At 37.4% G+C, this 144,179-nt stretch overlaps 4 protein-coding genes across 7 annotated transcripts in view; 2 read left to right on the top strand and 2 right to left on the bottom strand.

The window, feature by feature from the left end:
- LOC763759 (zinc transporter ZIP14) overlaps nt 1-7,314 on the top strand; it is a 27,444-nt gene extending 20,130 nt beyond the window's left edge. Inside the window, exons 7-10 of the mRNA XM_030992877.1 lie at nt 119-175; nt 1,454-1,802; nt 3,492-3,679; nt 6,801-7,314. Coding sequence (XP_030848737.1) covers nt 119-175; nt 1,454-1,802; nt 3,492-3,679; nt 6,801-6,950 — 744 coding nt within the window. The 3' untranslated portion in view covers nt 6,951-7,314. The remainder of the gene's footprint in view (nt 1-118; nt 176-1,453; nt 1,803-3,491; nt 3,680-6,800) is intronic.
- A 9,042-nt stretch (nt 7,315-16,356) lies between these two features.
- Nucleotides 16,357-17,355, bottom strand: LOC100887940 (protein TSSC4). Its single transcript, XM_003730907.3, has one exon. The coding sequence runs from the start codon at nt 17,330-17,332 to the stop codon at nt 16,379-16,381; it is 954 nt and encodes a 317-aa protein (XP_003730955.1). The 5' UTR covers nt 17,333-17,355; the 3' UTR covers nt 16,357-16,378.
- A 5,418-nt stretch (nt 17,356-22,773) lies between these two features.
- Nucleotides 22,774-79,359, top strand: LOC100888014 (prolyl 3-hydroxylase 1). Of its 3 annotated transcripts, XM_030992875.1 has the most exons (12): nt 22,774-23,515; nt 27,741-27,893; nt 28,812-28,983; nt 36,626-36,751; nt 37,284-37,507; nt 62,568-64,148; nt 64,951-65,058; nt 66,188-66,283; nt 74,334-74,395; nt 74,575-74,678; nt 77,460-77,647; nt 78,986-79,359. In XM_030992875.1, the coding sequence occupies exons 1-12, from the start codon at nt 23,051-23,053 to the stop codon at nt 79,193-79,195; spliced, it is 3,489 nt and encodes a 1,162-aa protein (XP_030848735.1). In that variant the 5' UTR covers nt 22,774-23,050; the 3' UTR covers nt 79,196-79,359. The 3 variants fall into 3 exon arrangements, with proteins under 3 accessions (XP_030848735.1, XP_030848736.1, XP_030848734.1); XM_030992876.1 differs by lacking the exon at nt 74,334-74,395 and having other exon boundaries at nt 74,513-74,663; XM_030992874.1 differs by lacking the exon at nt 74,334-74,395 and having other exon boundaries at nt 22,775-23,515; nt 74,513-74,678.
- Nucleotides 79,360-90,254: 10,895 nt separating this feature from the next.
- On the bottom strand, nt 90,255-109,108 carry LOC576515 (farnesyl pyrophosphate synthase). 2 transcript variants are annotated; one of them, XM_030992871.1, is made up of 11 exons: nt 108,978-109,108; nt 105,822-106,126; nt 104,634-104,772; nt 102,573-102,713; nt 97,439-97,519; nt 96,460-96,582; nt 94,805-94,893; nt 92,558-92,630; nt 91,721-91,798; nt 91,256-91,390; nt 90,255-90,541 (listed from the first exon to the last, which is right to left on the bottom strand). In XM_030992871.1, exons 2-11 carry the CDS (start codon nt 106,082-106,084, stop codon nt 90,341-90,343), a joined length of 1,323 nt encoding a protein of 440 aa, XP_030848731.1. In that variant the 5' UTR covers nt 106,085-106,126; nt 108,978-109,108; the 3' UTR covers nt 90,255-90,340. The 2 variants fall into 2 exon arrangements, with proteins under 2 accessions (XP_030848731.1, XP_030848733.1); XM_030992873.1 differs by lacking the exon at nt 108,978-109,108 and adding an exon at nt 108,665-108,683.
- Between the last annotated feature and the right edge of the window lie 35,071 nt (nt 109,109-144,179).

Genomic DNA, 144,179 nt, shown 5'->3' with positions numbered 1-144,179 from the left:
GAACCAATTTTGATCAAACAAAGATGATTTTGTCATTTAAATTGTATGTTCTTTCAATTGTACCTCCACAACCCCAAACCTCCAATTCTCAAAGAGTCAAACTTTATCTCATTTGCAGGCTTTGGAGGAAGGAAGAGGTTTACTTTATTCTACACCCTCAGGAGATGATAGTCAGGTAATATGATGGTAACTGAAATATTATACAATGTACATGTACAGTTTATCAATGGTAAATGTAAAGTAAAATATGAGGATGGATGAACTATTCTAGTTGAAGGGAGGCAAAGCTTTTGAAATGCTTACATACATGTACAAGGTGTGGCTTGGTGTCATGGTTGCATTTTAAAAAAAAACAGAATAAACTCTTCCAACAGCAAGAAAATTAACCAAGCAAAAGGAGATTATAGAGATAATGTGTGGCTGTTACATGTAGGAGCTAGAAAGGACTTTGTGTTAATAGAGTACCGAAGCCGTGACATCATGAAATTTATTTTTAGAATTTCTCAATTTTGTCTTCATTTTCCGAAATAGCATAAAAAATAATGTCCAAATGTCGAGAAAAAAAGATTGCCTATGGGAACTCAGTGTTATTTGCTCTGGCTCCTAATCGTTAGGAGCCAGAGCAAATAACACTGAGTTCCTATGGGGAGTATATTTATTCAGATGGTCATATCTCAGCCAATACTTAACATATTCAATTTGTTTTCGACATTTGAACATTATTTTTGAAGCTCTTTTGGAAAATGAAGAACAAATTGAGAAATTTTTAAAATAGATTTGTGATGACGTCAAACTTCACCACTCTATGTATTAACTCCATTGTGGTACATATCTGTAATGGCTTTTTCATCATTCAACCATTCAAAATTATTATAGCAACAATCAGGGATTGAGAGGATTTGATACGAATTTTCATTTGTCCTTTTCTAAACATTTAATCTAGTTTGAAGTTATGTATGAATACATACTTGTACAATTATTTATATTGTTTTCATGTATCTTTCAACTGAGTTTTCCATATTTGTAATAATTATAAGAAAAATATTCATGTACCATGTGAATGAAGTTTTCTGTGTCCAGTCACACAGTCGTAGCCTGCGCAGTTCCACAGATAAATTATTGTTTCAGATTCCCCATGGCAAAACTAAAGTAACTCTCGGGGACCGTGCTTTTGCTATTGCTGCCCCAAAACTATGGAATAGCTTGCCAATAGAAATACGAAGCACTCCATTTCTCAATGTTTTCAAATCCAATTAAAAAACTTATTTGTTCAATTGAGAGATCTTTTTTTGTAGAATTTAGTAAAAATGAGCTCTTAACCAGCGCAGCTGAATATCAAGCTGTGTTATATAAATTTATTTAAAAAAAGCTGTGCTATATAAATTAATTATTATTATTATTATTATAAATGCAAATTCAAACACAATACCACTTCATCTCTTTGATCACTCAGATATCATCCCTTAGTGCGATCTGTATAAAAAACACAGAGAACGATGAACCTAAACCAGATTCCATCCTCACAAATCACAATGGCAACGGTAACCACAACAAACACAATGGCCACGCCCACGGCAACGGGGACCATGCCCATGGCAACGGTGACCACCATGGTCACTCCCATGCGCAGATATACGACGGTAACAACATGATCGCCACAGTAGCCTACATGATTATCTTCGGGGACGGACTTCATAATTTTATCGACGGTCTGGCGATCGGGGCGTCGTTCACAAACTCTGTCTACCAGGGGATCAGCACATCCGTGGCCGTCATCTGTGAAGAATTCCCTCATGAGCTTGGTAAGTGAGCAAGGGCAATGTCTAGTTGAATACAGACCAGGGGGGTGTTTCACAAAGATCCTAAGTTGAACTTAAAAATTATGGAAAGACATTAGCATCTACACATTGTATGAAAATATATTGTAAAAGTTATTTTAAAAGGCATAAAATGTTGATTCAAATCACTCATATTTTCTATTATCAAGGAGATTTCAAGTTCTTGATGGGGAATTTATGAAAAGCCTAAAATACTTCCCATTTTTTCCTTTTGAATATATTTTATTTTAAGGCTACAAATGGCTCTCCATAATATTTAAGTCCAACTTAGAGTTAAATTCAACTTGGGATCTTTTTGAAACGCCCCCCAAGACACTAGATCATTTTTGTAATACAGTCAAACCTGTGTTTATTGTGGTAACCTCTTTATGAAGGCCACCTCTCCATAGTGGTCATGCATTTTGTCTTCCTGGAGAGAAAACTATGTGTTGTAGAACCTGTCTAGAAAGGTAACCTGTCTACAGTGGCCACTTTTCACAATTTTCTTGGGTGGCCTTTATAGACAGGTTTGATGATCAGACCTGATAAAAACCTGATTTAAATCGGTTTCCCAATTTTTTTTTATTTTTCCCGATTTTTTCCTGATTTTTTTTCTTCTTCCCGATTTAAAAAAAAAAAAAAAAAAAAATCACTTTTTTTTTTTTTTTTTTTTCTTTTTTTTTTTACCATTTTTTTTTTTCTTCCCTATTTTATCCTGATTTTCCCGATTTCCCTCTTATTTTTTCTATTCTTCCCTATTTTGCCCTGTTATTTCCCAATTTTGTCCCAATATTCTTACTCGAAAGGGGGGAATGTTGCTAGATGCCATTTTTTCCCCCGCGAATCCTCTTCTTTTTTTTTTTTTACTCAAAGGGGGCGTGGTTTAGAGGGAAACAAAAAACCTTTTTTTTTTTTAGTGCTCACTATTACCCCTGGACGATATAATCAGATTTAATACATCTTTGTGACGTGCCATGATACAAATTATTTTACCCACTTGGTACCAATAATTGTGTCTCACTTGTCAATAATGGGTCAATACCTTTTGCTTCGTAGTCCTAACAATTGACCAGATGTCCATACAAAGAGCAAAGAAATAGCACACACGGTATCAAGTTTTGGTCTGTAATCATCGAGAATTTCAAGTTAAACAGTTTCAAAATGCAAACAAGAATACTTCATGAACCTGAATTCAAGAATCACTCATTACCCATATGTATTTAAATAAAAATATCTATATCATAGACATTGCCACTGTTATCTAATTTTTGATGATTGTTCATTGTTATGTTAAAATGTAATTATTTTGTATGTATTTCTATATTCATATACATGTATGCACCTTCAAATGTCTGAAAACAAATATTTATGTATTTTTAACATGACAATAAATTACCTTGAATCTTGAATCTTTTTGCAAGACATTTCATAAGAAAATTGTAGTGATCAACAAAAAAAAACTGAAGAAAAAAAGCTGATCAAGTTAGTACTACACATCGCCATCAATAAATGATAATGCTGCTGCCTGTATAAGTGGTCCTTACTCCTGGAAATGCTTCTTTTTTTTTGGAAGGGGGCGGGGTTCTGAAACAATTACTATTACACACGAACGTTGTATTCTCTATTTTGTCAAGAAAGAGTAATGATGAATTTCATTCAATGGTCCTTTAACAGGTGACTTTGCCATCCTTTTAAATTCTGGGATGACCGTCAAGCAAGCCGTATTAGCAAATTTCCTGTCCGCCTGTACCTGCTATGTGGGCCTTATCTTTGGGATCATCCTGGGAGAGAACTTCCATGCCAGCGAGTGGATCTTTGCTCTGGCGGGAGGCATGTTTCTCTATATCTCCCTGGTAGATATGGTGAGTCCCCAAACAACTATTCCCTGGAATATTGACTTGAGGGAGATACCAGGGGAGTGTTTCACAAAGGCTAAGATCAACTTAACCCTATTTAGCCCGGGCTATTTTGAAACTGCATAGCCCAGGGGGGGCTTCTCAGGCCCCCCCCCTGTGATCTCGGCCGTGAAATGCCCGATCGCCGCGAAAATTTGCATACATGTCAAGTGAAGTGTATAGAATACTATGGTAATTTCAATTTTTTTGAAAAATTCACTCATTTGCATATTTATGGTAATTTATGCAAATAAGGTCATTAAATTCACATTTTTGCCCATAAATCAGACATTATTCATATTTAAGCATTCTTTCTCACTACATATATTTGTTAGACCATTTGGAATAATAATACAACACAAAAATTTGAAAAACCAGGGTTATTCCTTATGTTATCTATTGTTTTGATAATTTCTTATGTATTTCTTTGTTTTTTTAACTTATGTATTTTATTGTTTTTGTTGTTTTATTTCATTTCCAACTATAATTCAACTATTTTGACCCAAAAATAAACACCTAAAATCTAAACAAGACCAAATAACCAATGTTTTACCTCTTTATTTGAAAAATGAGATTTCCATATGTTTTGTACACAAATCACAAAAATGAGCGATTTTCGGGCTGACATGCGAAGACAAAAGGACACGTGACTTTGTAATGGTAGGTCCGATTTTCGAAAAATTTCTTTCAAAAGTTGCGCAAGACTCGAAAGAAAAAAGTCACAAAATTTCAGTGCAAGATTTTCTTGCGTTAAAAAATTCTCGCGAAAAATGTCGAGGGGGGGCTTCTCAAGCCCCCCCCCCGGGCTAAATAGGGTTTTAAGTTGGACTTAAATATGACAGGCCATTCATGCCATTGGTTGCTCTCACCATTTGTCTCTTAATTATGATCTTCAGATTTTTAAAGAAATCTAAAGAGCTCAATTCTGTAGACGTGTGACCATGATCTGTACGTCCCTTGAGAGACCATTGCCAGTAAAATGATGAGAGCAAACAGTGTCATGAACGGCCTGCCATAGTTAAATCCAACTTAAAGTCAATCTTAGTCTTTGTAAAACACCCTCCAGGAAATATTGCCCTTACTGAAATCACATTGACCAAGTCGAAGACAAGTCGTTTTAATTGCATGGTAAAATTACCACGTATAGGTAATAATTTTTGATAATGATAGATTATGATAAACTTAATTCTCATCATCATCATCATCATCTTTATGACAACTACCTTCAAGTTGATCATTATCTTCATTACATCCATCATGAGTATCTTCACCTCTGTTACCACCTATATCATCGTTCTCATCATCATCATCATCAACACTTTCATCATTACCTCTTCAACCTTCATATTGTCTCTTTAGAGCCATAAGGGCGTTAACTCTGTGCCAAAGTTGATGCGTTATAGCCTTTCCAGAGCTGCCAACCATTCCGTTTTTGCCGGAATTACTCTGTTTTTTCCTTCAAATTACGGTATTACGTTTTTTCTTCATAAAATACGTTTTTTAAATAATTTTTATAATTTTTTATTTATTTTTTTTTAAATCTTTTTTTTTATTTTTTATTTTTTATTTATTTTTTTGTACATACCGCACGTCAAACAACTGCCCTAAAATGGTGATTTTATCACAAATTGAATACAGAACTAATTTTAAAACCTACTTGAAGAGAAAAATATTTCTCAAAAAGAATGAAATGCCGATAATACCAAAATAACCACAAAAAAACTACCTGCTTGTATGGAAAAAACAGCATGATAAATGAACATTTCTGCATTGGAAGTGTGTCGCGCGTGGTTGTAAGTTTCGTTTTTATGGATTCCTTTTTATTGCTTGAAATTCCTTTTTTTTGCCATCATGATTCCTTTTTTTGGTCGCCCAAGGTTGGCAGCTCTGCCCTTCTGGCTCCACACAAGTGATATCATCATCACCATTACCAGCACAAGCATGCATCATCACCACAATCATCACCTGGGGGGTGTTTCACAAAGGTTCTAAGTCAAACTTAACTCTAAGTTGGACTTAAATATTATGGATAGCCATTTGTAGCCTTAAAATAAAATATATTCAAAAGCAAAAATTCAAGTATTTTAGACTTTTCATGATTTCCACATCAAGAACATGAAATCACCTATGATAATCGAGAATATGAATGAATTGAATCAACATTTGATGCCTCTTAAAATAACTTTTACAAAATATTTTTAATGATGCTAATGGCTTTCCATAATTGTTAAGTCTAACTTAGAGATAAGTTCGATTTAGGATCTTTGTGAAACAACCCCCAGTACCACTACCACCAGTACCATCATCACTATCATCATTACCAGCTTTACTATCATCACCACTATCAGGGAGAGAACTTCCATGCCAGCAAGTGGATCTTTGTCGTAGCAGGAGGAATGTTGTCATTATCATCATTATCATCTTCATATTCATCACCAGTGCCACCACCTTCATCACCATCATAATGATTTTCATGACTACCACCACTGCCATCATTATCTTTACACTTACTGCGATCCTTAACATCATCATCACAATTACCTCTACCACCATCACCATCATCTTCATCAGGACCACCACCAGCCTTACTATCATCATCATCATCATCATCATCATCATCATCATCATTACCATCATCATCATCACCATCATCAACATCACCATCATCATCATCATTACCATCATCACCATCATCATCATCATCATCATCATCATTACTACCATCATCATCATCATCATCATCATCATCATCATTATTATTACCATCATCATCATCATTACCATCATCATCATCATCATCATTACCATCATCATCATCATCATCATCATCAACATCATTATTACCATCATCATCATCATCATCATCATCATCATCATCATCATCATCATCTTCATTGGGACCACCACCAGCCTCATATGATTATATCCACCACCATCATTATCCTCATCAGCACTTCATTATTGTTGCTGTCTTCTTCATCATCATTCCCAACATGAAAAGGAACAAGATCCTATTGTATTTTGTTACAATATAAATTTGAAAATGTGTAAAGTCTATATATTCTTCTCTGTTTGTATTCCGTTCCAGCTTCCTGAGATCAACAATGTCGGAGGAGGAGACCCACACCACGAGGATCAAAGAAGCATCCAGATCTTCCTCATCCAGAATGCTGGACTCCTTTCCGGGTTCGGTCTAATGTTGATCCTGGCCTTGTATGCAGGTCAGATCCAGGTCTAACTTCCAAGTATGGTCTAGACTAGGCCACTTTCTGGTCCTGGAACTTTTATGCAGGTTGGATTCAGATGTAACTCTGAAGTGTTAGTTTTCAGCCTCTTTCATGTTCTGATACGTTCATCTCCTTCCCTGTTGAGGGCAGCAAATTCCATCCAAGAATCATAAGAGAGCATTTAGACTGCAAGTAAAAACCATTGGTTTTTTACTCCCATTCCCAAGTTTTGTCTAGAATCCTGGCATCAGATTGGCTGAGAGCCCTGGGGGTGGTTCACAAAGACTAAGATCGACTTTCAGTTGGGACTTAACTATGGCAGGTCGTTCATGCATCTCTCACCATTTACTGGCATCGGTCTCTCAAGGGACATACAAATAATGGTCACAAATCTACAGAATTTACATTTTTTGATAATTCATTGTTGATAGAAAAATATTATCTAAAGATTATAATAGTAAGAGCAAACAGTGGCATGAACGGCCTGCCATAGTTAAGTCCATCTTAACCCTAACTGTACTGGGGGGGGGCCTGGGAGGCCCCCCCCCCCTCGACATTTTCGGAGATTGCGCCGCAACCGCTTGGAATTTTGAGTTGTCGTTTCATGACTTTTTTCCCTCAAGTCTTACGCACATTTTGATACCATTTTCGTCGAAATCGGATATACCTGTAAGGCGTTACATAACAATTAGTATGCGCATGTCATCAAAAAAAAAAAAAAAAAATGAAAATCGCATCAAAATTTACATAAATTATCATTATTAATTACATTAAAATAACTTTTTTGTGTTAGAAAAGAAGTTTCATATGAATAATGAGTTTCAACATTCAAAAAGTGGAGTTTGACACGTTTTCGGTAAAATGCATAAAATTAGCGCATTTTGCATAATTAATTAGGCTAACGAGAAAAATTTGCATATTCGGAGAAAACTAATTATACCATCTTGTTCCTTACGTAAATATCTACAAACATGCAAATTTTCGTGTTCATCGGACAATCGACGGCCGAGATCATAGGGGGGGGGCCTCCCAGGCCCCCCCCCCCCCCCCCCCCCCCCCCAGTCAGTGGGTGCTCAAAATAGCCCAGTACAGTAAGGGTTAAAGTCAATCTTAGTCTTTGTGAAACACTCCCCTGGTCAACTTTCAAAGTGAAGTGGAAGATGCATTTTTGGAGGCTGTTTTAAGATTTGGTTCCTAGTATAGTAAGGAGTAAGACGTGCAAGAGCATCACTATTTAAAAAGCATTTCATATTTTTAAACAAATTGGCTGAAGATTGAATGAATTAGGAAAAAATTCATCATTATAGTTTAGCATCATCATATTTTAGCATCCATTTTAATGTTTTTTCCACGCTGTGGGGTCGGACGCTTCATTTCCCTTACAGCCCGTATTCAAGCATCCCGGTCTTCAGCATATGTCTGGTTATACATAAACATGTAGTTCCATAAAATTCCTTTTGTATATTATTTATCTAAACCTATACAATACAATTCTGGTGAACGGAATTAACTACTTGTGTGCGCCTCCAGTATACTTATAACTGATTAAAAAGGTGGGTTTTGAGAAGGGTTTTGAAAGATCAATGGATGTACACGTGTAAAGCTAAGGAATTTATACAAATGTGTCTACTATTAAAATGAATATGAATGTTCCCAATCATCCGGATGGTTGATGAACAAAAAACGTTTGAACGACTCAACTGGAGGGTGTTTCACAAAGCCTTTTTTCATTGACAAATGACAAAAATCAGTGACAAATCTGCTGATAACCAATCAGAAGCAATGATTTCAGTAGCTTATAACAAAAACTGTCATTTGTCACTGAAGACAAGTTTTGCGAAACGCCCCCTGGACTTACTTTTTTATACCTTGCAATAATGTTTCTAAATTATTTGGCGAGTCAAATGTATTTTTCTACTGTAAATATGTGTTTCTTATTGCTTTACCAATACCATACATGATTAATGGGATCTTGTTTTTGTTTACACAATTCAAATCATGGAAACATTTTGAAAAGGTACATTTCAAAACACTTTTTTTATTTATTTGTATAAATATGGTTATTTAACAATTAGTACCAAATCATGTCATGTTTAAATCCACATGTAAAGTTGAAGACATGTAAAGGAACTCCTAGGGATTCGGTGTGTGCCATACATTACCAAGTTTGTGAAAGTTCTGGAAATAAATTTACCTAGAATATGTTATTTCACTTTATTATCTGTGAGGATGAAATAGCTTGGACCTGAAGCATTAGTAGGAGAGTAATGCACAATTTGGCAAATACTACTTTGTTGGGCAAGCAAAGGAGAAAAAAATATACTGTTTGTCACCTTGTGACTGAATGCAAATTAATTGGCCAAAATCTGTGTATAGTTGGCTCTAATATGGCTTTTTTGTTGTTGGCACATTGCACTTATGATCTTTCACTGGTGCTTCGACTAGATCAGAGTACTTAAACGTGTGTTATTTGATTCAATTACATTTGAGTTATGAACTTTCACTATGTATGCCATTCACTTACAAGTGCCTTAATGAGGAATTCTTAGAGGCAGTCAACTCCTTATAAAAAAAGCAGAAAATAACAGAATAGAATGGAGAAAGTTTGAAATAAATAGGATCAGTAAGAAGAAAGTTATGAAGGTTTAAAATAAGAAATCACTACATCTATGAGTATCTCAAATCGGCAATTAAGTCAGTATACTATGACGTTCATGGACAACTCCCCTGTTCTGTAATTTTGATTTATTTTTTGTATTTTTTTGTATTGGAACAACGATTGTGCCAGAGTGTGGCTTTTGTACACCAAATTTAGTTATGTTCCTATTACATGTAAATTGAGTTTTCAGACATAAACAGTACACTAAAGACAATCGTGCAAAATTTGTAGACAATTTTGCAATGTAGGAATTTAACGTACTGTATAGTATGTTACTTTATGTTCAAATATTTTGTATTGTTTAATCAATCTGAATCGAATTTGATGTAAATATTATTTCCAGCTTTTATTGGGGCTAAGAGGTTTTAGTATTAGGTTTGTAAATAACTATGTGTGCTGCAAAGAAATTAGGCAGAATTTAGTGTACTGTACATGCAGTTGTACAGAAGAGGAGAAGAAATAGAAAAGAAGAAGCAGAAATTATGTAAAATAGTGATTTGAATACTGGTGGGGCTTTTTAGACTTACCGTTTCAAGGCCTACAAGGAGAAGGAGAGGTGAATGGATAGTCCAATTGAGTGTCTTTTTTCATATGAAGTAAATGTATTGCTAAAATTATGTCCATATGGCAATTTGTTTATGATATAGAATGTTTGTTATAGTTATTTTCTATTGAAACAATTATCTGAGGCGTGGTAGACATACATGTATATTACTGTGTTAAATCAGAAATATACAAGTATATTGTTACCACGTATAGCATATGTATTACATTTTACGAGGAAAAATTGTGCAATCGCAATTCATATGGGAATGAAATATTTGCATTATAAATAATTTATTTCAGATCTCTTTTTTCTTTTCTTATGGATTTATTAGTCACACAAGTAGCGGATCTGTAAGTAACAGGTTTCGGTGAGGAGAGGCTTGAAAAGAGGTTTTTTTTTATTGTCATCACACATGTGCAGCTCTCGATCCGGGGCTTTCTTTAAATCACTGGGTCATCACGTCAGGTCAGGTCGGGTGGTGGCATTACCAGATCTTTTGTGAGAACATGCCCCTTAATTCACGACATGTCGGGGTTAATGTTTGTGAAATAGAACCCTCTGGTCTGGTCCAATTTACCTGACATTTACAGCAAGTTTTAAAGGTCGCATCCTTAACGTGCATCTTAACATGATCTTCTGCTTTTGTTTCACAAAAAGTCGGGTAAATCGACCAGCCGGCCGGACGGGATGACCTAATGATTTGAAGTAACCCCGATCCTGCAAAGTGTGCTGGCACAAATTTAATTTTTTAACACTAGAACATGTATGTGGAAAGACTTGAGCCAACCCAATCTCTGTACTATATCATGCACATTCATTACCGTAGACTCTGTATAAAGCAGCTACAGTAGAGGGCGGGTCAGTTACAATCTCCTTACAGTCAAACAATCAAGGACCTACCTTTGACAAGGCTTGTGCCCGCATAGATCATGTAGGTAATCTGCCTGTAGATGTATTCAACTGTCGTATGTGAAATAAATTCATCATTACACATGTCAAATATACACTGTCAAATTTTGAATGAAGTAGATTATTATTACATTCCTAATTGATTGTACATTTCATTGTACAAGTAAATCTATGTAGTAATGAATTGTGCAATGTCAGTACAATAGTAATTGTGTATTCTACTTTAGATGAAAACCTTCCAATTGTGTTTTTTAATGTTGAAATCTACCTTGAGCACTGCATATCTTGCATGCCCTATACATGTGTGTGTGATTTTAATACCTGTGTGTATCTTATGTTCAGAGTCTGAAGAGCATTTGTGTTCAAGTATACTAGTATACAAATAATACACAGCACTGAGGGCATTAGTAAGAATTACCCACACAAGTCATCTTTGGAACGGTCCAACACACCCAAGACGATAGCCGATGGTGTTTGGACTGGACTTCAAAGGACCGAGTGTGGGTGATTTTTACTAATGCCCGAACAAATGATGTGTATTATTTGTTTTATTACATGCATGACATTTTATTTGTGTTATAAAATGATGTTTTAGAACATGATTTTACTAATGACCGGTCATTAGTATTTGCTAATTAATGACCGGTCATTATCAAAATCATGTGATAGGCAAAATAAATGCCTGGTCACATGTACGCTCCCAACCAATCATTCAATTAGGATCCGCTTCGATCGTCATCTTATAATATGAGATAGTGCCTTCTGGCAGTTACTTATCTTACACTTGTGAGGTTTTGTTATATAGTTGTCACCACCTATGCAATGCTCTATATTCAATTATTGACCAACACCCCTTGGCTGATATCAATTTAGATATATGAACATATACTTACAGTGGAGAATTATTGAACTAGTAGGACCAGCGAAATTTTTGTATCACAACCTTTCTTCTATTGAAGTACAGGCTACCATGTCATTGGTGTATCTTCGTAATATCTTTGTAATATATGAAGGCTGGAAAACAAATAGAATACATAAAAGTGGAACAGTAAAATGACCTAATAGTTATGAGAGTTTGTTCTGCATGTATTGAACAGTGATGTATATGACAAGTTTCAATGTCCAGTAAAACCTGTCGTTAAAGGCCACAAAAAGGAGGGGAAACTGAAGCCACTGTAGACAGGTGGCATTTTGAGAAAGGTTCAACAACACATATTTCTGTAAAGTGAGGCCATACTGGTGACCTCTGTAGCAAAGTGGCCTTTATAGAGTGGTTGCCACTATTAGGCAGCTCTGTTTTATAGGGAAACAGTAGTGGACCAAACAGTATGTTAACAGACTACAATGTGAATATACAGTGTGAATATCGGCAATATTTGTCTTTAAACCGCCACACACCCAATGACTTGATGACAGTAGGTTGTTTGACATTGTATAAGAAAGGCATGATTTTACCTTGTATTGCTAGAATTATTATTTTTGCACAATTAATTTGAGGGGTCAGTGACACACAGACGTAATTCCACTGTGAGAAAAAGTGGTTTATGTGTCACTGAGCACTTGGGGTTAAATCTTTGAGTTTCATGGAAAGCCCACATTTTTCTGAACATTTTGATATCAAATACTCATTTTGGCAAAATATGGAGTTATGTCTTTGTGTAATTGAACCCAAGAATTGTTTCTTTTTAAGCAAAATTTGTTTCAAATTATTCTTTCAAGTTTTCGTCATGTACATATATTTGTGATAAGTGTCTGTAAATTGTATTGTTTTACACTCCTGCTGCATTTTTTTTATTTTATGTGAAATCAAGCATTTATTTGGGAAATATACTGTAGTGTAAGGTATCTAAACTCCTAAGAAAAGTTCTGCAATTAATGTTAGAGCGTTGATATCTCTTGTTACTATAATCGCTCTTGATGCTGGTACGATTGAAAAGCCTGTTTATTCCCCTGTACAAAGATGTCAAATTTGTAAGTTGTAATTATGGAATGTGCAGTACACCTGAATTTGGGGCCAAGTCAAAAGTAAAATGTTGCAAAATGCATTGTTATATTTTCAATCTGATTAAAACTTAAACAATGATTATGTAACAATCAGTTGATTTAAAAAACATTCCATCAACATATTGCACTTTGAGAATGGTCACCTCAACATCATTCAAAACATGTTCTTTCTCCAAAGAATAGCAGAGAATACAAGTGGCATTCATGCATGTCCACTCAAATTCATTAAATACATGTACAATCCATCCTCGAAACAAATGAAATATTCACCGTAGACAATACAAATGCATTTTGCAACATTTCGCATCTGACTTGGCCCCGTATTCAGCTGTACTGCACATTTCATGATTGCATAATAATTACAAATGGGATATCATTGTAAAGGGGAATAATCAGTCTTTTCAGTAATACCAAAGACAAATAAAATATAGTAACAAGAGAGATATAAATGCTAAAAAGGGCAAAATGGTACACATGGCTGAGAGAAAGAAGCACAAGAGAAAATAATGTTGTTGTACGTGTAAATACATCGAGAAGAAGAAGGTATGGAGTAATTCAATGAAATTTAATTACCATAGTGATCAAACTTGATATTTTGGGTAGAAATTTTAATATTAGTTATACATTTATTCAAGAATTATGTAAATTTCATTTGAAACAGTAATTTTTCAGACAACCATGACTGCTATTCTGAGGGAAATTTGCAATTGCTATGTGTACTGTGGATCATGTGTGGTGAAAGGTTATCAAAACGGCAATAACAATGCACATACATTGAAATTGTAAGAAAGATGTAAACCATGGAGCTGTTCTGTGTCCTTCTTTTATAACGACTCCTTTTTATTCTAGTATTTGAAAGAAAGAGAAGTGTGAGAGAAAATTGTGAGAAAGAAAAAAAGAAAAGAAAAAGAGAGGAGAGGTAGACAGAAAGATAATGTATTGGAAGAGAGAGGGACAGAGAGAGAGAGAGAGAGAGAGAGAAAGAGAGACAGCGAGAGGGACACGAGAGAAAAGGATAGGGAGAGAGAGAGAGAGAGACAGCGAGAGGGACACGAGAGAGAAAGAAAGGGAAGATAGAGAGAGACAACAGAGAGGGACTAAAGAAAAAGAGAGAGGAGGGGTAGATAGAAAGATAATGATGTGTATAAAGAGACAGAGAGGGGGAAGACGGAGAGAGAGAGAGAGAGGGAGGAGGAGCGAAAGAGAGTGAGGGAGGGGGAGAAGGAGAGATAAGGGGTAAAGAAATCCAGAAAATTAGAGGATAATCAAATGTTCTATTGACAGCATCAATATTGTCAGGCAAGATAGGTGAATTTAAAAAAGAATGACTCATGAATTTATGGGAGAATGCCCATAATTGTTTCATGATGGAAGACTTGATGAAAATGCAATTAATTTTAAATTTCAAGTTAAAATACACCAGACAGATCACAAACAGGTGAAGAGGGAAAGAGAGAGAGTAAACAAAAGTGCAAGAATTTTAGCTACATGAACAGTACCTACATTTCCAAATGTGCTCTTGTTTAGTATTCAATGATTTTTTTTTTTAAATAATAATAATAAATATATCAAATAAGAAATGTATTAAATTGTGTATAATATCATAATTTGTATGCCTTACCGCATAATTCATATTTACACAGTCCATTTTCAATAAATCAGGAGAAAGAAAAGCATATTCTATCTAATGCATACTTCACAGAAGCTTTTAATTCACACATCAAATTTAAATATTCTTTTTTGTAAATACAATAGACCAGTTCACGGTTAGCACATTACTGCAATGACCCCGAATATCCACAGATCTTCAAAACGTGAAGAGGTCCCACTTTGTATATTTTGAAATAATCACTCCTACAGCGATGGAGGTGCTTCATAACTAGCCTTTGTTTCCTCTTTTCAAAGAATACTTCCACCTGTGTATCATTGAGTGCATAAATGAATAATAATTACATAACTTTCATGAGCATGTATCCAGTATTTCGTCTCCATGTATTTCACAATTCGTTCTGCAATGACCTTTATCTGTTCATGCTCAGACTGCAACCGTGAACTGGCTTATTCATCATGAACACTTATGACCTGGATGAGCAATAGATGTATTGATGCATCAAAGAAACAAAACACATTTTGTTTAACAAAAAGATGACCTTGCCCCTATAGGACGTGTCTCACTGTACGGGTCAGGCCTGGCAGGCATGCAGTGGTGTCTCAAAAGGCCATTTTTCATAATGTAATCAAATTTAATGCACAAACCTTTATCAAGTGCCTCGTTTCAAATTATTTAATTCATTCATTATGAATAATTGTATTTCAATAGTCAAAATGTGAATTGCATATATATATTATGTGCTTTTAGGTAGGACAGGACATAATGTTTGTCCTACCTAAAAACTACTAATGTATGCAATTCACATTCAGATAATTGAAATTACACTAATATACAAATATACAATGACACTCGGGGATCTAGCTGAAACTATTCGCATCGAAGGAACATCACCCGAGGGAGAATAGTTCTATTGATGTTCCTGAGTGCAAATAATTTTAGCTTGTTTCGAGAATGAGTCATTGTATATTTGTTTTATATCCCTGGAAATGCGTAACCATGTTTTTTAACATTAAGCCCACTCGCACATGACACCGACAACTATGGCAAAATAAAATGACAGAAGTGTAGCATGCTTTACGTTTCTGTATATTATGAAACAAAGATAGATGAAGAACACTTGGAGGCCTTTGTTGCATGCAACTATTAAACTTCATTAAAAAAAAATGCCATCCCTTTTCCCCCCAAATAGCTTAATTCTGCTAAAACACAATTCTTTAACAATGTTTCAGCATATTTTTTACATTCCATAGGATGTACGTTATGAAATTCATGTTCTCAAATATCTCCTAAAACAATTGATTTGAAAAATTGCAAACAAGATCATCACTTTAAGGCTCTTTTCTTTGTTTTCCTTCTCACTGAGCAAAGTTATGTGCACGTTTTGTTGAAGCTTATACAAAGGCTATCATCTTTGGAACACCTTGTTTCATGGATAACTTAGCAAGTGAACAACAGAACTTTTAAACATGGAAGTGTCTGACTATGTGCCTTTCCAAATATTAACTCCCAAACTCCACCTGTATATTACTGTGGTGGAAAGAGAGAACAAAGTACTGTTTGTATGTATGATAAGTTGATTTGTATAAGTTTCATGAGCAGCACCTATCATCAAGTATTGGGGTGGGTCAGTGGGAAATTAAACACTTGGCACAAATAACTTAATCAATCTGTTCATGTCCAGATAGCAAGTACAAACTAGCATTTTAATTTATTGGTCATCTTCTTCTTCCGTCTTCCTCCCCCGAATGTGTTTCTTTCCTTTCCCTGCTTTTCTTTGGAAAATGGGCATCTCAGTTTTGCTTCTGCCATCGCCATCAGACTTCTGCGATCCCTTTCCTTCTTCAGAGTCATTCTCAATAGTCTTTTCAGATGATTCTGATTGGATGGGGTGGATTCTACTGTCGCTTGATTGGTTGGTTTGTCTAATGGAGCTTTCTGATTGGCTGGCTTCTTCCTCTTCACCCAAATGACCTAGGCTGATTGAGTCTGATGCCACTGTACTGCGCCCGCTACCTGATGCTTCAGACAAATTAGGCTTTCTTACTTTAGGTTTCGATTGTCCGAACTGGAACTCTGCCATTTTATGAACATCGCCATAGCTCTGTCTCTTACCATCTTGATCGCTCTCATCAGTAGTAGACTTCAGGACAGGCTTTTTGTACTCCACTTTACCGCAATGTAGCTTGGCATCCCATTCCTCTGGGTGCTGTTCATCGGCTTTTCTTTTACGGAGATCCCTGAGGAAGTCTACAGCGGCTCTCTTGTTGGAGGACTCTCCGGAGATGTCGGTGTCTTCCAGGCTGTACTCGGTCCATCGTTCAGGATGCACCTCGTGGTCCGGTGTTTTATTTTGCCTCCCTCGGCCTCCTCGGTAGGACAACCTGCCACCCCTCCCCCTCCAACATGGACGATCCCATCCTCCCCTGCTTCCATGCTCACTACGGCCTCTACCACTATCGGGACGGGGAGGGGCAGGTTTCTTGAAGTCCCTCTCTGGGCTTTCTCTTCTGTCCTCGTCTATGAATTCATCCGGTCCTCTCTCCTTCACAGCTTCATCGTAGTTCTTCTCTAGACCACCAAGAGAACCGAAGACATCGCTGGATCTGTTCTCAAACCCTCTCAGGGATCTACCCTGTCCTGTGTTCAGGTTGAACGACGACATTGTGATGTCTTTATCTCATCAGAAGATATCTGTTGAACAGAGAGAGAGAGAGAGAGAGATAGAGAGAATAAATTTAAAATGTATGCATAAATTCAAGCCGAAGATATTTCTGTTCCTGTTCACTACTTATCTGCAGCTATCCACAGTTACTTGGCATATTTAAAATATATGAAGGCATGTGAAGAGCCATGTTTAATTTCAAGGAACATTTTTTGTTCTCTGATGTTCTTCCACACTTTCATAATAACAATGATAACGCTCACAAATTATTTTTCACCTCTTCCCAGAACTCAGCCTTTTCTTAATGCTATTTGTAACATTCTTGACCCCTACTCTAATACAATGTACAAGTGGTGGAATTCTGTAGAACTTCCATGTGTAGTAAACCAAATGATATTACATCATATGTATCACATTGATAACCCTAGAAAAAAGGTTGGATCAGACAAAAATAAGTTAAAAAAGGGACACGTGCCATGTTCAGTTTGTGTAATTTTCGCTACTCTTTAAAAAGAATAAGGGACAGTAAATACGGTAGTATTACATGCCATCTAAATATTTTTGAGGGAAAAAAGCCTCATGCAAAGTGGCCAAATGAAAGTTACTAATAAATCAAATGCTAAGAGATTAATTACAATGTATTTCTAAATTTTAGTTTTAAAATGGAAGTACACGTAGACCCTATGTTGAGGGTCACATGTGTCTCATGTAAGCATACAGACCAAAAAGATGGATAAGCGTTAAAGAAAACACAGTGCGTTCTCGAATCCAAAATCATACCTCACACACACACTCTCACCATACCGCAAATGGTCCGTCGTGGGGAGCTAGCCGGCTGAGAGTTTGCAGCGATACCAACGCAGCTTCGGAGCTCCGCAGCGCGCCATTTTAGCGGGACTCGGAAAGGTTCGCGGTGGGAAGGCAGCGGCCTAGCTTTTTGCCCAAACAACGCTAGATCGGCTGCTGGCAAAATGAAAATAACTACGATCGAGAACATCGTCGGTTTCTTAACTTTTCAGTGAGATAATTCTGAATGCTAATTGAGACTATATAATAAATTAAATCGACAAAGAAACCTCGGTAGAACTCTTATAACTATACAAAAGCTTGTTTATTTCTTCATTTGACATTTTGTTTTTGACCATTTTTTCGTGCGCGAGTCAATGCAAACTATGTATTACCAAACTTTCAACACGCAAGGAACGGGGAACACTCGCGGACCTCGTATCAAATTCGTTGCAAAAAAAAAATCAAGGGTGATTTTGAAGCAGTGAAGAATATTGGCGCTGCAATGCGCAGAAATATACTTGAAAGAAACTTAAAAAATCATACCTGAATTTTCAGAAAATCGTATTTGTATTAGTGTACCTAGATGTGAATTGTTTATAAATCAGATTTTATGAAGATTTGTCGGGAAAAAATGTCAATTTTTTCCGTTTGGTGGTCATTTCTAGGCTAATATTTTAAAAGTTACTTCAGTTACGGTCCCGATGTTTCTCTTATCATACTCGCATGTTATTCCTACATAGATTAAACATAGGATGGTTAAGGGTAAGACCGGATAACATTATAAAAAAGATATATCCTTCCACCCTCCCATATCCAAGTTTTGGGCTGATTATTGCCGACCCACCGCAGCAAGGCCATTCAGATTTTCGTACGCGACCGAAGCGCCCTCTAGTGCCCCATGAATGTGCCTATCCATGCTGGGCTGAGCAAAATCCGATCTAAAGTAGAAATTATGGCCCATTAGACTAATATCACAACAAAGGCACTAAGAAGGTCTAGAAGTACTCTCCAGTATTACGTCATAATGTAAAATGCCTCATAGCTCAGTGATTGGACGAAAGTTTGAGGAGGAAATTCACTACAAACAGAGTATTACAAAAATACGCATGCGTGGGACTACATGAACACAGTCGCACGCACGTACTTACACATGCACAGCGCATTTCTCACTACAAACTGCAACTTTGAATGTCGTTCATGCATGGCCTATCATCAACACTGCATTGGCCAGTTACGTACACAACAATCATTCATATCGTTAAATCATTAATTCTTTCCTAGTCAGTTTTACTCACGGCTTTACACTCAGGCTTGGCTGTATCTGGTTATCATTATTACGCAATAAACTACGTTCACTTTTCGTGTGCCTTGAAGTTATTTGCATAATTGATTGACCAAATGGTCGTAGACTTGAATCTCCAGTCACTTTTCTGATTAAAATAGACTAACCATTTTCCGGTTAAATTATGTTCTCGGATGTTTTCATTGCGGATGTTTGTTTAAAAAAGGAAAAGGGCATGGGTTCTAGAACAGTTTTACGTGACATCCTTAGTTAGATGTATACATATAAATCAATGTACTCAAAATGAACTCCCATAATGCCGAGGAACGAAGAAGTCGAAAAGGTTTGAAAATAAATTAGACCAAACAATAAATAACTCAGTTTCCCACTCCAAAAATGGGTATAGTTTTGTTTAAAACTATATACACAAAGTGAGTCAAGAGGGATTGACATCAGTGGCGTAATTAGTAATAACATGAAATGAATAATTCAAGAAATAAAATGAATGAATAAATAAATAATCAACTCAAAGGAGTGCCATAATAGGGCTACTATCCACCCTTTGCCATGGAGGGGTAGACCCTACTCCCTCCATCGAAAACAATGAGGAGTCTTTGCATTCAATGAAGAAAGAAATCAAATATTATATTTGATTTCATTTAGAGCATTTAGTTTTTGTTACCCCAATTTATCCCTTCATAAAATTATTGCGGCTCTCCAATATCGAGGCAAGAGCCCATGTAACATTTTTTTCCCCTGGAAGAGCGGGCACCCCACCCCCCCCCCCCCCCCCACCCCAGTCATGGGCCCAGTGGCGGATTAAGAGGGTGGGGTGGCCCGGGCCCTTCCCCTGGCCAAAAAACAGATACATTTTTTGTTCAATAAAAAAGAAGAAGACTGCCCCTCCCCCTGGCGTGAGGGGGTAGGGCGGGTAGGATGTTGACTTATAAAATAGAACTCCTTACCCCCCCCCCCCCCCCCGCTTATTAGCCAGCTGGTTGATTCGGCACTAAACATTTTATAACGAATTGGGCCCCCTATTTGGCCCCCTCCCTTGGCGCTGGCTGGATCCGCCCCTGCCTCCCCCTTACATATCACCTACCCTCCGAATTCCATAGAAAAGATTTTGCCTCTCTGATTCTATATTGATTTTGGAACACATAATTAAAACTCTGCTCATGTACTTTTTATTGTTTAGTTAACATATCTTCTTTCATGAATAGTTAGAGCTACATTCAGATTGTGCTAAATCTGATATAGACTTAAATCTTCAAGGCTTCAACTACTCTTTCTTTATTTTGTTTACTTATTTCGGAATACCGCGGGATCCCCCCGCCCCCTTGAATTACAAAATGTCGAAGTGCTGCGCTGTGGAAAAATATTAGACCTATTGAATAAGCCTGTGGTTAAAGGAATGGGTTTGCTGATGTATACTCGGAAAATTCAACCATGTAGATATTAATAAAATATATACCCCTATAGACATAAGTATTTTTTTCTAAGCCAACTTTATGGAACTTTCCCCTTTTTAATATTTAAACATGTACCAATTTGAAACAATTTGAATCATGTGCACTGTATAAAATCAATTTTAAGGCTACATGGTGTGACGGTATACATCACAAAAGAAAGTGGCAAGGGTTGAACAAAAAGAACATACAAGGATATAAGGTCCCCTTTATATTTGTTCTTCTTTCTTCACTCCTTTTCTTTTTTCATTTTCTTCCCCATATACCTTATTTGTTTCATTTGTGGGGATGGAACCTTTTTTTTGTTGATAGGAGGAGCAGCCCTAAGGCCCCCTTACCAATAGATTGCATGACAAACTATGGCCAGGATCGATCGACCGAGGTCGAGGTTCCAGTTTTGTTCATTACATAGCAATTTTCGTATTAATATCAACATAACCTTTCCAGTAATTTATCTTTTTTTTTGCAAACCTAAATATAACTTTCCTTGGTTTTGATTTTGCTTCTAATGAAAGCAGATCAATCAGAGACTAGGGGCTACTGCTTTCAGAATTCGAATTTGAGATTTAGTTATGTTAATATTGATTTATTGATTTATTTATTTTCTTCTATCCATGCCGATCCTCCAAACACAGAGCTATGATAATGTGTCACTCAAAAGAGGGCGACAGACAACTAATATGCATTTGAAGTCAGTCATAAGAATAGGAAATGGGCATTTGTCGACGGAAAAGGGGCTCCGGCCCATCAGATTTTGAAAGGTATACAGAGGTGACAAGGGGCATTTATGAAAAAGGGATAGGGTCCTTTAATATTTGAAACGAAAACAGGCACGTATCATTGTTAAAAGGAAAATGATCAGAGGTGAAAAGAGGCACTTATCGCACCTGGAAAGGGGCAATGACCAGGTATAAAAAGGGGCACTTATGTGAATAAAAAGAGGCACTTATAATAAAGGAAAATGTGCATTAGTTGAAAGAAAATGGGCACCGATCAGATATATTGAAGGGCGTGTATCAGAGGTGAAGGGGGCACTTATCTGAAGTGAAAAGGATTAACTTCTCGTACCTGAATAGGGTAATTTACCAGAGAAGGGGCACTTATGAGAATGGGAAGTGGCTCTTTTTTAATGGGGCACTTATCATTTGGAAAAGGGGAACTTATTAGAAAGGAAAAGGGGTACATGTGAAAATCCGCGCTTATCCGAGATAAAATGGGGGTAGCCATAAAAAGGGAAGGGCCGCTTCTTACAAAGGAAAAGGGGCACTTGTCAAAGTAAAACAGGCACCTCTCAGATTTGAATAGCGCAATTATCAGAGGTGAAAGGGGCACGTATCAAAAGTGGAAGAGGCACTTCTCGTAAATGAAAATAGGCACTTCCTCATAGATTTAAAAAGGCAATTGTAAGAATGGAGAATGGACACTTATTGCAAATGAAAATGGGAACTTGTCGAAGGAAAAGGGGCACTTAACAGAGTTGTAACGTAGAAGGGGCACTATTCCTATGTAAAAATGGACACTTTTGGGTGCTTGAAAAAGTGTTGGGGGGGGGGGGGGGGACTGTGCCACCCTACCCCCCTCGGAGGGCCGCCTCTGCTGACAATCTTGGTAATAACGATGACGACGATGATGATATGGTGATGGCAATACCGTTGATAATGATGATGGTGCGGCCGGTGATATAAACAAAGTATTAGGTGCATTATAAATGTGAGCTATTATTATGATGATGATGATGGCAATGCCGATAATATTGATGATGTTGATGATTCACAGCATGGCGCCATATTTCTTAAATATCAACATCGTCCTCTTCATCATCACCGTCATCATCACCACCATCACCACCACCGCGATTAAATTTACTTTAACAGACTGGCGCACTAGACTAGCTTCAATCACTGCTACGTCAACAACTTTCTCTCCTGATTTCGTGGTTACGTGCATGTTTTAGATTGCCGCGGCAATACTACCGCATTAGACGAGGCCAAGCCAGCGGAGCCGGGGAAGTAACTCAGACCATTCCGTTCACAAGCTAAGTCATCGTGTCAATTCTGCTGCTGGAGCGAGACACCACAATTGGAGCTATGCTGTAAGCTCATTTTTATTTCGTGGACAGCATTCTGCCTTGTTTCTTGCCATTATTCTCTCAAGGAACCACTGCACCTGTGTTACACCATGGCTCAGATCATATCAATCACATCGCTTTTTGCTTTCATATTCATAAACTATCAGTTATGGCGATCAGTGGATTCGCAATTATACGCTCATCTCGGGGACTCATTTTTGGACCAAGAAGTTACGTATGACGAGCTCTACCAAAGCGGTATGCAATCCTACACAAACGAGGATTGGGCGTCTACAATATTCTTTTTTGAGAGAGCTCTACAAGAATTTGACTATTTTCGAGCCAGTCTAACAGAGTGTAGACTAAAATGTCAAAATGTCTCACATATTTCGTCATCAGGCAAAGACACGCTTTCGGAATTAAAAGTATTTGAAGCAGTTTTTAAAAAGGCAGATTGTACTCGGAGGTGCAAGCTCAAGAAGTTAGGAGGCCGAAGTGAAAGAATAGATGATGCAGTTACTGATAAGTTTTTGAGTATGACACCATACAGCTACCTCCAGTTCGCGTATTACAAAGTGAGTATATTAGCTTCTTTGTAATGATGATGATGATGATGATGATGATGATGATGATGATGATGATGATGATGATGCTAATGATGCATGGTGGTGATGATTGTAATGATGGTGGTGATGGTTGTGGTGATGATGATGATGGTGATGATTGTAATGATGGTGGTGGTGATGATGGTGATGGTGATGCTAATGATGCATGATGGTGATGATTGTAATGATGATGGTGATGGTTGTGGTGATGATGATGATGGTGATGATTGTAATGATGATGGTGATGGTTGTGGTGATGATGATGATGGTGATGATTGTAATGATGGTGTTGGTGATGATGCTAATGATGCATGATGGTGATGATTGTGATGATGGTGGTGATGGTTGTGGTGATGATGATGATGGTGATTGATTGTAATGATGGTGGTGGTGATGATGGTGATGATTATGATGATGATGGTGATGGTGGTGATGATGGTGAGGAACTGAAGATAGTAAGGGATGATGATTGAAAAGTAATTCCGAATGTTATGATGGCGTTGATGGAGATGATCATGATGCTAATGGTAATGTTGGCAATAGGCTTGATGGTGGTGGACTGGTGGTGGACTGGTGGTGGACTGATGGGGATGATGATGGTAATGATGGTGGTGGTGAGGAGGTGGAGGAGGATAATGATGAATGATGATGAACTTGAGGATGATATGGTGATGGTGGATTTTTTGTGAACTGGTGAATGATATAATGGGATGGCGATGCCCTTTATTGGTAATGATGATGCCATTTATTGGTAATGATGAAGGTGATGATGGTGATGATGACAATGACTATGTTGATTATGAATGATTATATATCTCAGAAATTTTAACTGAAGATACACATGGATGGATGATGAAGAATAATATATTAATAATGTTGATGGTGATTGATAATGGAAATTAAGGTTGTGATGATGGTGATGGATTGATTTTGATAATGGTGATGATCATGATGGGGATGATGTTGATAATGGTGATTATGGCCGTAATGAATGGTGGTGTAGGTTATGATCATGGTGTTGATACTGATAATGGTGGGGATTGTAAGCATGGGGATGATCATTTTATGTAATCATTGATGCAGATGGATTGGCAATCTTGTAGTTGTGGTGATGATAATGAACTGATGATGCTATTGAATATGATGGTGATAATGATGGTGATGGTGCTGATGAGGTGATTGTGGTGGTGATCATGAGATTAGGATGTTGATGGTAATTGTGATATTTATGTTAATGGGGGAGATGATGACCAATGATGATGATTATGATTCTGCTGATGGGGATGATGATGACAAGGAGGAGAATGATGATGATGGTGTTGTTTCATCATCTATCATGATGGATTATCCGTGATGATGATTACTATAAAGATGATGATCCAGTCATGAAATTGATCTTCCCCAAAGTTCCCCCGAATATTGTTTTCAAAATCATCACATTTGTTATCATATTGGCAAACTACATGACACATATTTCATTCAATTATCTCTAAGATTGAACACTCAACAAATAAAAGAAATGTCAGAATTCATAAGTTTCTTTCTGTAGAATGGTTGCTTACTAACAAGCATTTATGCTTTCTTAGAAGTCAGGTATAATAACCACCACTACTACTACTGTACCTCAAGAATTGGTTTCAGCTCCATTTCAGAATTTTGAGGCGGATGTACAAGTGACAGGATTTTAGATCTTGTTTAGCCCCCACGAGTGTTGCAACAGACTTGCAGTGGAAAAGGGCGAAAAGCCAGACAGGTTGCGAAACAAAAGTGTGTCTACTCCCAAAACACACCCAATGACCTTTCAGGTCAAAGGTCACAGGAGGATCCATTTGCAGGTGTCAAGTCTGTTGTCCATATGTTCATTGAGAAAAGAAATTGAGAGATTTGGGGAAATTGCTGGAGTCACTCTGGCAGTGTCATAAATAAATTCAGAGTATGCTATGAAATAACCATGATGAATGTACATTGTGCAAAATTTGTAATCACTTAATAATTATGTTCAATTTGTAAAAAAAAAAGTTGACATGTGAAAATAATCAGTAAACTTAAGATAGATTTTGCAATGGATCAAGATGAAATGATAAAATCCTTGTATTGTTTTTATTTTATTTTAAAATGGTAATTATGTAATCATCTGATCTGCATGCTGAGAAGTCCTGAGAATAAGAAATGTTTCACACATGTAACTTGATAGAAAAACTATAATATCCCTATCAGTAAAATAATAAAAGAATAAATAAACACCCTCCTAAAGATCTGGCTCTCAAATGAAGGTTTCCCAACAACAGATATTTTACATTAATTAATCAATGAATGATGGTAAGCTAATGCCTATACATACACACCTTTCTGTAATCCTCATATCATAGAATGAAAAAAATGAAACCAGGAGAGGAACTAACTTTAGCATCCTAGCAGGAGAAATAATACATTCACTATAGTCCAATAGTCCAGTTGTCCAATGCAGAAGTATTCATGAACATATTTCTAACATGGGGCTTTGAAAGTGTCACTGATGATAGACAGGGGTCATAGTTGTCATTTGACCTATGATCTTGAACCTTGAACCTTGAACCTACCAAGGTGAATGGGATATGGGGATGGAGAGTAGAGCAGTATTATATCTTCAGGGACTTGGCCCTGATATATTTCAGGATATGATCACATGACCCTGTATATGGTCATCACTATTCGTTTCAAGCCAGTGACTGTTCTTTCAGTGGGAAATGTATACAGTATACACAAGAGCCAGAGTTTTGGAAAGTTTTAAAGCTTGTACTGTGTACAACTAAAATTAGTTTTTGAGGTGGTGGTGGTGGTGGTGGGAGGTGTTGGTGGTGGTGGGGTAGTGGTGGGGTAGTGGTGGTGGGGGAGGAGGTGGAGGAGGTGGTGGAGGAGGAGGAGGAGGAGGAGGAGGAGGAGGAGGTGTGGGAGGTGGGAGGTGGGAGATGGGAGGTGGGAGGTGGGAGGAGGGAGGAGGGAGGAGGGGAGAGGGGAGGGGAGGAGGAGGAGGAGGAGGGGGGAGGGGAGGGGGAGGGAGAGGAGGAGGAGGAGGGGAAGGGGAGGGAGAGGAGGGGGAGGAGGGAGGGGAGGGGGAGGTGGGAGGTGGGAGGAGGGAGGAGGGGGAGGAGGAGAAGGGAGGAGGGAGGAGGGAGGAGGAGTAGGAGGGGAGGGGGAGGGGGAGGGAGAGGAGGAGGAGGGGGATGTGGGAGGTGGGAGGTGGGAGGAGGAGGAGGGGGAGGAGGAGGAGGAGAGAGGAGGGAGGAGGAGGAGAAGGAGGAGGGGGAGGGGAGGGGAGGGGAGGGGAGGGGGAAGGGAGGGGAGGGGGAGGGGGGAGGGGGGAAGGAGGAGATTAATCATTAGGATATATCTCATGTTTTATGTTTTAGCAGGAAATGTCAAAAGACATGACATGAAGGAAATATAATTGTGTCTATGTTTTCTGAAATTGCACATTAATTAGTTGATATATATGGGCTATTGGAAAATGAAGGAAAACAAATTAAAGAAAGGAGAGATAATTTATTTGTATAGGACATCATAGGAATGTATCAATGTAATGAAGGAATTTGAAATTTTCTTGACACCATTAGTAAACAGTCACAAACAAAGAAGTTGCTGTTACAAATATGAAGTTGCTTGCAGGCAGTGGTAGGGACTCACTGGTAGAAATAATAGGACATTGCATTCAACTGCAGTTCATTTTCTTCCTTGTGCATCCCTTAGTAGGTATTTAAATCATTTTGAATTCTAACGTAAATTGCATTCTGTTTTAGAAAGTTGTGTTTAATTCCATGATGGTGATTGAGAGGAGAGAAAGACATAATTTTCAGAGCAAACTGTTTAAAAGTTTTTTTTTAGTTTTCAAAGCACCGTTTTGCAGCCATGTAAAAATAATGAATCTGTTCTTGTTTAGCACATAACACATGATATAACCTCCCTAAGGGCTACCTTTAGCTCTGGCAGCCATTTAATATCACCTGGGTGGAGTGCGGCAAATGTAGATAAACGTCTTGCCAAAAGACGTTTATAAGTGTTGTGACAGGGAATCAAACCAGTTCCTTGTGTTTCATTGTCTTATCCACTGGACCATGACGTCTCTACGTTTAGAAGTAGAAGTAGAAGTTTATAATAGTGAACTTTTCACTAGATGTATTTTTAACACTTTAAAAACACTTTTTCTTTTCCCCCCCAGAGTGGTCTATATGAGCAGGCTGTTGCAGCAGCATATACTTACCTTCAATGGCATAATGATGACGATGTTATGCAGAACAATCTGGATTATTATAGGAACATGCATGGAATAGATGACAGCCAACTTTTCAACTTAGAAGAAAAATGGCATCATGTAAGTATCATGAGCCTTTCCTTATCAAGTTCATATCTTAATTACAGAATGGATTGGTTTAATTACATTCAAATTATGAATGTTTCTTTCATGAGCCTTTCCTTATCAAGTTCATATCTTAGTTAGAGAGTGGATTGGTTTAATTACATTCAAATTATGAATGTTTCTTTCATGAGCCTTTCCTTATCAAGTTCATACTTATTTAGAGAAAAGACCAATTTACTAACTTTTATAAATTAATGTTTTTTCTTTCCAGGGGATCCAGTGAAACAACTATTCCATTAACTTGTTATTAATGAATGAAGTACAATACTTTTTGTTTAAAATGTATGCATAAAATTCCAATGTGTCTATTCACAATGTGAATTTGAAGTTACTATGATGACTTTGGCAGTATGCAATGTGCTTTGAAAGCATATTACTTTTCATCTGGTTTTCAAAATTTAAGAAATATGTGTATAAATAGAGGAATAGACAAAGAATAATTTTCATGAGTTTAAAGTGTGCTTTTAGTGGCTGAACAGGACAAAATATGGCTTGTTTGATATCTAAAGCATACATGTGAGTGTGAATACGATCTATGAGCTTTTTAAAATTCCATTTATAAATGTAGAAATAGAGCGTACCTCTTGAATGAAATACCCTCTTATTCAAAATTTATTACATTATTCACATAATCAGCACTAAATATAATTTTATGAAATGAAGTGGCACAACACAGGTCAGCTTCTTATAGCATTATTAACTTGTCATATCGTCCTTGTTTTCACGAAGTGACGGTAGTGAGGAAAATCGTAACGCAAAGTGAATGCAATTTTTTTCACTACCGTCACTTCGTGAAAACGGACGACTGTGCAATGTTCACCTAGATGAACGATAATAATAATAATTATTTTTTGGTTTTTGTTTACTTGACAGAAATACTTTTTAGAGGGTTATGAAGCCCATCACAACGAGAAGTGGCATGATGTAATAAAAAGCATGGAGCTAGCCCTTACTGAATACTGGAAAGCGGATACCCAATGTAGAGCGCTTTGTGAAGGAAAATATGATAATCGGGAATTCATGGATCTTTATGAAGCAATTGCATGTAAGTACAAATATTTCTGTCATTGTTCACAAACCTAGAGGCCTACTGTGTTTCATTGCATTATATTTGATTAGACCTACTGTGAGTAAATAATAATTCATATCTACATTACATACTTTTTAATTGTTCCAACATTTTTATTTTTTATCTCAGTCTCTCCTGTCTATCATCTCTCTCTCTCTCTCTCTCTCTCTTTCTATCTCTCTATATATATATCTCTCTCTCTATCTCTATCTCTATCTCTCTCTTTCTCTTTATCACCATGAGCAGGTCTCACTTCCCTTTTAAATTGGTGTGAAATATTCTTATGTTTGAAATCAATCAAACTAATAATTGAGAAATACTTGCACTGAAAATAGATGTACAGTATTTACATTAATTAGTTATGGGGGTCGTCTGCTTATGCAGGATTAGTCCTTAAAGTGACATTATCAAAAATTGCTTAATTTTCTTGCGCAGTGCTCGTATATCTGAGATCTTGATCTGCTGTAGACCTGTGCTTTAATTGTGCTCATTTTTGATTTTCTGATACGAAGTTGACCTAAAACGTATACAATTGTCATAAATAAGCTTCCTGGTTTCTAGGGAAAGTGGGATACATTATTGGCCATATATTTTTGATCTTCTACGAATATCTACTTAAGGCCTAATAAGTTTGTTTCTCCAACGAACAAACAAAAACTGAAGCCGGCAAGAATGTAAAACTAGAAATCATTTTTCTGGCTTTAAAGTCCATATTAAGTCAGCCTCATTTTGGTCCATCTGTTCTTTTCTTAATATGTTCCTTGACCGTCCTTCATGAACCAGGTTGATCCCTACTCAATTCAATTTGCTCTCTGCAACTGTCATATATACCCATATAAGCACACATGTATTTTACTCCAGTCCCACCTATTAATGCACCTGTATGTAAACTTGATCACACGCAGGGTACTCCCAGCTGGGTCCCCTTTAGGCCTCGGTTCATACAACCAAACTTCATTATATAGCTATAAAGTAAAAAAGTAAAGAAAATTAGCCAAGCCTTTACTATTTAGGTATATTTTTTCTGGTCTTCAGTCTCTGCACATCACATTTAATGAAACGATGCGTCATGAAATGTGTGTTCAAGCATCATTTAAAATTAAAACTTGAAATAAAGAATAATGTGAACATATAGATCACAGTTAATCATAACAGGCCTAATACTTTGTTTCTAGGCGCAGTATATATTATTTCCCCTGTCATCAGATTCAGGCATACCCACACACAATGTATGCACATTATCCACTCCCTGGGGAGCATTATGCTTAGTATCATCCCCAAAATATAGGCCTACATTGTATAATACTGGACAGGGCATATGTTTGGGGGCACACTGATATTTGCCCCCCCCCCCCCCCCCCCCCCCCCCCCCGTTCTGCTATACAATGATTCTTTTTATAGACAGCGATTCTGTTCTTGACGTTTCTTTATACAAGTTAGTTTTGTATAAAATTTCTCTGGTCTGAATGAGCCCTAGTGCTATGGCCATGGCATGGGGGTCAGCCTGTGGTCAAACTCCATGGTATGGTGTGGAGATGTAATAGCCATATCCTTTCAAATATGTGGTGTATGTTGCATATTAACTTCCCAAGGACAAGTGCATTTCAAAGCGCTGGACCAATTAGAATCTGTATTGGATGTATGTGTAGGCGTACTACAACTTGTAACAAGTTTAACGTTGCTTCACTGAATTTCTTTTTAAAGACCCTTGAACTTTATGTTTCATAGTAAGTTATTATGGATGAACAGTGTACATATAGTAGTCCTATGTGATTCGTCATCTACTGTTTTTGGTCCAGAAATCCAATTTACCTACAAATAAAATTAACTGGTCATGTACTGTAGATGTATGATTTTGTCTATGATACTACCGGTAGATCCATTTTCATCAGTCAGTTTATTTTGGTAATGAATTTTTTTGGGGGCAAATATAATTGTTTATTTCATGGAAGAGTAAAATGTGATTTGAAGATGATGTCCTTATTCTTACACAAACAATTGGCATTATTGAGATTTGCAATTATATGAACTACTGGTATTTTTATGTTTTGTTCTATTTTTTTATATTTAAAACAAAAAGATCTTTATATCCCTCAGCAAATGCTTTGGTGTGCTTTCTCTGAAAACCTTCACCTTGTATCTTATTTTGAGTGTTACTGGAGGTTAAAGACCAGAGTTGTTATCATTCAATCTGCTGTCACATTTAAAAGAAACTAAAATAGAACTTGTCAGCTAAAGAGGTCATTTCCAGGAAGCTAGCTAGTTTTTCTTATCTGGACTTGAGTTCAAGGGTTGTACAAGTTGATTACTGAATTGAGTCACTACCAACAATGGGGACATGCAGGATTGCAAGTTCGTGTTTGTCAGAAGATAATTTGCTATAAAATATAATAAAGAAACATGTGTGGGAACCCACCCTGTTTTTATTGCAATTCGTAGTAGATTTACACGAGACTCTGTCATATGTGTTAGAACCAATCTCTCAAAAAGATTGGTAAATAAAGAGTTAAAATACCATAAAGTAAGCACAACAGATAATGACTTTTGAAGTTTTGAACCTCTTCATTTGTAAACATTTAGAAACATTTTAAGAAAAAAGGGAGAGTAGAGTAAGGTTTATCCTGATGTGAACATGCCCATAATTTGCCCATATTGATTCATAAAGTAAGCTGATTAGTCTGTATTGATTTAATTACTTCCACATTGCGCTTGTCTAGTCCTGATCGGCTATGGAGAGAGAGAGAGAGAGAGAGAGAGAGAGAGAGAGAGAGAGAGAGAGAGAGAAAAGAGAGAGACATACATGTAGAGAGAGAGAAAGAGAGAGAGAGAGAGAGAGAGAGAGAGACATGTAGAGAGAGAGAGAAAGAGAGAGATAAGTGCAGACAGACATACAGACAGACAGAGAGAAACAATATATGTTTAACATTGATATGTCTGTCAATAAAGTGAAATCAAGGCTAATTCTTGTTTAATATTTTCAGTAGAAAAATACACACGAAAGGGGAGTGATTGTCGGGGGGGGGGGGGCGAAACATAATAATTACTGTGTTTAATGTCAATTTCTTTTGTAGACAAATGATAATAAATCCAAGAAGAGTAGACAAAGAGCGGCACAAAATATGGGAAAAGAAAGATATGGAAATGTTCAGAGGGAAAGAGTAAAAAAGAAAGAACCAGATACCGAAAAGAAAAAGGGGGCTTCCAAAATAGAAGGAACCCCCAATCTAAGGTCTAAAAAGGGAGTGAAGTTTTCAGACTGTGCACCAAATGTTTCTAACGAGAGGGCTTTTTTCTGGCAATTTTCAGAGACCTATCAATTAGTATCAAGGGCACATTGACATTGACAAGTTGGGTTGATTTAATTGACAATGGAATTTCTTCCAAACCGTCCTAATTACTATAAACCACAATGCTAGAGTAGCAAACAATGCAAACTTATTAATGTCAGCCACATTTTTATTTTATGAACTGCTATGCCTGACCAGAGGGCATGGTGGGAGGGGGAGGGGGTGGGGGTGTAACTGATATATCCATTCTGTAATGCCTGTGACCCTAATTACCAACCACAATTACAGGAATTGTTTAATATCAAGCTAAGCTGATTAGAAATGTGATAAGCCATTTTTGTTTGGAGTAGTGGTGATTGATGGGTAATGTGACTTAGTAATGTCATTGTGCTGCATTGGTAAATGATTTTATATTTCTGCTAATTGGTTTAAAATACCTGTCACCAAGAAAAAGGAAAATACAGATTAATGATGTGTGCATGATTGTGAACTGGTTATTTGTCATCTTTTCACTTATCAAGCAATATTCTAGGGTTTGACATAGTTTGGTCTTTCTCTCTTTTTGTAAAGACATAAAGCTCTACATTTTCTATTTTAAATGTAAACAGAAATTGTGCCATGACAATCCTAGTTTAATAATTGTTGCTCTTTTTGTTGCAATTCATTTCTAGAATTATGGTTATTTTTTAATTCAAGGAATTTCTTTTCATGGAAACAGCAACTCCATCCCCTACCCCTTTCCATCCTTCATCTCATCAATTCTAAACCCCATTCCATATACTTGTTCCCATTCCGTCCTCTCTGAATCCCTGTATCCCCTACCAGTGACCAAAATCAACTCTTCACACCTCCAATTCTTCTATCATTCTTCCATCAGACTCCATTCATTCCTCCTCGTTTTCCTCCTTGTTTTCCTCCTTGTTTTCCTCCTCATATCCTCCTTCTTTCCTCCTCCTTGAATTCTCTCATTCCATCCTCAATTCCATTTCCTCCCACCCCACCCCTCCATCCTCCATCCCCATCTATTCCTCACCCCATTCCATACTTGTTCCCATTCCATCCTCCCTGAACCCCCCCCCCCTCATCCCTGTATCCCCTACCAGTGACCAAGGCCAAGTCCTCACAACCCAGTGACAATTCTCTATTGCAATATTTGGTAATGGTATTTGGATCTATACAATACTTAGCCATCTGGTCAATCAATGTAGGCCTACCCTAGCCAACTAGTCTGCCTGCACAGGCTCAGTTTTTTTTTCCACTCGATAAAAATCCCTAGAATGACAGGGAAAAAATTACTTTAACAATATTTGGGCTACTTTTCAAGCTTGCTTCCATGAAAATAACATCCTTTAATTTGTTTTGCATTGAACTCTATGCAAAATTTGGGGGCTCTTTTATGACTTTCAGGGGCTCTTTTGGGCATTTCGGGGGCTAATTAGCTCTGAGCCCCCATGTATTTTTTTCCCTGCCCTAGAAGCTTTGAGATGATTGACAGGTGATCCTATGTTTGCCCCAGAGATCGTTGTAGCAGGCTTCATTTCATATTTAAGCTATACATGTAGTTAAAGGATTAGGGTAAGGGCCATTGTTGGATCCAGGGTCGAAGTTGATTAGACTTTGGTAACAGAGACATGTGGCGCATCTTCATCATCTCGAGATTGCCAAATAGCCTGCTATTTCTGATTTGGGAAATAATCCTGAAGTTACAAATCGCGTCTTCATCAGCTCGAGATTCGACCTCAAAACTTGAAACTCGACCTTGAGAAATTAGCTCGAGATATTTTGCTCAGCGTCAGCGCATAGTGCGAGTCTTCGGTCTGGTGAAGACGCAAGGGACAAATAGCTGGATATTTTGCCAAATAGTGGAATATTTTGCAAACTATCCCAAGATATCCTGACGAAATATCCTTCTAATTACTACTTTGGTCTAATGAAGACGCAAGTTAGCTGGATAGTTTGCGGATCAGGATAGTTCAAATATCTGGATATTTGGCAATCTCAAGATAGTGAAGAGTCTGAAGACAGGCCTATAGTGAGTGAGCCTAAACAGATACACCCCTTGACAGTCTTTACCTCGTTATATTTCTAGAGGGCAAACAAATCCAGGTCAGAAGTAGCCTGCATGTTCAACAGGTTGATTTCTTTGCCCTCTTCCTCTAATTTAATTCGAAAGTGTTACTTCCTATTTCCTCTACAAGATAAACTTGATAAAGTGAGTATTCAGAGAAAAACTCCAGGTTCTCTCTTCGCAGTAGATTTTGGCTAGGAGTCAATATACTGTATCTTCATCTTCACATTGTTTTGTTTTTAGATAATCGCAAAAGCTTGATATCTATCCTAAAAGATTACTGTCTGAATTGTAAAGTTTAATAAGTGGTAATGATGCATGATCATATCATATTCTTAGGATATGAAAATGGAACTTGCCAAATCAATAACCCCACTTCAAAAACATGTAATGCCTTGCACAGAAGTATAAAGCGATATACAACAAAAAGTCTATTATATCACGACGATTGTCAGTACTTGTTTCTTTTTATTGATGCTGTGAACTAGCTGGATTCTACTGTAGCCGTGGCAAAGGCCGTAGGTCAGTTCGTGTTTTTGGTGTCAGTTCTATCAGTCTACACCTGTTGCAAAGCTTAATGCCCAAAAAAGATTAATATTGATATTACTGTGACAGGTTTTCATGTTCTGTCTGGTTTAGATTGGAAGGAAATGCACTGTTTACAAGATGACTGTGGCTCGTGAGTCTGATCCAAAAAGTAATCATGCTAACCATTTTTTACGGATTTGTGACAAGTTATCTATTTTGTCATATTTACTGTTCACTGTTGAATTTCCATTTTTTTTTTACATTGTTGGCATCAGTAGGATAAATGTCTTTTGTTGTTGTTGAAGTTTTTTTACTCTTAATAATTATGTATCAACTTTGTGTTGGAAGAGCCAACACTTTAGCTTATTATAGATATTGTACCATCAAATCTCTATTTGTGATAACCAATGTTTACTTTCTATTTGATAGTTTTTACACCTATGACAGCGTGGGATAAATGTCCTTTTCTGTTGATGTTTGTTTGTTAATGTAGTTCATTATACACCCAGGCTGTACCAGAAGAGCCAATGTTAAAGCTGGTGTTTCAGACATATTGTACTTTTCCTTATTTACAGATCTTTATTTGTGATGATTACTGTTTTATACTTCCATTTGATAGTGTTAAGGCGAGGCGTCAAAAATAAATATACCAGCCAGCGGCAGCTAACTGCACTTGTGCGTCCTGGCTGCATTTTTTAAATTAGCTCAGCCGGCTACCGCTGGCGGTAGGACCCTCAATTAACTCATGATGTCATCATAATGGTCTCCGAACAAAAGCATGCGCCGGCTGCCGCCTTTCGAATGGAAACCGAGCCTCAGATCCCAGCCTGGCGCAAGCCGGCTGGGCTAATAAGTGAAAAATAATTGCCCCAGCCAGGCTTCGGCCGTAATTACAGCCTCGATGCGCCAATACGTGAGGCGGCAGCCTGCTGGTATCGATATTTTTGACGCCTCGCCTAAGCTGGTGGCAGTGGATGGATAAATTTTGCCTTCTTTTATTTTGTTTCTCATTAAGTTACCTTGATTATAGACCATTACCCATCAATATTATATTCCATGGGCCAATGTTAGAGCTGGTTTATCAGAAATGATGTTCTTTTCATATGTTAATTACTTTATTTTATGTAAATTTCTGTTTACCTTCATGTGATTTTTTAACTGGTGGCAGTGGTGGGATAAATTTTGCTCTCTTTTGTTTTTTTTTCTTATTCCAGGTGTTATTCACTATCCATCAACATTATATCGCAAGGGCCAATGTTACTGAAGGGCTGGTATTCTAGAAATAATGTACTTTTCAAATCTTTATTCGAGATAGTTAATGATGTAAACTTTCTATTTGATAGTTATAAGCTTTTGGCTGCGGTGGGATAATTTTTGTTTTCATTCTAATGTTAGATCGTTATGTATCAACATTGTACTGTAAGAACCAATGTTAAAGCTGATATTTCAGAAATATTGTACTTTTCAGATCTATATTTGTGATGATTAATTACTGTTTTCTTTCATTTGATGGTCTTTAGCTGGTGGCAGCAGTGGGATCAAATCTGCTTTCTTTTCTTTTTTTTCTTATTATAAATCGTTATTCATCAACATTATATTGCAATGTTAGAGCTGGCATGCCAGAAAAATTGTACTTTTTTTGGGGTTATATTTACTTTTTATTCCATGTGATTTTTTAAGCTGATGGCAGCGGTTGGATAACTTTCACCTTGTTTTATTTTGTTTCTCATTTCAGATCATTATGCATCCACATTATACTGCAAGAGCCAATGTGAAAGCTGGTTATCTCGAATCAACAGCAAGCTAGTGGAGGATTATCTTTCAAGTCACTTTCATTTCTTACAGTTCGCATATTACAATGGTAAGAAAAGCCAACGTATGATTTCCTTTGCCATAAGACATGTCAAAACAGTATTTGTTTGCAAAATGAACAAATTATCTTTTTTCATTATTTTGGTAAAAAAAGTCTGAAATCAAATTCCACATCTGCATTATTTTGATTTGCAAAACAGTCAAAGATGAAATTCGCAAACATTTTTACACACACGTTATCAAAACTCCCCTTAAAATTATTTTAGCTAAAGAAAAGTGAAAGAAAATAAGTGCAGTCTTACCTTAATTGAAATGAAAATGAAGAATGTTTGAAAACTTAGATTATTTGCTTATAAATATCATTTTAAAATGGTTGTCACTGACAGGTGGCTACCTCATCAACTCATCTCTCAATTAACATAAGAAAAAGAGGATCATGGGGGACCAATGGTTACCGATTAGGCATTGTTTTCTATAGAGGGAGCACGTAGCTACAAGTAGGACAGTGAGGCTTTACAGGTTAATAAGGAGGTCAGTCCTGTGCTAATTTCTACTGCTATCTCTCTCTTTCTTTCCATCAGTCGATGATGTCCAGAATGCGGTCAAGAACGCTCTCTCATTCCTGATCCTCAAGCCTGAAGACGAGGTGATGCACCAGAACATTGCCTTCTACAAGGGCATGAAAGACCCCGCCCTGGAGTTTACCCCCCGGACCGACGTGGAGAGGTACCATCAGCTCGTCCAGATGGAAAACAAGATGCTACAGTACGCCAAGAAGAACTTCTGGGAGGAGGATGCGGAAGAGGTAATAAAACGTTTGGACGGGATGTTGAATAAGTTTGATGTTGATGAGGGGTACCAGGGTGATGAGGATGAGGAGGAGGAGGAGGAACCGGAGGATGAGATGGAGGGGGATGAGGTAGATGGGAGAGAGGAGTTCCTCCGGAAGCATGGGTATAAGAGTCGGAACGATCTCGGGAGGAAAGATATTTTCCTTAAGGCGGAGCATGTTCTGAACGATGCGAAGAAGTATGCGGAGGAGGCGAGGCGGTACCGACAAATCATCCAAGACGTTGATCGACCGAAAGCGCAGCTATTGAAGAATGTCCTAGGGAACGGGCTTGGGACAGGGTCAGGGAAAGAGGTTAATGAAACCAAAGAGAACATTGAAGATGATGAAATGGGTGCGGAAGTGCTCCCCCGGGCCTCCGAGATAAGTGAATTGCCTTTAGATGGGGCCAGTGCTGGGACAGTACACGACCACTAGTACTTACAAACTCATTCCACTTTCCGTCTTTGGTAAAAGCAAATTGAACAGTTACTCCATAGAATTCTCACTTCACCTTCACAGTATACATGTATGTGTCTGTATTTCTGCAAGGTAGTTTCTTCATTCTGTTTCAGGAAAGTAACTTCTGGAAGTGAAACAATTATACCTTTTTTCATTGAGTTGAGATCTGATTTACATTTAGCATTGCTTGGTGCAGAACTCTTTCTTTTCTTCATAGTAATGTGTGTTCTGGCACAAAACAAGTGTGTTCAAGAGTTTCTTTAAAATAAGTCAGGACACTGATATCAGTAAATCCTTTCCAAACTTTCTTTTTGGTGCTATTTTATGTTGATTGTTGGTGTGGTTGCATATATGTGTTGAAGTAAGAATTGATTATTGCTTTTTGTGTTTGTGCATTCACAGGTTTGATGCTTTTCTCTTAAATTTTAATGTTTAAAAATGTTTGACTTACTTGTCCATCTTTAAAAATCATGGTCAAATGAATTGATCTAGATTAATGATTTTCAGAAGTAAAATCATGATTTGAAACAGTTTACAATTAATTATCAATAGTAATGTGATTTCCAAGACAACACTAATTAAAGGCTTATGTTTTATTTTGGCTGATATCAATAGATTATCAAACAATTAACGAACAAGCGAGTGAATCTCAGATAGAGACAGCTTAACCAGATGTGGCGTATATAGGAAATATATTGTCATGGCAGTTGCATGTCATATGCATCCTTCAAACTGACCCTCAAACACACAAATATCTTTAGAAGGAAATCCTCTATTGCTGGACCACAAAATGTGTTCCCACCCATTGTTCTGGTACCAACATCCTTCCTCAGTCCTGAATAAAAATATGTTGAATTGCCGTTTGGTCTAGAACCAGTTCGTCTAATACTCAATTAGTCTATTCCCATGTGGTCCACACCCAGCTCATCTACTATCCACATTAAGGCTGCGACGAGTAGTCGAATGCTTGAGTACCCTCACGGTTGACAACTACTCGGGTATGATTTCTCGTACCCGAATATTCGGCCGCAAAAAAAAAAAAAAAAAAAAAATCTGTCCAGGCCGACGCTTACCCGTGCCAGGGAGAGAGGCAGCCGCTCGCATAGTACCGTCGGTAAAAATGTTCCCAAACTCAAGCACAGTCGTCAAACTCACCACTCAGAAACTGGAACCAAATTTCCAGATTTCTGTTTGGACTTGGAGGAAAATGGATTATTCTGCCATCTTTGGTTTTTAAAACAGCATTGTTTACTGTTATTATTATTATTAAATCAGCGCCTTCAACTGCAACTCAAAGTAAAATTGCATGCGTTTTCGGCGACAGACCTGGGATACTGATCCATTGGTATGGTGGTGGCAAAAAACAAAAAAAAAATCCAAAAAAAAAATCAAAAATTCAAAAAAATTCAAACAAATTATAAAAAACATGGCGTCCGAATATTCAAGTATTCGCTTGTAAGCCTGGGAGTGTACTCGGGTACCTCATTACATTGTTGTGCACAGTCTTAATCCACATGGTCTAATAATCATTCCATCTACTTATCATTTGGTCTAATGACCATGAAGGCTAATAGTTATTTGGTCTAATCTCCAATTAGTCTACTAACCATTTGGTCTATTGTTCATTTAGTCTAATCACCTGTTAGTCTAATTCCCAGTTTGTCTAATGGCCATTTCGTCTACCATCCATGATGTCTACTAATTATTTGATAATTATAATTATCAATGATTGAATGATCATTGAAATGATTATTAGACCATGGGGAAAATAGAGGGGCTTGGTGTAGACCATATATGGAAAATTGGGGGGGGGGGGGGTACATCTGTACTCTCTTAGGTTGTCAATGACCTATAGAACGTTTGCTGACAGGGGCATTTAGTCTGTAAAAGTACAGATGAGTTTAATACCATCCTTCTGTCTTTCAGTCTCAGCAGACTCTGCAAATGTTCTTACCGTAATTAACTTGATTTCTTTATCTTACATTTACGCAGCCTTCGAAAACAGGCGCTCCCAATAAAGTCTTATCCCAGGTACAGGTAGGTCCTATAGCTTACGCTGTTGAAGTTGTGCGGTCGTTCCCTGGTAAATCAAGCATAATGGCTCTCAGCAACCAATCTTGGTTCCTAATTTCCTTTAGCCTCTCTTCTGTCTTTATTTACATATTATATTTTTGCAAGTTACAGTACTTCAAAGTTTAAAGAGTTTACAAATATATCTTCCCAATAGGTTTTATCCCAGGTGTAGCTGATTATTGATCTTGTGTGCGGTCAGTCTTTAGCAAATCAAGTGCAATAGACATCCCTATTATGCAATGAAGTAAGATGGACAATATAGTCACCTGATCAGTCACATGACCTTGGGATAGCAGTGTGGGTTTTGTTAGATTGCTTTACTGCATTTGACCTTGATTGACCTAAAATCATGCAGGAATCAGGTGTGTTTACACTCTTCAGCCTGCAACCCCTCAACAATAATCTGTAATTGTAGGTTAGATTGTGAATCATCACAGGCAGATGAAAATATTTAAAACTGATTCAATTATTGAACTTTTACGTTTTGTCTGAAAGCCCTTCATTAGCTGCATTTACTTTTCAACCAAAAATCATTGATTTTTCTTACATTCGGCACGAACAAATCAAAATCAAAACCTTCCCCCCCCCCCCCCCCCCCCCGGAATTTTTTTTTTTTAAATGCCTGCTTATGTTTCACCGATTTTGTGCAGTGTAAAAGCAAACTTCGGTAAGATACACATTTTTGCTCTTATGACTCTCCTTTCTTTCGTGCTAACCCCAAAGTTCCCAACCAATACGATTTTTCTTAAGATTTTTAGAAGTAAATATGACAGTAGGATGTTTCCTCAATAAAATACCCTTACAAAAAAATAAAAAATTGTGCAGGGTGCCAAAAATTCTCCCTGAATCGGTATGAGCAAACTTCAACAGTTTTTTATTGTTTTTTCCAGTATTGTTAATGGATGTGTAAATGGGCCTATGTATAGCTTGACAGGTAATTATCTAAATGTTATGGCATGTAGTCACACAGAGGAAAATCATTTAGCTAAAAAGTAAAGGTTAGGGTAGTGGTCTCAATTAAAGGTTTCTTTATGCAATGCTCATTCTGTGAAAACTCCCCATGTGTGAAAGGGGACTTTGAATGATTTAGGTCAGTGCTTGTCTCGTCTCATTGAGCAATTTCTAGCTCATTAATTCACACCTGACGTGATGCAGGATATATGTCTCTAATGAAGCAAGAACCAACCTGTGGGCTAGTATAGGGTAATGACTGGACCTTGATCCATACCCTCGAGCTCGTCACTCCGTCAGATGAGATTGATATTTTTGCTCATCAAGACATTGATCTACATTTGCCACACTCAACCCAGGTGATGAAAACGGTTACCTAACATGAATTAATTCCTTGAAATGCTAGAGCGCTGTAATGGCAGCACAGCTAATTAAGCCTGGGTAATAATCTCAAAGTTTGGAGGCGCTTAATTGTAATTCATGCTTTATGAAAGCTGGGTATTATTATTATTATTATTATTATATCCATTCCTATGTTAGCAATTTGTGGACAATGTCATAAATTAACTTTAATAAGTAAAACATTTCACTGGTAATCACTTTGATAAATTGGGCATACTTCCCTCAGAAATAATTTTTTTTTTAATTGTCTGCATTCAACTAGACTATATTTAAAAGATGTGTCTGATTGGAAGTGAAGGAAGAGAGAAAAACATGATTTATGAGTTCTATTTTTTACCTTTGTAAGGGAAATTTAGCAACGCAAACTCTTGTTAAAAGTATGAGGCATCACAAGTCAGGTATTCTGTTGAGTGAAATCTTCACTGAATCTGACAGGGATTTCCTGATGTTTATTTGTCAGAGACACAGATTATGATACGGATATGAGGAGTTTCATCAGCAAATTAACTTTAATTATTAAATCTTTAGTCCAGGACTGTAGACTGGTATTATTGTTACATATTTAAGTCAAGTACGTTTGTGCTGTCATGCTGGATTCAATCTGTCACTTGCGGTTGCTACTCTGGACCAGTAGCATCAGACTCTAGCAATGTTCACACGTGGGACCGTTGTAGTTTTAAACGTTAAAGGTGATACAAAGTTTTGGTATGGGGTCATGAATTTGGTTCAAATGAACATATTGGAAGCATATATATGCAATCCTACAATATTCAGTGATCGTTGTCGGGGTTGAAATCGAGTCTAAAGTGATGAAATTGTAAATAATAAACTCTTTATTTTGTATAGCGCCCTCTCAAGGTCAAGATATTAATTAAGCTATAAAACAATGTTATTTGACTAAAATCGACCGATTTGCTATTACCGTTTGGAATATATAAATCAGATCTGCATATTCTGAGATTTTTATAGTCGCAGCTGCCAACGTCTGGCCTGTGGCGCTATTTCAAATTTATCAAAATTTATCGGGAGCACCGGTAAATTTTTATAATCAATTTTTCTCGAAAGCAGAAGAGTGTAAGTGGCTAAAATTGTTAGTGCTTATAATACATCCATAGGGGCATCCAAATATATCAAAATTGTAAAGAATCACTATCCAGCCAATTTTCAAAATTTACCAAAACTTTGTAATACCTTTAAGTTAGCGAAACCTTTATGAACAATGATGAGGGTTCACACAAGGGTTCACACAAAATAATGCATATTCAAAGTTACCTACATACAAGCAGGGAAAATATTGATTTTAACCACAAGCTCGCATAACTTGAAAGTTAAATGCGTCCCGCAAAACACATGGCTTTGATTGAGAACCCCCTGCTGGTCGTAAGAGTGGCACTCATCTTAAAATTTGTGTGGTCATAATTTAACTTTCGGAACCATGAATGCATCCTCGAAATCCCTAACTACAAGGTAACTTCAGGTTTAAAACCCCAACCTAAACTTAAAGTTAACACACTATTATGTGAACCTTGCTTCTGTGTCATTGAGTAGGACGTTTGACCTTCAAACCGCTTCCTGTCTGGTGACCAGTACCATCAGAAGTCAATTTCCCACTTGCTGTTACCATGACAACTCATAGGAAGTCCCCCCTGAACTTGTTGCACCAAACTTGTTAGCAGGTGTAGTCTAGTTAGGGTGCGTTTAATCGACACTTTTTCACCCTAGAATCACGGTTTCTAAAGACGTTTAGTTTAAAACGCAATGCGTTCAAGCAATTTTTTCGTCGGTCGTAAAAATAAACGTGTTTGAAAACACAAACATGAAACGCTGAAAAAGATGCGTTTTGTATCATGATTCTGCAGAATCACGGTCGCTAAAATTCGATTGAACGGACGGAGTTTTCAATCATGATTGTATGACGGAGCCTGTTCCGGTTTGGACAAAAACCGCGCGCCTGCTTTTCATGCAATTTGCGTTTACTATACCATGCTCTTTATCGTGGCCTGTTCCGTTATGTTATACCTTGTTTTCCTCTTTTTCTCTTTCTGTCTTTCCTTATGTTATTCTTTGTTTCTTCCTTCTATTCTTATGTTATTCTTTGTTTTTTTCCTTCTCTCACCTTCTCTTATGTTATTCTTTATTTTTATAATTCTATCACTTTCTCTTTTGTTATTCTTTGTTTCTTCCTTCTATTCTTATGTTAATCTTTGTTCTTTTCCTTCTATCAGCTTTTCAAATGTATTTCTTTGTTTTTATAATTCTATCACTTTCTCTTCTGTTATTCTCTGTTTCTTCTTTCTATTCTTATGTTAATCTTTGTTTTTTTCCCTTCACTCACATTCTCTAATGTTCTTCTTTGTTTTAATCATTCTATCACTTTCTCTTTCTGTCTTTCCTTATGTTATTCTTTGTTTTTCCTTCTATCACCTTCTCTTATGTTATTCTTTGTTTTTATAATTCTATCACTTTCTCTTTTGTTATTCTTTGTTTCTTCCTTCTATTCTTATTTTAATCTTTGTTCTTTTGCTTCTATCAGCTTTTCTTATGTAATTCTTTGTTTTTATAATTCTATCACTTTCTCTTCTGTTATTCTCTGTTTCTTCTTTCTATTCTTATGTTAATCTTTGTTTTTTCCCCTTCACTCACATTCTCTAATGTTCTTCCGCTTTTTTTTAATCATTCTATCACTTTCTCTTTCTGTCTTTCCTTATGTTATTCTTTGTTTCTTCCTTTTATTCTTATGTTATTCTTTGTTTTTCCTTCTATCACTTTCTCTTATGTTATTCTTTGTTTTTATAATTCTATCACTTTCTCTTATGTTATTCTTTGTTTCAATCATTCTATCACTTTCTCTTTCTGTCTTTCCTTATGTTATTCTTTGTTTCTTCCTTGCATCACATTCTCTTTTTGTCTTTCATTATGTTATTCTTTGTTTTTATAATTATTCTATCACTTTCTCTTTTGTTATTCTTTGTTTCTTCCTTCTATTCTTATGTTATTCTTTTTTTTTTTTTTACTTCTATCACCTTTTCTTATGTAATTCTTTGTTTTAAGCATTCTATCACTTTCTCTTTCTGCCTTTCCTTATGTCATTCTTTGTTTCTTCCTTATATCACCTTCTCTTACGTTATTCTTTGTTTTAATAACTCTATCACTTTCTCTTTTTGTCTTTCCTTATATTATTTTTTGTTTCTTCCTTCCATCACCTTCTCATTCTTTGTTTTATTATTGCGATCTATGCTCAAAACAGCAGTCGACAGTCGGCCGTAAACAATTCCAAAAAGCGCGCGCCGAAGTTGACCTATACTTCCTGGGTCAAACTGCGAGGGTGATGCGCAGTGGCTGGGCTCGAAATGAGCTAGAATCAGTGTTGATGAAAAATCGCTTGAACGCTAACCGCAATGACCTTGTTTTTTGTAACGGCGTTTTGATTTGTGATTCATGTTTGTGATTCTAGCTTCGAAAATTCGATTGAACGCACCCTTACACGACTCTTAATGTTGTGAATTTTTCAGCTGAAAAGCTGTCATAACATTTGATAATAAATTAGTTGGTCAGTGACAAGACATGATTAGAAAGAAAATTTGAAAAAATGTGATGCCTACAGGCATAGTGTTGTCACCAAACTGTTTTTGTCCAAAATATTGACTAGGTTTCAGAAATTATTTATTTGCTAAGAGCATGGTCAGAGCCTGGTCTTTGTAGGGATAAAAAATTAAAAAGAAGTAGGTTATCTAATAGAAATGGGTGATGGTATCTGGCTAATTGCACCCTATATTTACTTCCTCTTCAAAGGGAAATCTTTCTGTAACATCTCCCTTTTCTCAGCAGGAAAGGAACAGGGCACTATTTCAAGGTCAAAGATTATCGCTAGCATTAGAAGCTAGCTAGTCCTGTCTTTTTAAATGATATTGTTTTTTAGATTTCCTATTCAATAAAGCGGCTTTCACAAATATCCTTTTACTAATAAAGGGGTTCCATCCCACAAGGGAACATGAGCATTTGTCTACATCAAGAACCCACTTCTTGTAATGGCCAACATTAAACTGATTGAATCCTTGCGCAGCAATGACCATTCAGTATGAGGGTTTGAAAATCAGATTATTACTAAATGGATTGCATTCACTGAAGTCGATTATTATTCATGGTCAATATTTTCCCACTCAGAGACATTTTCAAGCCCTTGTTTTTAAAAGGGAAGTTTTAAATTAGTATTATCTTTCAAATGCTGCTGGAATTTAACCTTTACATAATTTAGGCCTGCAAATGGGACATAGTACTTTTAAAACACCAAATGATAACTCCTAAGCAGGTCCTGTAAAGAGTAAAGAGTAGAGTATTTTGTCTACACTGCAATACACTTTTCTGCAGATTCATTATATTGACTCTCTACTATTTGAAGCCTGTGTTATCATTACATAACCCATTTTTATGTTTGTCAAACGATTCATCTGGTTGATGTAGATGGTTCCCACCCAAAATAGGTCAAATCTGACTTCCTATCAGGAAACAAGGCTGGAGGACCATTAGATATTCCAATATCATCCAACCTCCACACTCCATACACAGGATATACAATATATGGAGACCAGTTACTGTACAGGTGTTGCTTGATTTGTACATATATTGTAGTTAAATAGCAGATTGTGAAATATACCAAACTGATACTGTGTATAGATTAGAAATGTTGCAAAATTATCTGATTAACTAATAATACTCAAGAAAGTTGTTGCTATATATGCAGAATTATCCATATTTCTTCAGGACATTGAAATATAACTTATGGGATGCTAATTAATGGTTATTTTCCAAATATCACCACAAGGCTTTTATTAAAAGAATGTCCCTTGAATCTCTCCCCATTTGGCTTTTTAGAGATTAGGAAAAAATATTAAGATTAATATTGCCTGCAAATTACATCATGAAATTCTGTGTATGTGAGATTGGATGTAAAGTTTTGGGGACAAAGAAGTTTACAAATTTCAGTTTTAAATTTGTAAGTACCTTTATTGGTTGTTTGTGTAGGTTATTGTTGACACATGCTACAGAAAAATTGACTGAATAGTTTTGCTGTGATCCAATTTATAGGATGAAATTATAAAGGTGTCATTACAAATGTAGCTGCATTTACAGTTGCAAGCCAATTTTCATATATTTTTCTCACGTTTAGAAGTAATCAGGCAACTACCGGCAAACACAACGAAAAAACGAAATCTAAAAATGCACCTCTGTACTGACTACTCTGGAGTGTTTTTCCTTTAAACTCCAGCAGAAATTTCACTGATTTTTGCAGTGCAAATGCCCGCTCTTGAAACATTGGTGAATGATTAAGTTTTTTGATCACGTTACTCTCCTCACTTAAATGCGATCACATGCAGAGCAGCAACAAGTCATGCATTTGCACTTCTCATCCAAAAAAACATAATGAGCAAACACCAACATTTTTTTATTGGTTTTTCCATTAGTTTAAAGGGATCGTTTAACAATGTTAAATCTGAGATGCACGGCTCTTCGTGTTATCAGTGTCTGTGATATGGTGTAATATTGAAGCCCTAAAAACATCGCGCTTCAAAATGATCAAGGAGTGCCTCAAAAAAGTTTTAAAAAATTGAGTGACCGGTTTTACCAAACTCGTTTTCCTCAATAGACTGTAGTGTTTATGAAAGCCGTGTGGCAAATGGTTTTCAAAATTTGTAATTCCTTTCATGAATATCTTGATAATCAGACAGGCGATCGGCTTGTAAAAGTCAAGGGGTTCCTGACTGACCTAAAGGCTTATAATTATCATGGCAGCATGAGCTAAATCCAGGATTTTGTTTCAGAATCTGAGACAAAGTTACCTAATCCCTTTAAATAGCAGTCTGTATTAGGCAGACGATTTTTCAAAAGCGTGTTTGGGCTGGCTAAATCGACCTATTTATTTATCTGCTTATGATATCCTGTGCTTGTTTCTTTTGTGTCTGGGAGCTTTAGCAAGAAAACTGGATTGATGAGTGTAACACTTGTGCGATACTAGTTTTTATGATAATTTTTATAATAGGATGTAGAATTGACAAGTCGGGAGGTTTCACAGACAATTTAATGCTTGTGATCTTGACAGATTTCCTTTTTCAATTTCCTCGTAATTAGCCTATCACTGAGTTTGGAATTCTATGTAAATGTTAGTCATAGAGAATGATATAGTTATTCATAGACTACTGCGAAAGAAATCACAATATTAAATATTTAGGGTATAATGTCTTCTTTCTTTCATCAGGAAAAGGGTTGTTGTTATTCCAATGTGCTGAAGATTTCAGGCAATAATAGTCCCTCGCTCCACATTGGTCCCTGTTCCTTAAATTCAGTCATAAAGGCAAAATTACAGTAAGTGTCAAACAAAATGTAAACTTTCACATACAGTTTGCAAATGGTTGCAGTTTCATGCCTTCAAATAATAATCACAATGCTTTATTTTGTTGCAATCCACAGACTTATATTGGAGGGGGGGGCATATCATTATTAATGTATAAAAGTCGCCGCTCGCATCACGAACCGTTCTCTCCGCGCATTTCCAAGCGAAAGTCAGTTCTGCAGAAAACGCGTTTAAAAGATAGGACTTTTCGAAACGGTAATTGTTAGACTTTAGAATCGATTATATTAAAAATCAATGGGACTACTTGATAGCTTAGGTCTTAAAGTTGTATACAGTGTGTTTAGCTTTTCTTGAGTTGGAGTATTTCTGCTACAATTGGTTTGTAAACAGAGAGGACGGTTCGTGGAAAAGATAAAATGCCCGATCACGCTACGCGACTACGTGACAGTGTACAAAATGAATGGAAGGCTCTGGTACTGCGTGCAACAGAGGACGGTTCGTGGTGCAGACAAATCTTATAATCGCTGAGCGGACCCTTTGTGATGATTACGGTATTACATAACCAAGCATATTCACGCTATAAATTTTTAAAGGATGTACAATGTAGGTAACCATGAGTACATGCAAAAAATGAAAAAAAAATGAAAAATTGAAAAATAGCAAATTTTGCTAGAGAAGACAGTTCGTGGAGAAAGTGACGAAGTGTCTGGTTTGATTGTACATTACTTTTGTAAGCTTTGTACATTTTTACCACGATTCATCAGAGCATTGGAGTATTTGAATTCAAGCTGTTAGTTGAGATAGTACCACTCTACTACAATTACCCTGGTATCTGTTCCCATTTTGTTATTTTGGCCTGATTTTGATGCGGAAACCAGATGGTGCGAGGGTTGGACCTTTATCATACCCCTTTCGGTCTCGGGAGAGGGAGGGGGAAGAACTGTGCCTACTCAACAAAAATATGGGTAATGTGTTCATATCGGCATTCATAGGGAGATGGGGATTAGTATTACTAATGGGTTATTGCCATTTTGTCTACAGCCAGTTTGTTTATTACCCAATTGGTCTATTCCTATTTGGTCTGCACCCAGCCCATCTAGGGGTCTACTATCCACATGATCTAAATTCATTTCATCTACTTATCATTTAGTCTAATGATTGATTAGGCTAATACCTAGTCATTTGGTCTAATTTCCATTTGGTCTTAGTTCTTGTAGACCAAACGGCAATTCACCTTACCAGTTTAAGCATGTTAATCATCTAAATTATTGTTTGACAACTTGAAAGTCCCTTCCTTTAATGTGTATAAAAAGTAGAAAGGGGGGGGGGGGAATCTTCTTTTTTTATTGTGGGGAAATATTGTAAACAGTTGATTGCACTTACAGCATTTTTAAAGGTGAAATTCATGATACAGATTGCCCTTTTGTCCAATCTTCGATTTAACATTTCTTATAATGACATTTGACAGTCAATCCTTGTATTTGCATACTTTTTATTTATAAATCTGTGCAATAATGTTCATTTTGAAGTTTGGACAAATGTGAATTTGCAAGCCTCTTATTCCTCAACCTTGAAAAATTGACATGCACCAAAATCTACAGGCCAATATATGAAAGCGGTTGGATAGGGTTGGCATGTAGAAAAAGAAAAAAAGTGGAAGTTAGAAATACTTTTTTGAGAGGGAAGATTTTAAGTGGAATGTAATGAATCATGGCATGGTGCCTCGGTGGTATAATAACATGAGGTCAATGCAACTGCTGTGAGCATGAATTTATGAATTGATGTGAAGAGTTTTGATCTCTCTTTCCAATTTCATGTGAATCATAATTATTCTCAACAAGGTCCCAACCGAACCCTTGGGCTCTGAATCCCTAGTATCAAATTTGTCAAATATCTTAGATTTTCATGAAACGGAGAACATTTCCAGTTCTAAATAGCAGGTAGGGACCTTGCTCAAAACCACATTTTATTTCAGCCTCAACTTTAATGGTTGTTTATTGTGAATTACCTAAAATTCCCAGGACCTAAATAAGTCTATACTTTGCTAGCATGTTCATTCTTTTTTATAGAGTGAATAAACTTTGAAATTATATTTGCCACTCAGGCAAAAGAAACAGGATCACTTAAATTATGCTGCAATGAAGCGTGGCAATGTGGATTGAAAAAGAGTTATTTTGAAGTATTGAACTTGATATTTAAAACATTCTACTTCAGAGCTGACATTCACTTATATTTGTATCATTCTTTTGCATCAACACTATTTTCTTTCTGCTGTTTACATTACCATTCAAAATGGAACCTGAGATTTATTTTCCTTTGTGCAAGTTTTCATTCTCTGATAATCCAGAAGTTGCTTTGTGTCACTTTAGCTGATAGGAAATATGGGGAAACGATTTTAGCCCCTCCCAGTCGATTCAGTTGTCACTATTTGGCCATGATTTGATCAGCTGGGCGCCGTTTGAGCCATGAACCCTGCCCCAGGACTGGAATGAGAGACAGAAAAATGTTATTTATTGTTGGACCCACAATGTATGGTTCTCAAATCACTTTTACAAAGAAACATTTCACATTGAACCTCCTGATTTTTGTGGTAAATATTTGGTGTGTTTGTTTCAGTAAAATAAGACCAACATTTCTCGAGATATTTCCTCAACCGAATAGCCCGCTAATTACAACTGCGGGCTGATGAGGACACAAATTAAGCTGGCTAATTTGAGATCGGTGTAGCAGCTGTAGCTAAAATAGCAGGTTATTTTGCAACTTCGGTCTGATGAAAACAGGCCTTTTGCTCCTGTGTAGTTTTGTCACAGGAAAAAGACCTGTTAGTCCTTATAGCACATCTAGATATTTTCAATTTTGGGATGAAATGTTGAAAAGAAGATGTTTGTCATTGGGGACAAATCACGTGGACTAAATTTGTATGATGTTTTTGGATGTTGTTCTGCAGTGAAAAAAATACCCGGGGGCTCAGGGCGAATTTGCCCCCCAAATGCCCAAAAGAGCCCCCGTAAATTTGCATAGAGTTCAATGCAAAACAAATTTTTGAGTGTTATTTTTATGCAGGCAAGCTTGAAAAGTAGACCCGAAAATAAATATTATTTTTTTCCCTGTTATTCTGACCAGGAGATAATGATCAGGCCCTAAATCGAAAACGGTTTTATTCAAAGATGCCCTTTTTTGGGAAGGGGGGGGGGGTGGCAGGCTAAGTGTAATTCTACAGCCAAAGATGGCATGAGGAAGGAAGTGAGGGTGAACAGATGGACCGAGTTAGTCCAGTTAGGAGATGTTTCCCCTGAGATATCAACTCTTGACAAAACTTTGACCTAAAAGTATTTTTCACCCTCCCCTACCCCTCCTTTCTCATCTCAACTGGAATGCAAAATGAAATTATTTCATTTTAAGTAACTTCCTTTCTACTTCAGTCAGTTCAAGTGGAATTAAAAAAAATATTTAATTGTTTTTCCTGTTGTTGTTGTTGTTGTTGTTTTTTTTTTGGGGGGGGGTGGGGAGGAAATTACTTGTAATTTTTATTTTGCATTATGTTTCTTCCTTTAAGGTCCTTTAATGGTATGCATACTGAAAATAAGTTTAAAGGCTGCTTGGATCTTAACTTATTAGTGACAATCATATGGGGTTCCTCTTTCTTTGAAACTTGTTAATGGAAAATATGTTATTTATATTGAAAACTTTGATTTATTTACTTATAGCCTGTATTCCTTTAGATATTTGTAGCTTTGTTTTTTCTTCTCACTTTCTTTGATACATCACCAAGAAATAATCATTCAGTTGTTCTCACGACCTTGCCAAAATTGAAGTAGTTACTTGATAATGTGTTTGAAAATTTGTGAGAAGAACCTTTACTTTTAATATGAAATAAATATTTTGAGGAAAACAAACTAGACTGCCTAGTACTACAGGTATTCTCATTATTTCTTGTTCTAGTACACATTCAAGGTTATTTTATTAATTTACAATCGAGAGAGCATGAAAAAAAGAAGAGGTTCTTGGTATTTGGAAATTAAAGTGGAAACTACCATGTGGGAGTATAAAATGCGTTTCACTTTTCTTGGAATGCATGTAGCTTCACAAAAGTTCATTTACCTTGACTGTCTGTAGTGTAGTATAGAGATCATTCTAGAGCTTAGTGCTACGTGGCTTACTGTGAGCTCAGATGAGAGGTTGACATTGGACCTGATTTGTAACATCATTTAGTTCTCCCACATGCTTGATACCATCCTTTTTCTCTCTCTCAGTTTGCTCTCACTCCTTGTCTATCTGTCTTTCTTTCTTTTCCTTTATATTCCTTTATATTTAACTTGATTACCTTGCTTTCCTCTCTTTCTCTCATTCTGTATTTTTCTTTCTTTCTCAACTTTTTTCTACCCCCTGCCCCCTTCTCTCTCTCTCTCTCTCTCTCTCTCTCTCTCTCTCGCTCTCTCTCTCTCTCTCTCTCTCTCTCTCTCTCTGAGCTCTCTCTCTCTCTCTTTATTTCTCTCATGGTTTATCTGTTTTCTTTCTTTGAAAAAGATATTAAGATTTTCTTGGGTACGATAACCGTACATTGTATCAGCGTTGTCGATCACCTGACATAGCTTTATACTCTTCCTCATTATGAACCCCTCCCCCCCCCCCCCCCCCAATACACACAAAAGGAAATTGAGGGATGAATGTCCTGTTAATCAAAGTGTCCTCATTTAGTATTATGTAATTGTTTCTCAATTGAAGTGAAAGCGGTAATTCAAGTGCAAATGTAATACAACACTTTTTTAAACTTGCCCAGTTCTTATGTAGGACTCCTACTCGACTGACATGAGTTTTCGTCAGCAAACTAAGACCTGACCTTTTGGAAATATAATTGCACTTTTCTAAGAAGTAGGCCTATTCGGGATGATTCTACAATCATCATGGGTAATCAGGATAGACATTTCTAGAACTTGCCTTGACCAAATCTGGTTCTTCAATTTATCTACTATAGGCCAATTTCCAACGAAGAAAAAGCAAATTGATATATTTTTTAAACCTAGTATTTGCACTACTTGAAAAGCCAATAAAAACCATTCATATTTGTTAAATTCTTCTTTTGTGTGTGTGAGTTGTGTGAATGTGGGACTTGTCGTTGCTCTGCAGTCTGCATGCAATAGCAAGGAAGTGAGGAAAGTCACTTGAGCAAAAACCTGAAAAATTCACCAGCCTTTTGATATTGAGCATTTACATTGCTAAAACCAGAAGACTTTCAGCCAGTGTTATACAAAAAAAGTAGAAAGCATTCTAATATTACCTTGTCAGAATTTGTATTCTTCAGTCAAACCTGCTATAGTGACACCTGCATACAAAGATCACTTTTTGTGTTTCCCTTAGGCGGTTGCTATAAACATGTTTGACTGTATTTTGAATTACAGGTACACAGTAATGACACACCTGGGGATATAAGGAAGTGCAGTAATTTGATACTGACTCAGTGACTCCTAATTTTGACACATTGACACTTTTTATTGACACCCTTTGTTGACACACCATACCTGCTAATAATGTTGAAACAACCTTAGTTATTCACGTCTGGATAGTAAATAATGGTTAGATGCGGCAGGTTTTCTGACTCTTTGTTTTGACACACCCTGTACCTGTTCACAGTGTCAAAACATCCCTCTTCACCAAGTTCACCTATTGATACCAGAATGAATCCTCTCTCAATCATTGGTGTCTATACCTGCAGGCATGGAAACAGGAAGACCTCCCCCCCCCCTCATCCTTTTACCATAGCAACCCACTCCCTGGAGCAATAATACCTCCTCCGATGAAGGTCAAAGGTCAGGGTCATGTACTTGAGTGTATCAATTGATGTAGACTTTGGTGCCAGCCACTTGAGGGAGGTGGGCTTCAAGTGATCAGGAATTCAAAGGGATATAGAGAGGATGGGTAAAGTTTTATTCTGTTTTAGAAGTGGATATTATTTGATGATTTGGATGCCTTATTCAGAGCTTGGCACCTGGGTCATCATTTGTTATGAGTACTACCCAAATAAAACTATTCATTATGCCTTGTTTTGTGTAGCACCGGGCATCATGCGATTTGAAGAGCAGTCTGTATTTGTCGTCCAGTGAGACAGTGTCCAGTTGCCATGTAATTTCTCTCATTGCCAAGCAATAGGACAGCCGCCAACGTACTTTGAAACTTAAATTCCATCTGATTATCTCATCAACTATTGCAAAGTTCAAATAGACCAGTCCATCTGCCTTTCAATTTACAGAAGTGTAATAGCTGGCCACAGTAAGGAAGGTTGCTTAGGATTTATATGGGGCAGTGACAAAAATAGGGACTACAAGTCTACAAGGGAGTACAGAACAATTAGACCCAGAAAAGCTTAAAATTAGGTATGGAAAAGTTAAAGAGAGCCAGGGGGAAAGACAATAATATACAACATTGCCCCTGAAATGGTTTTCAAGAGCTGCCATGAATCAAAGAAAGTTGATTTTATGTTTGTTTTGTTTTTAATGTAAGAGTGTTGCAATTTTGCTTGCTAAGTATTTTTGGGGGTCAACATTATATAAGGAACAGTATACAGGGGACTGTGTAGTGTTGTTGTATTAACACAAGATGATGATTTTAGGAGAGGTCACAGGTTCAACTCTCAGACAGACCACCATATATTACAGATAAAAGGTTCTACATTATTTAATGTTCACCCTCGTGCACCTCACCACACACAAATACTGAAAACAGCATCAGTATCAACAAAAAAGACCCCCCCCCCCCCCCTAAAAAAAAGGATTTTTTTTTTTTTTTTTTTTTTTTTTTTTTTTTTAAATAATTTTTTTACCTGTGGCTGTGACTGATGGTTTTAATAAATCTCCCCTTCACCTACTTAGTCTGCTTATGTGCATAAATTACATGAATATGTATAACGTTCACATTCAAAACAGTATGTTTAATAGTATTTCTTCTTGTATTTGTGGAGAATAGACCCTTCTCCCCTTCCCCAGGTTTTGTAGTGGGTGACTAGACAGGGGCAGGGACAGACAGATTGTTGAGTCTAGTACCTTTTATTCTTTTCCCTGAGGGGGAAACATTTCATGATAAATATTTGGAAAGTTGTCAACATTTATTGGTTTTCATTTCAATCTCAGTCAGCATCAGAGAAAAGATGGACAAAAAAATCGGGTTCATGAGCGGAGTGTTATGTCAAGATCTGTTTCAGTTGATTTCCGAAACAGCTGTGGAAATCGCAAAGAAATATGAATTTGATTGGATTATGAAGACATTTTGTAGCTCAGCAAAATGGCAATCAATTTTGCAGACCTCTCTGTAATAGGATAACAAAACATTTTGATTTACTTCAATTTGATAAGAGTTATTCATTGGTGAATGAAATGGGAGTAAGGGAGTTGGCGAGGAGGGGAGGGGCGTGTTCCCAGAAAAAAATAGAGCCATTTATTGTGTTTGTCTGGAAATCACATACTAAGTACCCAATTCTCCAGAAAGGTTGTATTTAGTCTAATATGTTTCCTAAAGGATATATTGGAAAGAATTTTTTTTCTACATATTGTCGAAGTACATTGAATTATCACAGAATCTTTATTTTAATGATTATGATTTTCTTTTTGTTATTTAATAAGTAATGAGGAAGCTTTTGGCCAGGAAAAAGGAAATTAAGACAATTTTATTTGAAATGTTCAGAGATTTAGATGTATTGCTAAATGTCAACAGAAATTGTTTCTGTCAATTTTTCAAATATCCTGGTTCTGCAATATTTTTAGCTGTGAACAAGTTGCAACAAAGAATTTTTTAAATAGTTGCATATTGTTTAGTGCAGTGGCTATAATGAAGTGTATTTTCATCACTTTTTTTCTTCTTTTTTAAAGCTTTATTGAGTGTGTGTGATCTAAAGTTGTAAATAACTTTGAAAGTTTTTAAACTAAACCCCTCAAAAACAATATGGAAGCTCAAGTTTGAGTAATTATTTCTCTTTGCAGACTTTGAGTTTCCAAATATGTTTGAGGGATTTATAATTAGAGGATGTAATTGTACAAATACAATGTGGAATTATGAAAAGTGAAATTTTCTTGCCAACTTGTTCCAGTGAGAACATGTTTTTGTGTGATTTTGATATATATGTCTGTCTTTGGTTAATCATACTTCAATCTTTATCAAGAACTCTTTTTAAAGTTTGTATATTTTGTATGTCTTTTTATTATTTTGAGTGTGTTTCTTTGTATTATTTTCACCATATTTTGTTTTTCTCATTAGGCACATGTATTTTTCTTTTTGTATTTTTGTTCTTCTATTTTAGTTACTGTAAGTGAACACAACTCATGATAAGTAGAGTGATTTTTTTCTGTCAACTTTAGAAGAAATATTTGCAGATGTTTCAGTAAAATCTTCATTTTGTGTGTAGGTTGTGTTTCAACTTCCAACAAAAATCTTTTTTTTTTTAAGTATTTGCTTTAACTTTCAAAGTAATGAATCATCTTGCCATCTTGCCGTCTGTGAGTTTATACAAAATATTGTTTTCAAAAAGTTAATACTTACACTGTATATGGCTAATATGGGGGATGTGTTCCATATTAATTTTGTTTTTCTTCTTTCTTTCTATCTCAAATGAAAAAGAAATAACTTGATGTAACTTTTTAATAATATTTGTGATACCAGAAATAACCCCTGTAGTAAATTTGGTTTGATTTTTTTTTTGGTGGTGAAATAAATGAATATTCATTGCCAAGTTTGGTTTGGTAGGTTGCAGTAGCAGTCTATGGACTGATTGCACAGTGTTTACTGTTTACTAAATGAAATTGGTCATAAAATAGGATCATTGATTAAAGAATAAAAGAAAGAAACTTAGGAAGTACATGTAGGCCTAGTTCACATACATAATCATTACAAATAAAAAATAAAAAACTCACTTTCATTCTTGTGTTTAAAGCTAAAACATTCATAATTATGCAAAATAGAAGTAAAGATCACTCAAATATTTGGCTAAAAATATGGTTTATGTCATATGTTGTACAAGGCACATGGCCCAGAATAGCAGCCCATGTTATGTTAAAATGTTATGCTCTTTTAGTTCTACTCGTTATAAACGCATTTTGAAATGTGTTGTTGGATCGTGAAATGTGCTGTTAGGTTGTAAAATGTGAAACTTTTTTATATTCTTGGCAAAAAAAATAAACAGAAAAGGAGAATATATTTCAACAAGGATTTGGTCTGTTGCAAGTGAATCTTTGGGGGGTCATGGGTTAAAGGTACTATGTCCCATTTGCAGGCCAAAAAAATGAAAAGGTTAAATTCCAACGGCATTTGAAAGATAATACTAATTTAGAACTTTCCTAAAAAGGGGGGGGGGGGCTTGAAAATGTCTTTAAGTGGAAAAATAACGACTATTAGTTGTCGAATCGACTTAAGAGCTATTGAGCCAGTAAGTAATAGTCTGATTTTCAGACCATTGTACCGAATGGTGGTATGTTTTATGCTGCGCAAAGATTCAATCAATTTAATTTTGACCATTACAAGAAGTGGGCTATTGATGCTCATACTCTTTAACAGCTCATTTTATGTATGTAATTATCAAAGAAGAAAAGAAGCCAGTCAGTCACTCAATAGTGTCTGACAGTGAAGTCTAGCAAGTCAACTGGTTTCCTTGCATAATTTGAATATTAGGACACTGCTAACGTTTAAATTTCACAGATAACCCAAACCTGATATATTCATAATGCCTGCAAAGTTCTACAGAATTTGATGTTGGCTGCAAAAGGGACATACTATCTTTAAGATATGCTCACAGTTTGTTAAGACTGAAAGGATTTTAAAGGGCAGTTGGTTTGCGTAATGTGGACACAAGAAGAATATAATGTTTACTGACAGATCGTGGGAGACGGGTAGAGGGTTGGGGGAAATTGGAAGAAGAGTGATGTGATGAATAAGCAATGATGCAACAATGTGGGAAGGAGAGAGAGAGAGAGAGAGAGAGAGAGAGAGAGAGCGAGAGGGAGAAAGAGAGAGAGGGAGAGAGAAAGAAAGAGAGAGGAAGAGTGCAAGATAGGGAAGGATGAGGGGAGAGACAGAAAGGTATACACAACAAAGATAATTATTAATGGATCTGTAGTAATACATACATTGTCTTTTTGGATCTAGAAGGGCTTTAACTTTGTGTTAAGTATATCAATTAAAGATAAAGTTAAGTTCTAGTCATGTGATTGCATTGTGAAAGAAACATTGTGGAATCGATCAGAAAAGGGGGACCATCTAGCATATAAGTATTGGTGCAAACTGCAAGGTTCTGGAGTCTTCAAAATTATAAAAAAATTGGCCCAGTCTTGGTAAAGTAACTGTACACAGAAAGATGTATATGGGACTACACAAACATGCGGCATAAAAATCGGGCCTTATTTTTAAGCTGTTACTTGTCATATTTAGAATATGAAGGCATTTGAAGAGCCATATTTTTCAGTTTTCAGGGATAATTTTCTCTCTGATGTTCTTCCACACTAATTGCATGATAACAATGATAACGCTCACAAATTATGTTTCACCTCTCTCCAGAACATTTAAGTAGTTAACGCTTTTCTTGCTCCAAACAGACACAATTATGTACTAGTCTTTATCCTTACATAGTGCCACTTGGGACAAAGTATATTTTTGAACATAGTAGGATATGTGAGGAAAACTATAAGGAAAGAGTTTGAAAGAAAAGTATGTAAAATCTTGTGAGATCACTGAATAACATGCCTTTAAGTCTTTTTCCAAGTCTCTCTTTTATATCAGTGCCAATTAGTGGAGGGAGCTTGACCAAGGAAGAAAGGCCGGGCCATATAAAAGAAAAGCCGTAAGTCCTTTCTCTCCTTATCCTTCCTGCAAATTTATTTGAATATTCAGAAAAGACTACATGTTGCAATTAAATGCGATAGAATTTCCTGGCAAAACTTTTGTTTATGATCCAAGCATTAAAGCAGATCAATTATGCAACTTCCTAAAGAAAGCCAATCCTAACTTTTTGACTGATGTTGAAGGTAATAGCAACACAGAGAGGGTGGAGGAAGACTTCAAGGTTTTATTTACATTTGTAGATATTTGTGCTAATTTATTGATAATTTGTTTTCCTGTTGATATTACTCAGAATCACAATAATTGAATTTTTTTTCAAAAATAGGAACAAATAAAGTTCAGATTTTACTTTCAAAATTCTTTCTTTGTGTGTATGGTAACATTGAAATTGTTCATTGCTTAAGACGTTTAAGTTTTATCTCATCATTATTTTAATTAGATCATGTAAATGTATTTAACACAACTCTCTATTTGCGAAATATGCTTGAAGCATTTATTTTAGTAATGAATTCTACAAAAATGTCAAGGAAATTTGCTTTGTATGTTTAAAATGCTGCATGCCTTCTCTCACATACTTTTCATGGTAAACAACAATAACCAGGTGTTTTTGTTTGACATATTTATTTTTGTTGTTTTAAAAGAAGTTAAATCTTTTCAGCCTTTGATATTTATGTATGTTTCGTCTCTAATTATTCTTTCAATCTTCCTAGATTATACATTTCTTCTCATTTTATAAATGGCTCGCTGCATTAAAATTACATTCATCCGCCATGGGGGTGTTTCACAAAGACTTGGACTTAACTATGACAGGCAATTCATGCCACTGGTTGCTCTTGCTATTGGTCTCTCAATTACGATCATTAGATAATATTTTTTCCTTCAATTAACTCTTTGTTTGCTTTGTTCGCCGATTTGCACGGACGTAGGCGTGCCAACTTCGCATTTTTGCACAGATGTATACGAGTCAATTAGACATTCATAATACCGCTCGCAGTGTGTAGCCACGCGTTGCGTTTACTATTGTTTACATTGTATACATCGCACACTTTCCGGTAAACTGTTTTTCTTCATAGTGTTACATTCGAAATTACCGTGTATTTAGCGGTTTTCTTTGGATTTTTTTTACTGATGTTACGATGGCACCTGCTGGAAAACGTCAACGTGTGTTTAGTGTAGAGGAGGCTCGAGATCTTGTTACTATGGAAGCATGGAGCATGGACTCTGATTCCGACGAATCGAGCAGTGACGAAGACTCTAGTGATAAAAGTGTTCCCTGAGAGTAGACTGATAGAATAAGAATGAATAAAAATTAATGAAAGAGCTAGAGATGACAGCAAGAAAGAGAGTAGACTGATAGAATAAGAATGAATAAAAAAAATGAAAGAAGGAGATAGAGATGACAGCAAGAAAGAGAGTAGACAGTGATAGAATAAGAATGAATAAAAATAATGAAAGAAAGAGATAGAGATGACAGCAAGAAAGAGAGTAGACTGATAGAATAAGAATGAATAAAAATTAATGAAAGAGCTAGAGATGACAGCAAGAAAGAGAGTAGACAGTGATAGAATAAGAATGAATAAAACTAATGAAAGAAAGATGTATCCTGTCTTGCCGTCATCTTTATATCTTTCTTTTATTATCTTTATTCATTCTTATGCTATCAGTGTTTACTCTCTTTCTTTCCGTCATCTCTATCTTATTATTATTATCATTTTCCTATCTATATGTACCCTATGTCTTGCCGTCATCTGTATATCTTTTTCTTATTATCTTTATTCATTATTATGCTATGAGTGTAATACTCTCTTTCTTGCCGTCATCTCTATCTCATTATTATTATCATTTTCCTATCTATATGTACCCTATGTCTTGCCGTCATCTCTATATCTTTCTCTTATTATCTTTATTCATTCTTATGCTATCAGTGTTTACTCTCTTTCTTTCCGTCATCTCTATCTTATTATTATTATCATTTTCCTATCTATAATTATGTACCCTATGTCTTGCCGTCATCTCTATATCTTTCTCTTATTATCTTTATTCATTCTTATGCTATCAGTGTTTACTCTCTTTCTTGCCGTCATCTCTATCTTATTATTATTATCATTTTCCTATCTATATGTACCCTATGTCTTGCCGTCATCTGTATATCTTTCTCTTATTATCTTTATTCATTCTTATGCTATCAGTGTTTACTCTCTTTCTTGCCGTCATCTCTATCTTATTATTATTATTATTTTCCTATCAATATGTATCCTATGTCTTGCCGTCATCTCTATATATTTCTCTTATTATCTTTATTCATTCTTGTGCTATCAGTGTTTACTCTCTTTCTTTCCGTCATCTCTATCTTTTTATTATTATCATTTTCCTATCTATATGTACCCTATGTCTTGCCGTCATCTCTATATCTTTCTCTTATTATCTTTATTCATTCTTATGCTATCAGTGTTTACTCTCTTTCTTTCCGTCATCTCTATCTTATTATTATTATCATTTTCCTATCTATATGTACCCTATGTCTTGCCGTCATCTCTATATCTTTCTCTTATTATCTTTATTCATTCTTATGCTATCAGTGTTTACTCTCTTTCTTTCCGTCATCTCTATCTCATTATTATTGTTATTTTCGTATCAATATGTATCCTGTCTTGCCGTCATCTTTATCTCTTTCTCTTATAATCTTTATTCACAGTAAAGTCCTTTCATTTCATATCACTATTTCTCTCTCATAATGTCTCTCACGTCCGTTCTCCATATTTTATTCATTGCATACTCCACTCGTCAATCATTTCTGATAATAAGCTCTCTCACAATAAAGTAAATGGAAAACAATGCAATATAGTTTATATTTTAAGATTGATTCATTCTTTCTTTGTATATCTATGGCTGTGATAAATGTACTTGAAATCAATTTTATTGAGGGGTAAAGAAGGTGAGAGAACAGATGCGGTGAACATTCATAATGAGACATTTCAATAAGATGCTGATTATGTCATGTATATCACATATAATATATTATGCCTATACCATTTTTACATGCTCATACCAGTGGGCAAAATCAATAACATTCTCTTATTTCTTATTGACTTATCATGGCACAACAAAGAAAAACATCCCCACGACGTCCCTTTTCATGCCCCGCTAAACCGGACATTGACAATAACCTGGGGTAATAGGGATTTCAATGGGCAGATTAGCCCATTGTCAAGGGTGGCTGAGCGGGGTACTTTCAAGTCTCTCCCTATTGAACTTCTTTTCTTCAACAACCTAAATACTAACCTTCTGAATTGTTAGAATACTTGAGCAAGGTATGTAAAGAAAGGTAAGAAGTCCACCTTTCTAATAGATTCGATTTGAAGATGTCTTATCATTGCTAAATAAGAAATTCTAGAGGGATAAAAAACTGCCGTAAATAAGAAAAATTAAACATTATATAATTATGATTATTATAAAAATGATAATTCAAAATATAACAAATGACGGTTCATCGAAAAGCACGTTTTCCGGTCTACAACTTTGCTGCACAATATTTTTCATCATGATCATCCAGTGAAGAGTTATAGCCTCTTGATTCAGCAGAGTCAATAAAGATTCCCTCGAAATGTGTGACCCTAAAAGAATGTGGCACAGGGGGGTTTTTTAAGTGGCGCATAAAGAGTTAATGAACTATCAAAAAATAAACATTCTGTAGATTTGTGACCACGATTTATACGTCCCTCCAGAGACCAATGCCAGTATTATGGTAAGAGCAAGCAGTGGCATGAACGGCCTGCCATAATTAAGTCCAACTTAGAGTCGATCTTAGTCTTTGTGAAACACCCCCATGGACAGATGAATACGACTTTAATGCAGTGAGCCGTGTGAAAAAGGAGAAGAAATATATAATGTAAGAAAGATTGAAAGAAATTGATCTTAGTATTTGTAAAACACCCTCCATAATATATATGAAAGTAATAATTGTTTTCCGATGTCTTCTCTTAGTTCCTGAACCCTGATAAGGACATTGATGTGGAGGATGAGACCGGGCCGGATTATCTCGGAGCCGAGCCGATCGATCCAAACGAAGTCAACCTCAAGGAAGGTGAAGAAGCTCTCCTTAAGGAGGCGATCGGTCACGAGATGGAGAAGAACTCTGCCAAGTACTCTAGGGATCTGAACCACAACGGAGGAGAAGCATCTCCCGGGCAACCTCGTCACCAAGACAACGGGGAGGCGGAGTTTGCTCAGAGCGACGGCGGGGGCGGAGCCGGAGGAGGGGCGGGAGAGATGAGGAGTAAGATTTTAAACGGGATGAAGAAGGTGATGAAGAGCTTGATGGGGTCGAGCGAGGAGGAGAGCGAGAAGCTTCTGCTTCAGCTGGCTAAGGATCCCAAGTCAAGCGAAGCCAAAGAGACGATCAAGGTCGCCATTGAGAAGATGATGTCCAGCAGCGACGTGGACAAAGCGCTCCCTCGGGAGCAGCTGAAGAAGATGATGCAGGGTTTGACCCAAGGGACGTTGATGGATGACCCCCAAGGAAACGGGAAGAGGGAGAACTTTGACCCGGAGGCGGTAGGAAAGGACGGGAAGGAGATGGTGTTTCCTAGTGACACGGAAGGGAGGATGCTGGATGACAAGGATTACGACCCGATGAAAGGTTTGGATCAGAAGGAGTATTTTGATTGGGTGAACCCTCCAGGGTTCGAGGCAGGCGCTCCAGGGTCACTAGAAGCAGATGATCAGGATGACGGTGATGATGATGATGATGAGGATGATGCTGCTGATCAGCCTGATTACCATGGCAACGAAGATGAAGATGAGGAAATCATTGGTGACAGAGAATATTACCCTTCCGATGAAGATGCTGATGAAGAGGAATTGTCTGAAAATACAGCGATGGAGGAGGCTGAAGATGAAACCAACCCAGATGACAGTAACCATGACGATAAAACAAAAGATGAGTTTTGCTTGCCTGGGGAGGGGTGTGGGGAGACTTCCTCCGACCCAACAAAGTATTCTGAGGAACAACAAACAGACCCTGACCAATCCCAAACAGAACAAGCTCAGGAGGAGCAGAAAACTGAGGATGAAAGTAACCAGGATGATGGGAAGAATGCTCAAGATGAGGATGAAGATGATGGAACAGTCATTCAAGAGGACAAGGAGGAAAACAAAGAGAATGAGATTGAAGATGATGATAGAAAAGAAGATGAAGGGAAGGGCAGAGGAGAACATAATAGAAAAGAAGATGAAGATATGGAGAGAGAAGAAGATGATAAAAAAGAAAATGAAATGAAGAACTTAGGATATCTTGAGGGGAGAGAACATGAAAGGGAAGAACACGAGGAGGAGGAGGATGAGGAGGAATGCGATTGGAGTTGTGAGGAGGATGATGATGGTGAATGCATTGAAGAAGAGGAGGAGGAGGAGGAGCCCTGGGTGTATCAACCACGTGAGCTGACCCCAGCAGAGGAGAAGATACAGGAAGCCCTGGATACGGAGGTTACCAACGAAACCAAGACATGGATGGAGGAGATGATGAAAATTGATGACAACGCCTACTTCCTCCTGAATGATCTAACGGTAAGTAATTGTCAGCTTTACTGTGAGAGATGACTGATTAAAGCCCCACTGCACTACTTGCTTGCGCCCTCTATAAAGCAAACAATGTCTAATTGATGCCTGTTGTTCCCCCATGATCCCCTTTTTCTTATGTTAATTGAGAGCTGATTTGATGAGATAACCACCTGTCGGTGACCTTGCAGGGAGGAAAAATACCCCATGGCCAAACTAGTACAGACAGGCTTTAATCCATTGCATGCGAGAACCAAGTCATCCATGTATTAAACCTATTGGTAATAGAGAAGTCAGTAGTAAGTGGTTTAATTCATAAAAGCACCCTGCCTACACGTAATGCTCTATAGGAAACAACATCTACCTGTATTTTCAATATCCAAGATTTGTTTTATTCGAAACTAAAATACATTAATTTAGTTGTACCACTTCACTATTCCATGAAGATGTCATGAAAAAAGTTTCATCAATCCTTACTAGGAATGTCTAGAGGGTGTTTCACAAAGATCCTAAGTCAAACTTAACTCTAAGTTGGACTTAAACATTATGGAGAGCCATTTGTAGCCTTAAAATGAAATATATTCAAAAGAAAAAGTATTTTAGGCTTTTCATACACTTCAAATGAAGAACATGACATCTCCTTGATAATAGAAAATATGAATGATTTGAATCAACTTTTTATGCCTTTTAAAATAACATTACAAAATATTTTCAAAGATGCTATCTGTTTTCCATAATTGTTGAGCCCAACTTAGAGATAAGTTCAACTTAGGATCTTTGTGAAACACCCCCTGTTTATATTAACCCACAGGATTTGGAAGTGGTAATGACGGATGACCAGTTGAACGGATCCAATCGTGTGTTAGCCGATGGACTCGCTGCTGACCAAGAATGTGGAACACTACTCCAACTTTTAGATGTGAGTTTCTTTTTTAACCTTTGACCTAAGAAACGTACATTGGTGCTTGTCAGGAAGAGTGAGTTATTTTTTATTAAAATGAAGATAACTTTTTCACATTAATTCCATTATCCTCATTATCCTCATCATTATTATAATCATTATCATCGTCATCATTATCATCATCATCATCATCCTCATCATTATCACCATCATCACCATTATTATCATCATCCTCATCATTATCATTATCATTATCATTATTACCATCATCATCCTCATTATCATTATCATTATCATTATCATTATTACCATCATCATCCTCATTATCATTATCATTATCATTATCATTATTACCATCATCTTCCTCATTATCATTATCATCATCATCATCATCATCATATACCTCTCTTTAGAACTATAGCCATCTGATTGGTCGAAATGGGAGTTGTGATTTTAGCCATTGCAGTAAAGAAGCAAACAGTTCATGAGTGAGATTCAGAAAGATCCTGGGTACGAAAAAAAGAGTATAATTTTGATACAATACCCATTGGTTTACGTGTTAATACTTACTTTGTGGGAGTGTGGATACCATACAGTGCTTTTTGTCTGTGATTTCCAAATGATTGTAACATTCAGTCATCTTTCCAGCGAAGATTAACAGACAGTGTCTCAGATTTTCTGTGATGTTTTAACCAATCTTTACTCAAGAGAAGGATAAGGTAAGAATTCTTGGTAGATTTTTGTGTCAATTCGGTGTATAAAAGACATATCGACTGCTTTAATATTCGAGGCCTGGCTGTTTTTATACTGGCTCTCGGTGACGTTGCATTCTGCCATGACCCCTGAAAACAGCTAGGACTCTGATAGCAGTCGATATATCTATATTATCATAATCATAATCATAATCATCATCATCAACATCAACATCAGAAGCAGTAGCAGTCATTGAGGAGGTGCGATAGCTCAGTCGGTAGAGCAGTGGTCTCGTAATCCGGTAACCCGGGCTCGAAACCAAGTCGATGTGCTAGTGCCCTTTGGTAAAGCATTAATCCTCATCACCAGGTCCCTCGGAGAGGACCTAAAGCCGTCGGCCATCTGGTTGCTTACTAACAAGCATATATGTATTTTCTATGACCTCTCTGAATAGGGAGAAGCAAGGCAAGGCAATGGATACAAAGGAAAGACCAGCCCCCATACCAAGTTTGAGAACTTTGAAGGACTCACCGTCAAAGACGCTGTTGATGTAAGTAATTTACTATTATTTTTTTATTGATAATAAAATGATAGTAAATGAGACAATTGGGTGGCAGCATTTTATTCTGTCTATTTCTCTTGTTGTTTGTTAAACTCTCCCCCCCCCTTTGGTTTATGCTCTTCCTTCATCCCTCTACAGTTCATGATTGCCCTCTCTGCCTCTGTCTGTCTGTTCTGTATGTCTCTCTATGACCCCGTTCTCACTCACTTTGAAAGTGGTCTTAGTTAGACCGTTCCAGAGGAACGGGTCTTGAGGAACGGTTTGCGAGCGTTCACACTCCGAGCAGTTTTTTATGGCTCACACCGCTCCACGAGTCAAAGTGGTCTTGTTGCTATGGCAGCTTAGGTCAGCAGGTCAATTTTTTCGCGCGCGGAATACAAACCTTATGTACCGTACTACATGTTTCGCACGGAACGTCACTAGCTCACTTCCGCTCAAAGTACGCTTCCGTTCACATTGCATGTTAGAGCGGTCCAAACCGCTCTTAATAAGACCTGTTCCTCAAGACCACCTCCTGAGGTGGTCTTCTGGAGCGGTCCATAAGTCCACTTCCTGGACCACTTTAACCGTTCTCACTCACTTAAGAACTGCTCCTGAGGAACGGGTCTTGGTTAGACCGCTCCAATGAAGTGAATGAGAACGGGATCTATGTCTCTCTCTCTTTTTCTTTATCCCATTTACCTTAGGGGAGCCTTCCAAAGTTGCGACTGTGCCGCGACGCGTCGGGGCGCAGAGCAGGATATGAGAACAAAGGAGGCGCCTTATTGCGCCCATTTGCGCCTTTTTGCGTCGGATACGAGAGGACTTCAGATGGTTCCCAGCTCATTAAAATCTGGCTATTGTTTGGAGTCTCATTGTTACGAAATTACCCCGCCGGGGCGCGCCCCGGTGAAGCACTTGACACTTGTGAATGGGAGCTTAAACTTTGAATAGCTTTCGCGCCCTTTCGCGCCCGGTCCGGCGCATTAGTTATTCATGTATAGTGCCTGCTTGTGTGTCGCTCTCGTCTTGCGAGATTTGACTCTGTAAAGCATTACTTTGGCTACTGATTTGTTTTAATATTATTTTACGTACATGACATTGGTTACAATGTTTGTTCTGATTGTTTATTTTCCTCTCAACATCGGAGTTCTGTAGGCGTTAACGTTGGCATGATTGTTCATTATTTCATCTCCTCCTGTTCTGTTCATGATTGTGTTCAGTATATTAATTTTAATACAAATTGATTGGTTTACGACAAAAACAACTTTATTTTATACTTACCCCACTCTCTCTGACATTGTTTTCCTCGTGCATGTTTTGACACTTTATTTGATTCATATTACATTAAAATTGTGTATATTTCCTCTAGCGATGTTATCGCATGTTTTGTTTTCTTTAATTTTCGTTGCATCTTGTAAACAGTTCTGTCGTATGATCATTATAAATCATATAATTATATCATCAGTCTGTTATTTCAATACATAGATCCTTTGAATCTTCTTAAAATTAGATAACGTATTTTTAAATCCTTGATGTTGAAAATGATACTTAATCAAGAATGTCGTAGTTTCTCCTTGAATTTGATTTAAAAAGCGTTTTATCTGTATTACGATTTTTGTTTATGCATATGATATCCGTATTGTCGGGAACATCATCAATATGTTTCGTTAGAAGGAAGACGCTCATTTTCAGAATGTTCTTTCTTTGCAAAACACTAATGTTACGAACAAAATTAAATACACTGTATCCGTATCATCGGGGATATCGCAAAACTCCCAGGGAGATTATCAATTGCAAATCAACATAGTAAATTATGCCTAAATCGTAAGAATAGAACATGCATCAAAAAAGAAGAGCGTTACCAGGAAATAATGTTTCAAATTTCACCTCGAACATATCTCAAGAAGAAATTAGTTTATTATTCTGTTCCAAAGAATTTTAACGAATATTTCTTTACGAAGAAGGGGGGGGGGGGGGAGTTACAGCCGCGGCCAGTTTTAGATCTAGGTCATTGTTGAGAAGAACTGAAATACGTATATATTGTGCTTAATTGGGGCCACGTGGTATCGAAAGAGCGTAGTGCGTTCTAAAACAAATAACACAAGCCATGGCAATTCGTTGGTGTTGGTATCAAGTAGTAGACGGAATTTATAATGATTGCGTTGTTTTGGGCCATTTTTTCTTTAGGGGTGGGGGGGGGGGGCTAGCCCTTATTCTTCTTCTACTGGGTCATCACGAAACACAAATAGTGTTTAAATTTTCCGCAATCCCTTTAGCAGGCGCGGATTAGTTGGGGGGGGGGGGGAGGGGAGGGAGGGGGGGAGGGGGTAGTGAGCACAATTTTTTTTTTTTGCTCCCGAAAATTTGAAAATCGCGCCGGCCGAAAAGTCGCTCAGTGGTGGGGGGGGGGGGGGGGGGGGGGGGAAGGGGGGGGGGGGGGTAGTGAGCACATTTTTTTTGTTGGCCCTCGAAAATTTTAAAATTTGCACCCCCCCCCCCCCCTTGAGCGCCAGGGGGGGGGGGCAAACCCCAGAAAATGTAAAAAATAAACCCCCCCCCCCCCCCCATGGATCCGCCACTGCCCTTCAGCGCCGAGGGTAGAAAAGCCTATTGAAAAGTCAGCTGGACAATAGCAATTTAATGTTGGTCGAACAATCAGGGAGAAATACTGGGCACACATGTACACAATATTAGCCCACGTCTTCAATATAACCAGGAAATCCCGATATAACTATTTAAGCACATGCTCACAATATGAATTTCAAATCTGGCTATTGTTTGGAGACTTATTGTTATAAAGGGGTACTTTTCACGCACCAAAGTCCGGCTCGTCTAGTACACACAAGTCCGGCCCGTATTGACTTTACACACCGGACTTAGGGGGCTGTTTTCAAAAGGAGGGAACATGCATATGCGTACCCTACATAACACTCAGTGGGGGGGGGGGGGGCGCTTAACGGCGAAGCGCTCTTTGTGAATTGTGAATTTGTGAATGGGAGCTTAACTTTGAAAAGCTTTCGCGCCCGTTCCAACGCATTAGTTATTCATGTAATCCCTGCGTGTGTGTCCGCTCTCGTCTTGAAAGATTTGACTCTAAAATTTTCACTTTGGCTACTGATTTGTTTCATTAAGACATTGATTTAGATTCTTATTCTGATTGTTAATTTCCCTCCCAACATCGAAGTGTTTTAGGCATTGACGTTGGCATGATTGTTCATTTCTGTTCATCAATATGTTCAATACTTCAATTATATTAATTTGTTCACGAACAAAACAGAAACGATATGTATAATTGTATTCTTTCTGTATGTTTTGGCACATTATTGTTTCATATTGCATTATTTTGTTCTGTCATCCGATCAAAATAGGTCATATATCTATATCATCAATCTGTTCATTCTCATGCAAGATCGATTTAAAGAATAGAAACGTAGGTTCTCTAAATCTTCGCAAAATCAGCTATTGTATTTTAACACCGTGATTTCAAAATGATACTTATAATCAAAGACATTGTAAGATTCTGCTTGAAATAAGATTATAGGGCGTTTATAAATATGTCATACGAAACGAACAAACATCTGCAAATTAAAGATATTACAGAAATGATAATCGTATTGTCGGGAGCCTGCATTATCAAAACGTTTCGGTAGATGGAAGACGCTCTTTTTCGAAATGCACTCACCAAAATTCTGCTCGAATCATAAGGAACACTGTCTCCCTGCAAAATTATAAAACTAATTTTACGAAAAAAAACGAATATCTGCATTATCGGGGAAATCGATATACTCCCAGAGAGATTATTATTTGCAAATAAACATTGTAAATTATTTTTGAATCGTATGGGACCTTGAAGAAAGAAGGAGTGTTTATCGGACACGATATTCGTTATTTTCACCTCGAACCATTCGAAATCGCCTATATATGTTCCAAACATGAAATTTGATTGAATATTTCTTCGCAAAGAAACTGTATTGGTGGTGGCATTTGACGTAACAATTTGTTGTCATCAATTGCTCGTGAGGTTTTGACGTTTCATATTTGTTAGCTAGCGCTAGTAAAGTCTCTTGTTTTAACGTGCACTGCATTGGTGCACTGTATTTAGTTATAAGGCCTGAACACGTCATGTTCACATTGGGTGTTATATAGCATACGGATATTATAGTACATGTAACTTTTACAAGGACATTGTTATTGCAACGCAATGACAAAAAACAGCTCTTTGAGCAGCTAATAGTTGGTGCGCCCATTGTTCCGCTCATAGGCGGCTATCACCAATTACCGGGCATTATTTGTTATTGCATCATTAGTTTTCTATTTATTTATTTAGTTTTGGGGAGGGGGATATCGTATTACGAATTCATGACCCTTATGCATAATGACCATGTTCTAAAATTACAAATAGCGGTCTTCATGAATAGTTGTCCAATGAATAGCGGTCCTTATAACTAGCGAGCGGAGCCCTCCTGATGGGCCTCTGCCATTTACGTCCGGCCGTTCACTTCGCCGCCCCCCTCCCTCACACACACACACACACACACACACATAATACGCAGCCTTAACCCATAGCCTGCCATGAGGCTGCACGCACGCTACCTATTGAGTGCCATGTGCGTGCAAGGGCGCATTCATAGTAGCAGTTCTTGTTCATGCTCATTGGGCTGTGCTGTGTGTTTTGCACTCGCCATTCATAGAACCATCGCGTTAATCAGATTATCTCCAAAACAACCTGGCACAGTGGGGATTAGCCCTGTGGCACGATAAGAGTTAATAGTGTACCTAAACAAGAATCTATAGCAAGTCGGACAATTATAGCGATCAAACAATAGCCTTGCTCGGCCGCGTGAAATCCTGCCACAGCATTCGAACTTTTCTTTTGTATTCGTTCCATAGAACTCTACTTTATCTTAAAGCGAGGTGAAATGAAAAGAGCGTCATCATGAGTAGATCTTTTGTTTGATGTTATCCTTCTTCTCCCTAGTTAAGTCAAACCTCAATTTAGGCCTATCCATAAAAGGTAGTTTCCTGTACCGTTTGCTTTTTTTTTTTTTTACCTGACTGCTACATGAAGCATATGCTCTGAATTAGGCAAACAGGGGACCGGCGGCTTTAAGACCTCTCCGAACGAAATGTAATGTTGAGTTATGCCTTACCAAAGGGCACTAGCATATCGACTTGGTTTCTAACCAGGGAGCTCCCGGTTACGAGCTGCTCTGCTCTACCACTGGGCTCAAGCGCCTCCCTCCTTTTAAAAAGATGTTTTAAAATTTGCGTGTTTTGTTTTTTGTTTTTGTTTTTGTTTTTTTTTTGATTAAGAATCAAAACATGTTTGGTATGTTTTTTTATCTGTGCAGTATGATTTCAAAATTTCACTTTCGCCACTTAATTATACAAATCTACGAATAAATGATTCGAATGTTAGAGCAGAACTCGATGTTTGTATTTGTGTCCCTGCCCGTTTTGCGATCATTTAGTACATATAGCGCAAAGTAGAAGTCGAATGATAAATTATCACCATGAACTGCTTAATGTTTTGTATGGCATTTCCATTTGCTGCTCAACTTTATCGCCATCAAGCTACGCTTTTTGTTTACATCTTCATGACACACATGTTTTATAATCTCGATATAGTTCCTAGACTCTTTTTTCTATTCATTCCACTTTTAAAAAGAGCTATGGAATTATTATGATTTAAAACGCATTATGGACGGGCAATTTTCGAAGGCAAATCTCTGGCGTGATATCCTGCCACAGCATTTTATGTTTTTTCCTTTAGAGCAAACTTTTCTTTTGTATTCGCTCCATACAGAACTCTACTTTATCAAACAGCGAGTTGAAATGAAAAGAGCGTCATCTTGAGTAGATCTTTTGTTTGATGTTATCCTCCTTATCCCTAATAAGCAAACCTTCAATTTATTAGAACCAAGTCAAGGGAGGAGAAGAAGAAAAAAGGAGGATTTTACTGACAAATATATATATTCTTCCAAGCTCAGGCTGTGGCAACGCATAGCGTGAATATGAATGACGGGAGAGAAAGATAATTCCTTTGTCCATTATTAGGACGCTAGAATAATATCGCGATGTGGGAATTATACAAATATGTTGATAATCATTCAAATTACAAACATAACAAGCGTCCTAAACAGTAATCAATTTGCCGACTATAACCGTATACATTTATTCATTCACATCATTCGCCTTTTATTTTTTGTTGTTGGGGACAATCAAGCTCGCAATTAAACAGCCATTAATCGTACATAGTCATCTTTATTTCACATTTCATACAGTCGTCACAAAAACTAAAAGGAGGCGTATTAAACCCAACAAAAATAAAATGTGTGTTGATTGCCCCCCGAAACAAAGACGCTCCCACCAGACAAGTTCATGCTGTGCTGTAGCAATGTACATCGCAAAGCTTCCACAATGATTGGAAAGATAATACCCCGCCCGTTACGACGCAAAACGGCGCAAGAATAGATCGCGACGCGAGAAGAATACATCAAGTTTTTACAAACAATGGAATGTTTATCAGAACGAGAACCGGAGGAGGGGAAGACAGGCTTTGGCCGACAAATACTTGCTATATATCAAGTTTAAGCTGTACCGCGCATCGCGAGCGAGAACAATGACGCGAAAGATAATCTTCCATCGCCTGGTAGGGCGCAAAAGGGCGCAAGAAGAATAGAGCGGGTTTATACCAACAATAGACAGTTTCTTTTCATATGCAAGAATCAGATGAGGGTGACTATTGCGCCCCTTCGCGCCCCTTTGCGCCTCAATGCGTCTCTTGAGACGCGACTGTTCTATTCATCGCGCCCCGACGCGTCCGGGCACAGTCGCAACTTTGGAAGGCTCCCCTTATCCCATTTACCTTCTGTTTACCACAGGCTTACTATGCATGCTATAATAGGCACAATTTTTTTTTACCTGTTGTATACTTCTTTCTTATAAACATCAGGGGGGTGTTTCACAAAGATCCTAAGTAGAACTTAACACTAAGTTGGACTTAAAAATTATGGACAGCCATTGGAGCCTTAAAATAAAATATATTCAAAAGCAGAAATTCAAGTATTTTAGACTTTTTATTAATTCCACATCCAGAACATGAAATCTCCTTGATGATAGACAATATGAATGATTTGAATAAACAATTAATGCCTTTCAAAATAACTTTTACAAAATATTTTCAAAGATGCTAATGGCTTTCCATAAAATTTAAATCCAACTTAGAGATAAGTTCAACTTAGGATCTTTGTGAAACACCCCCCTGGTATGTCAGTGTACTTCCATCTCTTCTTTTTTTCTTTTTTTTTGTCGTCTCTATTTTATCAATCAGAAGTACTTAAGCCTTTTGTATCCTCTTTCCAATGGTCTGCATGCAATTTATATTTCTGGTAATTATGTATTTTCTTGAATATTACTGTAACGCCGGTGGAAACCAAATTTCTATGTAACTTATTTGCAAAGACCAAATGAAATATCTTGTATCTTGTATAATCTTGACTGACATCCACATGCCGCTAGTGCTGGTCGTATACCTCTGTATTCTTCATTCTACATCCAATGGTATATGCAATTTATAATCTCTCGCACTTTCTGTTTTTGTTTTTGTTTCAATTTATTTGACTGACATCCACAGGTTGCTAGTGCTGGCTGTATATCTCTGTATCCTTCTTTCTCTATCCTATGGTCTACATGCAATTTATAATCTCTCATACTTTGGGTGGTATTCTCGAAAGCGGACTAACTTTAGTGCATGGTTTAATTCTCTGACTAAGTATGGAATGCCAAATGTCCATAAGAATATATTTTTGAATAATTTGATATGTCCCTAAATTACCATGATAACATAATTATTTTATAGTTATATTGTTGTTTATTGATTATGTTAGTACATTTTATTATAATTTAGTGACGGGTTAAATCATTCAAAAACATATTCATATGAACACTTGGCATTCCATGCTTATCCGTGGATTATACCATAGAATAAAGTTAGTCCGCTTTCGAGAATACCACCCTATATGTTTTATTTGTTATATTTGACTGCCATCCACAGGCTGCTAGTGCTGGCCGTATATCTCTGCTCTATCCCACTGTCTACATGCATCTTGCGGAGAGGTCTCATCAGTTCTATGTAACTTGTTTGCAAAGACCAAATAAAATATTTTGTATCGTGTATAATCTCTCACACTTTCTGTTTTAATTTGTTTTAATTTATTTGACTGCCACCCACAGGCCGCTAGTGCTGGCCGTATACCTCTGCTCTATCCCACTGTCTACATGCATCTTGCTGAGAGGTCTCGTCAGTTCCTCCAGCGTCACTTCAAACTCAAGTCGCATCTTTTCTTCTCTTATACTCATCTCGTTTGTCGGTCAGCTGGTCCAGGTATCTTTAAAGCATGTAAGACTCACGCTTTCCTTAGCCTTTCTCTCCCTTCGTCTGTCTGTCAGTGTCTGTCTGTCTGTCCAGTATGTCTGTCAAGTTGTCAGTAAGTCTGTTATACATTAGGCCTGTTTTTTTAATTTTTTTTATCTTGAAATGTTTTATTGGTCAGAACATCAACATAAAAAAAATTCAAAATATGTGCTACCAACAATCTGTCAATATCTTCAAAAATTATCTCAAAACTCAACTCTTCTGTTAACGATATAACTGTCAAGCGCATTGTAACATGTGGAAAATGCGCTTCTTTTCAGGGGCTCTTTGACGATGAGTCCTTTTAATTTTAGTGAACAAAAAACCTTTTTTGTAGTAAAAGCCTGACAAATTTTGATTATTTTTGTCTTTGTACTAAAAGATGTTTGATTCTATGTTTATATGTTTTTGATACTCCATACATTTATAGCCTTTACATATCTCCCTTTAAATGTATTCTTCATTCATGTTGTTAAATATAGTCAACTATTTGGTAAGTTATTTTGTTAGGCTTTTCTTTTCATACGCATATGCACATCAAATCCAATGGGTAAATATTGGTAGTATCCATATTTTCTTGCCAATGGTTAAATTTATGGAATCGTGCAATATTACAAATAATTGCCACCTTTTGACCGAAGGCCAATGATATGCTTAAAATCATAACAAAACAAAATATTCAAATCATTTTGATCTACTCGTGCAATGTAGTGTCTGGTCAAGTAGTTTTTATAAGCACTTGTCTTGAAATTCAAAGGTTGTGAGTTTGATCCCCAACACGGCACTAATGTCCTTTGGCAAGGCATTAATCTACAATTTCCTCTCAATACCCAAGAGAGAAATGGGGACCCGGTAGGACGACGAAAGCATTTGTGTTTGTAATTTCCTTTGCCCTCACGGTGACCATATGGTAGGAATACTTTTCAAGGAGTGGAGATAGTGCACATTGTGCACATTGTGCGGGAATGAATCCAATGATACTGAAACATGTACCATACCTTTGTTATAGGTAGACATTCATGTAATACAATGTGGTCAGTACTTATGATATTGTTGGTGTATTGTAAGTTTTCACTTTGAATTATATGTCGGCCTCAACTCGGCAGAAACGGAAAGAATAAAAAGGTCAGTTAAAAGAAGATAAATAATCCCCATTCCCAGACAGACATGTGTGAGAGAAAGGCTGCATGCTCCACCCACTAGGAGACAGCATGATAGCTAGCCACACCCTACCCCTCCTCATTGGCCAATCAGACGCTTCAATGCATCATCTACCTTATGAATAATTCATGAATTAGTAACTTTAGACTCATCCCCTTAAACTTGTCTCCCCCTCCCTTTTTTCTTCTTCGCATCATTTCCTTATCTCACTTTTGTCAAGATTGTTTGACTGATATAAAATGTAGGTCCTATTGAAGTCACATTAGAGCTGTAGTATAGATTAATATTTAAAAAAATAGTCTAGAAATTATTTGTTTGATATCAATTATATGGGAATTATAATCTAGAGCAAGCTTAGTCATTTAAAATCAGAATGACAATAAAAAAGAAGAATTTGTTTGAACCATTTACAGAATTAATTAGAACTCTTTTGGTATTGTGAAAAAGGAGGGAGAAAATCACAATACTTTCTTTCCCTGTATAGATGTAGAAACTCATTTTATTTAGATACCTCTACGAGTTGACAGTATGAAGGTAATAAGCTTACCTTAGATAGAAGGAAGCAAGTTTAGACAATCTCTAGAAAGAGCGAAGGAACTATATTGCATACTAGATGAAGTGCATGATATTTTGTAGGGTTCTGGTTGCTATAGAGTAGTCAGTGAGTGTGGTGCTGTGATGGTCAAATCTTTTATTTTTATCTTTCATTTCATGCACTCGCTTGCATCTTGTGATTTTTCAAAATAGACAATCATGTGCATGCATTGCAGGGATATTTTCATGGATAATGGTTGTTGTTGGTTGTGGTGGTGATGATGATGATGATGATGGTGATGATGATGATGGTGGTGGCGGTGGTGGTGGTGAGGATGATGATGATGATGATGATGGTGGTGATGATGATAGGGATGGTGGTGGTGGTGGTGAGGATGATGGTGATGATGATGGTGGTGGTGGTGGTGTTTGTGGTGACGGTGATGATGGTGATGGTGGTGGTGGTGGTGGTGGTGGTGGTGATGATGATGATGATGATGATGATGATGGTGGTGGTGGTGATGGTGGTGATGATGATGATGATGATGATGAAGATGATGAAGATGAAGAAGATGATGATGATGATGATGATGATGATGATGATGAAATTGATGATGATGATGATGATGATGATGATGATGATGATGAAGATGAAGAAGATGATAATGATGATGATGATGATGATGATGATGATAATGATGATGATGAAATTGATGACAATGATGGTGATAGTGATAATTATGATGATGATTAAATTCAATTATGATAGTGCTGAAGATAAATACTATTAATGATGATAAGTATTTATGTGATAGAGATGTTATTAATGACAATGATTTGAGTAGCAAAATAAAAAATAGTATTGATCAGTTATTTATTTCATTCATAATACATCGTCCTTAGTTCATTGATGATAAAAACGGTGATTACGATGAAAACAAAGAATGATATGATGGTTGTAGTTACAATATTGTCAGGTGGCAAAATGAATGTCCTTCATGAAGTACATCTATCATGAAGATCCTTCATCTCACACAATTTATTTTCCTCCTCTCCGACCCCTTCTCCTAGATTCTTCCCTCAAACGTCGAGACCTCAGCCACCCCATCCACGCTGACAACTGTCAGTTAGACCACAAAGGGGTGTGCCACAAGCGACTCCCAGCGTTCGTCTGGCGGGACTGGAGCGCAATACTTTACCTCAATCAGGACTTTGAAGGCGGAGAGTTCATCTTCGCTCACTACAATAATACAGCACAGGTAGAGTACTGTAAACGTGGAAATATTCGCGGTACATTTATTTTCACGGATTTCGAGCTAAAGTCGGTGTCCGCAAATTTTAGAACCTGTGAAATTATAAACATGACTTCTTATGCGTGTTCTGAACGTGCTGAATTTGGTGCAACGCGAATTTAAGAACCAGCGAATATGTTTTGGGGTCGCTCAGCACAAAAAATTAATTGCGGGAAAATAACAGCGTTTACAGTAGTAGATGATGTAGGGTTGGGGTGACAATTTTGAAAAATTCAGACAAAGATACTATTTTGAGTTTTTTGAAAGTTTAAAAGTAGAGTAGTAGATGATGAAGGGTTTGATTGGAAGTTTGGGAAAATCAGACGAAGATACTATTTTGAGTTTTTGAAAGCTCAAATTTCTAAATATATTATAGCTTGCATTGCTTATGCTATCATTAGGTGTGATATAACACATGGATAACTATGGTGTAAAAGTCACAGTAATCCACTTGTCAGAAATATACAGCTTTCTTATTGTTTGACATTTTTTTCTGAAAAAATCTCATGATACTTCTCCAAATATTGTTTCATTCTACTGATGACGATTTCTCATGAAATCGGCAATCCCGTTTCTTAATTCATTTCTTGCAATATAGAAGATATTTGTTTTAAGTTGAGCTGCAATAATCAGGAGATAAATCATTAAAACGTTAATCTACATAATTTTGCCACTCTCCACCCAGGTGTTAAATGGGTATCGGTATGATGCGAAAGTTAATAATAATAATAATGGTGGCTTCTTATATAGCACACATGTCCATCACGTTGTGACGCTCCTGGCGCTGCCCCAATTATTACCCTGGCTTTAGCTGTGCTGCCATGCGGCGCTCTAGCATTTCAAGGAATTAATTCCTGCCAGTTGCCCATTTACATCACCTGGGTTGAGTGTGGCAAATGAAGATCAATGTCTTGCCAAAGGACATAAATGCAGCGGTGGGACTCGAACCGTGGACCTTGTGATTGACAGTCCGGCGACGTATCCACTCGACCACGACACCTCTACGGGGGGTTAGATGTGCAAGTGTGCGCTTGTAAAATGGCGCCTGGCCGGAATGCTCCCCAGGGAGTGGTGAATGTGCATACACTGTGTGCGGGTAAGCCTGAATCTGACGACAGAGGTAATAATGTATACTGCGCCTAGAAACTAAGTATTAGGCGCGTTTTAAATGTGATCACAAACTACGGGGTTTGAGTCCCGCCGCGCGGCACTGATGTCCTTTGGCAAGACGTTAATCTACATTTGCAATAAACAATAAACGTGATCTATTATTATTATTATCTCCCTCTCTTTGTCCTCCTCCAGGCTCAGGTGAATCCAAAGTGCGGACGCCTTGTCGGCTTCTCAGCCGGAGAGGAGAATCTGCACGGTGTGCGAGGGGTGATCCATGGGCGTCGCTGTGCCCTCGCCATGTGGTACACCCTCGACCCCCGATTTAGAGAAATTGAATTCTTTGGAGCAGCCGACCACCTAAACCTGCTATACGAAAAAGAATATAAACAGCAACATGCGTAAAATAGCTGATTTACTAGACACACATAGCTTAGCAAAATGAAGGGATGGGTCAACATGCATAAATTACTGTCAAACCTGCTTTAGTCACCACCTGTCTACAAAGACCACATTTTTTGTTTCCCTTGAAAATGGTTTCTCATTGAAACATATACTGAAGGAACCTGTCTACAAAGACCACATTTTTTGTCTCCCTTGAAAAAGGTTTCTTATTGAAACATGTACTAAAGGAACCTGTCTACAAAGACCACATTTTTTGTCTCCCTTGAAAAAGGTTTCTTATTGAAACATGTACTAAAGGAACCTGTCTACAAAGACCACATTTTTTCTTTCCCTTGGGCGGTTGCTATAGACAGGTTTGACTGTATTTTATTTACGAGGTACACATAGCTTAGCGAAATGTAGAGATGGGTCAACGTGTGTCGGGAACACAGAATGCACAATTTTGTTTTCTTTTTAAATGATTGCAAAGAAGTAGAACCATATCAACAGGACAATAAATCCCTAGAATTTCTTGTTTGGGTTCAACACTAACATGATTTTTCTTTTTTTTAATTATTTGTAAACACAATGCCAATTGGACACATGGTTTCTGTATGAAGGTCATTGGCCAATGGTCTACTTAAATAGACCATTTTGGAAATGTAATCAAATTTGATGCTTACATTTTTGTTGAGTGCCATGTTATAAGTCATTTCATTCACCTGTTGAGAATAATTGTATTTCAATAGTCAGAATGTTAATTTCATACATTAATTGTTGCTAGGTAGGACAAACATTATTTGATTGTTATACCCTATTCCCCTGTGCTCAATTTTCTTTATCATTAATTGTCTTCAATATTTCTGAGCATCTTACAACATTATAGAATTATACATGTTTTCTTTACAATTTGAATTGGTGCTATGTATTTTATGTCTATGTATACATCTCTATGAATTACATGAATGATGCAAAAGTGAAACATGCAATGAAGGAGATTTCTATATTGTGCAGAGAGATATTCATGTAGAAGAAAATGTGAATTTTATGAAACGAATTGAGTGATCAAATCATTGTCCCTCTTGTTATGGCCTTTGCTGGTTTTGAATCATGAGGGGACACAGTATTTCTGGTTTAGAAATTGAATATTTTGTACATAGGGAAGAAGCAAAATAAAACATTCCACGAAAAACATTTATTTGAAGTGGAACAGTTTTGGAATATAGTACTTGGTATGATCATGTATTTGTTTGGCTAGAGAATGAAATAATTGAAAGACTCAAGTCCTTAAAGTGCTCACAAAGGTTCGTATCTCCCTGTTTTTCCATTGTCTTCCCGAATTTCCATTGTCTGAAAATCGTTCGTACGGCGTTTGTAGCAGTTCATAATGGCATTTGTGACCGAGGCTTTACTTAAACATCTTCAAATTGGTTATTTATCATTACCTCTTTCACTCCTGTAAGAGTTGTTGAAATCCTAATTATGGTGATTGTTTCTGTTCCTTTAAGAACGACAAAAATAATGTCCCCTGTAGGTTCATTGTTAACGGTGGTGTAACAGGTTCTAAAGTCAATTTGTTTTCTTAATATACATGGACCTTTGGGATGCAAATCCAAGATTCCTATCATTTTATATCCAAGTCCAAGAGACAGTATTTCCTCATTAGATTGGTATTGTTTGTTTATCAAGCTAATGTTAATTGATTAATCTAGTTAAATGTTTATTTTGAAGAGATAAGGGTAAAAAATAGTTCTTTGAGTACCCAATTAATGAGTACATGTAGCGAATCAATGTACATGTATAGTCTTGTTATGTTTAGTCAGATATTTTATGTATGCTATGCAAAAATGTATGTTTTGTTTCCTAAACAGTATTAATTTGCTGCATTATACACAAGCCGATCATTCTTAAAACAAGCAAACAAACATACAAACAAACAATTATGTAAAACAGGCCTGATAAAAACCCGATTTAAATCGATTTCCCGATTTTTAAAAAAATTTCCCAATTTTTTTCTTCTTCCCGATTAAAAAAAAAAAAAAAAAAATCTGGATTTTTTTTTTTTTTTTTTTTACCAGATATTTTTTTTCTCCCTATTATATCCTGATTTTCTTGATTTCCCCCTTATCTTCTCTATTCTTTCCTATTTTGCCCTATTTTTTCCCAATATTCTTACACGAAAGTGGGGAATGTTGTTAGATGCCATTTTTTCCAGAGTATCCTCTTCTCTTTTTTTTACTTAAGGGGGGCGTGGTTGAGTGGAAAACAAACAACCTATTTTTTTTTAGTGCTCACTATCACCCCTGATAAAAGTACCGGTACACGTATGTTATTGAAGTGTGTGTATGAATGGAGTCAGTTTCTTGCTATTATATGTTGTGTTCAATAATAAGGTTGCAGGGATTTTTCTTTCTGTTTTCATATTTGTTTTCTTCTTGCCATTTATATTTATCCTGTTGATATTTTTACATTATGGCAATACTTGCCTTAAAAACCATTTTGCCATGATGCCGATTCATACAACATTCATGCAAGATCTGCCGATAGTAGCCTCTTAATTTTGATTGGGGGCCATGTTCAGAACAATTGTAATGCTGCAACTGCTTTAACGGACTATTTTTGTAATGTAATCATATTTATGCATGTATGCCTTTTTGCAGTGCCAGAATATGAATTATTTCATTCACCTGTTACATATCCCGATAGTCAGAATTCAAATTGCATACATTTGTTGGTGCTAGGTAGGACAAACATTATGGCTTGCCCTACCTAACAACGGGTAAAACAATGTTTTTACAATTTGCATTCTGACTACGGTATTGATATACAATTATTTGCAAACGGGTAATTGAAATAATTTGTGTCAAGTATAAATTTGGTTACATTATGAAATGGCCTTTTAGATTATTAGGGGGGGGGGGGATTGTCTACAATGCCTTATTTCTATACTCCATCTAGTTGCTCATTACAAAATATATTTTATAGGTTCAAAGAGTTATGGAAACATGAAAATACAAGATTGTATGTTTGTAGCTAGAAGCTTAGCTGTAGTTACCTATATGTTGTAGATACGGATATAAATGAGAACAACGAGAATATACTTTTATAATGTATTATAGAAAAGTCTACGATTAAAGAATGACAGTACATTTATGGTAGTATGTAGGATGCTAGCAGATTCTTCAGAATAATTAGTTAGATAGAAGTAGAGGAATTTGGTAGTAAGTACAGTGTACTATTCTGAGAAGGGTACAGTTTGTGGTGCTATTTCTGATCAATGGTCGTTTGTTTGACCCTAGTCTATCCTATCCCTCTAATAGGACGTTGAAAGTTTAGAATGAAGGTCCCATATAGAGGGGATTCACCACCCTTACACGTTAAACAAATAGTATCAAACATTTAACTTGATATCAGGTTGTCATTGATAGTGAGATTCAATTTGAAAAATGAAATTACTTTGTGTCTGATTGGTAAAGGTTAACTGCGTTCGATACAAAATTTGAAGAAGAAAATAACTGCCTTTTCAATAAAAGTGGCCTTAGACTTATACAAGAGTAGTGAGTTGGACAATAGTTACCATTGAATAAGGGACAGGGTCTTCCATGCATTGATAGTAAAGTGCCATTAGATTTAGGTTTTATCTTGGTTGATTTTATATTGTAGAAATGTGGATATGTTTGTAAATAAACTATTTGTACTGTTTCGCTATTTTCGGAATATGTCTCATTCATTTGTTCTCAAAATATTACTGTTTGTTCTTTTCATGAGCATGGTTTGAACATGGATTAGAAATTAATGAGGTACATAGTGTGGGAGATTTATGAATAGGGTATGACTTCAAATACAGATACAGGTAAAGGGATTGAAAATACATGTACATGAATGTAAAAGAGTGGGAGAGACGGAGAGATATAAGAGAGAGAAACAGACAGAAATATAGAGAAGACAGTGGGAGAGAGAGAAAGAGAAACAGAAAGAGAAGAGAGAGAGAGACGGATAGAAAGAGAAAGATACAGGAGAGCGGAGGCAGATGATGAGAGAGAGAGAGCGACATTGTTGTCATGGTACCCTCTTTTTAAAATGCATATTCACATGTAGCTCCTGAATATGATGTGAAGCAAATCAAAGTCACATAAGGCCATGTAAACAAATATACATGTTTAGCGTCCCCGCCCGCTTCCTTCTTGGGGGCCGCCTCCTATTTTTTTGTTTTGATTTTTTTTTAGATTTTTTTTTTTTTAGATTTTTTTTTTTAAAGAAAAAAAACAGGAAAAACACTGCAAAAATGGATCTATTTCTGATTTTAAAAAAATTATTAAAAAAATTTCGGCGGCCATCTTGAAAAATAGCCCGACTTTCAGGGAAAATGTACCGAGCGGCCATTTTGAGCGGCCATTTTGAAAGAAAGAAAAAAAAAAAGGGACTCCTTCCTATTTTTCCAAAAAACAGGACGCTAAACATGTTTTTTTTTTTTTTGGGGGGGGGGGGGGCCTAATTCATGAAGGTAGTAACCATTACCTGGAATCCCCTAGATTCGTTATCCTGTAAAATCTCAGCATTAAGCCTTTTCACCTGTCATGTGATCACTTTCTTGACTTCTCCATCTTAATTTATCTTCCTCTTCTCTCTTTTTTTATCAATTTGTTCTCGCTATCTTTCTCCATCATCCTCTCGTTCTTTACCCCTCTTCTGTCTTCATTCTCTATTAGCTTCCCCCAATCTCTCTCTCCCTCTCTCTCTCTCTCTCTCTCTCGTTTGTCTCTTTCTCTAATAACCTCTTTTCTGTTTCTATCTTCTTTCTCTGTTTTTGATTAAATTTCAACATAATAAGGCGAGTAAATCTTGCTAAATTCTTCAACTTAGAAGTGCTTCTAGGGCTTCTGTATATGCTTTATAAATGGCGTAGAATGCTTTCCTCTGAGCATAAAGAATCCGCCTGTCATGAATACATTTTAAGCTTATCTGTACTAGTTTACAGGAGGGATTATACCGCCCTGCAATGTCACTGGACAGGTGGTTATCTCATCAACTCAGCTCTCAATTAACATAAGAAAAATGGGATCATGGGGGACCAATGGTCACCGATTAGGCGTTGTTTGTTATATATATATATAGAGGGCACAAGTAACTACAAGTAGTGCAGTGGGGCTTTAAGTGGTGGTGGTGTTTGCCAGACGCTCCACTTTAATGGAAAAAACAGTAATTATTTATCATCAATAGAGTTATGCTCTGCTTTTTCAATCAAGTTAATCGGCCTTTTTTTTCTTCTTTTTTTTTTTACAAAGAAGATTCTGGTGAATAGCAATGCGTATTCAAAACTATTTGCATCAATTTGAATCACAATCATTATTTGTCGCTTAATCCCTTTTAATGACCTTGTTTTCTTTCTCGTGTGCAAGGGGAGCTTTCGTGTCTGTTTCCTCTCTTTGGCCCATCCCTCACTTTCTCGTCTTTGTTTCTTTCACTTCACTTGATTTCAAAAAATGGGGAAAATCCATTTTACATATTACACAAAGCTCATTATTTATATTTTTTATTACATCAGTCATATTTTTGTAGATAACAGAGTGGCAACACATGTAATCGCCTTGAAATCATCCCTCAACTCTTCTTTTTGGGTAGGCATGCACCTGTATTCCAAAGAGATTGCTGAAATATTCCAATTTTAGATACAGGAACAAAATGCAGCATTTAATGTAAGTAAGACTTATTTTCAATTTATGTCTACAGAACATATGAAGAGTTTCATTCCAAAAGGAGCTAAATCCACTTTGGGTACTTCTGAGTAAATCGCCTTTTTTATTTCTCCACTTTCCCTTTAGCCATGGACCTTAATGTTGTTATATATTTTAAAGGTGTCACCCTGGACCAATAATATATGATATCAACCAGGTTTTCCGGATTTTTACTAATTTTTTAGAGTTTTTTTTCGTGGATTTAGCTCCTTTTGGAATGAAACACGATATTGTACCTGGAAAATTTCATATTTCCTCAATAAAGTCACTGAAATTTATTCAAATTGAGTAGCAAACATTTCCTTTTAAATAATAATAGTAAAATCACAAATAAAAAAAAAAAATTGAAAAGAAAGTAAACAACATATCACATTTTCATTCCAAAAGGAGCTAAATCCACAAAATCTAAAAATTTAGTAAAAATCAGAAATAACTGGAAGATTTTTTTTCTTATCATATATTATTGGTCCAGGGCGACACCTTTAACATATATAACATGAAGGTACATTGCTAAATGGAAAGGGGAGAAATAAAAAAGGTGATTTACTCAGAAGTATACCCAAAATGGATTTAGCTCCTTTTGGAATGAAACATGATATTGTACCTACATTTTTTCATACTTCCTGGTGAAATTTTCGAATGTGATATAGTGCATTTTGTCCCCATGTTGGAAATCATTATTTTAAGACAAATAACTCCATTTTGATAAAATATGGATTTAGCTCCTTTTGGAATCAAGCTCTTCATATATTGCTCAAATTACTCTCACACACATACAACTTTTGTGTGAGGGTTAAAATTGCTACATCTCTTCTGTACACCTGATCACCCGAAATAAATTATTTGTGGATAGGTAGAACTAGAATGTATAAAAACAAGACTTCTTTCCCTGGTTGGCATTCAATAGGTTAAAGGTAATACATAGTTTTGGTATGGGGTCATGAATTTGGTTCAAATGAACATATTGGAAGCATATGCGATCCTACAATATTCAGTGATCGTTGTCACGGTTGAAATCGGGTGTAAAGAGATGAAATTGTAAATAATAAACTCTTTGTTGTATAGCTCCCTCTCAAGGTCAAGATATTGATTTAGCTATAAAACAATGTTATTTGACTAAAATCGACCACTTTGCTATTACCATTTAGAATATATATATATCACAACTGCATATTCTGAGATTTTCATGGTCGCAGCTACCATCGTATGGCCGTAGGCGCTATTTGAAATGTATCAAAATTTACCGGGAGCACCGGTAAATTTTTATATTCAATTTTTCTTGAAAGCAGAAGTGTTTTAGGGTACAATTTTTTTAGGGCTTATAATACATCCATAGGGGCATCCAAATATATCAACATTGTAAAGAATCACTATCCAGCCAATTTTCAAAAAATACCAAAACTTTGTAATACCTTTAAAGGAGTGTGAAGAAAATGATAACACAAAACCCTGCATGTTTGCTTCTACCAATGGGACCCGTTTCAAAAGGCTTTTAACAATGACAAATGACAAAAATCAGTGACAAATCTGCTGATACCCAATCAGAAGCAAGGATTTCAGTAGCTTATAACAACGACTGTCATTTGTGACTGATGACAAGTTTTGTGAAACACCCCTGTAATCACTTTGAAAGTGACTGATGAGCATGATACATTGAAAACTTTCACATGATAATAAAAAAAATCAAAGACATGAAAACATACATATTCGTATATAGCATATTTGCTCTAGCTCCTACAGCTGGGAAGAACAGTAGGACCAAATAGAAACATGTTTGTTAATAATAATAATAATAATAAATTACATTTATAAAGCGCTTAATACAATGTTTCTAAGCGCTTAACATACAAGTAATTAGGTACAACGTAAAATAAACATACAGCAATAATAATACATAATTCTAATAATAACATCATAGATAATTATAACTGCCCTATCAACTACTATTACCGGTAAACAAAAAATACTTCAAACTTGCCTTAAAAGACTCTACAGATGGGGATTGACGAATAATAATAGGTAAACTGTTCCATAATTTAGGGGCTGCAATGGCAAAAGTACGATCTCCGTAACGGGTATTTGTTCGGGGACCGGGGGCCTTGCCTTATTAGACTCTACAGATGGGGATTGACGATTAATAATAGGTAAACTGTTCCATAATTTAGGGGCTGCAATGGCAAAAGTACGATCTCCGTAACGGGTATTTGTTCGGGGACCAGGGGCGTATTGGAAATTAGCACGTGTAGTTGACCGTAATGAACGTGATGGAACAATAGGTTTGAGAAGGTCGTTTAAATATGATGGAGCATAACCATGTTTAATTTTGAATACTAACAAAAGAATCTTAAATTGAATGCGAGTTAAAATAGGTAGCCAATGAAGAGATCTAAGAATAGGAGTTATTGGTTCATATTTTCTGGTTTTGGTAATGAGACGGGCTGCCATGTTCTGAATACGTAGGAGTGGAGAAATGGTGGAATCTGGTAAGCCAAAGTACCATCCGTTAATATCCTTCCCGCTTCATACAGACAATGAGTGATTTCAAGTTTGGTGTTAGTGTTAGTGTTAGTGTTTAGAGCAGTCAAGAGCTCTTAAATCGAGCGGAAAATTTGCTGATGAAATTAAGAGTCCGATACCGATATCAAAATCGATAGCTTAACACCAGCCGTGACGTCACCACATACTTGATTTCACGACGATGACTTAAAAATAGTACATAAAAACTAAAGATATCATGAAAAGTACAGAATAAATTTACACCTATTTCTCTGGTCTTATAAAATAACTAATTTTACACAAAAGAATATGTGAATTACCTGATTCACATATTTTTATTTGATCGTCAGACAATAAATTGGCATCGTTCTTGCGTTGACTGTGTGCGGGTACAACACTAACACCGAACTGGAAATCAACATTTGCTTAATCCCTAGGGGCTAGTGTTAGTGAATAGGACATTGGTACGTAAAATATTAACACCAGCCACAAAGGTCGGTTCAGCAGACGACAATTTTTCATAATCGATAACACTAGCTACCGGAAGTTGACGATATTGAGAGGTCAAAGCCTTAACACCAGCTGATTTCCATTTCGATGTTTAGGCTGGTGTTAGTGTTTATTAAACACTAACACCAGCCTTAAACACCCAACTTGAAATCACTCAATATACCCAGACATATGAGACCGCATGTTACACACACGGGTAATGTCTTTTACCTTGCTTTCTGACTTTTCTTGATACCATAATAAGCTATTATATATGTACATTTACTACCGAATCATTAGATTTCATCAATTCATGTGCATACTTTCCGTCTTTTCCATAACAATAACTTTGAATAAGAAATGTTGAAATTGTTGTGCTTCAATGACTCGTTTCTCTTTGCACTCAAAATATTATGTAAGCTTCTACTCCAATGTTTAGGACATTGACCCCAAAGTCTGACATAGCAGCATCCAATTTACATAACATGTATGCACCCTGTATTCTTACATTGAAAATAAATTGAGTTACCGCTACAGTTCGTCCTACGTCTCAGGTAGATGCTTTCACAAAGTTGAAAACAGTGTGTTAAAGCCACACTATACTAGTTGATCCCTCTATATAGGTAGAAAACTTTCCCAATCGGTGCCTGTTGGTCCCCCATGATCCTCATTTTCTTATGTTAATTGAGAGCCGAGTTAATGAGATAGCCACCTGTCAGTGACCTCGCTGTGTGGTCTAATCCCTTCTGGCTGAACTAGTACAGTCTGCCTTTAATTGGTCTTTCAAATAATAATATTCCGCTCTTATGTAGTGCATATCATGTACTTCCAAAGAACTGGAAACTATTACCCTAGCTGTCGCTCTTGCAGCCATTATCAGCGCACAGTTCATTTCAAAGAATAATCCTACCAGGTACCCATTTACCTCACCTGGGTCGAGTGTAGCAAATGTAGATTAATGTAATCTACATTTGCCATACTCACCCCAAGAACGTTATACAGCCTTTTCACACACAGCTAAAATTCATCGTATCTAGAGCCGATTAGTTTAAAGCTGTTTAACTCAACAGTTTTAAACAGCTTTAAAGAAAATTTTCTGTGTGAACATTGTTTATACGATGTTCGGATAGATATGAAGTCGCGATTCATACGCCCCTCAAAGCAGGCTGCAGATACAAAGTTCGTATCTAGAGAGCTTGACATTTTGTGTGTGAACAGTTATGCGTGTTTAAACTGGATGGAGCGTGCGCTTTGTTTGATATGACCTAACCTTTAATGCCATGGCACTACTGCGCATTTTAAGAGCAGTAGTTAATCACAAAACGATTAACGATCGCACCAAAATTTCTGTGTGTGAATGATGTCGTATGTAAAGCTGATTAGTTTAAAGCACTTTAAACTAATCAGCTTTAAAGAATTTTACTCGTGTGTGAAAAGGCTGATAGTGCCACGGTGGAACTTGAACCGCAGACCTTGTGATCCACAGTCCGGTGACATATCCACTCGACCAGGACACCTTTCAAAGTATTATTCACTTTTATTTATACAAACTATTTACATATCTTAGATATGGTGAGAGAGCAGACATGAGATTGCGCATCTATAGTTACTAAGAATAGACCCTTATCACCCTTATCACCACAAAACAATTTAAAGGTAAGACCAGTATTGGAAACGCCCCAATTTCAAAAAATGAAATGGAAGCTCTTATTACCAATCATGTGAAAGAATATATTTTTACTAATACATGATGATAAAAATTTTGCCGGGAAACCGCCTACCAATTGATATATTTGGTAAATTAGTTTATCTATTGGTGTGTGAGAGATAAACGTACGTGTCGCGCACGTGTGCGTAGTCCCATATACATCTTTCTGTGTACAGTGCTTGTAATTTAACCAAGACTGGGCCAAATTTCTTATCATTTTGATGATTCCAGAACCTTGCAGTACACACTAATACTTATATGCTAGATGATCAATCTTTTCTGATCGATTCCACAACGTTTCTTTGACAATGCAATCGCATGACCATAACTGGTCTTTATCTTAAATCTTTTTATCTAAACTTTGTGCACTAAGAATAGACCCTTATCACCCTTATCACCACAAAGCAATTTAACATACCGGTATAAAAATAGTCTTTCTTTCAATCACCTTTCATATAAGTGGATCAAAGAGCAAAGAGTAATGTTTGCAAAGAATCTTCAACAAAATATTTCTATTACAAACAGCATTAATAGATAATATAAATAGCCAAACAAGCATTTGATAGTATTTGATTACTAATTTTCCAGGGTTATTATGAGTATCCTTTGAATTTGTATGCAAGCAATGACTCATTTTTATTACATGGATAGAATGAACATATTACGTCCAGTCCAGACCTATTTGAAAACCTTTTTGAATCAGCATAATTACAAAAACATTCATTACATAATTTGTATCTACTTGTTCCTTTTATATATCCTCTTGGCAAAAGCGACAAATATATCCTTGGGTAAGGTCTCGCTGTGGCTATTGATCGTGTCCATCAGATCGTTGTAGCTGGATTCCTCATACGATCTGTACACGCTCTCGAGGTCAAGGGTCGCGTAGAGGTCCTTGACCTTTGCGACCTTCTCTGAATCATCAATGCCATAGTTAGCCTGTTGATAGAGGTAAGAAACAACAATCATAAGCTCTGATATGCTAACAGGCCCAATTGTTATCAACAGCTGTTTCGAAGTATACCTAAACATTTGTATCGTGGTGCATTGTATAAGTAAATATTGGTATCGTGGTGCTTTGCATACCTAAACATTTGTATCGTGGTGCATTGTATAAGTAAATATTGGTATCACGGTGCATTGTATACGTAAACAATGCTATCGTGGTTCATTGTATAAGTAAATATTGGTATCATGGTGAATCGTATACCTATGAATATTTGTATCGTGGTGCATTGCATACCTAAACATTGGTATCGTGGTGCATTGTATACGTAAACAATGGTATCGTGGTGCATTGTATACGTAAACAATGTTATCGAGGTTCATTGTATAAGTAAATATTGGTATCATGGTGAATTGTATACCTATGAATAATGGATTTGTGGTGCATTGCATACCTAAACATTGGTATTGTGGTGCATTGTATACCTAAACATTGGTATCGTGGTGCATTGTATACGCAAACAATGCTATCGTGGTTCATTGCAATCCTTTTACATGGGTGCAATGGCCACATCAGCTTCAATTCGTATACCCTCACATGAATGGCGTGATGGTGCTTCGATTCAGAGAAAAGGAACATTAAAAAATTGTGAGTACTGGCATTTCATATATCAAGATTAACATCATAAAATAAAACATGGGGCATACCTCAAGGATTTCCCTTTGGTCCGGGGTAACCCTCTGTAGGGCTTGGACGACTAACCAGCCACATTTATTCTCTTCGATGTCGGTACCGATCTTACCAATGACCTCTGGCTCACCGTAACAATCTAGATAATCATCCTACGGAGAGATAAAGAAAGAGAGAGTGATTATTTGAATAATCTTGTGACAAACAATGCATCAAGGAATATAAGACAGAGAGAAAGAGAGAGGGAGGAGAGAAAGAGAGAGGGAGGAGAGAAAGAGAGGGAGGAGAGAGAGAGAGAGAGAGGGAGAGAGAAAGAGGGAAAGAGATCGGCAGCATGGCTTTATACAAGAATTTTTTTCTTCAAATGTATGTTATAACCAAATAATTACCTCTGTAGTGGAAAAAAGAAAGAAAGAGACTTTGAACAAGATCGAGTAAAGTGCATAAATATATTAGAAACAAGCTTAGAGTTTGACACATACCTGAACTTGGAAGAAATGTCCCATCTGTAATAAGATAGTCTTTGCGTTGGTATGAGACTTGGCGTCAGAGATGCCAACCTGTTTCAGAAGAGAAAACAACACCTTTAAAGCCCCACTGCACAACTTATAGCTACTTGCGCCCTCTATATGGCAAATATTGCCAAATCGGTGCCTGTTGGTCCCCTATTATCCTCTATTTTTCCTATGTTAATTGAGAGCTGATTTGATGAGATAACCACCTGTCAGTGAGCTTGCAGGGTGGTCTAATTCACCCCTAGCCAATCTAGTACAGACGGGCTTTAAGTACATGTACCCAAATCTGTTGAATAAATACATCAATGTTGCAATAACTGGCATACATTACAATTTAGACATTTGCATAGGACCCCATAAGAAGGGTCAAGGAAACATCGGATTGATTAGTTGATATCTTACAGGGAAATTAACCTCTCGACCAAAATCCAAGCTATAGATGGGATTAAAGTACAAGTAATTTTCTCAGTGGCACTAGGGTTAAAATCACATAGAAGTCGGCTCTCATGGGGAATTCGACACCGTTCGGGTGTTTACCCAATAACAGGTGTTGTCAATCACCAGGGTTAGCCTTCAGTTTTATGACCATTAGACCTTGTGTAATGCTTTTTTCCCTCACCGGAAGCTCTCCGAGCGATTAGGGGGTAATTCTTGATTGGCTAACAGGTTTGCTGTGTGCAGATTTGTACTCCCATTAATGGTATTTCCACCAATTTGATGGACACGGAAACTGCCGATCCAGTTCCTTTAAGATATTTACAAATACATGTAAAAGCTAAATTGCGTAACTGATAACGTACTCACCATGTGCATGGCTAGAGCTACAGGGAGATAGAAAGAGTAGAATGCAGTCTTCCATTTTACTATAGCAGCATACCTGAGAAATACAAGAACAACATAATTATTAAAGGGAGCGTAGCATTGCAAATACTGTTTTGGTTTACGCCATCTACGTCTTCTTTTGGACAACTGCAAGCAAACGAATGGACTTAATTAATTAATTGTAGTCAGCGACTTAATCTCAACATGGTCAGTGTTCGGGAAACAGACTGAAGTTCTCCTCATGCTTCAGTTTGAGCGTATATGTTGCACGAATGTGATTGCTGCAGTCGTGTCGTCGTAGTGGTACTATATCCGATTGGCCCCCGAGTCCGGCCACGGGAAAGACACGGTCTTGTCAGGCTACACTCCCTTTAACATTAGCACGTTTCTAAAAACTACTACATTGAAACATGTATATAAAGACCGCTCAAGGGAGACAAGAAAAGTGGTCTTTATGAGTAGGGGATCTTTACGTAAAGGTTTCAATAATTCAGGATTCAATGGAAAACTCTGATCAGGGGAGACAAAAACTAGTCATTATAGACAGGTGTCACTTAAGCAGGTTTGACTGTACAACTTCAGATTCGTAAATTGCATACAGGTATCGATGGAATCTGGCAAGCAAAGAAAATTCACATCAAGTTTATGACTCTATACTTTGAAAAATCAGTATAAGCTAAAGTACTGCAATCAGACCTGCCTACCTCTGGAATTCTAAAAACTGTATTCTTTAATCTCAAAAGTTGTATTTTACGGACATCAATTGTATTAACAAAAAAAAACACGGACTGATACGCAGATCAAGAGCTGCCAACCCCTACTGAACAAAAATCCTATTCTTTTCCCCAAAAAATCCTCTTTTTGATTGATAAGTACTTTCTCAAAGTGTTTTTTTTTTTTGGGGGGGGGGGGGATGTTGCCAATTTGCATAAGTTCCTACATACAGGAAGAACATTTTGTATGGATCATTGGTTGAATATGCATGATATCGTAATGACTTGCCGATGTGAGATGCTTGTAGGATACTTTACAGGACAGAATGGGCATTTTGCCATTTAAAATGGCACACAAGAATAATTTGTTGTTGTTTGGAAAATCATATTTTATTGAGGGAAAATTGTAGTCATCTTTACCACTAAAATTGTATGAAATACAATGAAATCGTACTGGTTGGCAGCTCTGTGAAATCAATGGCAAAATCATTCAAACAGCTAATTGGCTGTATAAATATATGAATATGCATGATAGCATAAACTGCTAGGAATTCGGCTGTGTTATCTTTGTATTGTAACCATGTTCTCTTATCTTTGTCAAGTTAAGTACTCAATTGTCCCGTTCTCGTCTCTGTTGGCATCCCCCCCCCCTATTTTGTAGTTCCTTTTGTATTTACAAATTTGTTAATTTAATTACTCATTATACCTAAGTATCATTTGAGGGGTCCACAATTGTACAAGCATTTAGTGGACCTCTCTGTTTCCAATACATATGCGTAAATTGTTGTAAATGTTTATAATTGATCTGCAATGTTTTGTTGGAAACAGACATAAATTGAATTGAATTGAATTGAAGCAAAGACAAACAAATATTTAAAAGAGCATTCCATGTCAATTTAATAACATGGTAACATTAAAAGGAATGTGAATGTGACAACTTGCATCTGAATATTTTAGCATTGTTTTACCTGAAAATCATCAATATCTGGGGAATCCGAGAAACCCAGAAAAATCAGATTGGTCAAAAAAGAAAACATTCTAGTTTGAAAGCTCTTATATTATATCCAAAATATAGTCTACAGTTCAGAAATCTTCCTCAGACACTAATTGGTAGATTGAAGTAAGCCGCAAATTTTCCAATCACCAGTAGTAGTTGTTTTGGTGGCGATCAGAAAATTGGTAGCTCACTTCAATCTGCTAATTTCTTGTCTAAGGAAGGTATCTGAATTCTAGACATCAAAACTGTTACAGGTAATATTTACTTTCAAAATGTCAGCATGTAAGTCAATGCTACTTTGCCACTTAATAGATTAACAAATCCCACTTGATAAGTTCTGTACTCTCTAACTAGGCCTTGTGGCGGGCGCCTGTAATCCAGCTAACAATGGAAGTTACAAACTGATTCAGCCGAGTCACGTCTTTCGGATGGTGACGTTTAAAGGTCGGTCCCCAGACATAAATAATCATATCTGATTGATACACGTCTGTAAAGACCCATTTAATACACACGACCTACCTTTGTTCTGTAAATCTGTTGAGATCTCTGTCATTTTCTGGAGATGTAAGAAGATCTAGACTTTGACCCATAATCGTCTGGTATGTTGTCTGCAAGAACAAAGGACAATTGAATTAACCCCATAACTCTGTGAACGGGTCGGCTCCTGTATTAAGCCTATGAGTAATAATTGATTCAGTAATCAACAGGTTAATGTTGTTATTTCATTTCAAAATGCTCACGAATGTCATTCTCTTCCATTTTGGATACTAAACCCTAAAATATCTATAATATAACTTGGGCTTAAATCTAATCAGTCTGTGCAATATGAGTGCTATTAAACTGTTATGTGAAAATCAAATTGATTCCCACTGGTTTAATAACTTAAGCCCCGTCTTAATAGAACTTTTTCGATCTCACCCGAGCGATATGTAGATGACAAACAGATGGGGGTCTGATCGTAAAACATGGGGTGAGCTTTGGACACCGTCTCAATCAGCCATCCGCAAAAACCTCATCCGGGTAGGTTACCATAACAACCGCACCTGTCTTATCACAATCAGCTGGCGTGCGCTGTGTACATGACATGTAAATTACGGGTAATTTACCCGGGTAGAGTTCCGCGAGCGTCTTATGAGCTGTTTATCAGGATGTCATCCGGACGACACCTCGATATCACCCTGGCTCGACTAGGGTGAGATTTACCTCAATATTGTCTGGACGTTACCCCGATTGATGCGTCTTAATTGGAAGTGGGTAAATGTCATCCGGACAACATCCGGACTTCACCGCGACTTCCTTTTCCAATTAAGACGGGGTTTAAGTGTTAACGTAATGTTCACTCTAGTTTTGATGCTTTGGTTGGTAGACAATTTGAGGTTTATAGTGAAGTTAAACAACACTTGTCGTGAATAAAGTGTCAATAATATTTAAAAGACACATACACTGAAAACCTGTCTACAGCGACCGCCCAAGGGAAACTCAAAAAGTGGTCTTTGTAGACAGGTGGTTACTAAAGCAGGCTTGACAGTAATTATCTTCCTCCTTTTTGAAGAAATATCAAATTCTTTAGAAAATCCTTTGCTGAATATATTTTAAGTATGTATAATAATAATAATAATAATAATAGGTCTTGCTAACCAGAGGAAGCCTCATCCCTACAATAACATTATTACCCCGGCTTAGTATGAAGATTAATAGAAATATATATATATATATATATTCAATTACAAACAAACTTGTTAAATTTCACTATAATGAAACATGAAGGAAAGAATTAGTCTACAGCACATATCGTTCAACTCTTACTGGAAATTAAAGAATAAAAGGCTCTGGTCATCAGTAAACAGACAGAAACCCTAAGACCCGAATTCACAAAGGAGGTTTATATTTAACCCATGGTTTAAACCTTCATTTACATAACCCATGGTTTAAAATTAGCGCAAAAAAAGCGCAACAAAGTCAAGAGGTTCAATATTAGACGCGCGCAAGGCAAGGTAGGCTTATTTTGCGCTAATTTTTAAAACATGGGTTAAAATAGGTAAATGAAGTTTAAACCATGGGTTAAATGTAAACCTCGTTTGTGAATTCGGGCCTAAGTGTCGGAGTTGTGCAGAATGAAAATGAAGGAAAAAAAATGAAAATGAAGAAAAAAAAATGAAAAGAAATTGACTGACCTCATGAAATAATTCCATGACCTGGACATAGTAGGGTTGATGACCTATATATCTCTTGAGGAGTTTGTAGATGCAGGCTTCAACATAAAATGAATCGTTGATTGCAACATTCCCTACACCATCCTGCAAAAAATAAAAGGGAAGTAAAATTGTGCTGGTTAAAATGTGGAATGTTTTTTAGTTAGTTTAGTTTGTAAGCATTTGAATGTATGCATTATTCTTATCTGACGAGTTTGTTCTTTTAGGACATACTCATAAGCTACTCATGAGGGACCTTAAATCCACAAGCCTTGCTTTCAACCAAGGTCACCTCATCTTTCTATTGTAACGCCATATTCTGTTCACTTGTTATATTCATGTCATATTTGTAATGTGTGCTATGAAAGAAAGATAAATTAAACTTGAAACTTGAATATTTCTGTGAAATGTAGGATGTCAAGAGGAGTAAACTGTGTGAATACGTGTACATGTGGAAGGGCGTTGTCAAAGAAGCTATCTGCTCTCTCACCTCACTTTGACTACTCTCCCCTTTCCCCTCTGCCGATCCATCATCATTCTAATCAAGGTGTCTTTTTATTACCACAAAAAATATCTGTGTCTTAGACTGATCCATCATATCATCACCACCACCACCACCACGTCCACCATCATCATCTTTTCTTACCTTTTTATACCAACATGGGTGCCCTATTCGTGTCTTAGTCTGATCCATCATATCATCACTACCACTACGACCACCACGACCATCACCACCACCGCCGCCGCCGCCGCCGCCGCCGCCACCACCACCACCACCACCACCACCACCACCACCATCATCACCTTTTAATACCTTCTTGTACCAACATGGTTGCCCTCTTCGTGTCTTAGAGTGATCCATCATATCATCACCACCACCACCACCCCAACCACCACCATCACCACCACCATCACCACCACCACCACCACGTCCACCATCACCATCATCACCTTTTCTTACCTTCTTGTACCAACATGGTTGCCCTCTTCGTGTCTTAGACTGATCCATCATATCATCAGCTATCAAGAAGTATGCCTGCAGCTGTACCCGAAAATGGATTGGGGAAGAAAAAATGTATTCATAATCAAAACATAACCTGATGTAAAATTGCTGGCAAATAAACATTAAGTCATTCCCTACAGGAATCAGAGAATTTAGTTGACATTGGTTCGAGGGATTTCCAATTTTCTAGATTGACCGATAATCTGCAAATTAAAGCATTATGCCCAAAAGGCTGACAATTTGAACAAAATACAAATTTAGATTTTAACTTTCATGTACTGATCAACTGCTTTGGAGGCTGCCATATTTAATAGAAAAAGAAACAATTTAAAACAGACACTATAATTCCTTGTCTCTATACTCCTCAGTAATTAATGATCGTTGGAATGAAAATTGGTTAAGCTAAGAATGGATTCTATCCTATGAAAAATTGGGTGACTGTCACACCTGACAAGATAACTACTGGGGGGTGTTTCACAAAGACTAAGTTTGACTTCAAGTTGGACGTAACTATGGCAGGCCATTCATGCCACTGGCACTGTTTGCTCTCACCATTTACTGGCATTGGTCTCTCAAGGGAAATACAAATCTACAGAGTTGACATTTTTTGAAAATTCATTATTAAAGGAAAAATATTATCTAAAGAACATAAGGGTGAAAGCAAACAGTGGCATGAACAGCCTGCCATAGTTAAGTCCAACTTAAAGTCGATTTTAGTCTTTGTGAAACACTCCCCTGGTCCACTACGGTATGAAATCCTTGAATGCCACATTATTCAAGTGTATTTTACATACATAGTGTAAGTGTGATTAAGGTTGAATGTGGTGGTTTACAGTCTGTTTCATTAGTCAACAAAAGCAGCTAAAGAGTTTCTCAACTCTTTATATGCAACACAAATATTCTCCCTATCTGTGTCACATTGTATTTATCATGGGAAAATATACAGTGCGTCCCAGAAAAAACGAAACCGAGAAGTATCAATGTTTTATCATAACATAATCACATCCATAATTAATGAATGATACATATTTGGAAAGCTTAGAGTCTCCTCTTTCAGTTGATGCTACTCACGTGATGCATATTTCACGCATGAGTGATTAAAGGTAATACAAAGTTTTGGGAAATTTTGAAAATTGGGTGGATAGTGATTCTTTACAATTTTGATATATTTGGATGCCCCTGTGGATGTATTATAAGCACTAGAAAATTTAGCCTCTAAAACACTTCTGTTTTCGAGAAAAATTGAATATAAAAATTTACCGGTGCTCCCGGTAAATTTTTTTTTTTTTTTAAATAGCGCCTACGGCCGTACAATGGCAGCTGCGACCATGAAAATCTCAAAATATGTAGTTGTGATATATAATTTCTAAAGGGAATAGCTAATCGGTTGATTTTAGTCAAGAAACATTGTTTTATAGCTTGATTAATATCTTGACCTTGAGAGGGAGCTATACAACATAAAGAGTTTATTATTTACAATTTCATAACTTTAAACTCGATTTCAACCGCGACAACGATCACTGAATATTGAAGGATCGCATATGCTTCCAATATGTTCATTTGAACCAAATTCATGACCCCATACCAAAACTTTGTATTACCTTTAAAAGCAATTTGAAGGAAGGAAACCAAAAAGTAATTTGGCGGGCTGTATCTGAATTTCAAAGAAAAATTCATATTTCTAGGAAGTTCATTTTCTGCTCTTTTATATGATACCTCAATCAAGAAAAATGAGCCAGGAATAACAAAGTTCTGTTTGTTTAAAGTAGCCCTTACATTTTCATAATTTTAACAAACGAATTCGTTTTCACTGGGTGCCTGCCGTAGCAAAAAGCAGATTTGACAAAAGACTTAACTCCGTTTCGTTGACAATCAGCCATGCATGAAGACTCTCGTTTACGACCGATTGTCAACGAAACGGAGTTAAGTCTTTTGTTGATTTCGTTTATTGATACGGCAGGCAGCCAGTGAAAACGAATTCGTTTAATAAAATTATGGAAATGCAAGCACTACTTTAAACAAACAGAACTTTGTCATTCGTCGCTCATTTTTCCTGATTGAGGTGTCATATGAAAGGGCAGAAACTCAACTTTCTAGAAATGTGAATTTTTCTTCGAAATTCAGATACCGCCCGCCAAATGTCTTTTTGGTTTCCTTCCTTCAAATTGCTTTTAATCACTCATGCGTGAAATATGCATTATCTGAGTAGCATCACATGAAAGAGGAGACTCTAAGCTTTCCAAATATGTGTATTATTTATTAATTATAGTTGTGATTAAGTTATGATAGAACATCGATACTTCTTGGTTTCGTTGTTTCTGGGACGCACTGTATTAAGGCTGTGCACAACAGTGTAATGAGGTACCCGAGTACACTCCCATGCTTACAAGCGAATACTCGAGTATTCAAACGCCATGTTTTTTTTTTGATTTTTTTTTTTTTTTTTTTGAATTTTTTTGAATTTTTTTTTTTTTGATTTTTTTTTTGATTTTTTTTTTTTGTTGTTGCCACCACCATACATACCACTGGAGCAGTATCTCAGTTCTGTCGCCGAAAACGCATGCAATTTTACTTTGAGTTGCAGTTGAAGGCGCCGAATTAATAATAATAATAACAGTGAACAATGCTGTTTTAAAAACCAAAGATGGCAGAATAATCCATTTTCCTCGAAGTCCAAGCAGAAATCCAGACATTTGATCCCAGTTTCTGAGTGGTGAGTTTGACAGTGCTTGAGTTGGGAAACATTTTTACCGACGGCACCATGCCAGCGGCCGCCGCTCACCAAGGCACGGGTAAGCGTCGGCCTGGACATTTAAATTTTTTTTTTTTTTTTTTTTTTTTTTTTTTTGCGGCCGAATATTCGGGTACGAGAAATCGTACCCGAGTAGTTGTCAACCGTGCGGGTACTCGAGCATTCGACTACCCTGCACAGCCTTACACTGTATATACACCAAAGGCTTCTGGATTATTTAACTGTTTCCGGTGCAAGTTAATCTAGAGTAAAGGAGCCCGTAATCGGCCAGCTCCCGTTTTCGGCCGATTGGTTGGATGCAAGGTAAAATCACTCTAAAATACATCGCATAATAGCATAACACATATCCCACTCATACCATACCATGCCAGTGTCACTGAAGAACCACATTTGCAATGAAAAATATATCCTAAAATATCACATTTTAGCGATGTAATCGGCGGTCCCGCTACCCAAATCTGAAAAATCAAGTATCTTACGCGTGTATGTAAGAAATATGGGTACCATAAAATCCGCTTTATTTCAAGTATTTTTCAGATTTAGAGCCCGATTTTGTGTTAGTCGCAAGCTCAAAAGTATCTCATCGCATGTATTAAATCAATGCAGCCGGACCCTGCCACGCACACACGATATGTCTGTCTAATTCAGATTCAAACTTCCGATCACCGCTGTGCCTGTCTTCGGCCAAGCGAGCACCAGGGAGCTCCGGCGTGGGATATCTGCTCCGCCCGCTTGTGCTGTACATCAGCGCGGAAACGCACGGCGCGCGCGAGCGCTTCCTATTGACTTTGTACATGCGGCCGTAAACTGAAACGCTCGGCCGATAACCGGCTCCAAAACAGTGAAAATTGAAATGAATATTGTCATGGCAATTCGTGATTTTTTTCTGGGATTCTTTTTTTGTTTAAATAATAATAATATTTGCTTCATGATTTGAACAAAAAATGATAATAAATAGGAAGTAAAGGGTCCTAAAAAAAGGATTTTGTCTTAAGTGGCCGAAAACGGGCTCCTTTACTCTATACCAGTGTTAAAATGGTTGATAATCAAGACCAGAATTGGTAATTTCGCAAAGCCATTGTGTTGCACAAAGCAATCCTTTCCTCAGTCACTGAGCATTGTTTTGTGCAAAAGTGCAAAACAAGCGACCAAGGAAACGTGCAGAAAGGCGTCTAAACAAATGACCATCAATGACAGACTTCTTTTCTTACCCATTCTACACACCAACCAAGTACCATGGCAGTGTGAATGTTATCTTCTGTGTTCTGAACGCTGTTTGCCAGCTGCGTGAATGCATTGACCACTGTCTAAACAAATGACTATCAATGGCTGACTTCTTTTCTTACCCATTCTACACACCACCCAAGTACCATGGCAGTATGAATGTTATCTTCTGTGTTCTGAACGCTGTTTGCCAGCTGTGTGAATGCATTGACCACCGTCTAAACAAATGACTATCAATGGCTGACTTCTTTTCTTACCCATTCTACACACCAACCAAGTACCATGGCAGTGTGAATGTTATCTTCTGTGTTCTGAATGCTGTTTGCCAGCTGTGTGAATGCATTGACCACCGTCTAAACAAATGACTATCAATGGCTGACTTCTTTTCTTACCCATTCTACACACCAACCAAGTACCATGGAAGTATGAATGTTATCTTCTGTGTTCTGAACGCTGTTTGCCAGCTGCGTGAATGCATTGACCACCGTCTAAACAAATGACCTTTAATGGTTGACTTCTTTTCTTACCCATTCTACACACCAACCAAGTACCATGGAAGTATGAATGCATTGACCACCGTCTAAACAAATGACTATCAATGGCTGACTTTTTTTCTTACCCATTCTACACACCACCCAAGTACCATGGCAGTATGAATGTTATCTTCTGTGTTCTGAACGCTGTTTGCCAGCTGCGTGAATGCATTGACCACTGTCTAAACAAATGACTATCAATGGCTGACTTCTTTTCTTACCCATTCTACACACCAACCAAGTACCATGGCAGTGTGAATGTTATCTTCTGTGTTCTGAATGCTGTTTGCCAGCTGTGTGAATGCATTGACCACCGTCTAAACAAATGACTATCAATGGCTGACTTCTTTTCTTACCCATTCTACACACCAACCAAGTACTATGGAAGTATGAATGTTATCTTCTGTGTTCTGAACGCTGTTTGCCAGCTGCGTGAATGCATTGACCACCGTCTAAACAAATGACCTTTAATGGTTGACTTCTTTTCTTACCCATTCTACACACCAACCAAGTACCATAGAAGTATGAATGCATTGACCACCGTCTAAACAAATGACTATCAATGGCTGACTTTTTTTCTTACCCATTCTACACACCACCCAAGTACCATGGCAGTATGAATGTTATCTTCTGTGTTCTGAACACTGTTTGCCAGCTGTCTGAACGCATTGACCACCGTCAGCCCTCTGTTTCTCTTTCCTCCCGGTACAGTGTATACCAGCATCTGAAATATAAAAGATGAAAACAGAATACTTAAAGGTAAAGACCGGTATTGGAAACGCCCCAATCTCAAAAAATGAAATGGAAGCTCTTATTACCAATCATGTGAAAGAAAATATTTTAACTAATACATGATGATAACAATTTTGCCAGGAAACCGCCTACTAATTGATATATTTGGTAAATTAGTTTATCTATTTGTATGTGAGAGATAAACGCAAGTGTTGTGCACGTGTGCGTGGTCCCATATTCCTGTGTACAGTGCTTGTAGCTTTAAGAAGACTAGGCCAAATTTCTTATTATTTTGATGATTCCAGAACCTTGCAGTACACACCAATACTTATATGCTAGATGATCAACCTTTTCTAATCATTTCCACGCATGACCATAACTGGTATTTATCTTTAAATACACCCTGTTATCATCTTGGTTTTAATAAAAGCAGAAAATTAAGAGTAACAGGTTTTAAGTTTAAGCAAAAACCGATTACAAATAAGAAAGTTATGAATTTTTTAAGTTGCGATCAATTGAACACAAAAAAGGTGACTCTGTGATGTATCTTACTAGCTCCCTTTAAAGTGACTTGATAACATTGTTGAAGGTTGATGAAATGATTGCTTAATTTTTGTATAAAATGTTACTTACTATATTCCTTCTACTGTACTAACCCTCTGACATGCAAAAAATCCTGAAAACATTCTCAAACCACGAAGATATCTATGGTTTTCTTTGAAGGAGTCGATGTATGACACCCTCTAACAGTGATTTACAGTAAATTCTCCCAACCATTTTTAAATTTTCCCAACCGTTTTTCCATGAAAAAAATGACATAAAAACAAAAAATGTCAACACTTAAATGTCTGGAATGGAATGTAGAGCCATTTTATTGCTTTGTGACGATTCACCTAAAATGTAATTAAATTATAATAATATGGTTGGGAAAATTAAGGAATCGATCAGATCAGTTTTTCCCAATTTGTACCTTGAATAATGGTCCGTTTTCACTCAAATTTTCAGATTATCTTTAATTGTACATCTAGCATTGAAGTCACTACCTTAGCACCACTATCTCTCATCTGAACAATGTTACTTAGTCCCTTTAAGAAAATGTTTAATCATACATATACCCTACCGGTATATACAATTATTGCAAATATGTTTTTATACAACCCCATACATGCCAACATTTGAAAATCAGAAATCTGTACAAATTATGCTATTTTCAAAAAAAAAGAGGAACAATCCTAACTCTCCTATTCAATACTACAGACAAATTTGTACAGGAAGAGGAACACCTGCATTAAAATGATAATTATCTTCTCCCAAAAAGAGGAATGTTCCTCTTTAATCTGAACAGTTGGCATGTATGCAACCCCTGTATAAAGCAAATCTATTCTGAAAGTGAGATCTTTGTCAATTTGTGTTTCACTGATGACAACTTCAAACATTCAAGAGTGAATGGTAAAAACCACTATGAATTTGAGTGTTTCATTTTATTTGCATTTGGAACTATCCTTAAAGGTAAAGACCAGTATTGGAAACGCCCCAATTTCAAAAAATGAAATGGAAGCTCTCATTACCAATCATGTGAAAGAATATGTTTTGACTAATACCTGATGATAAAAAATTTGCCGGGAAACCGCCTACTAATTCATATATTTGGTAAATTTGTATCTCTCATGGTCTGTGAGAGATATAGGGTAGTCCCATATACATCTTTCTGTGTATAGTGCTTGTAACTTTACAAAGAAAGGGCCAAATTTCTTATCATTTTGATGATTCCAGAACCTCGCAGATGCTAGATGCTAGATGATCAACCTTTTTTGATCGATTCCACAACGTTTCTTTCACAATGCAATCGCATGACCATAACTGGTCTTTACCTTTAAAGACTGGACAGAGAAATAGGGCGCTCAATTATTACCTCTTTAAACCAAGCTGCAGCGTCTATGACCTCTGGGTTGGCAGTGTCGTCGGTCAGCTCGTCCACCAGTTCGTGGAAGACTTTCTCAAACGTCTGAGGGTCTTGGGCACTGCTTGTAGAAGACATGTCTGATATATACCTGTTGAAAAAAACATGGCAAGGTTAATTTATTCAAATTTATTAAAATTTTATGCAAAATTTATGCAAAATATAGTTCTTTCCACTGATTCTCAATCTACTTTTTGTATTTTCCCCCCTTCTTCTTTTTGAGGATGCACAATACATGTAAGCCCAAGTGTCATCCTCTTTGGAAGACTAAATTCTCTAACAGACTAGATAAGTTGGTATTTAGGCCAAAAAACAAAGTAATGTGTTCCATTTGGACGTTTAAAAAAAAAATATTAGGTAGGGTATACTATTTACTATTTGGCAATTGTTTGCAATTTTTTTCTCCAAGATAGCTGCCGTGCTAATTATAGCTGGCCGAGCCTATCACAGATATAGTGCTATGTGAGTATAAGTATACTGATGCAATTTATGACAAAAACAAATTGATTTGTATTAAGGCTGCGACGTGTAGTCGAATGCTCAAGTACCCGCATGGTTGACAACTACTCGGGAACGATTTCTCGAACAAAATATTCGGCCAAAAAAAAAAAAAATCTGTCCAGGCCGACGCTTACCCGTGCCTGGGTAAAAGAAAAAAATTCAAAAAAATTCAAAAAAATAATAAAAAAACATGGCGTCCGAATATTCGAGTATTCGCTTGTAAGCCTTGGAGTGTACTCGGGTACCTCATTTCACTGTTGTGCACAGCCTTAATTTGTATCACTTTAGAAGCTATTTAAACAAAATGTATATCACAAGGTTCTTTTTTTTTGAGGGGGGGGGGGGGTTCATAATTTTGTTATTTTGGAGGGAGGGGCTTTTTTCTTCTGAATAGTAAAAAGTAAAAAGTAAAAAGTAAAAAAAGGGAGGCGAGCGGGGACGAGAAACACTTAATTTTGTTTTCCAGCCTTATAGAAAATGATTTATATCCATATATTTTACAACAATATTGAAAAAGAAAATAATAGAACAATTTTTGTACAATTTGGAAGATGTTATTTCGACATAGAGAGCAGCTAGGCTTTGACATTATATGAAGTTTCATGCTCCTAAAGATTCTGGGTTTCACAATTAACTTACCAGGGGTGTTCTGTACTGGCTTCTTGTTTGAAAGGACAGGAAAGGGTGTGGCCAAGAACAAGTGAATGGAGAGGCGTCGTCGATCGGAGGCTTGTGCCAGGAGAGAAGCTGGAATTCTTCCCGCAAAAGTTGGAAACTTGACTGAACTGGGTAGAGTAGCACGTACGTTGACCTTGTATGACCTTTGTGTGACCTCTGACCTTAGTGGAGTGGTATGCCGGGATGACAAGTCTGTTGTAGAGAAGGGAAAGCCTACATTGCATGGTACTGGGCTCAGTTCCAAACTTGTTCTGCCTGTTGCATGTCTGTTCGATAAACAGTTAAAGAGTTCAGGAGTTAAAATGATTTAGCGCTTAGAGACTTCGGTAGTAAGAGCTTTACAAGTAACATTTTTATTATTATCATAATTATATCCACACATTTCACAACAATATTGAACGAGACAATGACTATCATATAGCATAATGTTACCGGCGCTAATTGTCCAGAAACGTATCCAAAATTCGACCCGTAACTCCGGTGTGGAGATACCCTACTAAAACATGTACATGTGGTAAATATTCATTAAGTGTCCAAATAAAGACCATGGGTGGTATTCTCTTAAGTTAAGCCAGGACTAAGTCCAGACTAAACAAGAATTTTAGTTCGCACTTCTATGGAATGCTAGGTTTCATCTTCCTCCTTCAATATTCATGACAAAGATAATCTACCAAGGACTTTGTTGAAATTTAGTGTATACTCATATTATCTTTTTCTTCCTATTTCAGTGCAAAATTATTTTTTTGGACACTTTTCATTGAAGGATTAAAATAATCTGTTCAGGGTAAATTAGTTCACAACAGGCACTCCATAAAAGTGTGAACTAACTAAGCACGCGCTAACTTAGTACGCGCTACCGGAATACCACCCCATGAGTTAAAAGTCGTAAATGAGTATTTTTCGGAAAAACGATATTAGTATACACTTTTTCTCAAGTTTCCCGGCAAACCGCTGCACAATACAAGTGCATACCGATGGTGGGTTGTGGGAGCGCCCCTGTGTAAAGTTATCTACCGTAAAGAGGATCTGAGACAGTATGGTAGATAACTTCACACAGGCTCAATCACCTGCCCGCAACCCACCATCAGTATGTACTGTATTGTACAGCGGTTTGCCATGAAACCTGTGAAAAATGTATACTAATATCAACATTTATCCGAAAAATACTTAAAAAATAACAAGACAATTGACACGAAACAGGTAAAAAACATAACGACATTTAACTCATGATCTTTTTTTGGACATTTCATGAATATTTACTTCATTTAGGTATGTTTTAGTAGGGTATCTACACGCCGGAGTTACGGGTCAAATTTTGGATACCTTTCTGAACAAGTGCCAGAAAATTGACACGAAACAGGTAAGAAACATATCGACTTGTAAATCATGACCATTATTTGAAAAATCGGTTAAGATTTACTCAATTTCAGTATGTTGTTGTCACACATAGGAGCATCACTATCCTGGCTGTGTAGTAAAAGCTGTGCTTTTGATTCTCAACATTTCAAACACCACTGTACAGAACTCAACTGATTTCACTCAATAGATGACACCTAAATAGCAGTAAAATACATTTTTTTAACTTACTGATGTTAAGAAGAATAATTTAAAAATTCAAATTACAAGTCTAGTGTCAAACTTTGCTTATACAGCTGCGTCGACATGATTGTGTAGACTCTATGCGATATTGTGTAGTGTGTGTATTTATGTATGGGTATAATAATACTTGCCTCACAGCATGTATGCAGTGCTAGAGGTCAATACGCATTAGCATTGACTCTCAATGCTTTGCTGGAGTGTACATGTTTCGGTAGGGTATCTCCACGGCGGATTTACGGGTCAAAGTCTGGATAGACTTCTGAACTATAGCGGCAAAACATTGTCCGGAAAAAGGTTAAGCTTTCGTGAATGATGATCGAACGATCTTGGTATCAACATGTGGAGAATGAGGTAAATAAAGCAACAATGTCATTTCCGCACTGCATTGTGGGACGGGCTTTCAGTGAATTGGGTAGTAGGGGCGCTGGTCCGAGAATGAGGATCGTCCTCATAAACAAGGATATCCTCCTAAACGAGGACAAAATGCGTCCTCAAAAATAAGGGTTGTCTGCATTTTCAAGGACGTTTTTTTTCTTCGGCACTCTGGGGGTTTCATGTTGCAAAGCGGCCCGCTGGCGATGCCAAAAATGGATTCCCCTTTGGAAAATAACCCTAGTTCACCGTCTACTTTTATGGGTTGTCCGTCTTCCCAAGGATTTATTGCTCATAATGTGAAGGTCTCTGTACAAAGCCAATGTAAAATGCATCAAGAAAATCATTGCAGAATCCGTTTTTTGTATCGCCAATGCGCCGATCAAAAATATGAAACGTCTGCATCGCAGACGGTCCTTACTTTTGAGGACGCATCTGTCTGTGTTAAAGAAGACGATCCTCATTTATGAAGACGATCCTTATTCTCGGACCAGTGCCCCTACTGTAGATCTAGAAAGAACTTGATAATGATCCGTTTACATAACGATATCATAGTTCATACCGATAGCGAATCTTCATCAGCTGATACGGTACCATCCGACAACTGTGCGCTGCTGCGCATGCGTCGCTGAAAAAAGGCACGTCGATTCATGACGTTGCGGGCGATCGGAACCATGGCTATTAGGGTAATATTATTAGCAAATTCACAGAAAGATGCGGATGCCCAGGCAAGAGGAGTCGAAAAACGTTTTTTGTAGAGTAAGATCTAAGTCAAAATTGTAATTAGATCTAGTCTTCTACCTCTTTACATTGCAAAAAAAATGTGACCTTACCCGCTGTTTGAATCGTTTTCATAAACGGGCCCTATGGTAGTATATATGGAGCTCCGACGCCTTTAGCATCGGCGTCGGAGCTCCCTTAAGTTAAGGCTGAGAAGCTAGAAGCACGCATGCCGCACGCTCCGCGGCCGCGCCTGCCCGGCTTGACCGTGCATTGTCATCATTGAAGATAGTCAAATTAAAGGCAATATCAAACCAACAAAGGTTAGAGAATTTCAGGTATTTAACCAATGTAAACACTTGTCTCGTAATCCAAATACAAACCACATGGCTAAGAAGTCGAATGAATTGAAAATTGCATACTTACAACGAATATTCTCTCAAATATTGATGATTTTACACGAATTTTGACGCGAAGGCGGTTGCATCGACAGGCTCGAGACAGCAGCAGCCGACGTATGAATGTATAGGCCTGTGATTGGTCAATTCCCCTATCGTACCATTGCGCCCTGTCAAAATTGAAGAAGTTAGTCTCGAAACAATAACAATACTTTTCATAACTGTTATGATATTGCAATTTTTTTCTATCGACTCTTATAATTACAAAATTCAATATAATTTTACTTACTTTTGCTCATTTGATAGATATTATTTTGCTAGAATCATCCACCAAAAGCCTCCCTAACTTCAAGTATTATTCATAGAGTCTGATAGGCAAGGGGCATCTAGGCTTCTAGTCCAGCCTCTATACCGCTTACATGTCGCGTGCCCAATCTAATCGGCTGACACAATAACACAACCTCAACGTTGAAATTAAGTAAATCCAGCCATTGCTCTCATTCCGTTCTGATCTTGGGGAGTGAAACTTGGTATGGTGGGGGATTGCGCGATCAGTAAGAGCCGCGCTGCATGTAGTCTGCTAGCACAGACCCGAATTTGTCACTAATTTTGCCTTGAGAGAAGCCTATAGCCCAGCACTATTGGTTGTGTGTCAGGAACAGCTATAGTACATGGCCTATGGTAGTCTTAATAGTGCAGACTCTCTTTTACGACTGACCAGGGTTTGTGCCTGCAAACTACGCTGCATGTGTGTTTATGGGGTTGATGAACAAAGAACGGACTGAATCTGGACTCCGTAGGCTACATAATGATACACAATGGGACTCCGCAGGGGCGTCTGTTGCCAAAGGGGGGATCGAGGGGGTGGAGGTGGGGGGGGGGGGGGGGGATGCGACACCCCCACCTGTCAGGATATTGTCGGTAAAATTGTGCTGCTGTCGGTGAAATGACAAAAAGGGAGGGGGAATGAGAGAGAAAGAGAAAGAAAAGAAAAAAGGAAAGGAAAAGAAGGGAAAGAAAGGAAGAGAGAAGAAAACAATTAGGAATGAGAGGAAAGAAAGGAAAAGAAAGAAAAGAAAGACAAGGAAAAATGGAAAAAAGGAAAAAAAAGGAAGAAAAGAAAACAAAAGAAACGGGGGATGAAAGAGAGGACGGGAGAGAGAGAGAGAGAGAGAGAGAGAGAGGGAAGAGGGGGGGGGGGGGGTGTAAGAGCCCAGTGGCGGATCCTAATGTGTATTTTTACTTTTCTTAACGTTAATTTTACCTTTTTTTTGAAGATGGCCCCCATCCCCTCAAGGGGGGAGGGGTGCGATTTTTTCAAATTTTCGAGGAAAAACAAAATAGTGCTCACAAAGATCGAGCATAATAATATATATTTTGTGAAAGCGTAATTTATCACCAAAATAAACGAAAAAAGATATCTATAATTCATATTCGGGCAGCTCGCTGTCCCCCCCCCCCCCCCCCCCCATTACGCGCGAAGCGGAAGCTATGATTTTTCATGAATTATTAGAGAAAGAAGAGGATTCGCTGTACCATAGTCTCGACTCTTATTCCAAGTCTGAATTCAGTTTCCCTTCTCCCGCGCGAAAGCTTTGACCTTTCATAGTTAAATAAAAATTTAGAGAAAGGAGATGATTCGTTGTTCCATTTTCGACTCTTAATCCTTGTCTGAATTCAGTTTCCCCCTCCTGTGCAAAGCAGAGAAGCTTAACGTTTCATTCAATTATAAGAAAAAGAAGACGATTCGTTGTACCGTTCACAGTTCACAGTGGTGAATTCTGTTTTCCCCCGCCCGCGCGAAACGCGGAAGCTTTGACCTTTCATTAATTATTAGAGAAAGAAGACGATTTGTTGTACCATTCTCGACTCTTATTAATTGACTGAATTCAGTTTCCCGTCCTCCCGCGCAAAGCGCAGAAGCTTTGAACTTTCATAGTTTAATGAAATTATTAGAGAGAGAAGATAATTCGTTGTTCCATTCTCGACTCTTAATCCTTCTCAATTCAGCCCCCGCCCTCTCGCGCGATGCGCGGAAGCTTTGACGTTTCATTAAATTATTAGAGAAAGAAGAAGATTCTTTGTACCATTCTTGAATCTTAATCTTTTTTAAAATTCAGTTTTTCCCCTCTCCTGCGCGAAGCGTGGAAGCATTGACGTTTCTCTAAAATAATTAGAGAAAAAAGGCGATTCGTTGTACCGTTCTCGACTTTTAATCCTTGTCTGAATTCAGTTTTCCCCCGCCCGCGCGTAGCGCGTAAGCTTTGACGCTTCATTAATAGAGAAAGAAGACGATTTTGAATTCAGTTTTCCCCCTCTCCTGCGCGAAGCGTGGAAGCATTGACGTTTCTCTAAATTATTAGAGAAACAAGACGATTCGTTGTACCGTTCTCGACTCTTAATCCTTGTCTGAATTCAGTTTTCCCCCTCCCGAGCGAAGCGCGGAAGCTTGGACATTTCATTAATTTATTAGAGAAAGAAGACGATTCGTTTTACCGTTCTCGACTTGTCAGAATTTTCAAAAATGTTTCTTTGTCTGCTCCTTTTTCTTCCTATGTTCTCATGTTTGTGATAGCACACAATTAGGTTAGTAGAAATGAAGAAAAAAACATCTATTACACCAACCATGGATAAATCATATAATCAGCGTCATATCATAGTTTTGTGTCATTGGGCGAGGGGGGGGGGGGGGGGGTAGCGACCAAGCGATATTTGGCAATGTTGAATGCTGAAATTATGCATTCTAGAACATCCCTAAGCCCAATATGTACGTTCTTTCCGCTATATTTCCCTCTAGCTATATTTCTAAATTTCCTGGGGGACGTGTGCCCCTATCGGGCCCCTTTCCATGATTACTAGTACTACCAACATGAGTTCAAATACAACCACAAGCGAGTTAGTATGAGCTGAAGCCGAATGAAGGGCAAAGTAAGAGTTGTGAAGCGGCCCCTTTACCGTAATTTAAATTTTGACTGTTGAGTATATAGGCCTAACTTCAATTAAAAAGCCATCCAAAATATTGTGCCCTTTTTAAATTTCTGACTAAAGAGTTATGACCTTTTTAGCGCAGGGGCTGTTTTTAGCGTTTAACCGAATCCGCGGCTCGAGATTTTATGCGGCCGGCCCCCTCTTTTCAATAACGTTTCCCAAGCCTTCTGGAATGACCCCCAAATCTCCCGATTACAGTTTTCCCTTATTCGTCGCTGTCACTTAGCGCCATTTCCTTGTCTTTACCCCTTTCTCACCCGACTTTTCTCTCCCCCCCCCCCCCCACTTATCTAGGGTACGCGCATGCATGTTCCCTCTCTTTGTAATCACCCTCTATCTCCGGTGTGTAAAGTCAGTACGGGTCGGATTTTTGTGTATTACGGGTCGGACTTTGTTGCATGAAAAGTACCCCTTTATCGGAGATTTTGGGAACACAAATTCGGTCCCTCCGACCCCGGATTTGAAGGGGGGGGGGGGGGATTTCTTCTTTTTCTTTTCTCATTTTTTCCCCTCTCTCTCTGTTTCTTTTCTCTTTTTTCTTTTCTCTTCTCCTTTCTTTTCTCTTCTCCTTTTTTCTTCTTTTCTTCCTCTTTTTTCTCTTCCCTTTTTTTGCGCCGCCAATAGGGGGCCGCGGCCGTTTCGCCCCCTGGATCCTCCACTGGTATATATATGAATCTGTGACAGAGTCTACTGCGGTTTGTTCTGGTATCACTTAGACGGATCAACAGAAGAACAGCCTTTGGCTGAAGTTGGTGCCGTGCAAAAAAAAAATAATAATAAAAATAAAAAATAAACGTTGAGATAGTGTCGGTTGTAAATACCGTATTGTCAAACATTAATTTGCCCTCTCTCAGGCTCCAACCAACAAAGGCATAAGAGCTACTTAGAGGGCTTGAGAAACGTCTCCCCCAGTGACATCACTCTTAAACAGATAGAGCAGTATACCACCAAATACATATACAGCCTGGGATTAGGTAAGCTCGGGCCAAAATGTGGGAGCGGATGAGAGGAAATCGACTCTCAGTTTTCCTCAGTCCTGATACAGATTCACATAATTTGGTAACACAGACCAACTATCAGGCATTCATCATGTTAAACTTTATGAATCCAGATGCTTCATCATCTCCCCTTCACAATTGTTGGAGCTTGAGAGAGGGCAAATTAATGTTTGACAATAAGGTATTCAACGTCTAAGTGATGCCAGCTCAAACTGCGGTAGACTCTGTAACAGATACTAGTGATCGAACAGTGATCTGACTCTGATTCTGATGGATATGACACTCAGTAGGATGATGAACTGTGCAATAAAGCAAGATAACCATCATTGGACAATGTTTTTAGAAATAACGGTGTTATATTGTTGGCCAAGGATCCTGATTCAAGTCTTTCGGTAGCCCTTTTGGCAGCCATATGTTCATGGTTAGGGTAAGCACTTTTACCTTTGAAAATTGAATAGTTGAATTTGCCATGTCAGGATACATATTATTAGACACTAAAGTTATTAGAATCGGACAATGTTAACTGTGCTGGTGAATTTGACCACCATGCAGTCAAAAGTGTGTTGACCTTTTTTACCATTGTGCCCTCATTTTAAGGTCGGAGGTATAACAAACTGTACATTTTGGGAATCCTCATGACCAGACGAGTAATTTGATATGCAATTTGTCAATGTTAACTGTGTTGGGGAATTTGACCACCACTCAAAAGTGCGTTGACTATTCAACGTTTTTTACCATAGCCGCCAGGCACGTAGCCAGAGTTTGATGTTTGGGGGGGGGGGGGGGGCACATACATGTAATCGATTGACGTCCTGGGGAGGGGTCTAAAAAAAGTTCAACCGATCTAGGAGAAAAAAAATGGGGGGGGGGGGGGGGCACGTAAACCCCCCCCCCCACCCCTATGGCTTCGTGCCTGACCATAGCGCCCTCATTAATGTCGGAGGTATAACAAACTTTACATTTTTTGAATCCTCATGACCAGACGAGAAATTTGGTATGTGTATCGACACGATTGGAATATATTTAAATTTCGACCCCTTTTTGACCCCTCCCGGAAATGCCTGACATTTTCAAGGGGGCAGCCCAAGTCAAAATTGTTCGGTATTCATCAGGGAACACAAAAAACACTTTCAAACCTTTGTTCCCAGAATTTGGTCACGGGACCTACAAGCTGGTCTCCTACTAAATGATTAAGAGTCGGTAAAACGAATCGTCTTCTTTCTCTAATAATGTAACGTCAAAGCGCAGGGGGGGGGGGGGGTAACTGAATTCAGACAAGGATTTAGAGTAGAAAACAGTAAACCAAAGGTCGGGGGTTTTTTTTAGTTTTTTTTTTTAGTTTTCTAACCCCCCCCCCCCCAAAAAAAAAAAAAAAAAAAAAAAAAAATATATATATATATATATATACAGTGCGTCCCAGAAAAAACGAAACCGAGAAGTATCGATGTTCTATCATAACTTAATCACAACTATAATTAATGAATGATACATATTTGGAAAGCTTAGAGTCTCCTCTTTCATGTGATGCTACTCAGATAATGCATATTTCACGCATGAGTGATTAAAAGCAATTTAAAGGAAGGAAACCAAAAAGACATTTGGCGGGCGGTATCTGAATTTCGAAGAAAGATTAACATTTCTAAAAAGTTGAGTTTCTGCCCTTTCATATGACACCTCAATCAGGAAAAATGAGCAAGGAATGACAAATTCTGTTTGTTTAAAGTAGTGCTTGCATTTCCATAATTTTATTAAACGAATTCGTTTTCACTGGCTGCCTGCCGCATCAATAAACGAAATTAACGAAAGACTTAACTCCGTTTCGTTGACAATCAGACGAGAGTCTTCATGCATGGCTGATTGTCAACGAAACGGAGTTAAGTCTTTTGTCAAATCTGCTTTTTGCTACGGCAGGCACCCAGTGAAAACGAATTCGTTTGTTAAAATTATGAAAATGTAAGGGCTACTTTAAACAAACAGAACTTTGTTATTCCTGGCTCATTTTTCCTGATTGAGGTATCATTATGAAAGAGCAGAAAATAAACTTTCTAGAAATATGAATTTTTATTTGAAATTCAGATACCGCCCGCCAAATTACTTTTTGGTTTCCTTCCTTCAAATTGCTTTAAATCACTCATGCGTGAAATATCACGTGAGTAGCATCAACTGAAAGAGGAGACTCTAAGCTTTCCAAATATGTATCATTCATTAATTATGGTTGTGATTAAGTTATGATAAAACATCGATACTTCTCGGTTTCGTTTTTTCTGGGACGCACTGTATATATATTGGTCGACACTTTTTTTCAAATTTCGGGCCCTCCATCTTGGATAATCCTGATTACGCCACTTGGTCACCCCCCCCCCCTAGCCAAAAGCTAGATCCGCCCCTGGAATCGTCTTCTTTATTTAATAATTTAATGAAACGTCAAAGCTTCCACGCTTCGCGCGAGATGGGAGGCAACTTAATTCAGACTAGGATTAAGAGTCTAGAACGGTACATCGAATCGTCTTCTTTCTCTATTAATTTAATGAAACGTGAAAGTTTCCACGCTTTGCGCGGGATCGGCGAAAATGAATTCAGACAAGAATTAAGAGTAATAAATTAATGAAACATCAAAGCTTCCGCGCTTCGAGCGGGAGGGGAAATGAATTCAGACAAGGACACGATACAACGAATTGCGTACTTCCCCTAATAATTCAATGAAACGTGAAAGCTTCCGCGCTTCGCGCGGGATGGTCGAAAATGGAATCAGACAAGGATTAAGAGTAATAATTTAATGAAACGTCAAAGCTTCCGCGCTTCGCACGGGAGGGGGAAAATGAAATCAGACACGAACATGGTACATCGAATCATCTTCTTTCTCTAATAATTTAATGAAATGTCAAAGCTCCCGCGCTCCGCGCCGCGCGGGAGGGGGAACCTGAAATATAATTTAGCTCCTGGCCCCGGGTTCATAGGGTCAAATTTGTAGACATTGGGACATTTGCAATAATAATATTTGTCGGTAATCGGTGGCTAGTTTTGTTGGTAAGCGATGGCCTCTACACCCCCATTTGATAAACTGATAGACTCAAATTGTATCCTGTTTACCTGGGTTTGAAAAGGTTGACTGCTAGCTAGGCCTGGGGGGAGGGGGGGGGGGGAGGGATTCATACACAATTAGGTAATTAGGAAATATATAAGAATAGTAAGCAAATATTACTTACCACCAAAGTCTCTAAGCGCTACAACAAACGAAATAGACTGATAAACAATTACATATTAAACAATACAACAAATGCAAATTAACTTACATACATAATTATGAAATACACATCGATGTGAACAGAGTAAGTTAATCATCAAAATCAATTTTGAATACATGTGTCTTAAAGGGATAGTTGAGTTTTGTTTTCAGACCGCAATTGCCTTCAAAGTGCATGGTTATTGCTCTTATTCTTATCTATGATATTTCTAGTGCCCTTTTAGAACCTAAAATTGCTATGAAGGTAATTTTAGACCCCAAAATGTGTGACATTTAGCAAATACGATCATACCAATTCAGCTCCACTTTAAAAAAAAGTACGGTGACCGTTATTTAATTATTTGATTGAAAATAACAATACATGGGCCGGCTGGTTGTGCGTAATATAACCAACACGAAAATGCCAACAAAAAAGCTAACATCGGCATATACGACGTAAAAGGCGCTATTTAGTTTTTTTCAACGACTTTTTCAAATTATCTAATATTTGTGGTGGTACACAAGTATTAGAAATTGTTATTTATGGATATTTTAACAGAACTTAACTATCCCTTTAAAGGTACTATGTCCCTTTTGCAGCCAACCTCAAATTCTGTAGAACTTTGCAGGAATTATGAATATGTCATGTATGTCCTATCTGTGAAATTTAAACGTTAGCAGTGTCCTCATATTCAAATTATGCAAGGAAACCCGTTTACTTGCTAGACTTCACTGTCAGACACTATTGAGTGACTGACTGGCTTTTTTCTTCTTTGGTAATAACATACATGAAAAGAGTTGTAAAGGGTACATGAGCATTTGTCTACATCAATAACCCACTTCTTGTGATGGCCAAGATTAAACTGATTGAATCTTTGTGCAGCATAAAACATATGACCATTCGGTACAATAATATTGTAGGAAAATCAAGACTATTACTTTTGGGCTCTATAGCCCTAAAGTCGATTTGACAACTAATAGTCGTTATTTTCCCACTTGAAAACATTTTCACCTTTTTTAGGGAAGTTCTAAATTAGTATTATCTTTCAAATGCAGTTGGAATTTAATTTTTAAATTTTTTGGCCTGCAAATGGGACATAGTACCTTCTAGATAAATTTTGAATTGGCTAACAGTTTGACAGTTTTTGACATTACACATATCATTGATAAAACTTATAAATAGAATGCGGCCTTAAATGCCTTTCATGAATGACCACTACGTGGTAATGATTAGCAGGCGCGTAGCCACGGGGGGGGGGGGGGGGGGGGGGGGGGGGGGGCACGGGGGGGGGGGGGGGCACGTGCCCCCCTAAATTTCCAGGAACGGTTGCATTTTTAGACCCCTTTTTTTGACCTCGATCGATTACATGTATGTGCCCCCCAAAACATCAAACTCTGGCTACGCGCCTGATGATTAGACAAGTAGGATATGAACCACTCTAAACCTGCCTGGTTGCATGAACCCATTATTTGTAACTTTTTCAATTTTTAAGATGCCATGATTAACTGTATCAAAAGCTTTTTGCAGATCAAGGAGAACCATACCAACAAAATGCCCTTGGGAACTTTCTGTCCTCAAATAATCAGTCACATGAATTATTAGACATGTTTCAGTCGAATAGTCATGTCGAAAACCAGATTGAAATTCATAAATCATATCATTTTTTTGAAGTATTTTTCAATTTGAACACAGACCGATTTAATTTTCGATGCTACGCTTAAAACACTAATAGGTCTATTGCTTACATCAGTTTCATCTTTCTTTTTATAAAGTGGAGTTACTTTTACTTTGTTCATATCCTCTAGAAAAGTACTCGTCAGAATAAATAGGCTCATTAATTAACTTAAAGGCTTATATAAAACCTTCGTACCATCTTTCAGAAATTTAGCTGGAATCATGTCTAAACCCAGTACTTTTTAATACATTCAATTTACGTAACTCATTGAAAACAAATTGTTCACTGATTGGTAATTACTCGAAGCTGTCTTCACGTACACCTTGTCTTTTGTTAAAAGTCATGAATACTAACATTGTCTGAGCTGAAAAGGTCTTTTGAAGGGGGAGTTTGTCTATTAATTTGGCAGCCACATTTGTAAAATATGAATTGAATTTATTCCCGATGGCTATCATATCATGGCATAATTCCTTATCGATTGTAATGACAGATTCCTGTTATTTCTCTTCTTTTATTTTGTAATCCTAATTGTTTTTTAGATTCTGCCAAAGCCTTTACAAAGCTTGTTTATTTTCTTCTATCTTGCTTTGTAAGTAATCGAGTTTAGCCCTTTTCACCTCTTTTTGGACCATATATCTTAATACCCTGTATATTTTTGTGGAAACTATATTTCTCTCTTGAATTAGGGAAAGAATATCTTTAGTCATCTATTTTTCTGATCTTTTTTAAATTCTTATCCTTTTCAGTGGCGCTATAATATTCATACTAGAGATTAAGACATGTTGAAATATTGACCATGCCTCATTTATATATTATTTTCAGTCAGTTATTCCTGACCAATGAACAGCAGATAGTTGAAGATTGAAAGTCTCTTCTGTATATCTCTTTTTTATCATGGATTTGATATTACTAGTCCTGTGATGACATATAGCCAATCTAATATTTTATGTGTACAGAAAGTAAAAGAATGGTGACGTATACCAAGATCAATGACTGCACTTTGACTTATTTCGTTTTCTTAGCTACATCTAACATGATCCAGTAAAGAAAAACATGTAGGTGTAACGCGCGTTGTCTCTTTTATGAGTTGACTAGACCGGTAAAGACTCAACAAGTCAATATATTTGTGAGCCAGTGGTGATTTGTCGAGAAGACAAATATTCATCTCCACAAAGAATAATTTCGTCATCCTTCTTTAATATATCAAGAATACTGGACAATTTCTCGGTAAAAAGAGAGAGAGAGAGAGAAAAAAAAAGAGAGAGAGAGAGAGAGAGTCCGGGATTCAAATTTCAATTTTGTTTAAATTATTATTAAAACCTAATGAATATTTTATGTGGCGTTACATGGCAATGACATATCATTGCCATGTAACGCCACATAAAAAAGTTACCAGCACAATGAAGTTTATTGCTGTAAAGAAATCATTGCCTTTTCACCCAGTAAATTAAGATCATTTGTTCGATCTTGTTATTGAAACAAAGTTAGAAATTGTTTTCCTCTCGAACCAGCTGGGTGCATCCAGAAATTTCCAAACAACGATTGAAACTTCTTCCAGGAAGCCTAATGATACAACTTTTTGCTTATTCAAATGGCATTGTAGAGAAGATGAACATAATTATTATGAGTTATAATAATACATTGTCGTTGGTTGTAAGAATATTCATTTCTCTCTTTGTGTGTGTGTGTGCTAATTGCTGCAAACAGTGGAATCAGCCGAGTGAAATCACTTATGAAATTAACTACATGTTTTACGAGTCTCAAAATAGTAAATTGCTATTCCATGTCATAGTAATATCAAAGAGAAGCAATGGCAAACGATTATCGCTAAAATACGGCAATCGTTATTACAGTGGAATCAACCGAGTGAAATCAACTATGAAATGAACTACATGTTTTACGAGTCTCAAAATAGTAAATTGCTATTGCATGTCATAGTTATATTAACGAGATTTTCCTTCCTTTTATAGGTTATGAACATTTCCCCTTTTAGAGGGGTATTTTTTCATTTTTATCATTTTGATGTTTTTTCCTCACAATTGTGGGTTTTTGTTTTTGTTATTGATACTTGTTGTCATCATGTTTTTCCTTCTATACAATTTCAACTCATCCCTTCTTCCTTCCAACTTCTTAATTTCTCTCTCTCCCTTTCCTTTTCTTCGTTTTTCTCCTGTTATTCTCTGACTTTGTTTCTACTGATACTGTACTACGATGTCATGTGTAGACTGTAACTGTAATTGTAACCAAGGCAGGAAAGATTTTTTTCAAACGTGTGTAAAAGAAACCATATTGCAATATTCTGATGTATACCAGTGTTCATTTCCATGCTGTACTCATTCTTCATTTCCTTTTCAAGACTTGAATAATGACGAACTTAGTGCAATATTTGGTAGTAATACTACAGATACTCATACTGATATTAATAATTTAAACTTTTTATCTGAAAATGAAGATGAGTTTCCTTTCAGTAGGTTTCTGAACTGTAAATATTATATTGATGAAGATTTTACGACTGAATTCAGTAACATTGACCATCATTTAAGTATTTTACATTTTAATTCCCGTAGTTTGAACAAAAACTTTAATGCTATATCCAATGTCATCTCTACTTTATGTATATATTTCTCTGTTTATGGTTTCTCTGAAACTTGGATTAATGACAGTACGCCACTATTATTTAATGTGTCTGGTTATTCTTTTATACATTCTGATCGCCAAGAAGGAAAGGGTGGAGGTGTTGGTCTGTTGGTCGCTGACAATTTTGAATATGTAATACGCAATGATATATTATACCCCTCATGCGATTATGAATCACTGTTTATTGAAATCAACTTGCCGATACATAACAATATTATTGTAGGTGTGATATATAGGAAACCTCAATCAAATATCAATGATTTCATCCCTGTCTTTGAAAATTGTTTACAGAAAACTAATACTGAACATAAACAGGTTTATATAATGGGCATTTTAACATTGATCTTATGAAATATACTGGCAATGCTGTATGTAATTTCTTGAGCGCAATACATTCAATTTTTTTTATTCCTTTAATTGATAAGCCTTCAAGAATGACTGACAGATCAATATCCCTTATTGATAACATATTTACAAATAACTTTGATCTAAATGTTTCTTCTGGTTTGTTTTATAATGATATATCTGATCATTTCCCAATATTTCAAATAACACAAAAACCTTTTCCTATTTATAACATTTCTGTATATAATACTCGTATTATAAATGATGTATCTCTTAATGTTTTCAAAGAGGATTTGTTACGTAATGACTGGAATATTTTTAATTATACCGATGTAGTCGTAGCTTTTGAAATGTTTTCGGCAACTTTATCATTACTTTAGAACAGAGCATTTGTAAAGAAAACTTTTAAATCTGTTCGTAAAAAGATTAGAAAACCGTGGATTACATTTGACTTGTATTAAAAGATAAGGAATAAAAATAAAGTATATAGAAGGTATTGTCATTCACCTACAGAAAATAACAAGAGGAAATACGTTCAAATACGGAACTAAACTAATAAGTTATTAAAACTTGCCCGTAAAGACTACTACAAGATGAACTTGTATGCAATAAAGGGAAATATGAAAAAAAACGTGGCAATTAATCAATGGTATTCTGGGTAAATCTCACAATGCCTTACCTAGTTTCATCCATGTAAATGGGAAACTAATATCTAATTCTAAAGATATTGCCAATCATTTTAACAATTTTTTTGTAAATATTGGTCTGTCTTTGAAAAATTCCTTATCCTTAAGCAACACTGACAATTTTGCCAAATTTTTGCCAAAGCAAAATTCCAACTCTGTTTATTTTAAAGCTGTTTACGGCCGTCGCACACGTACAGCCCGCCCTCGATTCAATACGTGGTTTCGCTTTTCGGTGGATGCGTACGTATAGTACGGAGGTATTGCATTTGCAATTCCATTAGGTAATTTTCGTAATGTAACCAAATTTTAATGCATACGTCTTTGTGAAGGACTATTTCATTCACCTCATAAGAATAATAGTATTTCAATAGACAGAATCCAACCTGCATAGTTGTTGCCAGTTCGACACAAATTAGGGGGATTTCGCAAGGTCATTGCGGACAGAGAATCTGTGGTTCGTGTGCAAACTCGTGAAGCTACTATAGTAACATCAGGGTGCCCGCCCCTGCCCCCCCCTAGCCTTTTGACAAGGCCTCGTGACTCTGGCTAAGCGGCTGAGATGAGTCTAGATACCCGGGGTGAACGCGCGACCGCCACGAGAGCCTTTTGCAATCTAGATATTACTGCTCCGCATGAATTATTCATAGCATTGGATTTATTGACCAATTAGAACGACCATCCCCCAGTTAGCTTCGTTCGCGATTCGTTCATTATCAAAACATGTAAGAAAAGGTAAAAGGCGTAAATACGTTTTGCTTATGAGATGAACATATAATTGATAGATACAAAATATCACATTCAAATTTATTTTAAATGCAAAATTACAATGAAATAGGAAGTATTTGATGACTTATGCTAACAATCATAAGTGAGATAATTGGACTTTCCCTGTATATAAAACGAACCAGTCTCGTTTTCGTTCCATGTAGAGGTGAGTGGTCTTAGCCCGAACGTCAGTTCATAGTAGGTCCATGTTTGTACTATACGTACAGTTTACTCCGTGTGTGTGTGTGTGTGTGTGTGTGTGTGATGGATACTATATGCTGACGTAATGCGAGGATACGTTCGGTGATTGGACGCTACCATTTCGGTAGAGAATTCCAGTTGAAGGGGGACAGTGAACACTCATTTTTTTTTCATTTGAAAAAGTGCCAAACAATATTTCGGGGGGGGGGGGGGGGGGGGAGTGGTAGAAAGCACCTTGGCCAGCCCAAGGGGGGGGGGGGGGGATTTAAACCCCTAACCCCCCTAAATCCGCGAACGGCTCTCCGGTGAGTTTTTTCCGATTATTGTTTCTGAACCATAACAACATGAATATGGATATAACATGAATTGTTTTAAAACTCGATGATCAACTGTTGAAATTTGATAAAAAGCCAATTTGTGGCTCGGTCGAGACGTTGTGCTAGTCGTGTAGTCCCGTCTGTAGTGTATTGCGTTGCAGGGGATAGGCAATTTTCTAAATGTAATCAAATTTAATACACAATTCTTTGTGAAGTTCCTCAATACAAATTATTTTATTCACCTGTCTGGGATTCGTAATAGTCAGAATGCAAACCGCATGTATTAGTGTTGCAACAACTAATGTATGCAGATTGGATTATGTCTTTTTAAATACTATTATTATATTATTATGTACATGAAAAATATGAATATCCATTCTCATTGTTATCATCAGTATGCATTGTAAATCATGAACCCCGCAAGATATCATCGAAATGCAAAAATGGGAAACATTATAATAATAATAATAATACTCAGTTCTTTTATAGCGCATAACACATTACAGGATAGCATGTCCCTATGCACTTCAAATAGAAAAGAAAGAATTACAAGAAAAAGTCATACACATTAGAAAATCCACTTAGAAACAAAGAAGTACATGTAGTGTTGGACGCTGAGTTCATGAGTGTACAATTTTAACATTGAATAAATACGTTTTAAGAGAAACCTTAAACTTGTTCAAATTATTGTGATTTCTCATGGAATCTGGAAGTGAATTCCATAAGACTGAGGAGGCGTGCATAAAAGAACGTTCACCGTATGTTTTTGTTGTGGTGGGAGGAACAATAAATAATGATTTTGAGCTTGATCTTAAAGTACGAGTAGGCCGATATAATGATAAAAGTTCACATAAATAAGAAGGGGCAATGTCATGAAAGCATTCGTATGCAAAAACTAATAGTTTAAACAAAATACGGGAGTGGACAGGAAGCCAATGCAGATTTCGTAGTACAGGAGTAATTGATTCGTATTTCCGAGTTCGGGTCACTAATCTTGCCGCTGAATTTTGAATAGTTTGCAATTTTTTGATTTGTCGCTGAGGAAGACCGAAAAGAAGACTGTTACAAAAATCAATGTGGCACAAAACAAATGCATGGACTAATTTTTCAGTGGTGGACCTATCCAAAAAAGCACGTATTTTTCCAATCCTATACAAAGCATACGAAGCAGCGCGACATTTTTGAGATATAAAATTCTCAAATGTCAACCGACAATCAAAAATCACTCCTAAGTTTCTACAAGATCTGTTTGCATTAGCCATAGCAAGTATTTACTTCATCTTCATTGTTTCTAGTTAAATGTTTACTTGTAAGACTTACGCTCTGGAATAAGAGTCGGTTACGTAGCTCAGAGGGGAGGGGGGGGGGGGGGGGCAAAGAAGCACATGCACTTTCTGAATTGTATTGTTAGAAAGAGACATACAGACAGAGAGAGAGAGACAGAGAGAGAGAGCGAGAGCGCGAGAGGAAGAGAGAGCATGATCAAGGATTCAAATTCAATTTTCGATAACAAGATAAAACCTGGTATTAATGAAACTACCTGATATGTAATTGCCATGTATTGTCACGTACAAAACATAACCACTACTATGATGTTTATTGCTGTGAACAAATTATTGACTTTTCACCCAGTAAATTATTTTCATGCGTTCGATCTTGTTATTGAACAAAGTCAGAATTTTCTTTTCTCCTCGAACCAGCTGGGTCTACTGGGTGCAAACATAAATGTCTAAACAGCAATTGAAACTTCTTCCTGGAAGCCTAACAATTAAAGCTGTTGTTATACTCAAATAACCTTGTAGAGACGATGATATAAAGAGAGAGAGAGAGAGAGAGAGAGAAAGAGAGAGAGAAAGGGAAAGATAGAGAGAGAGAGAGAGAGAGAGAGAAAGAAAGAGAGTGAGAGAGAAAGAATGAGAGACCATGGTCAAGGATTTTAATTTAATTTTCTCTAAAATTATAAACCTGGTATTAAATGAAACTTTTTGATATGTCATTGCCATGTAATGCCACGTAAACAAAAATAACCACTACTATAATGTTTATTGCTGAGAAAAAAAAAAAGAGTTTTCACCCAGTAAATTATTATAATCATGACTTGTGTTCGATCTTGTTATTGAAGAAGTCAGAATTTTCTTTTCTCGAACCAGCGGGGTCTACTGGGTGCAAACGGATATTTCTAAACAGCAATTGAAACTTGAAGAAGAACGAAGACATAACGTAAGAGAAGAGGATAGATTGAAGGAAAAACATAGAAATACATGACGACAGACACGAGGATAAATTTAAGCTAGGTAGCTGGCTCTCCAATTAATTAGGGCTTCTACAATATACAATCAGGGGCGGCGATTTATTTTCATGACCGGGGGGGGGGGGAAATGCGACGGACGAGGGAACATAATGAGCTAGCAAGAGGGACCAGTGGCGTAATGAGCAAAAACGTGGGGGGGGGGGGGGGGCTCAATTATTTACGATCAGGTAGAGCAAAGCGAGCGAAGCAGGTGGAGCCTAAATTGGGGTGGGGTCCAGGGGCAAAGGGAGTCAAGGGGCGCAGTCCCATGAAGCTCACGGGTTCTTTAGGCATTTAATTACGGTCAGATGAGCATTCAGGGTTTTAGGCATGTAATAGCGGTCAGATAGGCATATTTTTATACCTTATTTGTGATACTGGCAGGTCACTAATTTGGAGAAAGGTCTAGGGGGCGGCGCCCCCAGACGTTCAGGGATTTTAGGCATCAAATGACGATCAGGCTGGTGAGAATCTAGGGGCCCGCCTTAGGGTCCTCGGTGAGGTCCAGGGGGTAGAACCCCGGGAGCCCACGTGAAAATAATGCCATTTTAGCAACATTTGTATTTGCTGGTATCAAATTTGAAATAAACCATATTTGATTTAATTGGATTGGGGGTGGGGGGGGGGGGGAGGGCGGGTTACTGCCCCTCCTCCCCCCCCCCCCATCAGCACGCAAGTGAAAGGGGAGGAGGTTACGAAAGTGACAACCCCCCCCCCCCATATGATAAGTCTTATTATATAGCTGTATGCTAACCCCTTCACCAGGGGCGTCGCTAGATCTTTTTCAGTGGGGGGGGGGGGGGGGGGGGTGTAGAGGCCAACGATTACCGACAAAACTAGCCACCAATTACCGACAAAATGAAATGTCCCAATATCTACAAATGTAACCCTATAAACCCGGGGCCGAAGGCTAAATTGTTCTTCCTATGGACAATCTATAGTACTTGCGTATGCGCAAATAGTCATTTTCCTCGACGACATAAATATACGAATTATTTCGTCAACTTAGTCAGCATCATAGCTATATATTTTAATGCAGGCACGGAGCTAGGATCTTATTTTAGGGTGGGGCTGTAGTGAGCAAGCGAATCACTTAAAGAGCGCGCGCTCATTAGGGGTGTGGGTGATAGGCCACCCGCGCGAAGCGCGGAAACTTAGACGTTTCCTTAATTATTAGGAAAAGAAGACGATTTGCTGTACCGTTCCTTAAATTATTACGATTTGCTGTACCGTGCTCGTCTCTTAATCCTTGTCTGAATTCAGTTTCTCCCCTCCCGCGCACAGCTCGTAAGCTTCGACGTTTCATTAAATTATTAGAGAAAGTAGACGATTAGATGTACCATTCTCAACTCTTAATCCTTGTCTGAATTCCCCTTCCTGCGCGAAGCGCGGAAGTTTTGACGTTTCATTAAATAATTAGAGAAAGAAGACGATTCATTGTACCATTTTCGACTCTTATTAAGCCCTATTTATCTGAATTCAGTTTCCCCTCTCGCGCAAAGCGCGGAAGCTTTGACGTTTCATTAAATTATTAGAAAAAGTAGACAATTCGTTGAACCGTGCTCGTCTCTTAATCCTTATCTGAATTCAGTTCTCCCCCTCTCGCGCGAAGCGCGGAAGTTTTGGCGTTTCATTAAATTATTAGAGAAAGAAGACAATTCGTTGAACCGTGCTCGTCTCTTAATCCTTATCTGAATTCAGTTCTCCCTCTCCTGCGCGAAGCGCGGAAGTTTTGACGTTTCATTAAATTATTAGAGAAAGAAGACAATTCGTTGAACCGTGCTCGTCTCTTAATCCTTATCTGAATTCAGTTCTCCCCCTCTCGCGCGAAGCGCGGAAGTTTTGGCGTTTCATTAAATTATTTGAGAAAGAAGACGTTTCGGTGTACTCTTCTCGACTCTTAATCCTTATCTGAACTCAGTTCTCCCTCTCCTGCGCGAAGCGCGGACGTTTTGACGTTTCATTAAATTATTAGAGAAAGAAGACGATTCGTTGTGCCGTTTTCGACTCTTATTAAGCCCTATTTATCTGAATTCAGTTTCCCCTCTCGCGCAAAGCGCGAAAGCTCTGACGTTTCCTTAAATTATTAGACAAAGCAGACGATTCGTTGTACCGTTCGTGACTCTTAACCCTAATTTGTCTGAATTCAGTTTTCCCCTCCCGCGCGAAGCGCGGAATCTTTGGCCTTTCATTGAAATATAGAGAAAGGAAGACGATTCGTCGTACCGTTGTTGACTCTTTATCCTAGTTTGAATTTAGTTTCCTGAAAATTTTAAACCTCTGATTTCTTTAGCTGATCGTATAATAGGGAAGTGAAACTTCGAAACAATACAAGTATTATATACAGTAGGTTTGCGGTTGCACCATGTGTGTGAGAGAGAGAGAGAGGTATGAGGAGTCCTGAACAGGACTCTGACTCGGTAATCTTTCTTGGAGGAGTGTAGTCCTGAAAAGGACTGTTTGTTATCTTTCTTGGCATATAGTTCTCAGGAGAACTATAGCGCTTGGAGAGGATTAGTGGCTCGACGTTTCGAACAGGTTGACTATCCGTCGTCAGGAGTGGGGAATAGCTGACGTGCGTGAGCTTAAGTCACCACCCCGACAGACACCCGTACATCAACCACCGCCACCCGCCGAACCCTCAAAGCAGCCGCCAGCCTCGCAGCTACACTGCACAGCAGACGACAACAGACTACAACGCCGCCTACGTCGGGGACACACACAGCGTCTCGCCGACAACACACCCCACTCATCGTCTCGAAACTCTCCTAAGTCCGCAACCCGGAAACTCCAGCCCAGACGGATAGTCAGACGAATTACCAGCCGACCATCCATGCCCACTCCCCGATGACTCAAGCCGACATACGGTCACCTATTTTTCCCTGACGTCCGCACACCGGTGACTTAAGCTCACGCTCAGGACTCCTCACTGGTCAGAGGTTTAGATGCAATACTCTAAACTAAATTCGCAAAAACAGAATATATGCCCAAATGTGCAATGTTGAAGTCGTTTGCTATTTCTATCCATATCCCAAATATATCAATTAGTAGACGGTTACCCGGCAAAATTGTATCATCACGTATTAGTCAGAACATATTCTTTCACACGATTGGTAATCAGAGCTTCCATTTCATTTTTGAGAGGGGGCGTTTCCGAAACTGGTCTATACCTTTAATGGTGTAGGCTTTTGTACTGTATACACAGTTTAGACAGAACCTGGATTGGGGGGGGGGGGGGGGATCTGCACATCATCTGCATTTTAAGTGAGGAAAGACAAGAAAATAACAACCATCACACTACGGTATCAATAGGCGATTAAACTTTCCTAACTTCATAACTTGTAGGCCCGGATTAAAGTTTTAATTGCACGACGCACGTCTGTGACGTAAGGAATAGAGCATATTCAGATATCCACTAAACTTGGTGCCAATATATAATGCCCAAATGGTGTAAATATTTTTTCTTCTTCTAGAAAGATAATAACCATTGTGCAATTTAACGTTGGAAATTTGGAATTGAATTGGGGCGTTGAACGATGAACACACGTTTAACTGACCAAAAGTGTGAGGCAGTTTTCAATCTCCGGCCGTGGGATCATAAACGTAAATAAGAATCAAAATCAGTTCGATAAAAGACGGTAAGACAGTAACAAGCACAATTTAAGACCAATCTAAGACGTTTTCATAGTGAAAGACGTTGGCCTCAAGTTATGTAAGTTGTTGTTCGTGTTCTTTTAGTGTTATCGCTGTTTCATTCACGTTTTGGGGGCCTTGAACTTGTTTCAAAATACATCTGAATTGTATGCTCTACATCCAGGGACGGCGATTTCTTGTCTTGACCGGGGGGGGGGGGCGAAATGCGACGGACCAGTGGCGTAATGAGCAAAAAGGTTTGGGGGGGGGGGGCGGCAGAAGAAAATAATCCGCATCACCACCACATGCAATGAAACGATAAATATAGTGGAAATAGCACGAGAAAAGGGGAACTAACTTGAAGCAGAGCTTGTTGAAGTGTTAGTTCCTCAGATGCAAATTTTACAATAAAACATGAACAAAGTATGCTTGAAGATCAATAAATAGACAATATGTAGCTAGGAAGAAGGGAAAATAAAATGAGGAAGAAAAAGAAAAGAAAAAGTGAAGAAACAAAAATGGTTATCCCGCGGGGATAATTGTCCTAGAAGGTTATTTTCAGGGGAGGAGGTAATTCTCGCTACCCTAAATAGGTACGAAAATCTCGAAATTCGCGAGACGAGGTAATTTTCACTCTCTCGGGTCGTCACTACAACTTCCGGTATAGAGTCCCATCCCGCTGGCGCTAGCGCCTGTGTTCGCTGTGCAGAGTTTTCACGCACGCTAAAATCAGGGTTCTTACGCTTGGAATCATGAGCCCAGCACTGTGCAGCCTCACAAAAGAAAACCATCGTCACTGATGTCAAAAGACGCAAAAAACAACGAATGAAATGTTCAAATAAACGTTGAAATATTTGCGAAAAAAAAACAAGACCGAGCAGACGACATATTCGGTGCATACACGTTGTGTGGCGACGGCGTTTTACGTTTGCGCTATCGCGCCTAGTAATATAGCGCCTGCACAGGAAGCTGTAATGTCGAAAAGCTATCCCATAATGCAATGCGCGTTTTCAGGATTTTCCCCGGATCTCGGCAGAATCGCTATTTGGGGTAGCGAGAATTGTTCTCAGCGGTTAATTGTCCACGGAGAAGGGGATAAATGTCCGGGGGTGAGTGTCCACGGGGTTTGGTTGTCATCGGGGGTACTTTTCCAGGGTGGTGTTTTTCCAGGGAGTAATTAGCGAGCTTTAGATTTTGACACTGAACGACCTCGACTACGAGTGACGTCATTGTTATGCTCGTCGTTGAATCCACGTTGGGTCTCCTCTTCCTAGCGCTTTAGATTGTCACACGACGCGATGCCCAAGTTTAAATGCATGCGCAGTGATGCGCAGTCATACGCAGTGATATGCGCGCGACAAGTTTAATTTGTTACGTCATAGTTAGTCTGCACAGCTGTTCGAACCTCAGCTGTGCAGAAAACTCCCTAATTTCGTCAAAAAAGTGAAATTAAATAGGCTGAAGTAACGTGATTGATCAAATTCTTGGGTATTTGTTGTTTCCATTGCAGTCACAAATATCTTCTTGAATTATATTCTCACCAGATACTGTAGTCTGATGGCTGGCTTCGGCATTTGTGTCCAGCTAGTAGTCGTTGTGATCACTTCGAGATAAGCCTAAAATTTGCCCGACTCACGTTGTGTCAATTCACAGACGACGAGCTAGAAGCAGGTGGCGCATGCGCAGTTACTCAAAATGACGTCACTCGTAGTAGAGGTCGTTCGGTGTCTAAAATTTAAAGCTTGATACGACGGTTCTAGGAAAATTACTTCCGGGTAATTACCCGCCGGAAAATCCCTCCCCCGGAAAACTATCCCAAAGGACAATACGCCCCCCCCCCCCGGAAAAATATCCCCGGAAAATTACCCCCCCAAGGACAACCACCCTCTGAAGAAAAAAAACTGCTCTTATTAAAAACATCTAATTATCAGGATGGACTTCCCCTCGAATGAACCGGGGGCAATTTTCCGGAAGGAGAAGTAATTGTTCGAGAACCGTCGTATGAGGACAATAAATTACTTGCTTGAAAATCACCACCCCGGAAAATTACCCCCCGAGGACATCCAACCCCTGTGGATAATCATATCCGGACATTTACCCCCTCCCTGAGGACAATTAAACCCCGAGAACATTCAATTACCTCTATCCTGAAAATAACCTTCTAGGACAGTTACCCCCCACCGGACAACCAAAGACATTTTCATGGGTGGGGGCAATTGTCCTGAAGGAGGTAATGTTCCACGGGGGGGGGGGGGGGATTCCAGGAGGTAGTTTTCCGGGAGTTATTGTCCTTGGGGTAGTTTTCCAGGGGGCAATTTTCAGTTCATGAAAAAGGAGCATGATTTCACAAAATGTCGGGTAACGCGACCACCCGACCAGACGCGATCATTCAAAGTGCGATCGTTATTACAGTGGAATCAACCGAGTGAAATCAACTATGAAATGAACTACATGTTTTACGAGTCTCAAAATAGTAAATTGCTATTCCATGTCATAGTAATATTAGGGTGATCATGCTGCCTGTGCACACAGTCTGCCCCACGAACACACACACACACACACACACACACACACGCACAACAGCAGTCAGTTGGTAGAAATAGCAATTTTTGTATTTTTTGTATTTTTTTTAAATGAACAATATTTTTAATTTTTAATTTCACATATATTTCAAGCATACCTTTAACTACAATTCTGTGTAGTTTCATTGTTAAAGGGATGTGGGATATATGTAAAATTATTTAATTAGAATTTTGTATTTTCAGCCATGTGTGACATGGCCCGCTGATCGCCCATTGACTCGCGCTGCTATTCTGCGTGGTGAAAATGCACCTCAATGTATAAAACTCCCCTACAAAGATGCAATATCCTCATGTGTTTCACTCTTTGAATCAATTTGTTTTTAAACGTAAGGTAGCCACAACTATATTGGGGTCACCAAACTTGTTAGTACTCTAAAAGTCAGTCCCTGTAAAATGTTATGGACTGTTGAATGGCTTCTCGGAAAATCGTCATAAATCCTCAAATCTGACATCTTTTAAATATCCAAATATAGCTGAAAATGACCTATTTTGCATATTTGATGAATATTCATGATTTTTTTTAAATTTCAAATGAAATATATTTCCATACCTGTCTGATATACATATAGTGCGGTATGGTATGTAATCCCGTAGGATTTTTGTGCCAAAGTTGATTTTTATGCCTCCGTTACGAAGTAGCCGGAGGCATTATGTTTTCGGGTTGTCCGTCCGTCCGTACGTCCGTACGTCCCGTTCTCGTGATCGCGTTATCTGAAGAACCGATTGATGGATTCCTGCCAAACTTTAGTCATGTATGTATCTTGCAGAGCCGATGAACTGATTAGATTTTGGGGTCACGAGGTCAAAGGTCAAAGGTCACAGGGCTCATTATGTATGCAAAAACAGCTCGTGATCGCGTTATCTAAAGAACCGATAGATGGATTCCTGCCAAACTTTAGTCATGTATGTATCTTGCAGAGCCGATGAACTGATTAGATTTTGGGGTCACGAGGTCAAAGGTCAAAGGTCACAGGGCTCATTATGTATGCAAAAACAGCTCGTGATCGCGTTATCTCAAGAACCGATTGATGGTTTCCTGCCAAACTTTGGTCATGTATGTATCTTGCAGAGCGGATGAACTGATTAGATCTAGGGGTCACGAGATGAAAGGTCAAAGGTCACAGGGCTCATTATGTATGCAAAAACAGCTTGTGATCGCGTTATCTCAAGAACCGATTGATGGATTCCTGCCAAACTTAGGTCATGTATGTTACTTGCAGAGCCGATGAACTGATTAGATTTTGGGGTCATGAGGTCAAGGTCAAAGGTCATGCGGCTCATTATGTATGCAAAAATAGCTTGCGATCGCATTATCATTAGAACAGATTGATGGACTCCTGCCAAACTTAGATCATGTATGTATCTTGCAGAGCCAATGAACTAAGTAGATTCTTGGGTAATGAGGTCAAAGGTCAAAGGTCATGGGCTCATTATGTATGCAAAAATAGCTTGTGAACGCATTCTCATTAGAACTGACAGATGGATTACTATTTAACTCAGGACATCTTGCAGAGCCAATGAACTGAGTAGATTTTAGGGTCATGAGGTCAAAGATCAAAGGGTCATATATGTATATAATGGATTACAATTGAAATTGATTTGAAAAATTTCTTCTGTTTTGGTTTGTAAAATTGCTCCATGACGGAGGCATCATTTTCGACTGCGCGCAGTCGAAGTTCCATCTAGTTTTTTGCTGTTTTGGCTTCAAAAGGGTCCCAACTGGCAAAAAATGATGGGGTGCAAATTTTCAGACCCCTCCTTCATTTTCTGGGAGTCCTAGACCGGGAGCCAGTGGGGTCAACCTAGCTGGGGAGGAAACCAATTTTAATGTGCACAGATGTAAAGATCGCATAGCTCCACGTAACAAATACACCAGTTTACGGTTGTGTGCGCCATTTTAAACAAAGCCAATGACCTACAGGTCATGTATTTATGCGTAAATTAAGATTGCGCCCATGCAAATTATGATGATATCACTGCCTACGCGTTGCGTTGTGCGCGCACATCATCATTTGCATGGGCGCAATCTTAATTTACGCATAAATACCACTGGTCAAAGGTCATTGGCCCTGTTTCAGGGCCAATGGCCCGAGGTCAACTGTCTGCGCATGCGCACTGATACAACTGTAAACTCGTGTATACACCAGTTTACAGTTGTGTGCGCCATTTTCAACAAAGCCAATGACCTAGAGGTCATGTATTTATGCGTAAATTAAGATTGCGCCCATGCAAATTATGATGATATCACTGCCTACGCACTGAGTTGTGCGCGCACATCATCATTTGCATGGGCGCAATCTTAATCTACGCATAAATACCACTGGTCAAAGGTTATTGGCCCTGTTTCAGGGCCAATGACCCGAGGTCATCTGTCTGCGCATGCGCACTGATACAACTGTAAACTGGTGTATTGACCGTCTGGCATGTTCTAAGTGGTGGGTGTGGCCAGGGGGACGCCCCACAGTGGGCCAGGGAGGAACCAAAGTGTGCCAAAACTAATTTATGGGGATTTATTTTCTATAAATCCATAGGAAATGTTTGGATGTCCAGGGATTTCCGCTTAAATAGTATTACCAACATTTTCTCTGATATCTAAGCTTTAAGTTGATACCAGATTTGGCTGCCCGATTGTGCCCGTTATTATGTTAGAGCCGTTTTCTTTGCAACATTGCCCCGAAAAATGTGTTTATTTTGGTCCGCGGTGTCAGAACAAGTGTCACGCGCCCCCAAGCGCCGTGATTTATGACCGCGAATCCTTCATGATTCAGCCGCGGACTAAAAACAAACATATTTTTCGGGACAATGTGGCAAGGGGAATCGGCTCTAGCATGACAACGGGCAAGATCGGGCAGCCAAATTTGGTATCAACTTAAAGCTTAGACATCAGACAAAATGGTGGTATTAACATATAAGCGGAACTCTGCGGAAATCTAAACGTTTCCTCAAGATTTATAAAAAACATGGATAATTAGTCAATTTTTCAGTGAATTAACCTTTAATATATCATGAAGATTGTGTTTCTATACATTTTAACCAATTCATGCAACAAAATAAACTATCAGGAATATGTGAGAGCAATTTCATATCAATAACTTAAGAACTTCATGTTAAATTGAAAGATTTATAAAATAAGTCACTTTTGCACTAAAACTGTGAATATGTAGGATTTTGCTGTTTGAAGGAGTAAATTTATTCCCTAGTTGTGCTTACCGGAATTAAATATTTTACTGAGGTATTCCTCAATGTATTACAGTTCAACTGGTCAAGAAGAGAATTGAAGAGAAATAAATCACCAAAAATGAGTTTTGGCGCACTTTGGTTCCTCCCTGGCCCACTGTGCGTTGCCATGGTTACGCGAACGAGCGTTACGCGAACGAGCGTTGAATCGGCTGTGCGTTGTATCGTTATATAGAAAGATTTATATTGGTTTAAAAAAAAGAAATATCATACGCCTATTATCAAATGGAGGTTATTCTTTAACAAAACTTAAAAGTCGATCTGACTCGTTGTTTCAAATCAGACAATGGAGCTGTTGGTTTTTTTGTTTTTGTTTTTTTGTTTTTTTTCTTTTCTTCTGTATATATACATATATATATATATATATATATATATATATATATATATATTGATAGCATAACTTTGTTTATATAGGTCGAGTAGAAGCTGTGACAATAAGTCGTTTTATGCCAATAATTCGGATACTGACAGGTTAAAGAAAAGAGGAATGGGTATGTTGGACATTGGCGGGTTTTTGCTTTGATTATTTTATTTCAAGGAAGGGGGAGGGGTGAATTGTGGGCAGTCTTTGCTTGGGAAGGTCTTGCAAAGATACTTCTCAGGAAATAAATACTTTCTTGAGTGGTTTTTCTTTTAATTGTAAGGTTTACTTTTTTTTGTTTTTTTGTTGTGTTTTTTTTTTAAGGGGATATTTTGTTTATTGATTGTAATGTTGAATGTGTATGTATATTATGTTTGGGTATGCTGTTGTGTGTGTGTTGGTGGGGTTACTCTCATTTTTTGCGGGAATCGCAGTCTCTTAGGTAAATGTGTAAATTGTTCTCGTATCATGAGGTATCACTTGAAACAGATATATTACTTTGCTTCGTCGTCCTCCGCTAAATATTCAATGTTCAAATTTGATTACGAAAAGGGCAGAAATATTTTTAAAAATCAATGGATAATATAAGTACATCTTTTGTATGTAACTTTCTTTCTCTAAACGTTAAGGGAATTCGAGAAAAATTAAAGAGACATAAAATATTGATGTGGTGTAAAGATAAACGGTCGGATATAGTGTTTTTACAGGAAACGTATAGCACCAAGGAAGTAGAAGACGAATGGAAGGTACTATGGAACGGTAGTTCGTATTTTAGTCATGGGACAAGTCATAGTAAAGGGGTTCTTATTTTATTTGATTCTAAACTAGATATTCAAGTCATTAATGCAATTGCAGATGATAACGGTAGGTTTATCATAATGGAGTGCATTAAACAAGGGTTAAGGCTTACAATAGCCAATGTATATTTCCCAGTTCGTTCGAAGGAAATAGAACAAATTAATTTTTTACTCGAGTTTGAAAAAGCCCTTACAATGGTTAATGGAAAAAATAATCAGCTAATAATAGGAGGTGATTTCAACACGATCAGCAATTTTAACCTGGATTACATGAGAACTGGTAAACGAAAGGTTCTCTCAAAATTTGGTAGACTCTTTGAAAATTTTGTGGATAGATTAAATTTGATTGATATTTGGAGAGTACGAAATGGAATGAAAAAGCAATTTACGTATAGACAAATCAATCCTTTTATGCAAAGTCGACTTGATTATTGGTTTGTATCCGAAAAACTAGTTGAAATAATATCAAAATGCAATATAATATCATCTATAGCTCCTGATCATTCAGCTGTACAACTAAACTTTTTTAATTTACCTTCGAATGATATCAAATTCAAGGGATCTTATTGGAAATTTAATAATAGTTTATGTAAAGATGAAAGTTCATCGTGTTAATGAAAACCGCAATCATTAAACTGAAAGAGGACTATAAAACAGAAATAGAAAGTAAAAGAGTTCTATGGGATTTTTTGAAAATGAAAATAAACAGTTTTATCAGAAAATATTCGAAAGAAAAAGCAAAGCTCAGAAAAGAAAAAATTGGGAATCTAGAAATAGAAATACTCTCCCTCGAAGACGATCTTTTGAAAGCAGTAGATAATGAGAAGATTGCATCTTTAGAACTGAAATGAAGAGAATTAAAAGCATGCTATGATTATATTAATGAAGGACTTAAAATTCGTTCTAGAGCATCGTACTTTGAAAGAGGAGAAACAAATACTAATTACTTTACCCAATTAATGGAATCAAATAAGAGAAAAACAGTAATCAGAAAACTTATGATAAATGAAGAAAAAATAAGTTTTGATCAGAGAGATATAATTAAAGAAATACACAAGTTTTATAGCAAACTATATGCGCATTCCACTGTAGATTTCAATTCTAGTGATGCTTTTTTCACAGATCTACCCAAACTAAATCCAGACTCTAAGGATATTTGTGACGGGAAAGTTACAGAGAGGGAATGTATGGCAGTTTTGAAAGAAATGAAATTTAACAAAACACCAGGTAACGATGGTTTAAGTGTTGAATTTTATTCATTATTTTGGCCGGTAATAGGAGACGTAGTGGTCGATGCTTTGAATGAATCCTTTTGTGAGGGAGAACTCTCCCACTCACAAAAACAGGCAGTAATTACTTTAATTCATAAAGAAGGCAAAGATCCGTTACAAATTAAAAACTACAGACCCATTTCCTTACTTAATGTGGACTACAAGATTTTAACCAAAGCTCTTTCAACAAGAATTAAAAAAGTATTACCAGAAGTTATTTGGATTGATCAGGTGGGATATCTTAAGGGAAGAATTATAGGTGAAGCTATTCGGTTAATTGACGACATGATCTTTCATACAACTCAACATAAAATACCTGCTTATTTGTTAGCGATAGATTTTGAAAAAGCGTTTGACTCGGTTTCACACATGTTTTTACAAAAGGTCTTAGTAGCCTTTGGTTTTGGACCGATATTTTGTAAATGGGTGAAAATAATTTATAATAAGGCTCAAAGTTGTGTTTTCAATGGACACGTATCATCTGGATATTTTTCTATTCAGAAAGGTGTAAGACAAGGTGATCCTTTGTCTGCATATTTATTTTTACTTTGCATTGAGATTCTTGCTCGCGCAATCCGCAGCGACTCGGCTATTCATGGGATTCCCTTTGATAATATTCACGTTAAACAAATTCTTTATGCAGATGACATGTCGTTGTTTGTTCAAGATATTGAATCTTTTAATAGACTAAACTCATTGTTTACTAGTTCTGCAGATATGTCTGGATTGAAGATGAATAGAGACAAAACCTTTGTATTATTGTTGGGTCCTAACGCGGATAAAGATGTAATAGTTCCATTTGGTAAGATAGTAAACATTGTAAAGATATTAGGGATACAGTTTACGTTAGACGTGGAAAGCCAGGAAAAAATCAATTACAAAGAAATCTTAAGTAAAATTAAAAAGCTGCTTATGTGGTGGAAACAAAGAGATTTGACTTTGATGGGGAAAATTCAACTAATTAAGACTTTTGTTCTATCAAAATTAGTATATGTATCATCACTCACACCTGTACCGCCGTGGGCATTCCGTGAAATTGAAGTGTTAATATTTGATTTTTTATGGAATGGAAAAGATAAAATCAAACGGAGTACTATGTTTTTAGATTACGATAAGGGAGGTCTTAAATTGACAGATTTTCAATTATTTATTCGAACACAAAGAGTCATGTGGATGAAAAGACTTATAACAGGAGATTCAAATATGATTTGGAAACGTTATTTTAAATACCTGACTAGAAAATATGGCGGCCTATTGATTTTTTTCAGTAATGTATCGCCAGATTTACTTGCACTGTCATTACCAGATTTTTACCGTAGCATGCTGGAGGCTTGGTTGGGGACAAAAGCCTTTTTGCTCAAGAACGAAATTTCAAAAAGAAATCAAATTATTTACAATAACAGATGTATCCGCATTTAGGGGCAAATATATTTCCATGAAGACTTATTTCTGAAAAATGTTTTTAAAATACATCATATTGTTGATAAGAAAGGTGAATTGAAATCTATCACAGAATTTAAGAAAATGGGTTTAAACAACATAGAAATAAATATAATGAAACAGTTATATGAAGGCATTCCATTCTCATGGAAAACTCTTTTGAATATATATGAACATCCATGTGAGGATACTGAATTAAGTTTAGAATTCATTATTAACGGAAACCCTCACTCTTTGCAAGGCATAACATCGAAATATATCTATAGTATATTGTTAAAAATGAGAACGGAAAAATCTTATGCTACATGCAACTTAGAACGTACATACAATATGGTCGAAAATGACACGAGAACAATTTTCTTAAGACCCCGAAAATCCACTCTAGACAGAAAGCTGAGGGAATTTCAATATAAAATGTTATATAATTTAATTTATACAAATAAGCATCTATACACTTTCAAACATGCAGTGAGCAATCTTTGCTCCTTTTGCAATAAACACTAAGAAACCTATGAGCATCTGTTTTTTACCTGTGAAAAGGTAGCAAATATTTGGAAGGACTGCGGTGACCTTTTTGATTTATCAGCGTTAAAAAATCTACATTGGCAAGAAATTCATATCGGGATAAAAAGATCTAATGCGGGAGAAGAACAACTGTTAAATCACATTATTCTTTTAACAAAACATATGATTTTTAAATATAGTTCAACTAAAAATAGACCCCCAATTCCTCAAGAAATTAAAAAAAGAATTATAGAAAATAGGCAAGAAGAAAAGGAATTAGCGGGGGAGAGAGGCACTTTAACACTTCACTTCAAAAAATGGGACAACTTCCATTGTTAAGGACGGCGAGGCAAATACTTCTTTCTTAGACTCAGACATTTTTTATATTTAATTTGGTCTTAAGGAAAAGGAAGAGACAGGATTTCCAACAAATATGTAGATGTGAATGCTCGGGAAGGGAGGGGGGATTTGTTGAGATTTGGAATGAAGGGCGGAGGGGGATATGTCAGTTTGTATGTGTGTCTGAGTATGTGAGCGTGTGTGGTGTGTCTGTCTGTCTGTAGGTAACTCTTTGATTTAAAATATTCGTTCAGTATAATTCAATGTAAATATTATGTACTGTGTATTAAACTATCTTAAGTATTTTTGAGAGATGTACAATTTTCTTTATATTTTGATATATGTAAATCAATGAAGCTTTATGTTTGTTTGTTATATATTTTGTACTGAATGAATACAATAAAACAATATTACAAAAAAAAAAAAAAAAAAAACAGTACAAATGTGTACCGATTATGCCTAATAATAGTCGATGGACGTGGGGAGGAAAAATGCCTGCACATGCAGTGTAGCAAATAATCGCAAAAAGAAATACCATACATGGAAAGCTTAGGTTTGGGCGGACATTTTGAGATTAACATCACTGCGGGAATCGGCCGGAATCCTAATAAACATGCTACTTTTATAAAAATTTGCATTTTTTTCTTTTTTTGGTGAAATTTAATGCTTATTTTTCCCAAAATGAAGCTTCCATAAATTTGGTCATTGTATTTTCTAATTGGGTTACCAATAGGCAAGAAGTGCACGCAGTATCAAGTTGATTGCTTTTCCCTTCATAAATTCTCAACACCTATTGTAAAGTTGCCACTTTTATCATTTTTGGAGCAACATATAGATTTTCCCATGTTCGCAGGGGTATATGACACTTTTAAAACTCGCTAAATATTAAAATATGGGTGGACAAATATTCTTTAGAATGTTTTCTTCCCCAAGCGAATGAAAAAAATATAAAAATTCACATTCGCCAATTTTGAATTTTGGCACACTTTGAGGCGATTCTGGCCCACTGTGCGCCCCCACAAAAAAGTGTCCCTTTTGACGACAAAATAGTATTATGTAAATAATATTTTAAGGAAACCTTGAACCACCATGAGTTTAGTGTCATATGAAAGAGAGTTAAATTATCTACATTTTGATACCAATTCCAAAGAATTTGGGATTAATAAACATTGCAAATTTAAGTAGAAAAACATGATTTTTGTGATTTTTTTCGAAAAATTAAATTTTATCAAAAAATATTATTTTCCATATATCAAAATTGGAGAATTGCATTTTTGTCATAACTTTCCAGGAATTGCTTGTGTACAACGACAATATCCTGTGCGAGGGAGAGGTTTATATATCGTTTCAATAAAAGGTTATTGATTTGATTTTCACAAAAACAACATTTTTGCCCACATGTGTAATAACTGTATGCATATACGTGCATTAGTGTATTAGGACCTGTTAGGTGTGTTTACATCGAGTTTTAAAGATAACTTTGAACTTAAACCTGTAATCACCATGTATTTGGTGTCAAAAGATGGATAATTAAAATACCTTCATTCTGATATCAATTTCAATGAGTGATGTAGTGCGTGAAATATAAAATTTTATCCAAAAAGGAGCTTTATTGTAGATATTCCTCTGATTTTTGCCAGTATATCGGTATATTAAGTGGACAAAAGTGATTAGACATTTAGTAGTGCAGAAAGTTCAAAGGATTTAGAACGCTGAGTGCAATTGATAAGTTATTCTCCTGTACTATGGGATGCTTCAGGAAATGTGGGCATTGGCAGTTAACTCCCCCCCCCCACCCCCACCCGTCCATTCCAGCCGCTTGTCATAATCTTGCCAATGCCCAAGACAAGTTAGTGCATCGATTAACATGAATATAATATAATATCGCCATATTTGGTTTAATGGTTTATTTTGCCTGACTACTAAGAAAACACGTGTATGCGTGTAAGCAACCAATACTCCGCATAATTCATATTGTGATAAAATTAGAATGACATAAAACTTTTCTCAAAAAAATTGTTTCGGTTATAGGTATGCAAAGTTATTTTTTCTCTCGATTACAAGTAATTCGGTACCAAAATCGATTGAATCTCAGTTTTAGTCTTTGTGTGTTTCAAATAGGAAGTTCCAGAACTACAATTGAGATCAATTTGAAATCTTTTCTGCTTAGCCATAAATAATTTAAAATCGTTACTAACTCCTTGAACTTCTAAGGATCTCACGATTTGATGATCGGAAAATGTCATTAGGTACCAGCTACCATTTGTCATAATGTCGTAAGGAAATCATTGGCGTTCCATCCAATAAATTAAGATCATGTGTTCGATCTTGTTATTGAAATAAAGTTAGAATTAGTTTTTTCTCTCGAACCAGCTGGATGCATCCAGAAATTTCTAAACAACGATTTAAACTTCTTCCATGCAGGAAGCCTAACAATAAAAGCTTTTGCTTATTTAAATGGCATTAATTGTAGAGACTATGAACATATATGAGTTATAATACTACATTGTCGTTAGTTGTAAGAAAATTCATTTATGTGAGTGTGTGTGTGTGTGTGTGCTAATTCCTGCGAACAGTGGAATCAGCAGAGGGAAATCAACTATGAAATGAACTACATGTTTCACGAGTCTCAAAATAGTAAATTGCTATTCCATGTCAAAGTAGTATTAACGAGAAGCAATGGCAAACGATTATCGCTAAAATACAGCAATCGTTATTACAGTGAAATCCACCGAGTGAAATCAACTGTGAAATGACCGACATGTTTCAATTTCAGCATAATGCACGAGAAATGAGTTATTTTTTTATGATAACTGTATAGCCTACACGTTTACATGTCACGATCATTAAGAGTAGTTGCGCGACGTGCGCGAACAAGCACTTCATAAACTTCATAATAATTTTCCGTTATTTTGCAAGGTATTATTATAGCCCAGACGTAAAGTGCAATCATGTACAGTAGATGCCCGGCTTCCCCCCCCCCCACTCAGTGTTGTTTAGGGAACGCGTATGCTCGTTCCCTATCTTTGAAAGCACCCCCCCCTTATCTCAGTACTGCCAACATTTCTGAATCCCCCTTTCGCCGGCTTTTCGCTGGCCTTTCCTGCCTTGGAGACCCCCCCCCCCCCCCAAAAAAAAAAAAAAAAAAAAAAAAAAAAAAAAAAAAAAAAATCCGGAACACTGCTAAATGTACCACCACCCCCCCCCTATTTCAAGTGAGCTCTAGTCGATCGAGGGGTACTGGGGGTCAATGTTTTTACTTTTCAAAATGAAATAATCCTTAATGAGCTTTGAAAGCTATAGCAGGATTTTCAGGAATTTGATCCCGGGATTTGATTTTTCTATGATATTCAAGATATTTTATAACCCCTTTTTTTACATTTCTCAGGAGTCCAAAGAGAGAGAGAGAAAAAAAAACACCCCCTTTTTAAAGAAATCTCCGAGTGAAAAGTCAAATACACCCCCTTTTTTTTACAATTCTAGGGCCGGATTTTGTCCCGCGAAAAAGTACCCCTTTCCTGGAGATTTTAGGAACGCGCATGCGGTCCCTCCGACCCCGGAGTGTGTGTGTGGGGGGGGGGGGGGGGAGGAAGAGATGACGACTGAAGTTCCAGACCTGGCGTGTTCAAGACTTACAGTGGCCGTTTGTCTCTTAAGTTATTTCAAGGTAAGCCTGTACACATTCTTATTATTTTTATATTTGAGAAAGGATTTGGCTGAGGAAATGAAAGAATTCATTAGATTTAATTAATAAAAACACAGTACATGTATCATTATATGAATTCCAGAAACATTTTTAAGAGGTGTGAAAACTGTGAACCCATCTGATTGAGAGTGATAAATAATACGGTAACTGTTGCATTGCCCAAGTCCTACTCGGTGGTTGTCATTTGTTCACACCTAAAACGTAAGGGACGAGGGGATGATATTAAAGGGGTGCAATGCATGTGATGTTTCTGTAGGTCTATGAATGAATTAATTTGTTGTTTATATTGAATGAATTGAATTTTAATGGAATTCAGAGAAATAGGGCTTAATAAGAGTGAAAACGGTGGAACGAATCGTCTTCTTTCTATAATAATCTATAATAATTAAATCAAACGTCTAAGCTTTTCGCGCTTCGCGCGGGAAGGGGGAAGCTGAATTCAGACAAGGATTAAGAGTCGAGAACAGTGCATCCATCGTCTGCTTTCTCTAATAATCTAAGAAAACGTCAAGGCTTTCGCGCTTCACGCGAGCGGAGGAAACTGGATTCAGATAAATAAGGCTTATTAAGAGTCGAAAACGGTACATCGAATCGTCTGCTTTCTCTTATAATTTAAGGAATCGTCAAAGCTTTCGCGCTTCGCGCGAGAGGAAGAGACTGAATACAGATAAATAGGGCTTAATAAAAGTCAAAAAACGGTGCAACGAATCGTCTTCTTTCTATAATAATTAAATCAAACGTCCAAGTTTTTCGCGCTTCGCGCGGGAAGGGAAACTGAATTCAGACGAGAATTAAGAGTCGAGAACAGTCGGGAGAACAGTACACCCAATCGTCTGCTTTCTCTAATATTTTAATGAAACGTCAAAACTTCCGCGCTTTGCGCGGGAGGGGTAAGCCGAATTCAAACAAAGATTAGGAGTCGAGCATGGTTTAACAAATCGTCTACTTTCTCTCATAATTTAATGAAATGTCAAAGCTTCCGCGCTTCGCGCGGGAGAGAGAGGGAAAAACTGAATTTATACAAGGATTAAGAGTCGAGCACGGTTCAACGAATTGTCTACTTTCTCTAATAATTTATAATGAAACGCCAAAACTTCCGCTTGGGAGGGGGGGGGGGCGGGGGAACTGAATTCAGACAAGGATTAACAGTCGAAAACGGTACAGCAAATCGTCTTCTTTTTATAATAATTTAATGAAACGCCAAAGCTTTCGCGCTTCGCGTGGGAGGAGGGGG

Source organism: Strongylocentrotus purpuratus, unplaced genomic scaffold (genome assembly GCF_000002235.5).
Source record: "Strongylocentrotus purpuratus isolate Spur 01 unplaced genomic scaffold, Spur_5.0 spur5_scaffold_20, whole genome shotgun sequence".
Lineage (NCBI taxonomy): Eukaryota > Metazoa > Echinodermata > Echinoidea > Camarodonta > Strongylocentrotidae > Strongylocentrotus > Strongylocentrotus purpuratus.
This window is presented reverse-complemented; position numbering and strand designations above follow the sequence as displayed.

Bases quoted from the DNA above. Each gene is read 5' to 3' on its own strand.
- LOC100888014 (XM_030992875.1), top strand. From the start codon at position 23,051: ATGGCTCAGATCATATCAATCACATCGCTTTTTGCTTTCATATTCATA. The intron at 36,752-37,283 runs GTAAGAAAAGCC...TCTTTCCATCAG, and splicing joins ACAGTTCGCATATTACAATG to TCGATGATGTCCAGAATGCG. The intron at 66,284-74,333 runs GTAAGTAATTTA...TGCCATCCACAG, and splicing joins CCGTCAAAGACGCTGTTGAT to GCTGCTAGTGCTGGCCGTAT.
- LOC576515 (XM_030992871.1), bottom strand. From the start codon at position 106,084: ATGCAATGTAGGCTTTCCCTTCTCTACAACAGACTTGTCATCCCGGCA. The intron at 97,520-102,572 runs GTAAGAAAAAAA...TTTCGGGTACAG, and splicing joins TTGGGTGGTGTGTAGAATGG to CTGCAGGCATACTTCTTGAT. The intron at 94,894-96,459 runs GTCAGTCAATTT...TTGTTCTTGCAG, and splicing joins TCATGGAATTATTTCATGAG to ACAACATACCAGACGATTAT.
- LOC100887940 (XM_003730907.3), bottom strand. From the start codon at position 17,332: ATGTCGTCGTTCAACCTGAACACAGGACAGGGTAGATCCCTGAGAGGG.